This window comes from Malaclemys terrapin, chromosome 11 (assembly GCF_027887155.1).
Source record: "Malaclemys terrapin pileata isolate rMalTer1 chromosome 11, rMalTer1.hap1, whole genome shotgun sequence".
NCBI lineage: Eukaryota > Metazoa > Chordata > Testudines > Emydidae > Malaclemys > Malaclemys terrapin.
The window spans coordinates 77,535,815-77,673,519 of NC_071515.1; the positions used below are offsets into that span (position 1 = coordinate 77,535,815).

Sequence of the window (137,705 nt, forward strand, 5' to 3'; positions counted from 1 at the left end):
CACATGTAAGTGTCAGCTACGTGGAAGGGCAGAGCCTGAAACAGTCTGGGCCTGTTGTCTCATACTGGCTATTCCCCAGAGCTGTCATGCCACTGCTTGTACTGGGCAGGCCAGGGAAAGCCAGCAGCCCCCTGCCTAGAGGAATGCCTTCACTTTTCAGTCCTCTGGGGGCCTTTTCCTGTCACTGGACAAATAAAAGGTGAGTGATTGAAGACTCCCTGGGCAGGGGAAGGGTTGGGGTCCAGCCCGGGAGTAGGATAATGCACCTGTGGGAGCCACTGAAGACCCAGAGGGTGACTTAGTGTAGGGTAAGAAACCTCTCCACAACCTGAGAAGGTGGGGAGTGGGATCACTTCACTGTTAAAGGTTGTACTTCTCTTCCTTGCTAACCCCCAACTGTAAGGAACCAGTTCCCATCTGCACAGCCTCTGTTGCCCATAGTGCTCCAGCATCTCTTGCAGGGGAGACACTTATTTAATGTTCAGGTCTGACAAGGAGGCGTTACCGCCTTCCCCAAAGAGCACGTCCCGCACACAAGCAGCCCCTCTTAGTCCTGACAGCAGCAGAGCCTAATGCCCAGCCGGATCTTCGCTATTTCACTTAACTACTGGCAGGTACCATCTGTGAGCTGCCTCTCCCCCTAGGAGCTTCCAGCTGCTGGCTTCCTTTGTGCCCTTGCCATGTGTGAGCTAAATGGCGCATCCCGCACGGGTGTCCGGACAAACCGGAGGTAACAAGAGCCATTGCAAAGTGCTTGGAAGATCTTTATTCAGCAGTATTCCAATCACAGCAGAGCACAGCCCTCTCTAGAAGACAATGCAACCCACACCCCTGGCTTGTTGAATCAGACTGAAAGGAGCTGCAAGTGCAGCAGTGGTAGATCGAGATTTGCCTCTTTACTGAATTACTTCCTCCGATTGCTGCGCAATCACTTTCCCATCCACAATCTCCTGGGTGGTGACCACCACCTTCTTAATGGTCTGCCTCCGGGAGCCTGAGAGAGAAGGGGAAAGGGGTTATTAGACTGGTACCAGACTCCTGCAGCTCCCTTCTGCTCCGATCTGTGCTGCAGACAGGGACTCATGCCAGGGAAGTGTTGAAGAGGAAGTGCCGGGGGTGACGTAGGACAGCTGGAGTCACCCAACAACTGCAACCTAGAAGCAAGGCGCTTCAGAGGCTGCAGTGAGCACAAGTCTTGGTGCAGAGACGAGGGGATTAGCTCAGTGCTCTGGGTGAAGGGTGCTACTACTGGACGGACAGAGGGCTGGGAGGCCTTTGTGGAAGCATTAGCTGCTAGCTCAACGGGCCAATGCACCAATGTGCTGCTTCTCAGATGACCGAACTGAGCCAGCCTGCTGCTCCATCTCCCACTGCAGAGTCTCCTTTGGGTGCCCTGTCCCCTACCCTGTTTTCTGGAGTGGATGGGCAGTGGTTTTACTCCAAACATGCCAGGCCTGGAACTCTACTTTCGAACAGGACAGAAGACCAAGGCTGAAGGACACTGCCGCATTGGTAGAAAAGGAACAGTAGCAAGATAAGAGGACAATTCTGGCACGTTGAGCGTGATCACACAGGAAGCCTGCAAGCAGATTTGTGCCAGGGCAGACCTGTACAGCGAAGAATGTTGGTCTCCAACTAGCTAGCGCCCCTACGCTAATAGCACCACCTGGGGTCACTTACCCGTGCTGGCTGGATTCAGCAGTTCCTCTCTGCAAACACAAAACATGGCAGCGTTTGTGTGATCCCTGTCCCTGGGGGGAGGTGTGATTTGCTTACAGTAGGCACCTCTCCCTGAACAGCCCTGGGCAACTGTAGTGACCCATGGGATTTGCATGTCTTTTGTTGCTTCCTCTCTTCATAGCAGCTGTTATGAATACAGTCTCTGCCTGGTAACTAAGGCTTGCAAAGGAACAGCATGGATCCATTACATGGGCTAAAAAACCATGCTCCACTCCCTCCTGCTCTGGGCAACGCCTTTCCACCAGGTGCATGAGGTAGAAAAGGAATCCTGGTCCACTGACGGAGCCCCAGTCTCTCAGCCAAGGGCACTGGGCTATCTTTGCCTAGCCAAAAGTGCAGGTAAAGAAGCCCCGTCAGTGCAATGCCGGCTGATCAGAGACCACACCCCAGCCAGTGCTGATTTCACCCTGCATCCGGCAAGGAGACCGATAAAGCACGGCGCGGGAGCTGGCAGGACAAAGCGGTCTGGGATTCGGTCAATTGGCCCTGAACAGGAGGAGGAAGACCCCATATCTGGTGACAGAACGGGAGCAGAGAAACTAGAGTGACTTCCAAGGGTCGGTAGCACCCCACAGCCAGCGGGAGAGAGGGAGAGCACTGGCTGGAGTGTTCATGGCCCCGGGCGGTTACCTGTCTATCACTCCCTCAATCAACTGGCTGTATTGACTGATCTCATTCTCCAACTTGCTCTTCACATCCAGCAGGGCCTCGTAGTCCCGGGCCTGCCGCTCCAGGTCTGCCCGGCAGGCGGCCAGCTCCTCCTGCAGCTTGGCGATGACGTGATTGAGGTGCGCCAGCTGGTCGTTGTAGCGGGCTTCTGTGTTCTCCAACGTGTTCTCCAGGGTTTCCACCTGGATAGGAGCAGGGCCCAGAGCGATTACCTGGCAGCCTGTGTGCAACTTACTGACGGATCTCAATACAATGGCTAGGCCACGGGGAGCCTGCACCAGCCCATGGATGTGGAACTCTACCACAGGGCAATATGGGACGGGACCAAGGCACCCAACACGTCCTAGGACTTGCACGGCCTGACGTACAGCTCCACCTGGGCTCCCACCAGTCTGAGGCAGGTGCCCGGTGTCCTTCAGAAGGTGCCTTTCCCTTCCCTTGCCATTAATGCTCCGATCCGACCTAGGCTCACCCCATAATTTGGGCACTTAGTTTACTGGTCTCTCCACAAGCATGTGGGTAGTCGGTGCTCTCGGGACTGTTGCATCTGAGCAAGGGACGAGACCAGGATCCCAGCAGTTAGGGGGAAGTCTGGCCTGAGAATGAGGCAGCTATTTTTTTTAAATAAAAACCTCTATCCCCACTGGAGCTGGTATGTGGTGGGCTGCTCGTCCTGTGACGGTGTAGCTGGCATTAGGACCGGCTCACTTGGCGCCTACGGGTTACAGCAGGGTCCCCTTTCCAGGCTAAGGCATGGCTCTTGCTAAGGGGTAGTGGGCCTGTAACCAGAGAGACTGACGCAGCCATCAGTTTCAGCCTGGGCCCGCATGGACTCAGGGGAGAAAATAAATATAATAGCTATCTCCAGTAATTTATTTTTATCTCCTAGAACTGGAAGGGACCTTGAAAGGTCATCAAGTCCAGCCCCCTGCCTTCACTAGCAGGACCAAGTACTGATTTTTGCCCCAGATCCCTAAGTGGCCCCCTCAAGGATTGTATCAGAGGGGTAGCTGTGTTAGTCTGAATCTGTAAAAAGCAACAGAGGGTCCTGTGGCACCTTTGAGACTAACAGAAGTACTGGGAGCATAAGCTTTCGTGGGTAAGAACCTCACTTCTTCAGATGCAAGATCCTCAAGGATTGAACTCACAACCCTGGGTTTAGCAGGCCAGTGCTCAAACCACTGAGCTATCCCTCCACTGAGCCTCCTCCTGGGGCATGTAACTCAGTCCCTCCTCCACCTGGCTCACGACACAGCTTTAGGAGAAGGGCAATAAGAGTGAAAACCTCATGTCCTTCCTAAGGAAAGAGGCTCACTGGGAGAGGGAAGAACCCAGCCCCACCCCGGAGTGGGTCTTGGGTGTTTTTTTCCCCCCCATCTCAAACTCCTGCTTCCTCAGACTGCAGGAGGAGACCGTTGCCCTGCCAGGGAAGCAGCACATGCTGCCAGGAACAGAGCTGGGGGAAAGCAGGGTCTCGTCACCATTTTCTGGAGGGTCTGGCGTTCGATCTCCAGGCCCTGAAGCTGCCGCCGCAGCTCACTCAGCTCGCTCTTGGCTTCCTCCAGGGCTTGGGTGTTCACGTTAGCTTCCTGGGACAGCGTGTCGAACTATGGGAAAGGAGAGGGACACCATGGTTATGCCCGAGACCGTCATGGCGCGGGGTCGCAGCCGCTCTCCTCGCTTCTCCCCTCACCTTGGCCTTGTACCAGCTCTCGGCATCGTCCCGGTTCTGCTCGGCCACTTTCTCGTACTGTTTCCGGATCTGGGCGATGCTCTCACTCAGCTCCTGCTTCTTTGGGTTGTCCACCTCCACGGTCACGTCAGAGTTAGCGATCAGTGCCCTGAGGGCCTCCGCTTCCTGCAGAGAGGGCAACGGGGTGTTAGCGGCTCCCAGTCCTGCGCTGGTTGCCCCCAAGCGCCGTCACCCCAGTCAAAGCACGGCCAAGCCAGCCACGTTCCCACACCTCCAGCTGCCCCTGCCCAGCCTTTACCTCCTTGTGGCTCTTGCGCAGGTGAGCGAGTTCCTCCTTGAGCCCCTCCAGCTCCGCCTCCTGCTTCATGCGCAGGAAGTTGGTGTCCTCCATGATCTTGCGCAGCCCCTGGGTGTCCTTCTGCACGCTGTCACACCCGGCCTGCTCTGCCTCCAGCCTGAGAAGAGGAAGGGGAGAGATCAGACCCTGCCAGAGGGCGGAGGGGCGGATTTCAGACACATTGCATTGCAAGCACTGACTGCAGGAAGCTTCCTTGGATCAAGACAAGGACGAGTTAACCCAGCAAGGTGTGAGTAACGCTGGAGCCTGCAGCTTCAGACACGTCCCAATTCCAGGGGGAGGGGCACAACAGAAATGCGGACAGACCCTTTCAAAGCACTGATGTGACCAGTAGTCTGGAAAACACCAGCCGCCTTAGCGACACATCGGGGAGGGAGCTGCCCCCAGGGCAGGAACCTTCGAACTCGGCAAGGCAAGTTGCTTTGTGAAAGTTCTGGGCATGATGGTTAAAGGCAGCAGGCAGTGGATTTGTCCAAGCCAGCCCCAGGACTAGCAGATCTTACAAAGAAAGGCTTCAGCGTTAAACACGTTCAGTCGTGTGGGGGGAAGGCAGCGAGAAGTGTAGGAAAGGGACGGGGGTCTGGTACCCAGAGAGCCTGAAGCTAGTGGAGGCTGGCGTGGGCAACTTCTCCCAGAATCAGCATTCAGGGCAGACGCTGAGCGCCTGTCCTGCACCTCTGTAACAGGACGCCCCACCGGGAAATAGCTCCTCTCTGGCGCACTGACCTGTTGGAAATACCCTCTAATGCCAGAGGGCAACACTAATTCAGGGGCTTGCTTCTGTTTCCTCCCCCCCGTTGAGCTGCTGGTCAAGGGAAACCATGCCCCGAAGTGCCCCGAGCCTCTGTTTGCCGGACACTGGGAATGGGCGACAGGGGATGGATCACTTGCTGATTCCCTGTTCTGGTCATTCCCTCTGGGGCACCTGGCATTGGCCATTGTCAGACAGGACACTGGGCTGGATGGACCATTGGTCTGACCCAGTCTGGCTGTTCTTGCGTGTTTGGGAGACCAGCAAGGGAAACCAGATTCTCTGCCCTGCATTGTAGCGGGAATCCACTCCCACCTTTCTAGACTGACACTGTGCACCTGCCAAGTTGGGCAAGGTGCCCGGGATTCCAGCTTGATGCTAGGAGTGGCGACTGGAAGAAAGAGGGAGGAGTTAGAAGTGGACATGTACTTAGCGTTCAACCACATGGAGTTGCTCCAGGGAAGAAATGTGGGGATCAGAATTAAGAGTCAGATTTCAAGGCCAGAAGGGATCGTTGACTATCTACTCTGACCTCCCACAGGGCAGAGAATTTCACCTAGTAACTTGGGAAGTTGTCCTGTGCATGAGTTTTAATGCTTGGGCAATGCACAGAACCCCAGGGACAGAGTTCAGCTCTGAGAAGTTTGACCGCAGTAGTGGATTGCTACAGGTTCACAGCCGTTGAGTGGGTCTGTCCCCCCAGTCAGGGGGAGCATCCTCTGCTCTACGCACAGCTCAAGCGGCAGTAGCGGGGGGAGTGAGGCGACCTACTTGACCTTGAAGTCATCGGCCGCCAGCCTGGCATTATCGATTTGCAGCAGCAGCTTGGCATTGTCCATGTTGAGATCCTCCACCTGCAAGAGAGGCAAGGGACTTCAGGTGGGGATGCTAAAGCGATACGCATACTTCCCCCCCACACACACACCTCTCCACAGAGAGGTCTTACAACTGAGGAACCCAGCTGCAGAGATGTTAAAGTCCATCACCGCGTGTCTATCCCTTAGAGAGACAGGCCCAAGGTAGGATCTTGGGACCTGACCTGCTGTCCTAGCCTCAGCTCTGCAGATTCCCTCTGGGTCGTGCGTCACTTAAGGCCAGTTTTACCGAGGTGCTGCTGATGTCAGCGAGAGCTGTAGGAGTTCTGTATCTCTCAATTCAAGCCCCTTATCTCTGGGCCTGGCTTTCTGCTCGCCCGGGTATGCAGTGATCAATAGAACATGAAGCTCTTTGAAGGGGAACAGGCCCCTACCATGGATTAAGGCCAGAAGGGATGATTAGATCCAGTGTGATCAATGCTAGGTCTTTATTACTATAAACCTGCCCACTCCCAGACTTCCTCCTTCCGTGCACATGCTGACCCAGATTCCTATAGGGCAGGCACCCGTCCACCCCATATGCAGTGCTGCCCACAGCTGCAGTGTGCACGGATGCTCGTTGAAAATAGCCATTTGAAACCCTGGCCTCCCTCAGGCTGTCCCCGCCCCCCTTCCCGGCAAACCCCGGTCCCCTCCCAGTCACCCTGTCCATCCCCCACATTCCCATCCCTTGCCCTTGTCCTCTTCCAGTTCTTCCCCCCAACAGCAAGTCTGGGGCATCTGGTCAGGGCCGGCTCCAGGGTTTTGGCTGCCCCAAGCAGCCCAAAAAAAAAAAAAAAAAAAAAAGCCGCGCTCTGCGGTGGCAATTCAGCGGGAGGTCCTTTGCTCCGAGCCAGAGTGAGGGACCGTCCGCCGAATAGCTGGACGTGCCGCCCCTCTCCGGAGTGGCCGCCCCAAGCACCTGCTTGACAAGCTGGTGCCTGGAGCCAGCCCTGCACCTGGTCATCCCCCAGATACAGTAACCTGGTGCTCGTATAACCCCTTATTATCTGCTAAGCACCTCCCAGGCCTTGATTTTCACCACTCCTCGAAGGCAGGGCAGGGCTAGTGTCCCCCTTTCAAAGAGGGAGAACGGGGGCACAGAGATTCCCAAGTCCCAGGGAGTGGAGCAGGGAATTGAGCCCAGGTTGGGAAAACCCCAGGCCTGAACCACTGGGCCGTCCTTCCAACTCCTGCCATTGTGGTCTCTAAGTGACATGATATTACAATGTACACACCCACCCCTGCAGGGCCAATCGGGGGGGGATCAGGAGAGCATTTGGTCTGGGCCTCAAATTTAGACACTTGTTAATTTTTTGGCATTTGATAAGTTTCACAATTTGTTTTTATGCACATCCCTATCAGACCAAAACGTGACACTCTCAGCTCAGCGCTGCCAATTTAAGCAAATAAGAGGTGATTTGGTAAAAGACAATTTTTTTTTTGTTAACTGCTGTCGATTGTCATACTAAAGAGTTTAAAATGTTCATAAATAATAAAAATATATTGGTTCTGATAGCACAGGATTAGACCATGTCCTCTTTTATTTTTATTATGGCTGGGGGGCCTCAAGAGCTGGAAGTGGCCCGGGCCCCTCTGGCCCTCAGAGGGCCTGCACCCCTGCAATGCCCTTATCTCAGCCTTGATCCCCTCTTCAGCTTAGCTCCTCCTGAAATAAGTTCAGAGCCGGCAGCTCAAGTGCAGAAGGAACCTGCCAGTGGGTTTCATGTTTCAGAAACTGGCACATTTGCAAAGCAAAACAAGGCGTTTGTTTGCCCCACAGGGCTCTTTGCGCCAGCGGGTTGGGTTACAGCAAAGTCAAGCCAAGGGCAGGTGGCATCTCTTCCCTGGACCCCAGTAGCGTCTAGTCAGATCGCCGAGGCACGTTCCAGGGAGGAGAATTTAACTGGGCTGGAAGATCCAGCTGCTAGCAGCGGCACTTCCGTGGAAGCACCTGAAAACAAGCCGCTTTCTGCTGTCTGGGCTGGGTCCAGAGCTCCTTCGAATCTAGGGAGGCCATTGAGTCATGGACCTACGCTGCTGTTCCCAGAAGAGTCCTCAACTTCCTTCAGCATCACCTGCCTAGCCCCCCCCCCCCCATTCAGACACCTGGCCAGGTTTCCTCTCTTGAGCTGGCATAAGCAGAAGCTGGCCAAGCAAGATACAGCTGCAGCGTTTCACCCAGAAGCAGCTGCATTTCAGGGGTGGGGGAAACGATCCCTGTGTCTTGGGAGCCCCACTGAGAGGGAGGGGCTGTGTCTCCATGGCGCTCATGGCAGGACCAGAGACCCGTTGAGGTAGAAGACAGCACATCCAGTGCAAGATTAGGTCTGTCGGAGGTACCCCCGGCTTCCCTACGGCAATGATTGAGGAGTCTGATGGGAGACAGAACACAGGTCTCTCTCTCCCTTCCAGGCAGTTCTCTGCTGGCCAAGAGACAGACTTGGAGGGCCTCAAACTAAGCAGCTATAGGAGTGGACTGACTTTGGGGGTGCTGCGCACCCACCTCTCACTGAAGGCAGGAGGTGCTCAGGTCCTCTGGACTGAGACTCAGGGCCACCTCTATTCCAGGGGGAGATTTTCAAAGGTGCCCGAGGGACTTTGCCACGCAAGCCACTGGGGCCCACGTGCCTAAGTCTCTCGGGTGCTGTTGCAAATCCTCCCTGGGTGCTTTACTTTGAACACAAGCTTGAACGTTGTGGCCTTTCTGGACCAGTCGTTAGGCATTTAAAGCGAGTCAGCCCTGCCCCCTACAGGTGGAAATGATTAGTCTTTTGCTAATAGTTCACTGGGTTTGGTTTTTTAAAGCCATTTCCGATGGCCCCAGTGCATTCCCTCTAATATTCCCGTCAGAAATAGACTGTTCCTCCTTCCCCTTTATAAATGCAGCAGGAAAGGGGCTGTGAGGAGGGGAAGGTCCCTTGCTTCTCTACTGGCCTGGGGCACAAATATTTAAACAAATAACCCACCCAGCCCAAATTGGATGCTCTTGTTTTCCAGCTAGAAGTCTCAGTGAGGGGTGGACTTTACAGACTGCAATATACAGGGATCCTTCACCTATCACCAAAATGCAGCCACTTCTGGGGTGGCACAGTTTGGGACAGGAAAAGGAGAACATTGTGTGCAATGGAAACTGGGGGAGGAGGGGAGAAGCAGAGCTTAGTGGCCAGCATTGCAACTGGTGCTGGACAGCCAGGCTAACAACCTTAGCCTTGTAAGAAGTGCCATGAGATGCTGAGTGCCAAGACTTCTGAAGGAACTCCTGTGAAATTGCAGAACAAACAGTGGTGTGTAACCTGTCACTTCAATCAGCCTATGGACCAGAGGACAGGCAGATAGCAAATGGGACACCCATTTTTTAAAAAGCCTCCAGAGGCGATCCCGGCAATTTCAGGCTGGTTAGCCTAACTTCAGTACTGTAGTAAAGAACAGAATTATCAGACACAGAGATGAACACGATATGGTGGGGAAAAGTCAACACAGCTTTTGTAGAGGGGAATCCTGCTTCATCAAGCTATTGGGATTCTTTGAGGGAGTCAGCAAACATGAATACGGGTGACCCAGTGCATCTAGTGTACTTGGACTTTCAGAAAGCCTTTGACAAGGTCCCTCAAAGGCTCTTAGGCAATGTAAGCAGACGTGGATAAGAATGAAGGTCCTCTCATGGATCAGTAACTGGTTACAAGATAGGAAACCAAGGCTAGGAATAAATGGTCAGTTTTCAGAATGGAGAGAGGTAAATAGTGGTGCCCCCCAGGGGTCTGTACTGGGCCCAGTCCTATTCAACATATTCATAAATGATCTGGAAAAAAGGGGTAAAACAGTGAGGTGGCAAAGTTTGCAGATGATACCAAATTAATCCAGCTGAAGGTGACCACGCAGAGTTCCAAAGGGCTCTCACAAAACCGGGCAACCAAATGGCAGATGAAATTCAATGTTGATAAATGCAAAGTAATGCACATTGGAAAACATCATCCCAACTATACATATACAATGATGGGATCTAAATTAGTTACCACTCAAGAAAGAGACCTTGGCGCCATTGTAAATAGTTCTCTGAAAACATCTGTTCAGCATGCAGCAGCAATCAAAAAAGTTAAGTGTCATTAGGAAAGGGATAGATCGGAAGATAGAAAGTATCATAGTGCCCCTATATAAATCCATAGTACGCCCACTCCTGTCATGGCACTTGCAGTTTGAGTCGCCCCATCTAAAAAAACGAAATTGGGAAGAGTACGGAAAAGGGCAACAGAAATGATAAGGGGGGAGGAACAGCTTCCGTGTGAGCAGAGATTTAAAAGTCTGGGACTGTTCAGTTTAGGAAAGAGGACACGGGGGAGCTGATAGAGGTCTACAGAACCATGAATGATGTGGAGAAAGTGAATCAAGAAGTGTTATTTACTCCTTCACTTACCACACAAAGCGGGGTCACCCAATGAAATTAATAGGCAGCAGGTTTAAAACAAACAAGGCCAAATGCACAGTGAACCGGTGGAACTCCTTGCCAGGGGATGGTGTGAAGACCAACAGTATAATTGGGTTCAAAAAAGAACTAGAGAAGTTCCTGGAGGACAGGTCCATCAATGGCTGTTAGCCAGGATGGGCAGGGACACAGTCCCATGCTCTGAGTGTCCCTATTTACCTTAACAAAGAGAAGGTTAAGGGATGACTTGGTTACAGTCGATAAATACCTACATGGAGAACCAACATTTAATAATGGGCTCTTGGAGCTAGCAGAGAAAGGAGACGATCCAATGGCTCGAAGCCGAAGCTAGACAAATTCAGGCTGGAAAGAAGGCGTAAATTTGTAACCACGAGGGTAATTAACGATTGGAACAATTTGCCCAAGGCCCTGGTGGGATTCCAGACTGGCCGCTCTTCCAGAAGAGCTGTTCTAGGAATGACCAAGGGGCAGTTCTCTGGCCTGGGCCATGCAGCGGGACCGTAATGGTCCCTTCTGGCCTTTGAATGTATGTCCATATTCAGGGAAGCAAGGGTCACAGTGACCCTGAATTCAGCTTGATCCCCGGGTCTGCTGAAACCCCCAGGGCGTGTCCAGATCCTTCTTCACAGTGTTTGGGCAGATGACGAGATCTGTACAGAGACAGGTAATCCGGATCTAGGCGCCTTTGTTTACTCTCGGAAGGCTAATAATGGAGAGAGAAAAACACACGAACGTTTGGCAGCTTGAGCAGAAGCAACTGTTTAACCAGCAGCCCCAAGAGACTGCCAAAAGCAGGGGGAGGGGGAAGAGAGCCGACTTGAGGCCAGCTAGGCAGTGCTGTGGGGACAGCCGGCCCGGGCAAGCCCAGCTGCACTGAACAGGTATGTTCAGACTCTAGAGGACAAGGGCTTTCGTTTCAGCAGTTCCAGAAGCCCCGCTACTCTCTGCGGGCACTTCATTCTCCTCTCCCCTGCCTGGCTGGTTGAGTTGGAAACAGGAGGGAGTAGCCACCAGGGGATCCGCTGACGACTTGCAAACCTGAAGAGATTCATTGAGCGACAGACAAAGCAGCGGCTGCAGTTCACCGGCGCAAGGGGCTCCTGATAGATCAGTCCCTGAGCTCCCCGTTTTCAAAACAGGGTGGTTTTGGGGGCATCACTTGAGGCCTCAAAAGAGGCCTGGTTTTCAGAAGGTGGGTGCTTCGCGTAGTCTGAAAGCATCAGGTCTCTTCCAGGCATCCATAAACGAAGGACTCTAACGTCACCACTGAAAATTTAAGCCCCCTGACCTTTCACAGCACTGTCGGCAAAGGGCAGCAGGGCCGGAGCGTTAGAGTGGAGAAAGGAAAGAGGATTGAGCTGCACAGAGCTGTATCCTTGCTCAAGGTCCTACGTCTTACTGGAGTATTGCTGGCTGTGGCTAGGCCAGGCCTGCAGCCGCCTTACTAACAGAATAAATTGTGAGCGCGCAGGGGCAGGACCCTCTTGGTTCTGCGCGTGTTTCCCCAGAACTTGGTAGTGGGGAATAAGACGCTTTTGGAATTTGGGGTTCCTGCCCCCCCCATTACATGAGACCTGAAGGGCCAGGTTCCAGCATGCCTCCCTGGTGTTTCTTGCAGATTAGGGCAAACGGAGGTGGCACCAGCAAGGTGGGACTACAGGGCGTGACACTTCCCCAGAAATTGACACCCAGGTCGGATAAGCTCCCTGCACAAACTGGGTGTGTCTGTCTGTCCCCCCACGGACCCAAGAGGGGGCACGATCTGTGAGTCCGTGACACCTTGCCCCCTCAGATCTCTCTTCCCCAGCTCCGGTCTCGCCTTGGCAGGCTAAGGGCCGGCCAGAGGCTCTGGCACCCCGGGGAGGGGGTGAGGCGGCCAGCGCAGACCTGATGGGGGACAAGAAGAAGACGGATGCCCTCTGCCCTGTTTCTACGCTTAAGGAAGGGGTGACTGGGCAGGGGACACAGGGCAGCCCCCTTTCACTGGGGACTGCCAGCAGCAGGGCCCCTGCCCTGTCCAGGGGATGGGGCAGCAGCATCCCCAGGGTCTGGCAGCTCAGGGCCCCCCACCCCCAGCTGGGCCCTACCTGCTTGCGCAGTTCCTCCAGGGGCCGCTCGCAGGCCTCCCAGTCCCGCTGGCCGGCGCCCCCGCGGCGGGCCCGCACCTGGGCGATCTCCTCCTCCAGCGCCCGGTTGGCCGCCTCCAGCCCCCGCACCCGCTGCAGGTAACCGGCCAGGCGCTCGTTCAGCCCCTGCAGCGCCTCCTGCTGGCTGCCGGCCCACAGCGAGTCCAGGTTGGCGCGCAGGCCGGGCAGCAGCGCCTGCAGGCGGGAGCCCGACACCCGCGGCTCCGAGCCGCCCGCGCCCCCGTACATGCTGCCGGCCGAGAAGCCGGGCCACGGGCGGGGCGAGCCGGCCAGGGAGCCGCTGCGGGACCGGGACATGCTGCGGGCTGCCCGCTCCCCGGCCGCCCCTGCCGCTATTTCTACCGGGGCCGCTGCATTATTCAGGAGCCTCATTTGCATGCACAGGTAGAGGCCGGCCAATGGAAGGCGCCGCTGCAGACCACGCCCCCGCACGGGGGTGGGGGCAAATAGTCAGGCGCCCCCAGCCTGGGGGTGGGGCTATGCTAATGAGGGTGGGGGACAGCGATGGGGCTGATGGATGGCCTCAGGTGAGTCCGGTTGGGCGGGGCTAGGCGTATTGCTGGGGGCGGGGTTATGGTCATTGATGACATGGGGCGGGGCTAGGCTAATATGCCCCTATTTTTAGGTGCTGGCGGCTGCGGGGCTCGAACTCCGCCTGTCCCTTGCCCCGCGCGTCTCTCAGCTCCCGGGGCGATGAGCAGCTACCCGCGCTCCAGGCCCATGAGCTTCAGCAGCCGCTCCCAGGGCTCGCAGCCCAGCTGGGGCTCCCTGTACCGGGCCGGCTCGGGCTTCCAGCCGGGGCTCCGCAGCTCCCCCAGCCTGGGCCGCCTCGGCCCCAGCGGCGTGTCCGGCTCCTTCCTGCTCTCCTCGATGCCCAGCCTGGAGATCGACCCCGCGCTGCACCAGATCCGCAGCGATGAGAAGGAGCAGATCAAGGGACTCAACAACCAGTTCGTCTCCTTCATCGACAAGGTGAGCCGGGGCGGGGTGTGAGGGCCCCGCTCCCCCGTGCTCCCACGGGCGCCTCTGGCTCCATTGCTGCCGCAGGATCTGCCCTGCTGGGGCGGAGGGAAAACCAATCCCCGTGGAAATGTATCCTCCTCCCTGCCCTGGGCATCTAACCCGGTGCCCCTCGGTGCCCCTGCCGTGCGCTGTCCCTCTCCCTAGTACCTTTGTGGCGGCATCCTGCAAAGAAGTTGAGCTTTCCCGGCCGATTGCCAGTGAAGCAACCATGACCTGAAAATACGGGGAGGCGGGTGCAGCCAGTCATTTAGGATGTGTCATGTCTACACTGCATTGTAAACTCCGGTTTGAGCCCACTCTGTCCACACACACGGCTTTCAGCAAGCACTCAGGACCTGGGTCCTACGACCGGGGTGGAGCCCAGCCCTGGTCTGCAGCACGAACAGTTAGCACAGGAGTTGAGAGCTGGAGCCAGCAGTTGTAAATCCGGATTTACAGTGCAGTGTGGACGCTAAAGCACGGACTTGGGAACGCTGAGTCCAGGAGCCCAGGTCTCCTAGATCCCTGCTAGCAATGCCGTGTAGACGTAGCGGTAACTTCTGAATTCCAGTCTGTCCAATTGTTCATCTGTTGCTTCCCTGCTGAAGTTTTATGAAGGACAAAAAAGTTATCGTTCAACGCGAAGCACCTGGTGGAGGTGAAATCAGGAGGGGAAAGAGATTCTGGGGTAATTAGACTCATCATAAATCTTTCTCCTTCGTCCCCTAGCCGGAGCGGATTGCCTTCATTTAAACCTGTGTGCGTTTGCTGGATGTGAGCTTGTTCCAGTGTTCTAGGAATTATGGGCACACTCAGACAGCTCCCATTAACTCCAGTGGGCTCTGGGTCAGGTCCTAGAAAAATATCTTTGCAAAATTAACCGTAATGTTCAGTCACTGGAAATCCCAGTGAATTAGGAGCTGGCTGCATTGTTTACCAGCCGTCTGCCACACCTCAAAGCTCCGAGTAACCGGATTGCCTCTCAAACAGCGGGGAAGGGAGCTCTGGTGGGAAACATTTCGAATGTCGTCTGCAGTGGTGTAGCCATGTCAGTCCCTGGATGTTAGAGAGACGAGGCAGGGGAGGTCATATCTTTTATTGGACCAATATCTGTTGGTGAGAGACAAGATTTCAAGCTTCCCCAGACCAGAAGAAGAGCTCCTTGTAGCTTGAAAGCTTGTCTCGTTCACCAACAGAGGTTGGTCCAATGAAAGATCTCACCTCCCCCACCTTCTCTCGAATATTTCTAATGGCAGAATCCCCTTATCTGAGTTGCACCTAAAAATGAAAACCCCTTCCCATGTAGGCCCGGCCCCAGTCTTCTCCTTGGCTTTCAACATGTGCTTTGAGAGACGTGATACCTGGAGCCCTATCACAGCCTCAAACCACAACTGGAAGCTGCCAATTCAGTCGGGTAGTCCACGGATAAACTCCTTCATTCGAGCTCCTGCCTTTGCCAGACGCCCTGTGTGACCTTGGGTGATCAGCTCCGCCTCTCTGTAGAATGCTGTCAAGGCGATTTACCTGCCCCTCGGGGAGGGGGTGACGCAGAGCTCACCACAATACACAGCGACCCTCAGGTGGATGGAGCTAGAGAGGTGCAAATGACAGCCCATCCTGTAGTTGGAACCACACAGACGGCCGTCTGTACCTGTGCACGGCCCTATGGGATTCTGCGTGGGCACAGCTGTCCCCCACACGGGGCCGTCTGCAGGATCACGGCCACCATCGTTATGGTATATGCAAATCAGCAAATGTGATGACAAACTAGCATTCTCTCTAGAATTCCACTTGCTGTCCTGGGGCTCTGTATTCAGGGCTGTGGTAACCTGGGACGTAACTGACTTCTCCAGTCAGCAAAACTGCACATGAATGGGCAGATTCCGAGTTACTGACTCGTGACCTTGACCTTTCCCTAATACAGCTGAGCATCAGCTACACAAACACACACACACACACACACACACGAATCTAACTCACAGGTTGGATGCGCAGCCTCTGAGGTGACGCCCTTGTTTTCCTAATGAAGCTGTTCAAAGATAATCCACCCAGGGGGAAGTTTGTGTTTCTTAATAATAGCATGAACTTTGTCTGGCCACCTGGTGTCTCTGCTGCTCTGATGAATTTGACACTTTTTTCAGTTGCTGCTTCCTGGTGGATGAAGCGCCTGGAAGGGTTTTGAAAAGAATCTGTTCTGGTTTTTCACCTTCGCAATTTGGCTGCTGTCTAAGGTACCATGCTGCACTAGCTCGTGAAATAGCCACACCACAGAAGCAGAGAGTGAACGGCGAGCCACTGGGAGGGGCTTTTTTTAGTCTGACCCTCAGACCATGTGAAAACTCCGGCTTTTCTGTTTGATGCTTATTTCACTCCAGTGGCTAGCAAACATGTTTGAGAAAGAAAATCTTAGTTAAAGAGTGACGACATCCCACAGATCCTCCAGCAAAACCAGGGAAGAGCAGATTTGACCTTCCCGATGGTCCAAAGATCAAAAACAAGCAGGGGGAGAGGGGAATCTTCTCCAAATAAAACAATTTTTTGGTCAATCCAGCATAAAGAAATGCAAGAGGCACCAAGCCTGGGTTTTAAGACCTCCTGTGAGCTCCCGTATGCCTTAGTGTAGCTTAAAAAATAATAAGGATGTTGCCACTGAATGCAAAACAAGTGGTTTTGAGACATTCTCAGCCTTGGGTCTCTGCAACTCCTGTTCCCACACAGCATCAATAATAAAACCCCCACTGATTCTGACAGACCCTGGTTCATGTCAGCCACTCCAAAGGGCTTGATAACAACGACCAAGCTGGCAGAGCACCTGACCTGAGCCGGGCAGGAAAGGGGTGAGCCCATAGGTGCTGGAACTAGGGGGGCTGCTGCACCCCCTGACTTGAAGTGGTGTCCATTCTCTGCAGGGTTGACAGTTTGGCTCAATGGCTCTGAGCACCCCCACGATACAAACTGTTCCAGCGCCCCTGGGGGAACCGTGGCTGGCTGTGACAAAGCCACAAAAGTTCTGTGGAGCAGAAGCTAATGCAGCCACTTGATCCCTTCGTGTGGCAGAGAACAAAAGACTCTTAATTCCTCTTATTCCGCAAGCTACGTACAAATAAGAATTTCCGCACGGAGCAGCACGGCTGTGAGCAAGCCCTGATCATCCGAAACACACCCTGCTGGGGATGGGATGGCCCTGCTGATGGGGTACGGAGTCTAAATCACCCCTCAAATCCAGCCCACGCCTGCAGGTCATTCCCATCTCGCAGCTGGGTGGTGGCCCATATGAAATCCGTTGGTGGGGCTCAGTCCGGGTCTCATCAGACGAATATCCACATCCCAGACACTGTAGTAATGGAGCAGCGTGGCAGGGCCTATCCCGAGAATAAATAGATCTGCAAATCCTGCAGGAGCTGGAAACCCTCCGGGACTGTTTCCTACCAGAGCGCGGGGAAGGTAGAAGGAGCCCCAGCCACGTCCATGCACTTGTTTTTGCCAGTAACTTTATGGTTTCCCTCTCCAAATCCTGCATCTTGGCAGGGGGTTAGACTAGACGACCCTTACGGTCCCTCCTAACCTTCTGGTTCTGTGGCTGGCCCGTTCTGGCCAACATTTGTGCTTGTCTATCCCTCCCACCCTGGCCTCTGTCAGCTGGACTGGCAAGGACCACCTAGCAGCCGTTCCTTTTCTGGACACCTGAAGGCTTCTAGATTTCACACTCCATCATTCCACTGTCAGTGCCAGATCCAGTGGGAGGAGCTGGGGGTGTCTGTGGTGAGGGACAAATCCCCTGGAGCCTACTAACCGGCTCACAGGCCAAATGCCGTCCCAGCTGCGCTGTGCCCGGGAGGGACCCAGATGCTGATTAGGTTCATTCTTGCCTGTGACCTAGAAGATGGATAAACCTTAGGGCTGCAAGGTGGAGATCTCCTGTAGAGTCCTGTATCACTCCCTTCCTTGGGACTAAAAGAACAGGAGGACTTGTGGCACCTTAGAGACTAACAAATTTAATGTAGCCTAAGCTTTCGTGGGCTACAGCCCACTTCTTCGGATGCATGTAGTGGAAAATACAGAAGGAAGATGTGTGTGTGTGTGTGTGTGTGTGTGTATATACACAGGGAACATGAAACAATGGGTGTTACCATACACATTATAAGGAGAGTGATCAGTTAAGGTGAACTGTTGTCAGCAGGAGAGAAAAATAACTGTTTGTAGTGGTAATGAAAATGGCCCATTTCCAGCACTTGACAAGGCGATATAAGGAACTCGGGGCGGGGGAGGGGGGGTGGAGATAAGCATGGGGAAATAGTTTTATTTTGTGTAATGGTCCATCCACTCCCAGTCTTTATTGAAACCTAGTTTAATGGTGTCCAATTTGCAAATTAATTCCAATTCAGCAGTCTCTCATTGGAGTCTGTTTTTGAAGGTTTTGTTGTTGTAATATTGCAACTTTTAGGTCTGTAATCGAATGACCAGGGAGGTTGAAGTGTTCTCTGACTGGTTTTTGAATGTTATGATTCCTGATGTCTGATTTGTGTCCATTTATTCTTTTGCGTCGAGACTGTCCGGTTTGGCCAATGTACATGGCAGAGGGGCATTGCTGGCACATGATGGCATATATCACATTGGTAGATGTGCAAGTGAACGAGCCCCGATACTGTGGCTGATGTGATTAGGTCCTATAATGGTGTCCCCTGAATAGATATGAGGACAGAGTTGGCAATGGGCTTTGTTGCAGGGATAGGTTTCTGGGTTAGTGTTTTTGTTGTGTGTTGTGTGGTTGCTGGTGAGTATTTGCTTCAGGTTGGGGGGCTGTCTGTAAGCAAGGACTGGCCTGTCTTCCAAGATCTGTGAGAGTGAGGGATCATCCTTCAGGATAGGTTGTAGATCCTTGATGTGCTGGAGAGGTTTTAGTTGGGGGCTGAAGGTGACAGCGAGTGGCGTTCTGTTACTTTCTTCGTTGGGCCTGTCCTGGAGTAGGTGACTTCTGGGTACCTTTCTGGCTCTGTCAATCTGTTTCTTCACTTCAGCAGGTGGGTACTGTAGTTTTAAGAATGCTTGATAGAGATCTTGTAGGTGTTAGGGACAGGCACCTGGTTGCTAGAGAGAGTTGCCTTTTTAGGTTGTTCCCTCTTATCCACAGATGGATCACACTTTTTTGTTCTGTATTGGTACAGCACAATGCCCCACGACTGGGCTGCTACATGTTGCAGTAATCCAAATAATAATGACTTCCCTGGCATTCACCCCTCTCACCCGCTGGTAGGATGTATGCCCCGGCTTGCAGCCTTCTTTATGCTCTCTTGGAAAAGGAGACACTGCATCGCCCCCTTGTGGTGGAACTGGGATCTCTGGGGTCCGATCCCTGAGTACCCAAAGGTGGCTGGCTAATCGATAGAGCTGTCAAAAAGTTTTGACTTTTTGATGTTACTTTTTGTTCAGAATCAGAAGGGAAATTCAGAGGGTGAAAAATGTTGCAAACCCCAAAAATGTGGCACAGTTTCAGATCGGCAATGTGGAAACCGAAAACATCGCCGTGTCTTGATCCAAACAACAAGTTTGGAAGCATGGAGAGGGAGCGGGCTCCCTTTGAAACGGCCGTTTGAAATGTGCTTGTTTCGATCCCTTCGCTTGATCTGAAAATAAAAATCTGCAGGAAAAGTTGCTTTTTGATGAAACCGCATTTTCCGATAGGAGAATTTTTTTAGTGGCAAAACTTCAGCCAGCCCTACTAAGTGACAACTGTCCTATGGTTCTAGATGGAACGCCTTTCAACCTGCCAGCTCTGTGCATGTGGCCAGCATGTGGTCATGCCACACAGCTCACTAGTGATGGTTTTCCAAATGTTCTGCCTCAGGAATGAGTTTGTGGCCGTTCTCTGGCCTGGGTTAGACAGGAGGTCAGACCAGATGATCACAATGGTCCCTGCTGGCCTTGGAATCCAGGAGTGGTAGGGGAAACGTGGGCCAAGGGGAAGCACTGTCTCTTGTGAATCTGCCTGGGCAGAGAGGGCAGAACCAACCTGGGCCGGGATTCACACCTCTTGGGTTCCAGGGAGCGTGGGGATTTTATACCTGCTGCTTCGCCCTCTGCAGCCATCTGCTCCTGTGCATCCCCCTGGTGCACTGATCCTCGCTAGACATTTCTGAGGGACCTGCCCTGAGCCCCCAGAGGGGGACGGTCTTACTGCACAGCTGCCTGCCTGGGCGACCCTGACTGGTGGAGCGAAGCGCAGGGCCCAGTACTGCTTGTTCTCGCCTCCAGGTGCGTAACCTCGAGCAGCAGAACAAAGTGCTGGAGACGCAGCTGAAGCTGCTGAAGGACAAGGACCAATACAAGTCCAACCTGGGGCAGATCATGGCGCGCTCCAGCCAGAACCTGAAGCAGCAGATCGAGACGCTGAGCCAGGACAAAGGCAAGCTAGGGACGGAGCTGGACCACATGCAGGCATTACTGGAGGAGCTGAAGGGCAGGTACGTGGGTCCGGCGCAGGTGGCCCCGTATGGCAGCGAAACCGAGTGAGCTCCAGGAGGGAGGAAACCATGAAAGGTGGGGTGGGAACAGAGGAGATGAAAGGCCCCGTCAGTGAGATCCATTGGACCCATCACCCAGGACATGGGTGCTGGACAGGAAACAGCCCTGATCTTGTGGGGCAGGGGTCTTGTCTTCTGTCCTGGCTGGGATCAGCTGCCATCTGCCTCAGAAAGCCCCCAGGTCGTATTTATCCCACATACTCCTCCTGCACAGCACCTGATCTGCCCATGCCCCCCCTCAGAACCCAGGGGGTCTGAGCCTGGAGCTTCCTTCCCAGAGAGGAGCCCAGAAATCAGGGGCCCAGCCCATAGGAGTCGTGCCCCGTGAGCCAGCCCAGTCTGGCATTTATTGACGCTTCTCCCTGAGGCCTGCCCGCTGCAGGGCAAAGACACCCCCCCCAGCCCCAGATAAACTGTGGAGGATCCCAGCAATTTCTCCTCCTAAGTCACCCCCCCCTCGAGAAACTCCACATCTCCACCTCCCCGAGGCTGCTGTGTAGACTGGCTGGGGCTCTCCACGCTGGCCAGGTGGCTGCTGAGCCATCTCCAGTAGGGGGCGCTAGGGAGTTGACTCGGGGCTCCTCTCCCAGTGCCTCACCTGCCCCCCACACCCCGATCTCTGCGCCCCGCAGCCAGGGGACGTGAGACACGCCCAGGATTCGAACCCAGAGCCCGTTCCTTGTTGCTCTCTGGCTTGGAGTCCGAGCATCCGTCCCCATACTCCCGTGGGACGGGGTCCCGGCTCGCTACGCTAAGGCCCCGTGCTTGTTGCTGCACTGCCTGGCTCCCTGCACGTCCCCTCTCTCCCCAGGTACGAGGACGAGATCCATCGGCGGAACCAGCTGGAGAACGAATTTGTCGTGACGAAGAAGGTGAGAAACCTCCACCCTTCCTCACGGGGACATCTCTGCCCAGCTAGTCTCTGCTTTACCCGTACAACCCAGCAGGTCACACCCTGCCCTCTGGGGTCCAGCTCCCCTCCCGGACATGGGCACATGCCAAAGCAGGATCAGATGCGAGGGTGCTGTGTGGCTGGAGGAGACATTCAACTTCCACTGGGAAGAGGCACCAGAGATGGATGGAAGGGATTTGGGCTGAAGACCCACAGGGCATTTGGGAGGGGAAATCAAGGGAGAACCCAGGTGTCCTGGCCATCATCCCCTTGCCCCACAGAGCAGAGTGGCTGCAGTGACTGGCTGCCCAGGACCCACACTGCTGGGGTCTGACCCCAGGGGGCACTGGGGCCTGACAGGAGCTCCTCTGCCCCACACGGCGGTGCCCTGACAGCATCTCTCCTGTACCTGCAGGATCTCGACGAACTGTATCTGCAGAAGGTGGATATCGAATCGAAGCTGGAGAGTATCACGGACGAAATCAACTACCTCAAGCAGCTGTACGACGAGGTGGGCGCCGGCCCATGGGGGGCTCCAGAGCTCTGTTTGCAGGCGGTCCCCCCTGGGGAGCGTTGGGGTGCTGCTGGCTGGGGGAGTCCATGCAAAATGCAGTGAAAGAGGAATCTGGATTCTGCTCTGTCTCAACCCCCCCCCGAATTTCTTCCCTCCCCCAGGAGATCCGGGAGCTGCAGTCCCAGATCCAGAACACGCAGGTGACGGTGGAGATGGATAACAGCCGGGAGCTGGAGATGAAGCAGGTCATAGACGAGGTGAAGGCTCAGTACCAGGCCATGGCAGCCAAGAGTCGGGAGGAGGCCGAACAGTGGTACAAGCACAAGGTGAGCGGCGCTCCTCCCCCGCTGCGCGTGCCCCATGCCTGATCATGCTTCCTCGTTCTCGCACGTTGCTCGCACACCCATCCCCGTGCGGGCCAGCTTTCCCTCTGCACCTGCCTGTTCCCCACGCGTTCGGAGCTCGCCTGCATGTCCCGGAGCTTGCCTCCCACCAGCTGATCCAGCCAGTCCCTCCCCACCCCCCCCCCAGTGAGACTTGCACAAGTCCACATGCATGGTGAGCTTGCTGATGGTGATAGTGAACATGGACCTCGTGAGTGCACAAGCAAACTCTGTGCACGCGCCTCTGGGCTTGCAGACAGGCCTGTGATATTCTCCAGACATGGCTCCCAAAGTGTACATAGACAAATGAGCACCGAGACATCCCTCCCGCCCCCCCAGGGATCAGTGAACTCCCCCCCCCCCCCCCATTCCCTGGGTCAGAGGCAGATTACAATTTTGTGGGGCGCTGGGCCAGATGAATTGGGGGGGGGTCCTCCCCTCCTGTGCTCATGCTGGGGAGTGGGGTTGGGGCATGGGAGTTCCCCCGCTCCCTGCAGGAGCACTGGGAGGGTGGGTAGAGTGGGTCAGGGTGTGGGGGTGCCCATTTTTTCAGGGCCCTCCAATTGGCTGGGGCCCCTGAGCAGGGGCCCCGCTGGCCCAGTGGCTAATCCGCCACTGCCCCGGGTGTGCAAGCCCAGCTGGGCGAGGGAAGCAGCAGCCACATGGAGACAGATGGGACCCAAGTGCTGACTCGTCAGCCAGGACTGGTCCAGCCAGGGCCCCCAGCGAGTTGGTGAAGGCTCGTGTGTCCTCCAGGCAGCAAGAACTCCCAGCAGGGGTTGTGGGTTCACGTCCCCCAACCAGGGGTTGGACTATTCCCGCCATCTCCCTGGTGGAGCAGGACGCTGGCTGGGCCCCGCTCACAAAGACACGGGGATAAACGTCCCAGCCCCACGCGATGGACGAGCTCCCAGGGGAACGGCTGCTGGGAACAGCCCTGTGCTGGCCTGGTGGATGGGATCAAATGGGTCTGTCCCAGCTCTGCCCTCAGGCTCCCTGCCGGCACCTCTCTAGGGCAGGCGAGGGGCTCTGGGACCGAGACGACTGAGGCGAGGCCTTGGCAACCCCTCCCTCTCCCCCTCGCCCCCCAGTTCGATGACATGGCGACCCAGGCCCGGAAGCACAACGACGAGATGAAAAGCATCAAGGATGAGATTGCGGAGCTGAACCGCTACGCCCAGAGGATCAATGCTGACATCGAGGCCCTGAAGAACCAGGTGAGCCCCACCTTGTGCAGCCTGCCTTCCAGACAGGGGGCTTGGTGTGGGACAGGGACATGCTCCCTTCCCAGGGACCCCCTCCTGCAACTCGGCCCGTGCCAGCCGGCTTCTCTGCTGAGGCCAGAGACCGCCCGGGGGGGAGCCATGTTCTCTTCCTCCCCACCCCCCGGGGGGAAAGTCCTGGTAACCCCCTGTCTTGGTTCCCAAGGCTGCTTCTGGGGAGGGCTATGGGACCAGGTGCAAAGGATTCTGGGGGAGCAGTGGCTGGTGCAATCACCCCCTCCCTTCGACGGGCAGGCCAGAACACCCCCCGCCCCCCAGTGACCTTGTTTCTGCCCCCGGCGCTAGCGAGCCAACCTGGAGAGCGCCATCGCGCTGGCGGAGGAGCAGGGCGAGCAGGCCGTGCGCCGCGCCAAGGACACGGTGCAGGAGCTGGAGGATGCGCTGAAGGGGGCCAAGCAGGACATGGCGCGGAAGGTGCGCGAGTACCAGGAGCTGATGAACATCAAGCTGGCCCTGGATATGGAGATCGCCACCTACCGCAAGCTGCTGGAGGGCGAGGAGAACCGGTGAGCGCTCCCCGGGGGCGGGGCGGGGGGACCTGGGCTTGGGTTACCTGGGGAGCTTGGCAAACCCCCGTTTCCTCACAGCCGGGCATGGCTGGCCCAGGGCTGGGATAGCAAGGGGGGCTGCGGGTCAGGATTGAGGGGCACCCGCACAGGTATGGAATCACGGGGTGCATTGGTAGAAGCCACCCAGGACGCTGGCAAACTCCGTTGGAAGAGGCTAGCGGGAGGCTGCCTGGACAGGCTACAGCAAGGGGGGCTCTGTGCCGGGGTGGGGAGGGCGTCTTCATCCTCAGGTTTTGGCTCACTAAGCTCAGGCATCCTAATGGGATGAGCTCCCTGCCATGTGGGACCCTGGGAAAGTCACTGGCCGCCCTGCCCCATCTTCCCCCACCTCGCTAGTCCCATGAGCGCTTCTCACCCCTCTGTGCGGCCAGGGCCCCCTGAGCCAGCAACGGCAGGGCAGGTCTCTGCCAGGTCTCCAGTGGGCAAGAACCCACCCGACCCCTCCTGCCACCCCCGTAACGTGCTCCTCTTGACGGCGCTCCCGTGTCTGATTTCTCTCTCCCAGGATGATCGGCCAAGGCCCGAACTCGCATAGCAGCGCCATGGACAAACGGGGTGAGTCTCTTCCCCTGATGTGTCTGGCCTCGGTGCCTGGGGGCGAGGGCAGCCCAGTCCTGCATGCGCCCCACTGCCTCTGCAGCCCAAGGCAGCATGCCAGGGTTTCCCTACCTGCCGGAGCAGTCAGCCCCACTTCTGGTGTATGGGCCGGGGCTCTCCACCTCCCAGCTGCCTGCCTGTGCCCTACCCACAGAGGAGTGGGGTCCCCGGACAGCACCCCCCTTGCCCGTGTGGGTTAGACCCTGGGCGATGGAATGGTGCCCCAGGGCCCGGACTTGGGGAGCCAGTGACGGTGCCCTAGGGACCGCGGGTGAACTGGGCCAGTGTCTTGTGCAATGGGGGGATGTGGCTGTGACCCCCGGCGGGATCGCAGGGGTCCCAGCTCGGCTGCAGGGCGGGCGTCTCCAAAATGCGACGAGCAGGGCCCTCGGGTCGCTGCAGGTTAGATCCGTGTGGGCAGGGCCTGATGGCTTTGAACAGGCCGGTGCCCAGGTGCCCTGCAGCTGAGAACGGGGGTGGGAAGCACCAGTCGCTATCCCTTGAGTTAGGAGCTGGCGGGCGGGAGGAACTTTTTCATAGGTGCTGAGGTGCTTGATCTCCCTAGCTGGGCCTCAGGAGAGGGCTGTCGCCGAGACCAGCCGCTCGACAGAGCTGATGACACACGAACAGCCCGATCCCGTGAGGCTCCTTCCATGGCCCGGGCTCTGGGTCTGCCCCTGAGCTGGTGTTCCAAGCCCGTCACGCGCACCAGGGTATCTCTGTATGTAAATAGATGTAAATCACAGACCTAATGCAAATTAGCCGCTGTCAGTCCGAGCGAGGGCAGGAACGTGCTCCCCCGTTGATTTGCATGCGTAAATCCTTGCCTCTGATTGGCCAGCCAATCCCAGCTTGCCCACCTCTCATTTGCTTAATCGCTTTGGGTCCCAATCAAGAGCCTCTTCGTAAAACCGAACCCTCTCTGATTTCTCGATTAGATTTCTAAACCCACCCCCAACCCCTTCCTGACTTGCTTACGCAGCTGGACTCCTGCCTTCCCGAGTGGCACTCCCCTCCCCAGGCAGGGCTGCCACACCGTCCGGGGCCGGGCCAGCCTCCTCGCCCAAGAGGCCGATCCTGATCAAGACCGTCGAGACCAAGGATGGGAAGGTCCTCTCGGAGTCCAGCCACTTCTCGGAAAACTAGCCCAGGCACGAGTCGCAGGAGGTGGATTTCAAGCTGCGTAACGTCCTGACTGCGGCCCAGTTCTACCCTGGGTCACTGAGGGTAGAACTGGGCCAGGAGATTGTAAGCTCCACGGGGCAGGGACCTGGTCCCACAATGCCTTTGCAAAGCGTTCTGCACATCCAGGGTGCTAGGGAACCCACAAAGCTGTTGGCGTTTGCTGGCAGGCTCTGGGGGTCTCTGACTAACACCCCAACCTCGTTAGCAGGCAGGGAGCTGGCAAAACAAGGGTTAAATGGGTGCTGGCTTGCTGAACAGCTGGTTCGTTAATTCACTTAATGTAAGGGTGGTGGGAACAGCCAGGGGGTGGCCGGGAAGTGGGACAGGCAGGCCTGCCGAAGGGATTTTAGCAAGACTCTGTCCTAATGAATCCGACTCAGGCAGGGGACTAGCTCTGAGCTACGATTGCAGATCCTAGGACCGGTTGGCTGCTTCCTTTGGAGATTTTATTGTGCGGGGGCCAAGAGGGCAAATTCTGCAACTGTCAGGGCTGGGCAAGCAGCAGCCACTTACTCTGTGATTGAGAAATAACTCTGGTCTAGGCTGGCACCCAGTGGGTCCTCCCCATTCCAGATTGTTAATGCATTGAAACCTGGCTCAAATTGCTTGCAGGGGGCCAGACGCTGCGGGGATGGGTGTGCGAAGAGAAGCTGAGCTGAACAGACTAAGCGAGGTGGCCTAGGAAATAGGATGCACATTGTCCTCAGTCCAGGAGGGCATATGCGAGAGCCGTGGTTCCCTGCGGGGCCGCGAGCAGGTTTCAGAGGGGTTGCCAAGCAGGGCCGGCGTTAGATTTGCAGGGGCCCAGAGGAGACAGCTGAAACCCCACTGCCTGGGGCCCTGAGTCCTGCCACTAAGGGCTGAAGCCGAAGCCTGAGCAACTTAGCTGTATGGGGGGCCCTGTGGTGTGGGGCACAGGGCAGGTGCCCTGCTTGCTAACCCCTACCGCCGGCCCTGGCTTTTATAAGCAGACACCCAGTTGCTGTGGCACAGGGGGGCCGGGGAGTTTTAATAGCACGTTGAGGGGGCTCAGAAAGACAAACGTTGAGACCCCCTGGGCTAGAGTCATCTCTTGGGCTAGAAGGGTGTTTAAGGCGGGAGGCCTCCTGCATGGCTTTTATTGTTAACTTCGTAGACAAATCTCTGCTTCTCTCTGTGTGTCAATTCCCCACGCGTTCCAGGGGGGGGGAGCTCCACCACCCAGGTGGGGGAGGGGAGGTCACATAATCTCCCTGCCCCATGGAGTTTACACTCTTCATCAGGCACCCCTGATACTTTGCCCACTTGAATATGCGCCACGGCTCTCGACCATCTCCCTGCCTGTGTGTACATGTAATTTTGACCCCCGGTGCTCCTGGCGGGCTCAGCTCCCTGGAAAGAAGGGAGCTGGTAAAGAGGCAGTTGTGAGCGGTTGTGTTCTGTAGCGTCTCTCTGTCAATGTCCAGCTGCCCACGGGGGTGTTAGTCAGGATTCCCTGTGCTAGCCAGCCTCTCCTCTTGAGCGCGCCCAAATAAGGGGAGAACGAAACGGCTGAAAAGCGACCAGAATAAAAATGCTCTTTGCCCCGTTTCTGCCTTTAGTCATTGCTCAGGAATGTCTGTACAAAGAGGGCAGCAAGTGGAAATTCCTGGCTTTTCCCTCTTCCTTAGCCATCAGTTCACCTGCTTCCCGTCAGTCCAGTGCACCCCTACTCACCAGCATCCCTGCAAACATCCAGCCGGCAGCTGTGAGTTGTCAGTGTGCACCCGAAACGCAGGATCCTTGCTGGCTTGCGGCATCTTCCTTGAGCAGCAGGCAGTTATGATTGTTGAGACCAGCCACTAGAGGGAGAGAGGAACGAACACACACACACACACACTCTCTCTCTCTCTCTCTCTCAGTGTTAGGTACAAAAGTACCCCGGAAGGATTTGCAACACCTGTGTGGATTGCAGAGGCTGAAGACATGTAGGGACCATGGAGCTGAAGGGTATAAAGGAAACAGTGTGGCCAACTCCTGTGATTTTTAGTGCAAATCTTGTGATTTTGCAGGTTTTCTTAAAGACCCCAAATACTGGAATCATGTTATTACCCTGAGCATCTCAGCTCTCATTTAAAAAAAAAAAAAAAAAATTTATTCCAGTGAAAAGCTTGCCAATGTGGCCCCTGAATTATCTAACACCCAAAGCCAAATAAAAAAATACCTGCAAATGTATTTTTCTTTAAAATCTCACAATTTTCCAGCCTGCCTCGTGATTTTTGAACACGGATTGGCCATACTGAATTGGAGTTGTAGGAAGCCAGATGCTGAGGTAAATCAGTTGCCTGTATGAGAAGATGACAAGAGGATAACTAAAATAACACCAATTTTTAAAAAAGGCTCCAGAGGTGATCCTGGCAATTACAGGCCATTAAACCTAACTTCAGTGCCAGGAAAAATGGTTGAAACTATAGTAAAGAACAGAATGATCACACACAGAAATGAAGAGTCACCATAACTTTTGTAAAGGGAAATCACGCCTCACCCGTCTATTAGAATTCTTTGAGGGGGTCAACAAGCATGTGGACAAGGGTGATCCAATGGATATTGTGTACTGGACTTTCAGAAAGCCTTTGACAAGATCCCTCACCAAAGGCTCCTAAGCAAAGTAAGCTGTCATGGGATAAGAGGGAAGGTCCTCTCATGGTTTCGTAACTGGTTAAAAGATAGGACACAAAGGGTAGGAATAAATGGTCAGTTTTCAGAACGGAGAGAGGTATATAGTGGTGTCCCCCAGGGGGTCTGTACTGGGACCAGTTCTATTCAACATATAAATAAATGATCTGGAAAAAGGGGTAAACAGTGAGGTGGCAAAATTTGCAGATGACACAAAACTACTCAGGATACTTAAGTCCAAAGCAGACGGTGAAGAGTTACAAAAGGATCTCACAAAACTGGGTGATTGGACAGCTACATGGCAGATGAAATTCAATGCTGATAAATGCAACGTCATGCACATTTGAAAATGTAATCCCAACTATACATACAAAATGATGATAATCTACATTACCTGTTACTGCTCAAGAAAGAGCTCTTCGAGTCATGGATCGTTCTTCAGTCATTGAGTGGATAGTTCATCCACTCAATGTGCAGCGGCAGTCAAAAAAGCTAAAAGAATGTTAGGAACCATTAGGAAAGGGATCAATAATGAGACAGAAAATATCATAATGCCACTATAGAAATCCCTGGTACACCTTGAATACTGCGTGCAGTTCTGGTCGCCCCATCTCAAAAACGATAGATTAGAATTGGAAAATGTACAGAGAAGGGCAACAAAAATGATTAAGGGTATGACACAGTTCCCTACGAGGAGAGATTAATAAGACTGGGACTTTTCAGCTTGGAAAAAAGACGACTAAGGGGAGGATATGATAGAGGTCTATAAAATCATGACTGGTGTGGAGAAAGTGAATAAGGAAGTGTTATAGAATCATAGAACTGGAAGGGACCTCGAGAGGTCATCTAATCCAGTCCCCTGCACTCACGGCCGGACTAAGTATTATCTAGACCATCTCTGACAGGTATTTGTCCAACCTGCTCTTAAAAATCCTCAATGATGGAGATTCCACCACCTCCCTAGGCAATTTATTCCAGTCTTTAACAAACTCTGACAGGAAGTTTTTCCTAATGTTCAACCTAAATCACCCTTGATGCAATTTAAGCCCATTGCTTCTTGTCTTGGCCTCAGATGTTAAGAACAATTTTTCTCCCTTCTCCTTGTAACAGCCTTTTATGTACTTGAAAACTGTTATCATGTCCCCTCTCAGTCTTCTCTTTCCAGACTAAACAAACCCAATTTTTTCAATCTTCCCTCATAGGTCATGTTTTCTAGCCCTTTAATCATTTTTGTTGCTCTTCTCTGGACTTTCTCCAATTTGTCCACATCTTTCCTGAAATGTGGCGCCCAGAACCGGACATGATACTCCAGCTGAGGCCTAATCAGCGCGGAGTAGAGAAGAATTACTTCTCATGTCTTGCTTACAACACACCTGCTAATACAGCCCAGAATGATGTTCGCTTTTTTTGCAAGTGTTACACTGTTGACTCATATTTAGCTTGTGATCCACTATGACCCCCAGATCCCTTTCCGCAGTACTCCTTCCTAGACAGTCATTTCCCATTTTGTATGTGTGCAACTGATTGTTCCTTCCTAAATGGAGTGCTTTGCATTTGTCCGTATTGAAGTTCATCCTATTTACTTCAGACCATTTCTCCAGTTTGTCCAGATCATTTTGAATTTTAATCCTGTCCTGCAAAGCACTTGCAACCCCTCCCAGCTTGGTATCATCTGCAAACTTTATACGTGAACTCTCTGTGCCATTATCTAAATCAGTGATGAAGATGTTGAACAGAACTGGACCCAGAACTGATCCCTGCGGGACCCCACTCGTTATATCCTTCCAGCATGACTGTGAACCACTGATAACTACTCTCTGGGAATGATTTTTCAATCAGTTATGCACCCCCTTAGAGTAGCTCCATCTAGGTTGTGTTTCCCTAGTTTGTTTATGAGAAGGTCATGCGAGACAGTATCAAAAGCCTTACTAAAGTCAAGATATACCGCGTCACTTTCCCCCATTCACAAGGCTTGTTACCCTGTCACAGAAAGGTCTCAGGTTGATTTGAAACTATTTGTTCTTGACAAATCCATGCTGACTGTTACTTATCACCTCATTATCTTCTAGATGTTTGCAAATTTATTTCTTAATTATTTGCTCCATTATCTTTCTGGGTACAGAAGTTAAGCTGACTGGTCTGTAATTCCCCGGGTTGTCCTTATTCCCCTTTTTTTAATAGATGGGCACTAGATTTGCCCTTTTCCAGTCCTCTGGAATCTCTCCTGTCTTCCATGACTTCTCAAAGATAATTGCTAATGGCTCAGATATCTCCTCAGTCAGCTCCTTGAGTATTCTAGGATGCATTTCATCAGGCGCTGGTGATTTGAAGACATCTAACTTGTCTAAGTAATTTTTGACTTGTTCTTTCCCTATTTTAGCCTCTGATCCTACCTCATTTTCACTGGCATTCACTGGTTAGACGTCCAGTCGCCACCAACCTTCTTTGGGAAAACCGAAACAAAGAACTCATTAAGCACCTCTGCCATTTCCACATTTTCTGTTATTGTCTTTCCCCCTCCCGCCCCCCAACTGAGTAATGGGCCTACCCTGTCCTTGGTCTTCCTCTTGCTTCTGCTGTATTCGTAGAATGTTTTCTTGTTACTCTTAATGTCCCTAGCTAGTTTGATCTCGTTTTGTGCGTTGTCCTTTCTAATTTTGTCCCTACAGACTTGTGTTATTTGGTTTATAGTCATCCATTGTCATTTGACCCAGTTTCCACTTTTTGTAGGACTCTTTTTTGAGTTTTAGATAATTGAAGATCTCCTGGTTAAGCCAGGGTGGTCTCTTGCCATACATCCTGTCTTTCCTACACTGGGGGATAGTTTGCTCTTGTGCCCTTAATAATGTCTCTTTGAAAAACTGCCAACTGTCTTCAATTGTTTTTCCCCTTAGACTTGCTTCCCATGGGATTTACCTACCAACTCCCTGAGTTTGCTAAAGTCGCCTTCTTGAAATCCGTTGTCTTTATTGTGCTGTTCTCCCTCCTACCGTTCCTTAGAATCATGAACTCGACCATTTCATGATCACTTTCTCCCAAGCTGCCTTCCACTTTCCAATTCTCAACCAGTTCCTCCCTATTTGTCACAATCAAATCTAGAACAGCCTCCCCGCTAGTAGCTTTCTCTGCCTTATTTACTCCTTCACATAACACAAGAACCAGGGGTCACCCAATGAAACGAACAAGCAGCAGGTTTAAAACAAACCAAAGGAAGTTTTTCTTCACACAACATACAGTCAACCTGTGGAACTCATTGCCAGGGGATGTTGTGAAGGCCAAAACTATAACTAGATAAGTTCATGGAGGATAGATCCATCAATGGCTATTAGCCAGGATGGTCAAGGATGCAACTCCATGTTCTGGGTGTCCCTAGTCTCTGACTGCCAGATGTTGGGAGTGGATGATGGGATGGATCACTCAATAATTGCCCGTTCTGTTCATTCCCTCTGAAGCACCTGGCACTGGCCACTGTGGGAAGACAGAATACTAGGCTAGATGGACCATTGATCTGACCCACTATGGCCGTTCTTATGTTCTAAGATGGGGGCTGGGTACCAAATTGGGATAGATCCGGGTGTTGGAGCTTGTTGGGTGTTGGAATAACAGGGAGAGAGGGAAGTTTGAGGTGGGGGCTTGGAAATGGAGTCCTAGGGCCCCTCCCATCTCCTCTGTTGGAAGGACAAAGTTCTGTTCTTCTTCACCCTTCACGCGTGAGGTTCTCCAGTGTCCTTAGCAGGACAACAAGGTCCATTATGGCCCGGGCCCGCCCCCAGCTGCTAGATGCTAGAGCAGGGGCTGCATTCTGGGTGTTCTCGGATTCCCCCCGTGCGTCACGGCTCGGGGGTGGCTGCTCCGCAGGAGGAAATGGCTGCTTTAACCACGCAAAAAGGAAGCCTGAGCCCTGGACAATGAACTGGAAACACTGAATTAAGAATTGAAATATTAAGAGAGACACATGGAGCTGAAGCAAAGGAGCAGTGATGGCGTGGGATAGATGAGCCGGGCCCCTGCGTCTGGGGCCGAGCGGGCGGGGGCAGATCAGGAGGGGGCTGTGGCTGGGCCCTGGACGATGTCAAAGAGACAGGATTTACACGGCTGCAATCAGCCTCGTTTATTATAGGACCAGATTTGTCCACCAGCCCCTGGCTGTCTGATGGCAGCTCCCCAAAGCTTCCGACCCGTCTCCCGGGCGTGCGGTGTGCCAGCGCAGCAGGCGCGTTTCAGAAACGAGATTGACGATTCCTTGCCCTTTAAAGGCAGTTTGGTGCTTGTGGAGGGATAAGGGCGATTCGTCCCCTTTGGGGTGGGAGGGCGGGCGGGACGTCATCAGGGCTAAGGCCAAAACACAGGAAAAGGAGACTGTCCTTCACGCACTGACGGGCCGTAGGAAGCCAAGCCGCAGGCCCCCCGGTCTGGTGCGTATCCTCAGCCATGGTACATGCTGGGAGACCAGGCCAGAAATAGAACCCAGGTGTCCTGACCACGTCCCCTCCCCAATGCCACAAGGAGCGAGGGAATCGAATCCTTCCTAACACCCCCCCCCCAAACATCCTATGTTGGCCAAGAGGCAACTGGTGCTGGAGAGCAACACCCCCCCCCCCACCTCTGAGGGCAGGGCCATAGGGACTCCTGCTGGTCAGAGACTCCACCTCCCCTGCCACCAGCCACCCCAACCCCTGTGCTCAGCCTGTGGGTAACGAGGTGGCAGAGACGAGCGAGCCAGCAGACCCTGGTCTGCAGCAGGCCCCTGCATCTGGGTCTCAGCCCCTAGCCCCTCCCTTCTCTGACCCTTCCCCATCAGTCTCAGTCTCACGACTTGCTCCCAATTATTAGGCTCACTCAACCTGAGCTTGTCCATCTCCTCAGCTCAGGCCTGCAGCAGCCCTGAAAGCAGCGCACACGAGCGACCCCAAACCTGCGTGCACAAAGACACCGCTTTCTCAGCAGCAGGACCAGAACCCACGACCCTGGGGCTTCCGTAGCTCATACCTCTATCTCCAGAGCTGAAAGCATACATCCCCTGGCTGGCCGAAGTAGTACAGCTTTGATACGCCATGGGTCTCCCCACAAGACGGCGATGTCACCGCACGCACACTTAGCCAGGTACTTTACAACCAGAGCGGAGTTACTCCGAAACATACCGTTCTGCGGCCCAGGGCCCACAATGACAGGGGGCCCCAAAACATAGGCATGGGAACTATGGATGCAGGGGGTGCAGCAGCACCCCCACGTTTTATGAGGGGCTCCGCTGCCGCCCCGCGCCCAGGGTCCTGGCTGCTGCCCTGCGTCACTGTGATGTTACTGACATAACCTGACAATATAGAGCATTGTTGCAACCACTGTTAATATTTGCTGCGAAAATATGTCCAAAGGTTGTTGTGTGAGGTGTCTATGACAAGGTTCTGATTTGCTGGTTATGTGTGTATCATTTTATAGGTGAAGTTATGAAAATCGGCTTTGTACTTGTATCTCAATGTGTTTTGATTCTAAGTACCTTCAGTGACGCATTTGGTCAGCTTCTTGAGAAAGGACTATTCTCAGTAAGTGCCCAGTCAAGAAACACTGAACTGACAATGAACTTTGGGAGATGCCAATCCACATCTGAGCTTTCCTGGGAACATTCAAACTAACATGGAAACAACGAAGTGGGACTGTTCTAAATGTTTCCTCTGAATACTGTGTGGGTGCCTCAGTTTCCCCTATGCATTTCTTAAGTCTCTAGGTGGAGGGATAAAGGCCAGTGTGCATAAATCACTGACACTCTGTCTCCCTGGCAACAAATTGCCGGGGCCCTTCCCCCCCTGCAAGGGAATGGCTAAAGGTGAACAAAGAGATCAGGTGACCTCCTGGCCCAGGAAAGAGACAAAGCCCAGAGAAGGAGGGGCTGGAGCGGGTTTCAGTTGGGTGCTCGCTGGGAACGGGGAAGGGAGTGCAGATGGGGGTGTCTGGCGCTCTGAACCCCATAATGGACCCGGCCAAAGGGTCCCGTTCGCCGCTGTATCTACGAGCTCTGTTTTAGACCATGTTCCTGTCATCTAATAAACCTCTGTGTTACTGGCTGGCTGAGAGTCACGTCTGACTGTGAAGTGGGGGGTGCAGGACCCTGTGGCTTCCCCAGGACCCCGCCTGGGTGGACTCGCTGTGGGAAGCGCACGGAGGGGCATATGCTGAATGCGCCAAGGTCAGACCCAGGAAGTGAAGCCATGTGAGCTCCTTGCCCTGAAGACAGTCTGCTCCGAGGGAGAGGAGGCTCCCCAGAGTCCTGACTGGCTTTGTGGGGAGCAGTTCCAGAGCATCGCCCGGGGACTCCGTGACAGCCTGCAAAGAACTGAGTCATGCATGGACATGTGACTTGCCCATGTGACTCCAAACTCCATCTTGCTGCTGTGATCTTTCACAGGGCAGAGAATATAAAAGGCCCTGGAAACCCCTCTAGTTTGTCTTCAATCCTGCTTCTGACCTCTGGAAGGACTTTGCTACAAACTGAAGCTCTGAACAAAGGACTGAATGACCCATCCCAGCTGGGGATGTTCCAGAGACTTGATTTGAACCTGCAGTTTATTCCATCACTGCTACAAGCCTGAACCAAGAACTTTGCCATTACTATATGGAATTGATTCCATTTACCCAGTTCTAGCTCTCATCTACATTTCTTTCTTTTTATGTGTAACCCTTCTGCCCATCTAAGTTGGCAGCAACAAGGGCCGGGTTCTGTATCTAGGGGTTCCGTTTCAATAACGCAATGCAAAACTGTCTCGAGCCCCCACCCAGTGACCTGGGACAATTACATACCACCCCCTGGGTGCCTCTAAGAGGCAATACTTTCCCTCTCGCAAGCACGGAGTCTGAGTGTAGCAGAAAATGTTTAATAACATGATGTAAACGACATCAGCATTAAATTGGAAAAAACACCACAAACAGGATTCCTAACACAAGCCAGGAGCAAAAGACCCACCCCAGCAAATTGGGCTGTGTCCTTTCCCTTTGGTTCTTGAATCCAGCAACCCAAAAATCACTCAGCGTCCCCAAAGTCCAACACCCCCAAAGTCTCTTGGGTCCAGCAACCACCCAAAGTCCAGCAACCCCCAAAGTCTCTGTCCCTGGTCAGTGCAACCCCAGAGTAAAAGGGGGACATGCAGGGTGTTAAGGGGCACCTTACGTGATCCGAGGCCTACCGGCCGTCTCTCCGTGGGGTTCTGCCGCAGCCTTCACCACGAGCCAGTCCACTTCCTGCCGTCCCACGAACTGCTCTGCTCTACAAGCTGCTCCACTCTGCTCACCGACCTGTGAGCTGCTCCAGCCATCCCCACAAACTGCTCCGCCAGCCGCTTAGCAATATAGCTTCAGGCTCCCCCACTAGTTAACACAGCCTCAGTGATCTCAGCTCTTAGTAACTTTAGCTCTCTTGTGATTTCAACTCTTAGTAGGGGAGCCCCACTGCTGGTACACCATTGGCCCAAAGTGAATCCAGCTCAACAGTCTGGAACTAGACTCCTAATACAATCAAAGTTAGCTCTGACATTTAACAATAGACAGAGAAAATAGTGCAATTGATGTTCTAGGCTCTCTAAAAACACCTCTATAATCCAGTACTAACTCCTTTCCCTTTCTAATTCACTGGGTTGTGGAACCCATGTCCCTTGTCTAGCGAGAGCTACTTAGGTGATGGTGAGACCCTCTGTCATAAAACAGTTTCATTGTCCTTGATTCACATAATCAGGGTAACAACACTTTATTCCTCCTGCCCCAATAACAGAGAAACTGGGGATCCCACCCCATCCAAAGTAATCACTTTGAGTTGCTGTTGTTTCATGCCAGGCGACTGGGTGTGCCTATGCAAACAAGATCAGCCCCTGGAGTTCTTTTCCACACTCACCATAATTCACCACCAGATGTCAGGGTAGAGCTGATCCTGACTCTGCTTACATGTGAATAAACCTTTAGGTTTTAGATTCTAAAGGATTGGCAACAGCGTGATTTGTGGGTAAGATCTGATTTGTCTATTGCCCTGGGTCTGGGGCTTGGCCCTTTGGGATAGGGGGGACCTTTTTCTTTTACTCAGGCATAGGTTTTCATAACCATTCGTCCCCATAACAAGTGGCACTGGTGGTGATACTGGGAAGCTGGAGTGTCTGAGGGAATTGCTTGTGTGACTTGTGGTTAGCCAGTGGGGTGAGACCAAAGTCCTCTCTGTCTGGCTGGTTGGGTGCCTTAGAAGTGGAGAAACCCCAGCCTTGGGCTATAACTGCCCTGCTCTGAGCAATTTGTCCTGACTGTCCCACCAAAGGCAACATCATTACAGCCACTTATGTTAGAACATATTGTTAGCACAGAACCGCCCGGCTCCTGGGCAGACAGGGAGGTGGCTGAGCCCGGCCACCAGGGCACCCGAGGTGTCCTCGGCCATGAAGCTCTTGGTGTCTCCTGCCTCCTTCTCCAGCTCCATGACTCCATTCGTGCACTGCCTCCAGGGCGCTTGGGGTCCCGGCTACAACCTGCCGCCCCATGTCTATGGTTGTGGCTGCCACCCCGTGGCCCACACCCAGGTCTGGATCTGCGCCTGGGGTGGATGGGTCTGGCTTTCAGTATCCCCACTATTAAAAATGAAAAATGGGGGGGGGAAGATAAGCGAGACTGTTCTTTTTCTTGGCTGGGTCCCCAGGGGGACCCCCAAAAATGAAGCTGCGCACAGGGCCCCCCCAACTCTAAATCCACCCCTGTTTACAATGCTCACAGTATAGGGACTATGTACACGCAACTTACACACAACGGACACACAAGCCCATGTCTCACATCGGGCAATGGGCTTCAGGCTTCTAACGTGCCACAGCGCCCCCCTCTGGGCTGGGAAAGGAATACCTCCAGAGGGTCCCACAGGGAGATCCTGAGGATGGCTGCATGGCAGTGGAGGGTGGGGGCGCAGGAGACCCTTTGAGGGACAGGCTAAGAAAGGAGCCACCACCATACCCGGAGGAGGATGCAGACTCCAGCGTGGTGAGTTCGAGGCGCCCATCACAGACAGCGAGTGACTCACACCGGCTGAAAAATTAACATCCGTCTCGACTGCTGCGTCCTTTCTCCGCGGGGGCCCTTTGCGGCTGATCTCCCTCAGCCCCCACAACACAGACATTTTCCATGGGAACGCGCCCGGCGAAAGGTCGCTCTCGCCTCGTCTGCTTTGCCTCTGCTGTCAGGATCAGCTGGCAAGAGCAAACGCCCAGTTTTGTCAAAACGTGGGGTGCAGAGGAACGTGTGGGTGTGGAAGCAGCGATGCCAACACTGTGTGTGGATGGGGCCAGGGCTCGGGCCAGCTCCTGTGGGTGCAGTGGGGAGGGGGAGGGCTAGCCCCACGCGAGGTCCCGTTTCTCCTTTGGGAAATATGGTCACCCTAGCCAAAAGGGACACCTGGGGGTCCCCCGCCCCGACAGGCAAGCAAGGCACGTCTCACACCTCTGGCCCATGGCTCGTTGGTGTCTGACCATGCGTGTTTAATGGCGGGAGAGCCAGACTTGCTGAGCTGACCCCCCAGTCCATTGATATAACCCCAGCAGTGGGCTCAGTGCCGGGGAGACCCGGAGCCTGGGCTGGATGAGGCAGCCTGGACACACGCAGCGCTGGAGTGCGAGTGGCGAGCCCAGTCTGGCTGTGCCTGCACTGGGGGGGAGTGGGGCAGAGACGGGCGGCTGGTGTTACAACCGCCGCGTTTTATGGATCGAGTGGGTCAGAGACGGAGCAGGAGGCAGCTGCGAAAAGGCGAATCCCATTCCGGGGTGTGTTAACAGGAGCGTCGCATGTAAGACACGGGAGGTCGTGGTCCCGCTCGGCTCGGCACTGGGGAGGCCGCCGCTGGAAAGGTTACACAAACTGGGTCTTGAGAGCAGAAGCCCAAAGGAGGACCTGATTAGTCTTCAAATAGGGGCTGCTCTAAAGAGGACAGGGAGCTGTTGTTTTCCCTGCCCACTGAAGGCAGGACAAGAAGTAATGGGCTTAATTTGCACCCAGAGTGATTTAGGTGAGAGATTAGGAAAAACGTTCTAACGCTCAGGGCAGCGCAGCTCTGGAATCGGCTTCCCGGGGAGGTTGTGGGATCCCCGACGCTGGAGATTTTTAAGACCAGGCTGGACAAACCCGTCAGGGCTGGACTAGGGTTATTTGGGGTGGGTGGGACTGGACAACCTCTCGAGGTCCCTTCCAGCCCGACATTTCTATGATCTCTACTAACCCTGCTCATCACCTGCCAGGGCTGTGCCGAACCAGCGTCTCTGGAGGAGACAGGGCGGAGGCCTGACCACTGTAGCAAAAGAAAACCCCACTGGGGCTGCTGCTGGGACCCCGCCAGAACCACCCAGCTTTCCCAAAGCTCCAGCAGCAACCCCCTCTGCTCCGCGGGGAGCCTGGCGCTCAGCAGGCATGGGGAGAAAAGGCCGAGGAAACGGTAGCAGCCCCTGGGGGTTTGTGGGAGTTCCTACCGGAATGATGAGGTTTTTCCAGGGGATTATGGGAGTTTGATCTCTACTCCCCCAGTCCCAGCTGCAGGACTGACGCAGCCTGGCTTGCGCGGACGTGCTGCGTGGTGGGAGTTTACGCCAGGGCAGTCACATCCGTTCAGTTAGCAGCGGTCCACTCCCCTCGTACAGACACAGCTCCAGAGAGCACCTGGGGGTCCCCCGCCCCGACAGGCAAGCAAGGCACGTCTCACCCCAGAGAAGACAACTCCGTGTTGTGCAAGCTGCAGGCGCCGATAAACCCAGGAACATTCTGTGTCCCGGGTGCTTATAAAAGCTGAGGGATACGAAGTGCTGGGAACACAGGAGGTCACAGCTGGGACTTGAAGCCAAGTCGGGGAGAGAGCACTTTACCATTAATATTTACACAGCGCGGCCAAAAATACTCAGCATCCAGCAAAAATATTTAAACAGCTCATTTCTGGAGCAAGTCCGGATGGGTGATGGCGGGTCTGTTCTCCCAGCCTGGGACACAAGAGTGGCTTGTGGGTAGACGTCTAGCCCCAGCGCAGGCCAATAGAAACACGGTTTAAACTGCAGCATATTTTAATTGTCCTTTGCTTTGACACACGTGCTGGTGGCATTGCATTAGGGCAGTGCCTGAGATCCCAGCCCCCGGTGCATGGAGCTGCACACACCCACGGCGAGAGACAGGCCCTTTCCCACAGAGCTGAGCATCTCAACAGACAATGTCATAGGCCCGACTGTTCCTTGCACCCCAGTTCAAGGGTGCTCAGCTGGTCCCTGTCATCATTACAGACTCTGCTGTGTGTTGGGGTTAGTAGCCGCTAAGCATTTTGTGATCCAGGCTGTGGGAGACACTATTAAATAGCGTGACAGGCTTTGAATCCGGAGTCACTCCACTGAAGTGGAGTGACTCTGGATTTACACCAGTGGCTGAGAGCAGCATCTGGTCCACATTTCATATAAAATGGTCAGGTTAAACAGGACACAGGTGAGGCTAATCTGCCATGCACACCCTTCCCCCCGCTACACCGAGAGTTAGCCAACCGCACATGGCCGCGTTGAACCAGGCTGAGCGTCCCAGTTCGCTCCAGATGGCTCTTCCCCATGTAAAAGGCTAATCCCTCTCAAGAGCTCAAACGGGGTTTAGAACAGGGAACGTGAACCCAGCCTAGGTTTTAAATGCTTCAGTTTGGCTTTGAATGTGCAACCGGACCGTGCCCATCCGAGCAAGGTCTCTCCCCATGTCGTGCAGGGAATACGCAAGTTGCCCAGTCTTCTCCAGGTGGTGCTGTGCTCTGCCGAAGAGAATAGGCCAAGCGACTAGACGCCACCCACGCGAGTGGCATTACGCCAAGGTGGATTTGGCGGGTCCCTCAGTGCCGCCGAAGACCCGGAGCGAGTGAAGGACCCGCTGCCGAAGTGCCGCCGAAGACCCGGAGCGAGTGAAGGACCCGCCACCGAAGTGCCGCCGAAGACCTGGAGCGAGTGAAGGACCCGCCGCCGAAGTGCGGCCGAAGACTCGGAGCACCGCCCGCTGAGTACAAGCCCCACGTGGTTTTTTACGTGTTTTTTTTTTTTTAGCCATCCCTGCCGGGGCCCCGTCGAAACTGTTCGCGTCGGGCCCCGCACTTCCTAAAGCCAGCCCTGCACATCGGGGTTGCAAAATTGTATCGGGGGCCGGGTAGAGAAGGCTGGACCTCCCAAAACAGCCTGTCCCCCTCACATCCGACTCCCAGCCACGTCCTGCCCCCGACTGCCCCCTTCAGAACCCGCAACCCATCCACTGCCCCCGCTCCTTGTCCCCTGACCACCCCCTCCTGAGGCCTCCCCACCCTAACTGCCCCCCAGGACCCCACCCCCTACCCAACTCACCCCGCTCTCTGTCCCCTGACTGCCCCGACCCCCCCATCCACCACCACCCCGACAGACCCCCAGAACTCCCACGCCTACCCAACCCCCCCCATTCCCCGACCGCCCCCCCAGAACCTCCGCCCCCTCCAACCACTCCCTGCCCCTTATCCAACCCCTCCTCCCGGCCCCAGCCCGGCCCCCTTACCATGCTGCTCAGAGCAGCGTGTATGGATGCCACGCACTCCGCTGGAGCTCGCAGCCCCACCCCCTTACCATGCCGCTCAAAGCGGCAGGAGCTGCAGAGCTGCCCAGGTGCGGTCCAGAGCGCTGGCGCCGGCACCTCGGCATGCTGCGGCTCTGCGAGAGGGGGGAAGGCGGGGGAGGGGCCGGGGGAGCCTCCCCAGCCGGGAGCTCAGGCGGGCCGGACAGGACAGTCCCACGGGCCGGAGATTGCCCACCCCTTTGTTGCCGGCACAGAGTGCCTGAGGACAGCAACAGCGGGGTTCGTTGCCCAGTGTGCTTCGCGCCAATGAACACACCCGGGTGGAGAAGCAAACAAAGTTTATTTGAGATCTCAAAGTGGTGCAAGGAGACAGGCAAGTCTCAGATCAAGCACACCAACAGAAACAGTCTTTCTTCTTTTGGGGCCAAAGCAGTTTTTTTGTTGGTGGACTTTTACATAGACTCAGTTTTCTTGTTTCAATGACTGGCAGGGCTGCTAGGGTCTTTGGGTAGCACTTCTTTTATCTGTGAGAAAAGAAACCGAACACATTTCATTAATGCCTGGCAGTGTTTTGCAGATCTCATAGTTGCTTGGGCACATTCAGGCCCCCCTTTTCTTGGTTGTCAGCCAAGTCTTAGCTGTGAACAATGTCCTTGGATGGGGCCAGCATCTTATCTTTGGACTGAGCTTGCTAGCTATATTTTTTTTCCCCCAGTTAACTCGTTCTGTTCTTCTTCCTTTTCCCCTTTCTTGGCTTCTTTTAACCTACAAAGGAAACTTCCACTCTTCACTCATACACCTTTTCCCAACAATGAACACATACACATTGCCATTATGCACCCTTCCAGTAAAATAACTTTTATACAGAGCTTTGGAGCAACAAAGGACGAGAACACCACAACAAAGGACGAGAACACCCACTTTTGAGGAATCCACTGGGTACAACCTCTGGTGTCCAATACCTTTCCTTTTTAAAACCTTAAATGCCTTGTCGGCTTCTGAGGACCAGTGAAAGGGGTCATGATCTGCTCCCTTAATGCATTTGTACGAGGGTTTAGCCCACAGTCAAACTCTGGGATCCATATTCTGCAGAAGCCTGCCATGCCCAGAAATGCCCTGAGCCGCTTACGATTGCTTGGGATAGGAACTTGGCAGATAGCTTCCGTTCTTTCATTTGAAAGCTGACGTTCCCCCTGCCTTATGTAAAATCCTAAGTACCGTACTTCTGGAAGGGCAATCTGAGCCTTACTCTGTGCTACTCGATATCCTCGGAGTCCAACAAAGTCCAGGAGGCTCACAGTGGCTTTAAGGCAAGGGATTAGACCCACTGCAGCAATTAACAAGTCATCCACATATTGCAGGAGGAGGACCCTGTCCTCATTGTCCCACTCCTCCAAGTCTCTGGCCAGGGCCTGGCCGAAAAGGGTGGGGGAATTTTTAAATCCCTGGGCCAGCACTGTCCAGCAAAGCTGCTTTCTAACCCTCCTTTTGTCCTCCCACTGGCTCCACTCTGGCTGAGGGCTCAATTGCAAGGGTCAATTGCATGGCTGAGGGTTCAATTGCAAGGGTCATTCTCCAGGCATTCTCGGGGGGGAAGGTGAGGGTTATTTCATCTTGGGTGAACTCAGACGGCCTGGCCCAATGGTTGTGTCGGACAGCCGAATGGCGGAGACCGTGTAAAAGCAGTTCTTTGTAGGAGGTGAGACTGGTGAGATGCGTCGGCTCGTTGGGATTCCACCGGGGGTCTTCTATAGGGACTTGGTTTGCAGCAGCAGAGACGTGTGCTGTGTCTGCCTCATGTCTACGCTGTGCCTCCTCCCGTGTCTTAGACACAACCTGATTACGCTCCACCTCAGACAGCAGGGTCCACATAAGGACATTACAGTCATCCCAGTCAGGCTTATGGCTAGCCAGACACTCTTCAAAGACCGAGATAAACTTGCTTGGGTTTATAGAAAATTCCCCTGCTTGTGCCTTAAAGGCTGCTAGGTCCACCGGGTTAAAGGCACATGCGTATAGACCTGCATAGTAGTGGCCAGGCGATCTTGTGATCCTGGGCAGGCCACCACCGTCTCAGTGACTAACAGATAGAACCCTACTGAGGGGCAATCTTTGGAGCCCAAGGCACCCTGTCTTTATATGGTGGGGGTGTTGGAGCCGAAGGGGACACCGACTCTGCCATCACAACTGGGGGAGGATTCTGGGGACTAACAATAGTTACTACCAAACCTGTCGGAGTCAAATTACACCTTTGCAAAAGATCTGATCTATCTCTTAACAACATAAACAACTGTACATACATATGTTCATTCCATTTACCCGTTCGCTGACAAAACAGAAGCAATTGAAGGATCGTATTATAATTAAGTGATCCCTCCGGTGGCCACCTTTCCTGGTCCTCTAGCTGGTACTGAGGCCAGTCTACTGTACAGAACCTTTTCAGTTTACTTTTAATCAACGGATCCAATCCAAACACTTTCCAGTTCACCAGAACGCATTCTAAGTACTGCCCTGCCCGCAGTACTCTGTCCCTACCCCATACTCTAGGGAGACACTGGGCGTCCCCAGGTCAAAACAGGTAAAGTCCCCACTGGACTGTTCCTACCTTATCCAAGGGTCCGGTTCCCCACCGTTGCCCGCAGCTGCTTCTCCACTACTCGAGCGCATTGCACCGTTGTGCCCTCCTGGGTCGACCAAACCACGTCTCCGCTGAGGCCCCTGGTAAAGTCACCGGTGTGCACTGGGCATCGGGCGTCGCCGCAATCTGTCGACCTCCGAGAGGGGTCCGGGCAAGGCTAAATTTCAGCCTCGAGCCCCACGTTGGGCGCCAAGACTGTTGCCAGCACAGAGTGCCCGAGGACAGCAACAGCGGGGTTCGTTGCCCGGTGTGCTTTGCGACAATGAACACACCCGGGTGGAGAAGCAAACAAAGTTTATTTGAGATCTCAAAGTGGTGCAAGGAGACAGGCAAGTCTCAGATCAAGCACACTAACAGAAACAGTTTTTCTTCTTTTATACATTTTTGCAGTCAAGCCTCATCCCCCCCATCCCCCATTACCTCTCCCTCCCCCTCCCCCCCCCATTCCTCTCTCTCTACCCCTCCCGTCCCTGGTAATAGTTACTAAGCAAATAGCAATTACATTTAAGCAGTTAGATTATTTTGGCAGCTATAAGTCCAGCTTGTTAGTAGTTCCTCTAAACCGTTATCTTGTCCTTTTTCCCTTTGAACTGTTATTTTCCCTTCAGCCAGAAACATGCGGGCCTCATTATTACCGCTTGATACCGGTGTGAGCAGGGGGTTGCACACAGATAACTGGTTGCTTACACATTCCAATTGCACCTGGCCTGTGAGGTCGATTAGAGTTTAAACATGGGAGAAGTTTGGTTCTTCTGGGCCTAGTGCAGGAAGGCTTCATTGACACTAGTGGCCTTCCACCCTCCCGAGTTACTTAGGGTGAGGCCTAGTGACGTCAACACCTTTAACAACAGGTTCTAAACCAGCTTCTAAATTTAACAACCGGTTCCAGCTCACCACCGAGTACAGCTCCCTGCCCTTCTGTGGGACACATGCACAAGGAGGCTGAAGGGCAGAGCTAATCAGCTTGCAAGCTCGCTGGGCATTTGCTGCGGAGGTGGGCCCTTCTGGGCATTCATTACGATGCCCCTCACTGCTACACTGGGGAGGTGGCATCATGCTACGGGCACCTGGTGGCTAGGTTTTTTTCCGGTTGCTCCCTGTGGGGGATCATTTCCAGCCAATCTCAAAGGGACGAGTGCATCAGAAAAGCCGGTTAGGGACAATCCCACCTCTTCTCTCCCCAGGCTGGAGCCCCTCATCTGCAAGCGAGAGAGAGATCCATGCACTTAGAGATATGGTGGAAGGCACGTTGCTTGAGTCACTTAAAACCAGACTGGAGAACTCATTTCAGGATCACTCCTGTCCCAGCTCCTGCACAGGGGAGAGCTACGACCTGGTAAGTCATCTCCATCTATGTCTGTGCCTCTCTGGGGAAGACTAGAAATCCTGCGCTTTTAGGAGACGGAAGAGGTTCTTGTCATGAGGTGCATGGTGCCGCCAGCCAGAAACATTAGAAAATCACGAGACAGGCCCAGAAAATCACCGGCTTGTCTTAAAAATCCTGAGATTTGAAGAGCTACACTTTGCGTTGCTTTCTTTGCCTTCTGGCTTTTGAGCCCGTAGCGCACACACTCAGGTTTTTCTCTGCAGCCATGAGAGCTAGACACTTATTTTTTTACAGACAGCTGAGATTCTCCCCTATTCACGTGACTCCAGATGCTGGGGCTTTCAGTAAAACATCCAGCACCGTACGATTCCTGCTAAAATCACCAAAGTTGGAAACGTGACATGTGATTGTCCAAGATTGCACTCTGGGTTTGGGCCTGTGTGACACTGGCTAATTCATTGCGGGAAAAGCGTCTGTTTCACCTGGGTGTTAGTCTGGCTAAGACGGGTATTGGATTTATAACAGTGTGTTTAGACGTTATGAAATGCTTGTGAGCTGCTGCCTACATTAATCTTACTTGTAATAGCTTTATCACGTGCTATAAAGTAACATTTACTTTGCTTTCTTTGCTTTCTAACTGTAAAAAAAGGTTTGCCGTGACTCTGTCAGGAGGAACCATCTCCCGCCCAACAAGAAGGGCTCTCAGAACTCAATGGGCCATTGTGAAACATCACAATACAATGACTGTGTCAATCGCCCCTTCACACCCATGAAGAGGCTACATGGAAAAGGGCTTGTCCCATCAGCTTGAATTCTGGAAGAAGGAACTAAAAATGGGTTTCATCTGTTTGGTCTCTCACTGGACTGGAGCTACGAAAGAGAAGCAGAGATCCCCAGGATCTACTGGGGTTAGCCCTAAAAGGCATTCAGAGCTGACAATTACAACAACTCTGTCACCTTTTAAAACCATGGACTGTAACTCATTTGTGTATCTATGCTTACCTGCTTTAACCTTGGAATTCATTTCTTTTCGTAGTTAATAAATCCTTCGTTAGCTTGCTATAGGATTGGTGACAAGTGCTGTCTTTGGTGTGAGATCTAAGGTGCAAATTGACCTGGGGTAAGTGACTGGTCTCTTGGGACTGGGCGTAACCTGAATATTTTGTGATCTTTGGTGTATAGCAACCAGCTATCACAATCCAGCTTGCCTGGGCGGCGAGATAGAGTGGAGTGCCCAGCGTGGCTGTCTGTGACTCCATGGTGAGATGGGTATAGTGCTTGAGCAGTTCACACTTGTGACTGGGTTGGTGAAATCTAATGCTAGAACATACCACCAGGTTGGGGTCACTGCCCTGCTTCTTGCCGGTCTGTCTAGAAGTTGGCACTCACAGCCGTGAGCTGCTCCAGTTCCCTTCCGCCAGGGCCGGCTCCAGGGTTTTGGCCGCCCCAAGCAGCCAAAAAATACAATAAAGTAAAAAGCCGCGATTGCGATCTGCGGTGGCAATTCAGTGGGAGGTCCTTCGCTCCAAGCGGGATTGAGGGACCGTCCGCCGAATTGCCACCGAATAGCTGGACCTGCCGCCCCTCTCCGGAGCGGCTGCCCCAAGCACCTGCTTGCCAGGCCGGTGCCTGGAGCCGGCCCTGCCTTCCGCCCAGCGGAACACAAGCGCTTGGCCTCGTCAGCAACGCCTTGGGAATGAAAACTAACACAGGTCAACTCGGCTTCCGGATACAGTCTTAGTCTCCAGTTCGTTCTTCTCTTCCCAAAAGCAGTCACAAGTCCCCGGCCTTCCGGGCCCACCCATTCCTCTCTATCCAAACTGAGGTTACCAGTCCCTCCTCCAGATCCGTCTCTCCATTCCCCTGCGCCTTCCCTAGTCTTTTAGTTCTCTCTTTCTCAGGTGCTGTCAAATTACCCGCTCCCTCCCTGGGAGCTACCTTTTCATTACCTCTCCTCTCTCGCAGCCCTTCCCTGGCCCCTCTCCCTCCCTCTCCCTACCTGGGGAGCCCCATCTGGACTGCTCCTGCAGCCTTCTTATAGGGTTCAGATGCTCCACTACCAAATGGCAATAAGCCCCAGCCCACGGTACCCCAGGCTCCCAGGCAGAGTTCATAGGGCCGTCATGGGGCCAGTGAGGGCTTGATTCCTTGTGGAGGGCCACCGGCCCCATGACAGTGATTCTTCAGGGAGATTCCGCTCCCCACCCCAGGAGTTCAGCAGAGGCCAGACTGGATGTCTCCAGGCACTGCCCTCTCCTCCTCACGCCCTTGCTGATTCCCATGCTGCTGAGATTCTCCCAGAGCACCCCCAGCAGGGAAGCAGAAGTGAGGTGCGGCTGCAGATCCTCTTTCTGGTTGCAAGATGAGACTCCAGGGATGGCCTGAGCTTCCCAGGTCAACTCAGGCCATCAGCTCAGGCAATGAAATCAGGGGGCCTCTTTTCACTTCCCCTGTGAATGGGCGCAAGAACCCTGCCCTGCATCTCTCTCTCTGCTGCCTTTCACCGTGAGAGATCTCCAAGCACTTCCCTAGCTAGACACGCAGGGATTGCGTTATCACTGGAATTGGTACCGGGGTAATTACCCACTGGAACAACTCACCTGGAGCTTTCATCTCTGGAATTCATGACTGGATGCTCTAGCCCAAACAGAAGTGACGGGGATGATGAAGGAATCACGGGCCTGGTCATACTAGATTATCGGAAAGGTCCCTTCTGGCCTTCAACCCTATGAATTTTTACCTGGAGCATCTCCCATCCAAGTGCCAGCCACTCGAGATGCCTTAGCTTGGGAGCTCACAGGTAGGGGGCCTCACTGCAGGTATATGACCATGGGCATCCTTCAAACCACATTAACACCTTCACCTGCCCAACACAGTCACCCAGAGAGCAGATCATTTGGGCTACAGCATGGGGACTGGGTCTAAGCCTGAGAGAAGGGGAAGATGTCCTGCCTATATTAACTCTGTGGCAGCCAAATGAGAAGACAAGGTCTCTGCTGCCCCATGCACCCATTGCTGGTGGGCGATAGCTAGGTAGCAACACAAATGCAAAGCAGTTGAGTGGTTGTTTGGCTCCTGGACTTTGGTTCCAAGGTTTGGCTGTGTTCGGATCCTGTTTGATTTGCCCTGGTTCTGTACTGTGGGCTCCTGGCACAAACCAGGCCAGGCCGGAGGGAACAGCCAGTGTCCAGAGGTAACCAAGGGCAAACGGTGAAGGTGTCTGGCCGAATTCTGCTCTCGTTGTCAATGCGGGAGATCCAGTGTAATGCCATTGAAACCGCGGTCCACCTTCCCCATAGTTCCCCCTCCCTGAGCCAGAGATGCCCCGTGACAGTTGCTCCTATTCCTTATAGGTCTGGGACAGTCACCCGGGGGAGGTCTAATGTCTTGCCCATCTCCAGCAACACTGGTTGCTCCCCTCTGGGGGCAGTCTCCTTCACGCCCACACCAGTGCCCTCGCTAGCAGCACATTGTCCCGCCAGCCAGCTGGTACATGCTGGGAAGATGCCTAGTTCTGCCAGACAGTGAGAGACGCTGAGGCTGGTCAGAATCGTAAGGGGATGAAGGAGACCTCTGACCTCATCTGCTACAGCCGCACTCCTGGGCAGTGCTAAGGGCAGGGCGTCGGCCCGGTATCTATTTTGGTTCGGTTCAGGCCCAGGTTCAGTTGCATTCAGGGTGTTTGGGTCCGGCTCTGGTTCAAGCCACCAAAAGACAATAACGGTTCGGTTACCGGCTCAGCTCAAATCTCAATATTAGTGGGCGCAAACTCCAAAAAGAGAGTCGAAACGGAAAACGGAAACTCTTCTGATTGTTTGACCATTCATTTATTTGTTAACTTTCATTTCACAGGAGTTTTCCTAGTGTTTTTTGGGCTGTCGAACAAACAGTCATTTTTTTATGAACACTTTGCGCGAACTCAAGAACCATCTTCTGATACCTGCGCGGGCATATTGGACCCGAGCGGTGAAAAGAGACATTGGAACTTGGGGCCTGGGGCAGTTGGCATGAGGAGCTGCCCCAGGGGGTGGGGATGGGTAGAAGGAGACCTGCTGGAGGAGGAGAAGGATTAATGAACCGTTACCTTTCCCCCTGGGTTTGAAGAGTTATTGCTAAGGGACAATCCCACCTCTTCTCTCCCTGGGCTGGAGTCTCAGAAAGTGGTCGGCTAGCTCTGGGCCTCCCGCTGCCTCCCTCTCCCTCCCTGCTCTTGGGGGCTGGCCTCCTTCTAGTCTCAGCCCATCCACATCGGCCTGGGCCAGGCCTTTCTGGCCACAATCACATGCCTCTTGCCTTGGCTTGGCTACTAACAAATGTACGATCCTAGCAGCTTTTTTAAAAGTGAGCTCAAAAAATGCTGGCCCTTTCTGTTAGCCACCTTTCCGGGGGGTTTGGCAGGCAGGAGAAAATTCTGGGTCTGGTTCAGGTAGAAATACTGGTTCAAACTGGTTCTCCTGCTCTGGTTCGTCTCCCTGCTAACAGAGAAGGAAGTGAAGCCACGAGACCAGCAGCAGAAGTGGCGGGCTGCAGGCGAGCCAGGAAAGGCGCACCCAGGGCTATGCAAACCCCGAGAGGGCGCATGCAAACAGGTGGAGGGACAGACCCAACCGGGCTGGGGCGGGGAGGATGATGGTGTTTGTTATTACGACTTCAAGCCAGAGGGTGCGGCAGCAGCACCCCCAGTCCCGTTGCTGCTGTGAAGGGCCAGCAGGCCCTGCGTGTCTCTCCAATGGCGCCAGCTCCCTATGCAAATCCCGGGGCTCGCCCATTTGCTTAGCAAAGAGGTGGGTGATATGGAAAACAGGACACGGCTCCGAGATGGCATAGATAGGGGAAGGGACAACGCAGGCACCAGGGCCAGGGGTGTGAGATATGAGCCCCAGGACTGACTGGGGGGCCCCAGAGAAGATTCAGGGCACCAGGAGTTGGAAGGAAGCCCTGTGGGGGGAAGGGGACCCCACAATCAGGGCAGCAGGACTCCAGAGGGGAACGGGACGCATCCAAATGGACACCCACATCCAGAGCTAATGGGGGGAGAATAGGGGTGCTGCAGGCTGGCACCTGGACTCAGGTGGGGGGCATGCAGGCAACAGAACCCCCAGGAAATGTATAGACAAAGGAGCGCCCCCTTTCCATCCCTTGCACACACACAGAAGGGGGCAGCCTGCCTCAGACTGTCCTCGCCCTGGCTAGCTTTGGGGGGCTCCTGGGGTTCCCCCTCCCACCACTGCCTCTTGTGCACCGTGCTGGTTTATAATGATGCACTGGGACTCGGCGATCGAACCAGTGGCTGCAGGTCCCCAGAGACCTGACGGGTACAGAGCCGTCGGGGGCCCGTCTCGCTCCGCTCCGGCATCTGGCTCCGGCCTGGCCTGGGTGGTGGGGGCACCCTGGGGCGGCCACAGCTCAGCTGGGAGGGACATCAGCAGAGTGGGGTGGGGGCCCGGAGTAGAATATCTGGGAGGGCTGGGGATCAGGATTGGGGGGTGCTGGTGGAGCCGTTTGGAGAGACCTGGCCCTGGATGTCCTTGCTCTGTTCCCTTCCCTCAACACTAACCTCACTCACAGCCACTGGACATAAAAAACGGGCTGGTCTCTCCGTGGCGTGTCCCAGCCCCCTCAGGGTCCTTCCCCCACCCCCAGCTCCTGGGCAGGGCTGGATCCGGGTCCGGAGAGTGATGGGACACAGCTTGATCCCAACACTGCCATCCCCAGAAATCGCCCACTAAACAAGGAGGGAGCCCAGAAACGGGGCCCTGGAGCCGGCTGGTGGGGCAGGCCCAGCCGGGATGGAAGTTCCCCACGAGGCCTGGAAACAGCGTCATGGAAAAAAATAAACAGTGGCAAAGCAGAAGAGCTGCGCTGTGGGATAAACAGTGGGTGGGAACATGCTGCAGCGGGCGAGGAGGCGGTAACCGGACTATCCACTCCAGGAGAGCCGGGATCCCGGGCTCAGCCGACTCCCTCCCCCGTTCAGCAGGGCTCCCCCCGCTGCCAACCAGTGACGCACAAGCAAGACGAGGAACAGGGCCCAGCAGCAAACGCATTAGCCCGCAGCGGGAGGCATTGGGCTGAGTCCAGGATCTGGGTTGGGGGGGTTAGTGTGCCCAGAACTGACCACTCCAGGTGCAGGGACCCCGCCACACGGGATCCTCCTTCCCTGCTCCATGGCCTGACGCTTGTGCCTCTCAGCGGGAGAGGTGGTCTGAGGTAGACCATGCATGAAGCCAGGCTGAAGGGCACCTAGGCCCGAGACGGCCCTGGGCACCAGCGTACAGGGGGCGAAGGTGCCTGAATCCCATAGGCTCCTCTCCCCACCAAGGAAGGTCTCCAGCCAGTCACTTTCTGTCTCCGCCAACGCTGCTCACTGGGGGCTGCGGTTTTTACCCACATGGAAACGGAGTTTCTGGTTTCCTGCTCTGCGGGCAGACACAGCAGCAGCTCGACTTAGCGGGAACAGGAAGGAAAAGCGGCTGCTAACGGAGCTCTGCCTTGCAGCGATATAAGCCCTGGAAGTTCCTGTCTCTGGCCCCACGGGGGTGCCGGGCCCTAGTCCGATTTGGGACCCAAGCAGCGGTAACCCCACTGTTTAGGGGGTGCTCTCGTCTAATCGCACTTGGAGGCAGGGAGTCTCTTCAAGTTGCACCAGCGAGGGTACTGGGGCCCCAGGAATTCCCAGCCCCATTGGCAGCAAGAATAGAGGGATTCAGACGTCGCCCTGTAGTCTGCACCCACGGGGCGCAGCAACGTCACACATTCACCTCGGGGTTAACCTCAGCAAAAGATCTGAGAATGCTGGCGGCCCTGACCCTGAGAGGTCAGGGCACCCTTTAGACCCTGGCAGGATCGGGTCCCACACCAGCCCAGAAACTCAGGTCTTACCCCCGGGGGACAAATATAATTGATGAGCATCGTCGTGGGATGGAAGCACACCAGATGGAAGCCACCCCAGCCAATCAGGTTGCAGGAGGGTGGATCGTGTAGTGAGGAACCGGCCACTCAGAAGCCGAGATCGTTCACGGAATCGACGGCCTGCTTTGAAAAACGAACGTACCGAAATCTGATTGGACAGAGCACGAGACCCACGCTTGCTCTTTAGACCAACCAAAGTGCAGAAAACAGCAATGACCAGCCCAGCCTCCGTGTGTGGGCGGGGGAGGATGAGGTTACCTACCCGCCTCAGTCATTAAAATATAACGGCCCAGTAAATCACTGGATCCCTCCGGAAGGTCCACGTTGACCCCCCAGCAGCTGCATCTCCAGTGAATCCCAGCCTTGTCTTGTGGCAAGAGGCCACGGTCGCAGGTTTGGCGTCTCCATCGCAGGGGCCAGGACGTCAGCTGGGAGTTGGAGCCAGCCCTTCTGCCGGAGGACAAGGGGCCCTGCTCTGTGACGTCCCATCCTGGTGGCGTCCGGCCTCCCCTCGCTCGCAGCACCGCGCCCTGCAGCCAGCGTAGCCCTTGGCCGCCACGTCCCTCCAGAACTGGGTGTACTGGCGGTTGCTAAGCCCCAGGATGATGGGTACCACGGCGGCGCTGCCACTGCCCACGCAGGTGAGGATGAGGAGGGTGTATTTGTCAATGGAGATGTGGTTCTGGATGGCCAGCACCGAGACATGCAGGCCGGCCACGTAGGGCACCCAGCACACCAGGAAGATCAGGAAGAGGCTGGCGATGCACTTGGCGTGCCTCAGCTCCAGCTGCTGCTCCAGCTCCGAGGGGCCCTGGCCTTGGTGCACGGAGCGCAGCACCTTCTTGATCTCCTGCAGCTGGTGCCTGGCCACCCGCAGCATCTGGGTGGACATGAAGGCCATGGCCAGGATGGAGGGGATGAGGAAGCCGTAGATCTCCAGGTAGAGGTAGGCAGGGGGGAAGATCTGTTTGTAGGAGCAGTTGGAGTTGGGTCCCCACTGGTTCCACCCCAGCACCGGCAGGCAGGCAAAGAGCAAAGGCAGCGCCCAGGTCAGCAGCAGGCAGAGGGGCACCCAGCGGTGCACCCAGAAGTGGTGGTAGTGCAGCGGGTAGCGGATGCACAGGTACTTCTCGTAGTGCACCGCCAGCAGGTTGGCCAGGAAGGCGAGGAAGAAGTAGTTGGGGGTCACGTGAACGAAGAAGCAGCTGTGGTAGCCCCGGCTAATCTCAAACTGCATCCTGGGGATGAAGGGCAGGGCCACCCCGGCCAGGAGATCAGCAAACAGGAGGCTGAGAAAGAACCAGCTGGCGGCCCTGGGCAGCTTCCGGTTGCAGAGGATCCCGAGGATGATGAAGAGGTTGGCCAGGATGATGACGAGCGAGAGTGGGCCTGAGAGCCAGATGATGCACCTCCGGATGCTCTCTGCATCCCCGGAAGCGTTCATCCTTCCGCTCAATGCCGGTGGCAGGTCGGAACGGGGTCAGCCTGTACCGCGTGACAACAGCCGGGCGACGCTGCAGACGGGGGCACGGGGCTCATCCTCCGCTCTCCCCCAGGACAGGCCGGAGCCTCCTGCCGGGAAAGAGACCACATTGCAGCGTTATTCTCTGCCCAGACCGCTGGGACGGTGACGTGCCCTAGAGAGCCTAACCGGCTCATGAATAAGCAACAACATTTCCTGTCTAAGCAACACCAGCCTGCACAGATGGTGTAAGATCTCCGCAGCCTTCCTGTCGTTTGGATCCTCCCCCCACCCCGGGGATGTCTAGAAAGTATTGGTCCTGCCATGCGGGCAGGGGACTGGACTCGATGACCTCTCGAGGTCCCTTCCAGTCCTAGAATCTATGAATCTATGAATCTATGTACAAACAGGAGACCACCACCTCCCTGCCGCCAAGGAACTTACAAAGGTCAGGTCTGATCAGTGTTTGGCCAGGGCCCCCAAGGACAACCCACGACGCTGGGCGGGGGGGAGAGGAGTTGGAGGGGGCTCAGCAGGGGGCATTCGCTCTTCAGAGTCAGTGCTGAGCCCAACATCACAGGACGGGGCTGGGGACGCTGTGCTGGAGGCCGACCCAACAGGGGGCGCTTGCTGGAGGGAGCCATGTGGCCGACCCAATAGGGGGCGCTGTGCTGCAGGGAGCGGCGTGGTCGACCCAATAGGGGGCGCTGTGCTGGAGGGAGCCATGTGGTCGACCCAATAGGGGGCGCTGTGCTGCAGAGAGCGGCGTGGTCGACCCAATAGGGAGCGCTGTGCTGCAGGGAGCGGCGTGGCTGACCCAACAAGGGGTCCTGGCATGGCCGACCCAAAAGGGGGCGCTGTGCTGGAGGGAGCGGCGTGGCTGACCCAATAGGGGGCGCTGTGCTGGAGGGAGCGGCATGGTCGACCCAATGGGGGGCGCTTGCTGGAGCGAGTGGCGTGGCTGACCCAATGGGGGGCGCTTGCTGGAGCGAGCGGCGTGGCTGACCCAATAGGGGGCGCTGTGCTGGAGGGAGCGGCGTGGCTGACCCAATAGGGGGCGCTGTGCTGGAGGGAGCGGCGTGGTCGACCCAATAGGGGGCGCTGTGCTGCAGGGAGCGGCGTGGTCGACCCAATAGGGGGGCGCTTGCTGCAGGGAGCGGCGTGGCTGACCCAATAGGGGGCGCTGTGCTGGAGGGAGCGGCGTGGCTGACCCAATAGGGGGCGCTGTGCTGGAGGGAGCGGCGTGGTCGACCCAATAGGGGGCGCTGTGCTGCAGGGAGCGGCGTGGTCGACCCAATAGGGGGGCGCTTGCTGCAGGGAGCGGCGTGGTCGACCCAATAGGGGGCGCTGTGCTGGAGGGAGCGGCGTGGTCGACCCAATAGGGGGCGCTGTGCTAGAGGGAGCGGCGTGGTCGACCCAATAGGGGGCGCTGTGCTGCAGAGAGCGGCGTGGTCGACCCAATAGGGAGCGCTGTGCTGCAGGGAGCGGCGTGGCTGACCCAACAAGGGGTCCTGGCATGGCCGACCCAAAAGGGGGCGCTGTGCTGGAGGGAGCGGCGTGGCTGACCCAATAGGGGGCGCTGTGCTGGAGGGAGCGGCATGGTCGACCCAATGGGGGGCGCTTGCTGGAGCGAGCGGCGTGGCTGACCCAATAGGGGGCGCTGTGCTGGAGGGAGCGGCGTGGTCGACCCAATAGGGGGCGCTGTGCTGGAGGGAGCGGCGTGGTCGACCCAATAGGGGGCGCTGTGCTGGAGGGAGCGGCGTGGTCGACCCAATAGGGGGTGCTTGCTGGAGGGAGCGGCGTGGCTGACCCAATAGGGGGCGCTGTGCTGGAGGGAGCGGCGTGGCTGACCCAATAGGGGGCGCTGTGCTGGAGGGAGCGGCGTGGCTGACCCAATAGGGGGCGCTGTGCTGGAGGGAGCGGCGTGGCTGACCCAATAGGGGGCGCTGTGCTGGAGGGAGCGGCGTGGTCGACCCAATAGGGGGCGCTGTGCTGCAGGGAGCGGCGTGGTCGACCCAATAGGGGGGCGCTTGCTGCAGGGAGCGGCGTGGTCGACCCAATAGGGGGCGCTGTGCTGGAGGGAGCGGCGTGGTCGACCCAATAGGGGGTGCTTGCTGGAGGGAGCGGCGTGGCTGACCCAATAGGGGGCGCTGTGCTGGAGGGAGCGGCGTGGTCGACCCAATGGGGGGTGCTTGCTGGAGGGAGCGGCGTGGTCGACCCAATAGGGGGCGCTGTGCTGGAGGGAGCGGCGTGGTCGACCCAATAGGGGGTGCTTGCTGGAGGGAGCGGCGTGGTCGACCCAATAGGGGGCGCTGTGCTGGAGGGAGCGGCGTGGTCGACCCAATAGGGGGCGCTGTGCTGCAGGGAGCGCCAACCTTTTTTTAAACTCAAGCATAAAACCAAGTTACTCATATGCCCACTCATGGCTGTGAAAGATCCCATGACACTCTGAGCAAGAGTCTAAGCTACTGCACACGGTGCCCCCTTCAACCAGAAGACAAAGCAGCAAAATGTACAAAAAAGGCCTTTAAAACCCCCAGATTTAAATGAATTGTTGATCTAAAAAGCCACGTACGTGAGAAAATGAATAAGTAGTTGTCCATAGCTATAAATAGCTAGAGATGTAATTCTTGATATTGCTTTGGTTTATTTAAAGAGCAACGTCTACAAAAATCACCTGTCCACAAGCCGGGCAGTTCCGACACAGGAAACAAAACCGAACAGCTCATACTATCATCGCAAGAGATCGGCTCCACTTCACTCACAGCTCCATGACCAGGGGCCAAGAGAGATTGGATTGAATTCCTGCCCATAGTCAGCGACTGGTAAATAAATAAATTGATCATTGTGAACGTCCAACTGTCCAGAACCACAACGTCAAACCGGCACGAGAAAGGCCTCTTTGTTCTAAACCTCCATTTGAATCGTATGTCTCAACCGCAGATCGTTCACTCTGGGCAGTAGCACTGAAAAAACTCGATCGCCACCTAACCAACCAGCCTGGTTAGATTGTGAAAGTCTCTCTGCTGTGTTATGAAAATCAACACGTTAAAAAGTGCTTGAGATTAGGAATCGGGTACTTTACTCAGAGATTGGCTGGCTAATACAGCCACCCGAGCTCCCGTTCTTGTCAACGATCTCCCCTTCTGTATGCGTTGTCTGCTAATGCAAGAGGTGGTGGAACATCTTTAGTAGTGGGGGTGCTGAAAGCCAACCCCCTTCCCCTATCCCCTCCCCACACCCCCGAGGCTGGGAGCAGGGCTGTGTCTCCGGGATGGGAGGACCCAGACAGGGGTAAGGGGGACGAGGCCACAGCTGGGGCTGGGAGTGGAGCCCTGGGAATAGGGCCCTCACCGAGCAGGGAGCCAGGCACAGGGCCCCAGGAGCAGAGGTCGGGGAGTGGAGGTCTAGAAGCAGAGTTGGGGCAGGCGCTAGGCCTCGGGCCCCAGGTGAGGTTGGGGAGTGGAGCACGGGTGGAGGACAGGGAGCAGGGCATAGGCACTGGAAGCACCCCCAGGTTTTATGCGCAGAACCAGCAGCTGGGAAGCGGGGCACGGGGCCACTGCAGCACCCCCGCACCCCTACTTCCCGTACCTATGGCAAGTGCTTTGTTACAATTCAGTCCTCTTCAGACCTATTGCTCCTTGGGCCTCGTAGTAGCTGAACTTCAGGTTGGTCGAAGCGATGAGAAGATTAGTGTGTTGACGTTCCCTGTCGCTGCCCACACTGGGACAGAACGTCTGGGTGGAGGAGGAGACAATCGGTAGGTCACCTTGGACTAGTCTGGCTTGCCATGCCTCAGTTTCCCCATCTGTAATAATCTGGGCAAGAGGCTTTGAGATGCGGGGGTGACAGGTGTTATCTACATGCAACGTAGGGTCATTACAACCACACTGTGCTTGGCCTGTCACCATCTCTGCCTTTCTGTGAGACCCCTTTGCAATCATGCCGGCCAGGCAGAGCCCCCGTGCGGCTCTATGGGGCATCACGCCGACTCAGCTCAGCTTCGAAAGGAACTGTGGAGATGTCACTGTCGCGCCGACTGAAGGGCCCATGGTGGGGCCCTGCGTGCAGCAGGACAGGGGTTAACAGCCCAACAGGATTCTCCACCTCCAGGAACCCAACATTTTCTCTGCAGTGGAAGCCCCTGGAAGTCCAACTGACCCACCTGCCTCTAGTCTCCCAAGGCCAAGGACATTTCACCTGCAGCTCTCAGCATACTCAACAGCCGTCGGCCCGTCAGAAATTTCTCCTGCTCTTGGCTTCGGGCTGGGTGGAAAGGAACTCCCGGCCCATGGGAACTTGGCGAAGCCCAGCTGGGGGGACCGACGGGCACTTATTCCCTTTGGGGGCAGGGGGCCGGGCCCAGCCTCTGAAGCATCCTGTGAGTTTCCGAATGTTTGAAAGCGAATGTAGGGCTGCCGGAAGGGGTGCCCGGTTATCTCCAGAGCAGGGACAGCGCGAGCAATGGCAGGGTGAGCAATGACCCTCCCACACCTAACGCACCCCTAGGCGCAGCTTCTTCAGCGCGCGCCTCCCCGCCTATCGCTGACCTTCGTGTATTCCGTAAAAAATGAAATGAAAAGAACTATAAATGCAACCTCCCCAGGAAAGCACGAGACCCTCCGCTGTGCCCAGCGCTCCCAGCCCAAGCCGGAGTGCAGCCAACGCACCCCCGGGGAGGTGCAAGGAGGGGCCTGTACCCCTCCCCACGGTGAGTGGTCCCCGAGTGTCTTCCGTCCCTCCCGCAGCCCGGTGTGCAGCAGCCGTGCTCTGTCAGTGCAAATGAAGGGGGCACCAGCCACGCCGGCACGGGGTGGGGGCGGCTGAGATTAGGAAGGGGCTGGGATGCTCAGAACATTCAGCACCCCCAGGCGGGCTGATTCGGACGCTCACCCTGCTCCAGCCCCACACGCTGGCCGGCCACCAACCCGCGCCAGGAGCCCGGCCACCCGCTGGGGAGCTGTATTAACTTTGAACCCACTTTTTACTTTTAGGTGCCCCTAGAACACCGGCGCCCCTAGGCACGTGCCTACTGTGCGTCAGTGGAAATCCGGCCCTGTCCTCCCCCAGGAAATCCACCGGCGCGCAGGGACTCCTGGCTGAGACTGCCAGGATGGGAGCCAATCCATGCCCCAGGCAATGCCCCTTCCCGTGCCCGCCCTGCTGGGAAAGGTAGGGGGACCGCCTGGGGACCAGCGCAGTTAAACTGACTGGACGCCCCAGCCGGAGGACAGAGACGCTTCGAGCACCCAGCAACGAGGCCTCCAAGCCCGAGTTCCATTCACAGCCCATTGAGTTAACCCCCCGGCAGCTGGGCACCTGCCACCCGGCTCATTTACGAAGAGCCAGAGACTCATAAAACGCTTTCCGCCGGGGGAAACACGCTTTGCCTTCGGTGCAAGAGCCGCAGGCGGCTGCCGCAGCCGAGACAGGGCAATAACACCCACAGGGATGCGCCTTTAATGGACCCATAAAGAGCCCCGGGGAAGGAGCGGGCTCGGTAGGGAGTCGGCAGATTGCCCACGCCGGGAGCCAATTACATCCTTACAACTAGATAATGACCGGCAGGAGCCTTTCATCCAGCCAGACCCCCCCAGCTCCGAGCAGGACGCAGCGGAACAAGCTGCTCGCCTTTTATTTCATTAAAATGTTGTTTGCTGGTTTGAAGTGGATTCGGCTCAGGGGAAACACGTGGCCAGCAGGGCAATGGCTTCTGCTAACCCCCAGCTCAGCCGGGCTAAGGCATTGAACCAGGACTCATGAGTTCTTGCTTCCCTGCTTGGCTCCGCCACAGATTCCCCAGGGGACCTTGGCCTAGTCACTTGATGGCTCCGTGCCTCAGTTTCCCCACCTGGGAAGCAGAGGGAGTTCTACTCCTCCCTTGAGCTGTCTTGTCCCATTAGAATGTGACAGCACCTAGAACAATGGGGTCCTGTCTCAGTTAGGTCTCTCTGTACTTCAAGGGACAGCGGCAGGGAGCGCATCCCACAAGCCACGGAGTGGGAGGAACGTTCAGCTCCAGTGGCCCACTCCGTCCCCAGCCTCTTGGCTGACCCCCTCCAGGAGCCAGCGGAGAGGGCACTGGATGGGAGAGCTGAGTTTTATTCCAAGTTCTGCCAGTGACCCTGCCCAAATCATCGTGCCTCAGTTTCCCCACCTGCAAAATGGGGTTAATTCCAGTGGCCCACTTTGGTGGAAAGTGCTTTAAAATCAAATGGGTGCTAGATAAGGGCGGAGTGTGAAAAGGCGCTGATGGGTTTTATTACATGGACAAATTGGTCAGTACAAATGGGGCTGAGACCTGTTAACTCGTTTCATATGATCCAGGCAGGAGGGAGTAACCCCGGGGTTCCCATTTAAACCAGCAATGATGACAGGGTCAGAGCGTCTTTCTTCTTGTAGCATGCAACTCCTAACTCAGGGCCTGCTTCCAACCTGTGCTCTCCAGGTGAAATGTTTGCATATCCCCTATGAGCTTGGCCCACAGAAAGCTGAGCGCAGGATTGGGACCTTCCAGGTGGCAGGATCTTGGCTAAGAGGCAGTGACAGGGAAAAGTCTCCTCTCTTCCAAAAAGAAATATTTCTGATGGTGTGGGAGCTGCTTCTTCTAGGGCAGTGGTTTTCAAGCTGTGGTCCAGGGGCCCCTGGAGGGCAGTAGACTACATCTTAGATTTCCAAAGGGGTCTGGGATCTCCAGTTAAAAATTTTAAGGTTGAAAACCAGTGTTCTAGGGCCCCTTTCTACCAATCACCAGAAAATTCTCATAGTCCTTTTTACACCCATGAACCCTCCAACTGGGAACTTGAGGGACAGTAATTTTAGTTGCACAGAGCCTCACGGTGGGAAGTGGAGGTGAGGCCCAGAGTATAATAAAACCCACATTTTATTGTCTCTGAAAACATCCACTCAATGTGCAGCGGCAGTCAAACAAGCGAACAGAATGCTGGGAATAATTAAGAAAGGGACAGATAATAGGACAGAAAATATCATGTTGCCTCTACATAAATCCATGGTACACCCACATCTTGAATACTGCATGCAGATGTGGTCACCCCATCTCAAAAGAGATATATTGGAATTGGAAAAGGTTCAGAAAAAGGCAACAAAAATGATTAGGGGTATGGAATGGCTTCCATATGAGGAGAGATTAATAAGACTGGGACTTCTCAGCTTAGAAAAGAGATGGCTAAGGGGAGATATGATTGAGGTGTATAAAACCTTATCTACTTTCTCCACACCAGTCATGGAAGTGTTGTTTACTACTTCTCATAACACAAGAACTAGGGGTCACCAAATGAAATTAATAGGCAGCAAGTTTAAAACAAATAAAAGGAAGTATTTCTTCCCACAACACACAGTCAACCTGTGGAACTCCTTGCCAGAGGATGTTGTGAAGGCCAAGACCATAACAGGGTTCAAAAAAGAACTAGATAAATTCATGGAGGACAGGTCCATCAATGGCTATTAGCCAGGAGGGGCAGGGATGGTGTCTCTAGCCTCTATTTGCCAGAAGCTGGGAATGAGCGACAGGGGATGGATCACTTGATGATTCCCTGTTCTGTTCATTCTCTCTGGGGCACCTGGCACTGGCCACTGTCAGAAGACAGGATACTGGACTAGATGGACCTTTGGTCTGACCCAGTAGGGCCATTTTTATGTTCTTATATACCATCAGTCATCCAACATCCTTCACAGGCTTTATTGGTATGTCGGTTCCTTCACCTAGCAGCGAAATCTAGGCACCTCTGGGGTGGAACGCAGCAGCTATTTCACAGCACACAGGAACGCTGTGAAGCAGTTCAGGGCAGGAAGTGATAAAGCATTCTGTATCTAAATTCAACAGGAAAAGGGGGAGAGGCAGCAAGTGAATTCCCCCCTGGTGGGAATGTGGCCAGAACAATGGGAGAACTCTTCTGAAAAGTGCCAGCCCAATCTTTAATAAGCACAGCTGCGTAGGAGAGTGGGTTTTTCACCTCACTGTTCAAATCAGCAGCCCTGGGATTAGTTGAAACCATCTTAAACAGGCTGAAATTGATGCTCTCCAGAGGAGTAAAAGTTTTAATGTTGTCGGTTTTAAATCTAGTTCATTCCACTAGAAAGGTCATTAGCTGGGCCCACTCCTGAAGTATCTGAGCCCCTCACACCCTTTCCTGCAGTGGCTCTCAACCTTTCTAGATGACTGTCCCCCTTTCAGGAGGCTGATTTGTCTTGCGTACCCCAAGTTTCACCTCACTTAAGAACCACTTGCTTGCAAGATCAGGCATAAAAATACCGAAGTGTCACGGCACGCTGGTACTGAGAGATGGCTGACTTGCTCATTTTTACCATATAATTATCAAATAAATCAATCGGAATATAAATATTGGACTTGCATGTCAACGTATGGTATAGAGAGCCGTATAAACAAGCGTCTGTAGGAAATTTTCGTTTGTACTGACTTCGCTAGTGCTTTTTATGTTGCCTGTTGTAAAACTAGGCAAATAACTAGACGAGTTGACATACCCCCGGAAGCCCTCCGCGTACCCCCATGGTGCGCATACCCCTGGTTTAGAACCACTGCTTTCATGAACTTACCCTCCCAACACCCATAGGAAACAGAAGGGCCATTTCCCCCATTCTGCGGCTGAGGTGTAGAAACACTAAGAGACTGGCCCAAGACAACCCAGGAAGGCTGTAGCAGAGCAGGAAAGTGACCGAGGGCTTGAGTCCCAGTCTCCCACCCAAGAAATACAAACGAGGATCCTTCTAATGAGAAACCTTCACCACTGAGACTTGAAACTGAAAATGAATTATCTAGTGAGTTACAGAGCGATCTCTTGCTGCGTCTGGGCACAGCGGGGCCCTGATCTCAGATACAAATCATCTCCTCTCGCCATAAACAGCCAACCCCACGTCAATCGCTCCGAAGAAAGACTAGAGCAAGTGCCTTTCCTTAGGGGCTAAAGCTGGTCTATTCCCCCCATATCACTCTAGCTAGAAATAAAACACGCAAACTCACACATGGCAGCGCTCTCTGCAGACTGGCGACCGGATCCCCGGAGTCGCAAGGGGAGTAACTGCTCCTCTGCCAATGTAATCACCTCCTTTGGCATTCGGCAGGTTGTGCCCTTTCCCTCCTGCAGCCCAGGCTCTGGGGAAAGGGCAGCCCGGCTGGCCACCGCATGAGTGCAGAGAAGGCACTGGGGTGTGATGGGAACAGACAGTCTTCAGCCACTCCCCTACTGGGGAAGGGCCAGGGGAACCAATAGGTTTTTCCCATCTTCAGCTGGGCTCGTTCGTCTTCTCCCAGGCTGAGAAGCCTCCCCCCTCCAAATCGCTGGCAGCAGGCCTGGGAGAAAAGGGGGGGGGCAATTCCACTAGTAAATGCACACACAGGGAAGCATTGAGAAGGTCTCTGCTGAGCTCTGGCTTTCCCCAGGACTCTCCTTCCTTGGGGAGTCTGGTGTCTTAACGGGTGAGACCTGCCAGCAGGGCATCCCGCTGGACTGTAAGGTGGATAGAAAGCTGGCTAGATCATCAGGCTCAACAAGTAACAATCAATGGCTCCATGTCTAGTTGGCAGCCGGTATCAAGCGGAGTGCCCCAAGGGTCGGTCCTGAGGACGGTTTTGTTCAATATCTTCATTAATGATCTGGAGGATGGTGTGGACTGCACTCTCAGCAAGTGCGCAGATGACACTAAACTGGGAGGCGTGGTAGATACACTGGAGGGTAGGGATAGGATACAGAGGGACCTAGATAAATTGGAGGATTGGGACAAAAGAAATCTGATGAGGTTCAACAAGGACAAGTGCAGAGTCCTGCACTTAGGACGGAAGAATCCCATGCACTGCTACAGACTAGGGACCGAGTGGCTAGGAAGCAGTTCTGCAGAAAAGGACCTGGATATGAGTCGACAGTGTGCCCTTGTTGCCCAAAAGGCTAACGGCATTTTGGGCTGTGTAAGTAGGGGCATTGCCAGCAGATCGAGGGACGTGATCATTCCCCTCCATTCGGCGCTGGTGAGGCCTCATCTGGAGTATTGTGTCCAGTTTTGGGCCCCATACTACAAGGATGTGGAAAAATTGGAAAGAGTCCAGTGGGGGGGGGCAACAAAAAAATGATTAGGGGGCTGGAACACATGACTTACGAGGAGAGGCTGAGGGAACTGGGATTGTTCAGTCTGCAGAAGAGAAGAGTGAGGGGGGATTTGATAGCTGCTTTCAACTACCTGAAGGGGGGTTCCAAAGAGGATGGATCTAGACTGTTCTCAGTGGTGGCAGATGACAGAACAAGGAGCAATGGTCTCAAGTTGCAGTGGGGAAGGTCTAGGTTGGATATTAGGAAACACTATTTCACTAGGAGGGTGGTGAAGCACTGGAATGGGTTACCTAGGGAAGTGGTGGAATCTCCTTCCTTAGAGGTTTTTAAGGTCAGGCCTGACAAAGCCCTGGCTGGGATGATTTAGTTGGGGTTGGTCCTGCTTTGAGCAGGGGGTTGGACTAGATACCTCCTGAGGTCCCGTCCAGCCCTGATCTTCTCTCATTCTGTGATTCTCTACATTCTGCAGGTGCCCATGGCCAGGCCAGGGCATCCAGAGACTGCACGCTGCCTGCAGCACAGCCGGCCCGGCCCCACCACACCCTTCCTTCCTGCCCGGGCTGGGCTGTTTGCCTCAGTGTGCAACAGAACGTGCACAAGCGCATTACCAGACCCGGGCACCCCCCCCGGCACCACGCCCGCCTCCAGACACCAAAGCCGCGTAACGGAGAGAGGGGACGTTAAAAGGGTGCAGGATAAATTAAGAAAATGCAACAGGCCGGGGGGGGCCCCAAGGAATCATCAGTTTGCATTTCGCTAGCATCTCTCCTCAGGAGATCCCAAAGCGCTTTAGCCAGCAGGTAGTTGAGGCCCACCGCCCTGTGTATTATCCCCCCTTTTATAGAGGGGGAAACTGAGGCACAGGGGGGCATGACTCACCCAGAAGTCACTGGCAGAGCTGGGAACAGACCCCAGGAATCTGAGTGTCCAGGCCTCCCCGCTTGGCAGGCCTCTGAAGGGGAGGAGGCAGCCGCAGGACAGAAGCAAACTGCAAAGAGCCTGGCCAGATCAGAAGCCCAGGGGCTGCAGGCAGCGAGGGGGAACAGAGCCCTCATGAGCGCAAAGCCCTGATGCCAAGACCCTCCCAACTCCCCAGAGCCAGCTTCTTGGGCTGGGTCAGGGCGGCAGGGAGCCTGCTATCCACCCCTCCCCATACAGCCTCCAGGGGAACAGGCACTGTCTGCCCTCTCTGGCTCCTGCATGGAGCAGGCCAGCAGGGATACCAGCGATGCTTGCCTGCCTTCTCGGCCAATGTGTGTGTGCGTGTGGGGGGGGAAATCACCTCCCTTCCAGGGTGGGGAGGAAAAGCCATCACAATGTCTGGGCCACACAGTCCCTTCTCCATCATCTTCACCTCCCCCAGGCTTGGCATTCTCCCCCTCTTCCCAGCAGATCGGCTCCCCTCCGGGCACAACCCCCCAGCCCTTGCTGGCCTGACTCCACAAGGGGTCCTCCCTCCCCCAGTGTTTGGTTTGGTTCCGGAAGTCCCTGCTGCCCCAGAGAGAAGCAATGGCCAAGAGACTCTCCCCCTTCCCCCAAAGCCATGCTGGGTGTGACCCTGACGCTCAGCCAGCCCCACGTCTGCCCCCTTGGCCCTCGCCCTGCCAGCCCTCCTGCCACACAAGAGGAAGGACGGACCAGCGGCCAGGGAGCCTGCCTGGCACTCTGGAGAGCTGGGTTCAATTCCCCACTCTGCCCGGGTGACAGTGGCCATGTAACTGGACTGCGGAGCCTCAGCTCCCCTCTGTACAGTGGAGACAGCCCCAACCTATCTCGAGGGGATAAATACATTAGCAATTGTGCAGTGGTCACGGGGCCCCTGAGATGTACGTTGGACCCAGATACAGCAGGAGGGTTTCAGGGAGCCCCTCGGGGGCTGGCGCTGCTCTCTGGAGACCCACAAAGGTTTCTCTTTGCTACCTTCGAGGCTTTATTCTGATGCTTCCCTGCAACGGGCCTGGGATTCGAACCCTGGGGCTGGGATCATCCAGAGGGGCTGTGACAATGTTGGACTGTTCTTAATAAGAACAGGAGAACTTGTGGCACCTTAGAGACTAACACATTTATTAGAGCATAAGCTTTCATGGACTACAGCCCACTTCTTCGGATGCAGTGGGCTGTAGTCCACGAAAGCTTATGCTCTAATAAATGTGTTAGTCTCTAAGGTGCCACAAGTACTCCTGTTCTTTTTGCGGATACAGACTAACAGGGCTGCTACTCTGAAAACTGTTCTTAATGTTTCTTCTGAATACTGTGTGGGTGCCTCAGTTTCCCCTATGCATTTCTTAAGTCTCTAGGTGGTGGGGAAAGGCCAGGGTGCATAAATCCCGGACACTCTGTCTCCCTGGCAACAAATGGCCAGGGCCCCTTCCCCCCCTGCAAGGAAATAGCTAAAGGTGAACAAAGAGATCAGGTGACCTCCTGGCCTGGGAAAGAGACAAAGCCCAGAGAAGGAGGGGCTGGAGAGGGTTTGAGAGTTGGAGCTACGTGGGGATGGGGAGGGAGGGAGGGGAGACGTGGGTGTCTGGCTCTCTGAACCCTATAATGGACCCGGCCGAGGGGTCCCGTTCGCCGCTGTACCTACAAGCTCTGTTTTAGACCATGTTCCTGTCATCTAATAAACCTCTGTTTTACTGGCTGGCTGAGAGTCACGTCTGACTGCAAAGTGGGGGTGCAGGACCCTCTGGCTTCCCCAGGACCCCGCTGGGGCGGACTCGCTGTGGGAAGTGCACGGAGGGGCATATTCTGAATGCTCCCAGGAGAGACCCAGGAGGTGAAGCCGTGTGAGCTTCTTGCCCTGAAGACAGTCTGCTCCGAAGGAGAGGAGGCTCCCCAGAGTCCTGACTGGCTTTGTGGGGAGCAGTTCCAGAGCATCGCCCGGGGACTCTGGGACAGGGGGCAGAGCCCCAAACGACTGCCTTTCAGCGCGTGGCCGAGATCCCAGGGCTGCAGCCTGCCCAGAGAAGCTGGCTGACAGGCCCAAACCAGGTCCAGCATGGCAGCGGGCAGGAACCAACCGCCACGGCAGGGAGCCAGCGATTGGCACAGACAAGAGGGAGCCCGATGGGGCCCCACAGAGAACTGCTGGGACACAGGGCCTTTGGAGGGGAGAGAAGACAGAGGATTCCCACAGCGAAGACAATTTAGGGGAATCAGTTCCCCATGGGGCACCCCTAGAGCTCCTTACCCCAGCCTCTCATCAGCACTTCCCAGGAGCAGCCACATGCAAGGAAGAGGGGGGCAGATCCGTTTCTCATTTCCCCCCAGCTGCCCCCTCCCTGCAGCCCCACAGGATCCGCCCGTAGCCGCACCCAGCACATTCCTTCCCCCCCCCCCCCCCCGGGGCTAGATCCCAAAGAAGGGTCTGGTGCAACTGGCGGGAGCCGCTCGGATGCCCTGGCTGACGCGGGAGACGATGGAACAGACGGGATCCGGTACGTGAAATAATTTATATAATTAAAACATTTCATAGAAAACCCTGGGATTAGCCCTAAAACTAAACAGGGCGGAGATGGCCAAGCGATAGCTATGAACCACTTTATGCGAAAAGGATCGGGGTCCCCCGTGCAGTACGCGACAGCCTCCCACCCCCCTCGAGTTCCAGCCGTGGATCGCTCCACCTCACTTTGCTGCTGGGTTTATTTCCCCCCCATCCCACAATGCACTGCTCTCAGCTCCCACAACGCTCCGCTCCCCTCCAGGCGCCAATGCTAACGATCTGGGCGCTGCACGCAGAACACTTTGGCTTGGTGATCCCCGGACGTTGTCACCACTATGGACGCGTCCCTGGGAAAGAGACGGGAGATCGGGTTAGAGGGGACCGGGGGAAAAAGGGCAGAGCCCCCCAGCCGCCGCCCACCAGCCTTGGGTCTGGAAAGCGTCAGAGAGACAGGCTATTCCAGTCTAGCCTTTGCTCCCCTCAGCTCTGCCAGTGCCCCTCAGTCCCAACCCACAGCGCACCCCTGCCTCCACCCTCCCAGTTCGGCCCATGCTCCCTTTCCTCCAGATCCGAGCTGCGCAGCTCAACTCTTCCACTTCCCGAACCCCCCCCCCCACCACTCAAGAGCATTTGCTGCCCCTTCCGAAGCCTCAAGCCTAACAAAGCCCCGTTCTTAATGCAACCCCCCCCTCCCCCCCGAGTCTGATCACATCCAGCGCCACCGTTCTCGAGCTGGCTGGGGCAGGACAGCTCACGCTTTCTGAGCGCAAAGCTCGCAGCCTTTACGTACGTAGGAGCCAACTCCCCACCACCACCACACGCCAGCCCTGTGTCCACAGCCAGCCGAACGGGCACACGGAGCGGGGGCTGTGCCCGCTGCAGCGTGAGGGCCGCAGTACCGCAGGCAGAGCCCGCCGCGGCCACTCACTTGTTGACGGCGAAGTCCAGGATTTCGGCCGAATGGCCCCGATATTCGCTGATCATCTTCCCGGAGCGAGCGTCCCACAAGCGCACGGCCCCGTCCAGGCTGCAGGTGTAGACCACGGCCGAGCTGTCCTCCCACAGCAGCTGCACGATCCCTGACTGCGAGCACGGAAATCAGCGAGCGCACCGGCAGGCCGCCCGGGGCCACCTAGCGACCCCAATCCCCCCGGACAAGGGCACGGGGCTGGCTTGCCCAGTCTGGCGGCAGACGTGGGACCTCCACCCCACAAGGGACGCGGCGCCTGGCTAAGGGGCGGGCACGGGCAGCTGTCTTGACGCACTACAGGGACGTTAGGATCACTGGTCAGACCCCACAAACCCTGCTTTTCTGGCTGGGAGCTGGGACCCAATCCAAGGCTAGGCCCAAGCCAAGGGGGCTCAGTGATGGTCCCTGGGCAGAGATGGCAGCAGTGTCTAGGGGTTAGCAACAGCCATGATGGAGTGAGGATTTATATGGGGATCAGCCAAGAGCCATGCTAGGAGCTGCCTGCCCCTGCCCTGGGCCAGGAGGGCAGTCCCAGGCCCGCTGATTGGGAGAAGAGCATGCCCCCCGAGCAGATCTGAGTGATCCCAGAGCTCTCTGGGGCAGCCCGGGGTCTCCAGGGGCCACAGCTCAGCGCCTCACCCCCCAGAGCGCCACCTAGTGCCCGGTCCCTTACCTCGTGCTGACACCTCTGCCTCAGGCTTTGCGTGGAGATGTCGTAAATGGCCAAGGTCCCATCCAGGTAGCCCACGGCTGCCAGCGGCATCCTGCCCCAGGAAGAGAGGGGGAGCGTGAGAGGCGGGGCATGGTGGCCCCCCGACCTCCCAGAGCAGCACCTCTTAGCCAGTGGGAGACAGAAGGAAGTCAAAGGAGGGAGGGAGGGGCTGGTTTACCTGCCAGACCCCCTCTTAGGAGCAAAGGGGGGTGGATTTCGAAGGAACTGGCCCCCCTGCTTTGCTGGCCGAGCAACCTGGGGAGGGAAAGGGGGGGAGCGAGGCTTCTTCGGTCAGTCCCCAGCAAAACAGATAACGTGACTCCTTGGATTTGTTACCAATAGGGATGGCGGGGTGGGGGAGGGGGAATCCAGGTTGGGGGTGGGGAGAACGGCCCCCAGCCTCCCCAGGACGTGAATGCCAAGCAGTACTGGGACCCACACGGACCCCCACCCCACCATGCCAAATCAGCACCTCCCCACCCACCCTCCCTCCCTTTCTTGATGCAGCTGCTGGGATCTCCTCTGCCCACGGCTCTCCCCCAGCGCCCAGGCCCAGCCCCGGAGAATCAGCCTGTCGCCCACCCGGCCTGTACTCACACATTGCAGAAGCCCAGGGACTCGACCGAGTTGGATTCGGCCTCCCCCGCCGGAGGCTTTGAGGCTGCACTTTCCATCTTAAACACACAGACCACCTGGGCAGAGAGGAGACACCCCCCATCAGAGCCAGTCGGGGGGGGGGGCCCTGGGAGCCAATCCAGCGTCCCCTCCCCCCAGCAAAGGATTGGAGGGTTGGGATCCAACATGCCCCTGAAGGACTGGGGGATGGGCAGCTCTGAACCTGGGACCCACTGGATCCACTAGGTCCCTAGGAAAACTAACACCAGTGGGGATCCAACCAGGGACCTCAAAGCAGGAGGCTCTGCTGCCCGAGCTAAGACACCCAGGGCACCTGGAGATGGCTGAGCCTGCTACAGCCTCAGCCAAGCCCGTCACTCTGTGGGCACCACCCCCGCCCCAGAGTGGGGGCCCTGCAAACCCAGCCCAGGCCACCCCCCTTCCCCAGGAACCGCGGAGGGGTCCCCATCAGTACCCAGAGACAAGAGCCCGACTGGGCCAGGAGAGCAAGAGATCCCGCCCGCCGCCTCCAGCCACTGGCAGCTCTGAAGGCCAGGAACCGCGAGGACAGTGCGGTGCCTTGGCCTAGAGCCCTCTCTGCTGGCAGATCCATGCCACTGCAGGTACTACCCGGAGCAGGCGGGCGCAGAGATCAATGGTCCGACGGAGGCTGAGTGAGACCAGGCCGGGGCAGACCAGCCCGCTCTCCCAGAGCTGCGGGGCCGTGAAGTCAGAGTAGGCTGTTAACCCAGCCCTTTCCCCAGCTTCGGCCTTCGAGCAGCAAACCTCCCAGGCCTGCCTGCTCAGGGCCCCACAGGCCGCCACCCAGCCCCAGGGCAGTGCGAGGGCCTCACCTTGCCGGTGGCGGAGTTCACCAGCTTGGCGTGACAATCCACGGACCCGGTCATGACCAGGCTGCCATCTTTATTGCTGGTCACGCACGTCAAAGGGCCCTGATGCCCGTCCTGACCTGAGGAAAGGTCACAGCCAACGGGAGGTCAGACGCGGCCTGGGAGATCTCAGAGCCCAACGCACAGCAGCTGTCCCACCAGTTCACGCCAGCTCCGCTGATGCCCCCCAATCCTGACCAAAGGCCTCCCCGGGCCCCCTCCTGCTGCGAGGAGCTGGGCCCCCTTCTGCCAGCACGCAGGTCTGCCAACGCCCCTCAATCCTGACCAACGGCCTCCCCGGGCCCTGCTGCGAGGACCCGGGCCCCCTCCCACCAGCACGCAGGTTTGCCAACGCCCCTCAGCTGAGGGAGCCAACGCGCCCAGTTCTGCAGAGACCTGCCCTGGACTAGACTCTGGTGCATCGGAACCGCTCTCCCTGTACGGACGGACTGCCCCAGTCTCTGAGGAGACAGCCCCATGCCCCTCTGACGGGCATTACCCGAGTCCAAGAACAGGGGCCGGTGGACCCAGCCATCCCCCACCCCGCCCCGTGTTCCTTTGGTGCAGACCCTTGGAAAACAGAGACGCTTATAGGAACCCAAAGCCACGCCAGCGCTCTGCCCTTCCTAGCTCCCAACGGACAGGGGGAATTAACCCTTCCGTACCTTTAAGAACGTGGAGCGAGCTACCCTGCTTCAGGTCCCAGATCCGCACCGTCCCGTCTTCATAGCCAACCACCACTCTCTTCCCTGGACAGAGAGATGCACAAGAGCCGCTTATGAGACCCTTTCCCCCGTCCCCGCCCCATCCTTCCCACTCCCAGGCTGCCCCCTGCATGCCAAGGGACCCAGGCTCCTTTCCCGGGGGCAAAATCCACGCAGGGCTCGGTGACTCCTGCCCTGACAGCTCCTGCTGGCCGAGACGGATTAGTCGGGGGGGGAGGGGGTGCCCAGAGAGAGTCAGTGGCTGTGACGTAACGACTGGCAGGGCTGCGCCACGGCCCAGTTTCCCTTCCCCGCCCTCTCCTCGCCTCTCACCGTCAGGAAGGACCCTGCCGCAGGTGGCCGGGCAGCTCGGCCCCTGGAAGGTCTTGCACTCGCCGCTGGGAATCTTCCACATCCAGGAGTTCCCATCAGCTGTGCCCGCCAGCAGGACGTGGGCCTGAGGGTGCCACTCCATCCACTGGGGAAAGAGGGAGACAGACGGGGGGGAGCGGGGGCGGGGAGGATGCTGAAGAGCAGAGAACAGTCGGACCTGTGGGAGGCCTGGCTCAGCCACAAGAGGGTCCACCAGTGGGGCCCACAGAAGGGAATCCAGGCTGGACACGGGCTCCCTCTAGAGCTGGCTCCATACCACCTCCCCTGCCGGCGGGCACATGAGCAGGGAGAGGTGTGCAGTCACCCCCAGGGACGCTGCCCCACTATCCAGAGAAGTAAGAGGTTCAAGGCCAAACTTTGGGCAGCACGGCCTAGTGATCAGAGCACAGGACTTCTCTCCAGGCTCTCCCTCTGACTGGGTGACCTTACACCAGTCACTGCCCCTCCATGACTCAGTTTCCCCCTGCTGTACACGCACTTTCAGCTCTTTGGATGAACTACACAATACACCGCGAGTTGCAAGCGCCCAGCTCCCTACCTAAAGGGGCACGATCAAGACAGAAGCAGCATTCGGGATACAAATCGGCCTCACCAGCGTCAGTTACACCAGCTAACTAGAAATGGTTTCAAAATCCAGTTCGCTTCTCCCCACTGAACTGGGCCTGGTCTACACTACAGAATTTGACTGGTAAAATCTGCCTAATTTCAGCACAACTTCACAAGTCCACACAAAGTTTTGAGTCCTGTTGGTAACACCCGGACTTCCCCTCGGTGAAATTAAGAAGAGGAAGAAGAACCATACAATGGAGGACGTGTTCTCTGATCTTTTCATCCAAGGTTCACATACGGGAGGAAAGACCAGGAGCTACATAGAGAAATCCACCCATCATGCCACTCCTGAGACAACCAACAGATGCTACAAAGCTTTCTGCAGCAAAACTCCCCGAGGCTGCCAACCCATCAGCCACTGCACCGCCCAGACTATTCTATGTTCCCAGGGCCTGCCCCATACACCCCCCCCCCTCCAGCCAAGAAGCCACCATAGCATGTTCAGCCTGGGAGATAGGAACTAGACTTATCAGTTTCACTTCCTGGAGAAAGTTCCCAGGCACCAGCCTGTGGGCTCCTGACAATCCAGGCTGAGGTTCTAGGCGGTCTCCTAAAAGAGGAACCCCCCCGCCCCCTCGCTTTTTCCCTAGAGTGGGGTCTGGGCTCCGGATTCCATTAGCAACGCCCCTTTAATTCCCTCTCACCTCCAAGTCACCCACTTCGAATGACCAGATCTCTTCCTTCGTGTCCACCTGCCACACTTTGACCAGTCCACTCATGTCCCCCGTGGCCACAAACTTGGAGTCGTGGCTGAAACCTGCGCAGGTGACGGAGTCCTTGTGACCTGAAGAGACAGCAATGGGGAAGCAGGGGATAGTGATTTAGCCAGCCTTGGTTAGCTGCTGCGGTTAAGGCCGATAACATCAAGCCAAGCACTGAAGATTATCCACAGCAGAAGGTTGGCTCCAGCAGTTGCTGGCCATTAGATTTATCTGTACGGCTCGTCAACCCTAAAGAGCCCAGCTCTCTCTCTTTTCCATCCACCACGATAATGCAGCTCTCTCTGGGGTGGAACACAGCAGCTGTTTAACACCGCACAGTAACACCCCCAAAGGGAGCATGCCACAACCACCAGGAACCGAAGCAGAACCTCCCATATGCCAGAGAACGGTCCAACTCAGCGCACCTCACCTGAGCATTCAAAGAGGCGTTCACCATCACTCAGACGCCATACGAAGGCCTTGTCGTCCTCCCCGCCCGTCACTGCCAGGGTGTTGGTTGTGGGATCGAGGCTCACGCAGAAAACGGAGGCTTCACGGGACAGAATAGCGTCAATAACTATCACCGACCGAACGAACGTGGAATGCCGGCCGACTTCCCAACTCAAGCGCAGACAGGCTCGGTTACAGATCGGGAGCATTTCATGCCCATTAACCCCCAAGATGCAGGACAGGCGCTGGTCGATTGGGGTGTAGATGGTGTTAGACAAACGTGGCTACACCAGCATGGGCCACGGCGCAAGGCAAGGGAGGGGCTGACCTAGCAGGCTAGGAGCAGGGATACCAGGCTAGATGGCGGCTGTCTCAGGTGCTGATTGGTCGCTTTGGCTTTTGGCGAGCGGCGTGGCAGCACTTTGGTCCAGGATTGCCCCGCCCTTCTGCGAGCTCCCACCTGTCAGTCGGTCGGTCCCCAGCCTTGATGGAGAAGCGCCTGCTCCTATGATCAGCCAGCAGCTAGTCCAGGGGTGGGCAAACTTTTTGGCCCGAGGGCCTCATCGGGGTTCCAAACCTGTATGGAGGGCTGGGTAGGGAAGGCTGTGCCTCCCCAAACCCTAACCCTATGCGCCCCGTCCCACTTCCTGCCCCCTGACTGTCCCCCTCAGAACCCCCGACCCATCCAATCCCCCCTACTCCTTGTCCCCTGACTGCCCCCTTGGGACCCCATCCCCTAACAACCCCCGCTGCTCCCTGACTGTCACGACCCCCATCCACACGACAGCCCCCCTGGAACCCCCCCCCCATCCAACCGCCCCCCCCCCCCCCCAAGCCCCTTTCGGAATGTGACCCTGCAAACATGGGCGGGGAACTCCGGAGGAGCTGGGGCAGCCGCGCAGCCGGGGAGAAGCGGCGCTTTGAAGGGGAAACCACCGCTTCTCTCCAGCCGGCTGCGCGGCCGCCCGGTGCCCCTCCTGAGTCCTCCGCCCGCACCGCCCGCCTGCTCCCCTGGGGCTGCAGGTGAGCCTCCCTCCCTGTTCTCCCCTGCCCTCGCAGTGTGGGGGAGGGGGGACAGCAGGGGCGGGGCTGGGGGCTGGCCTCCCCGGACGGGAGCTCAAGGGCTGGGCAGGACGGGCCCGCGGGCCGGATGTTGCCCGCGGGCCATAGTTTGCCACCTCTGAGCTAGTCACCGGGCAACAACTGAAGGCTCGGTCCCTCCAGGGGGAAGTCCCAGGAATATCTTGTCTGAACACATGGGCCAGGGGCCAAGCCAGCTCTTGGAGGGAACTCAGCTGACCAAGGCCTGCCCCATTTTCCCTAAGGGGGTGCAGAGATCACCCCTCAACCTGGTAGGGCCAACCCACCCGGCAAGATCCCCCCCAGCCCATGCATAGCTGGAGCAGCTGAGCTGGGAGAAAGCGTCAGTGAACATCAGGACAGGAGACAATACAGGTGCGTTGGCACTACAGCGACGCCCACCCCCGCGCCCAGCTTACCCGAGTGCTCAGAGAACGTGACCTCGCTGTCATCCTGGGCCTCCATGCCATCCTCCACCCCCTCGTCTTCCTCCTCCGTCTCCCAGGCCTGCTCCTCAACCCCTTCGACAGCCTCCTCGTCAAAATCCACATCGTCCATCTCATTGGCCAGGTCGTCTGCGGGGGCAAAGCCGGGGAACGTAAGCACCGGAGGTGGGGGGGGGGGTCTCATTCTGCCCCCCCTTCCACCCCAGCTCACGCACATTGCTCGCAGAAAGGGCCAGATGAGAAGATTTCCCTGGGAGGCAGAGGCTGGTGTAGGCAGAGTCCGGCTCCACCGGGCAGAGGCCTCCCTCAGTGCACTTCAAGCCAGTTCCCCTGCCTCCCTGCCGGACAGTAGGGTTTTCAGTACCAGGCCGCACCCATTCACTGCGGCCCTCTGAACAGAGCGGACGCCCAGGAGGAGTCAGGGGCCTGGGCCTCGTTGTGAATGCTACTACTGGGGCCGTCTAGGCCCTAGTCACTAGTGACCGGAAGTCCCCCGTTCCCCACAGCAAGCCAGTGGCCTGCATGTCACGAGCTGATCTCAGTCCACTCAATGCAGGACAAACATCCACGCCATAAAACCCAGCATCGTCACAGCTGGGCCCCGGGTTGGCAGCTTCAGCAAAGAGGCCAAGGACAGAACAGGCCACAGAGCCCGATCTCCCCTCTGGGCCCCAGGGAGAGGGCGCCCCATGAGCCATTCTGCAGGGGGTGTCCTGCGGCTGCTCGTCGTGTCGTGCTGCAGTGCAGGCAAGGGACAGAGGGTTCAAGCTGCTCCCGTGGGACCCTCCAGCAGCAGGAGAAGGAGCCGCTCCAGGGATGGACAGGCAGGATCCGCTCGGGCGGCAGAGCTAGGGGAAGGGGCCGCGTTGCAGACGGGCCAGCAGCGGGCCCAAGACTCCCCACTGCTCCCACTCCCAGATTCCCTGATCTGACGTGGGTGGTGGGAAGCTCCTGGCCCCAGAGACTCAGGGGCGAGGGGCACCCACAGCAACCCCCCAACCTGGGACAGGGCCACCCAGGGCCCTCCGCAGAGTTGCCACCCTCCCCAAGTCCCCTAGGACAGGGACCCACCCCTCCCTCCGATCCCCTTCACAGCCACCACCCCCCAGACCCTCAACTCCCCTAGGGCAGGTCCCCCCCGTTCTCCCTGCAGAGCTGTCACCCCCCAGGTCCCCAACTCCCCTAGGGCAGGTCCCCCCCGTTCTCCCTGCAGAGCCGCCACCCCCCAGGTCCCCAACTCCCCTAGGGCAGGGTCCCCCCGTTCTCCCTGCAGAGCCGCCACCCCCCAGGCTCCCAACTCCCCTAGGGCAGCCCCCCCCCAGGCTCCCAACTCCCCTAGGGCAGCCCCCCCCAGGCTCCCAACTCCCCTAGGGCAGGCGGAGCCCGCAGGGAGCGGCCCGGCCCATCCCCCGCTCACCGGGGCCGGGCGGGCCCAGCTCCACCACCTCGATGATCTCCTCGTCCCCGTGGAAGAGCAACGCGCCCGCGGCGCCGCCCTCCCCGCTCCCGGGCTCCATGCCGGGCTGGCTGCGGGCTGCGCTCGGCCTCGGGGCGCCCCGTCCGTCCGCGCCGCCACCAAGCCTGCGACACGGGGGCAGGGGGCGTGCCCGGCTCCGCCAATCACCGAGCGGGCCTGGGGCGCCCGAGCCAATCACCGCTCTCAGCGCTGTCAGCCCCGCCCATGGGCCGGGTGGCGGGACCCCGCCGGGCATTCTGGGAGTTGTAGTACTGGCCCAGGGGGCGGGGGGGGGAGCTGCTGGGACTCCCGGCTCCGCCTCGCCCTGAGCATTCTGGGGGCTGTAGTCCTCGCGCCCCACGGAATTCTGGGGGCTGTAGTCCTCGCGCCCCACGGAATTCTGGGGGCTGTAGTTCCTGTCCTCACCTTCCCCTCCCACCTACGGCACTGCCACTCCCGGCGTGCACCGCGGCTGGGCGCGCTGCCTGCCGGGAGCCGAGCGGTCACCTCTCGAGATGGCGGCGGCGGCGGTCAGCGGGTTGTTCGGTAACTGAGCGCCCGGAGCCCCTCCCCCACATCCCCCCCCGGGGCCAGGGCCCAGCCCAGCCCCTCCCCCACATCCCCCCCGGTGCCGGGGCCCAGCCCCTCCCCCCGCCGCCCCTCCCCCACATCCCCCCCGCCGCCGGGGCCCAGCCCCTCCCCCCGCCGCCCCTCCCCCACATCCCCCCCGCCGCCGGGGCCCAGCCCCTCCCCCCGCCGCCCCTCCCCCACATCTCCCCGGCCCCTTCCCCCGCCCCTCCCCCACATCCCCGCCGGGGCCCAGCCCCTCCCCCCGCCGCCCCTCCCCCACATCTCCCCGGCCCCTTCCCCCGCCCCTCCCCCACATCCCCGCCGGGGCCCAGCCCCTCCCCCACATCCCCCCCCCGGGGCCGGCCCCTCCCCCACATCCCCCCCCACACACCCACCCGGTGCCGGCCCGCCCCAGCCCCCCCACACACACACACGCCGGGGGCCGGCCCCTCCCCCCTGCCCAGCTGAGCCGCTGAGGCCAACAGGGACCCGAGCCCCAGCCCGTTACCCGCCCGCCGGGCTGGCCATGCCCCCGCTGCAGTCACTGCTGGGCCCCCGGGACCCTATTCCGTGTCCCGGGGATGTCACGCGTGCAGATGCGAGACCAGGCGTCCGATCTGACTGCCCCAGGGATCCCCAGCCCGCCCGGGAACCCTGCCTCGCCCCCCCAGCCCGGGTAACCTGGCTTTGTCTTGGGCAGGATCTTTCTCTGCTGCTGTGAGCCGGGCAGTTTGCTTAGCCGGGACCCGCAGACCCATCGTCCGACTCCTCCATGGCAGCGGCCGAGCCCCATTGGAGTTACGAGCCAAGCCAGAACCGGGCCCGCGAGTCCATGAAATCCCCGAGTATATCCCTACCCGCAAAGCCAAGAACCCCATGAAGATGGTTGGTGTGGCCTGGTGAGTTGCTGATCATCCCTGTCCCGCTCTGGGGTCGGGAGTGCATCCAAAGAAGTGGGCTGTAGTCCACGAAAGCTTATGCTCTAATAAATTTGTTAGTCTCTAAGGTGCCACAAGTACTCCTGTTCTTCTTTTTGCGGATACAGACTAACACGGCTGCTACTCTGAAACTTGTCATCAGCATCAGTGTCCCCTGCCTCGAAATAGCCTCAGACCCGTTGTGTTGGGATTGAATTCCTCGTCCAGTGTGCGCTGTCTGCCTGCGCCCCTCTATGGAGGCAGCTTGTTCAGGCCCTGGCGTCCCATGGCAGTGTCTGGTGTCCTCTCTGTTAGCGTGGGTACATCTCAAAGGGATCTGCCCCAGCCCGGTGGTGGCAAGGGGACTCTGAGGCATTGGCAGAGCTGTGTGACAGGAGCCCAGGACTCGAATGACAAGGGGGACTGCGGGTTGGGATTGGGAGAACTGGGAGAAGCCTAAGGCAGTGCAACCCTCTCGCTGTGACTCGCCCCGCCCTGCCTGATGGATGCTGAATGTCCTACAGTTTAACCATAGCTCTGGTTTCCCACAGGGCCATCGGCTTCCCCTCCGGCATCATCCTCTTCCTCCTGACCAAGCGCGAAGTGGACAAGAACCGCCTGAAGCAGCTAAAGGCTCGCCAGAAGATGAAGGCGTCCAACGTGGGGGAGTACGAGCGAGCGCGGTACAGGAGGACCTCGCTGGGACCAGAGGGCGTGGCTGACACCAAGGCCTAGTCTTGGACGCAGAGCCAAGGCACAAGAGGTTTCCTTCCCACTCAGAGCTTGGGGACGTGGAGGCAAATCTGCTTGATGCTGCAGAATGAGAAACACTATCCCAGTGATTGGTCTTAGGTGCCAACAGCCCATCTGTTTGAGAGTCAGTCCCCTGCGGGGTCATGCTGTTTCTGCCCAAATCACTCTACCCTACTCTGATTTCTCACGTTGCCTCTGTACGTTGCACATAGCTGGTGTGGGACAGGAGTGAGATCCTAAATCAACCCTTCCCCTCAGAGAAACCTGCCCCTGTGCAGCTGTAACCCTGAGGGGCACAACAGGAAGGGGATGTTGCACCAAGTGTCCTTAGCCGTCAGCGGCACTGCATGGAGATCTGGCCCTGAGCCTTTCCTCACCGAGTCTGGGGAGGAGCCAGTTACCACTTCTGAAAGGCTGGTGGTGGGAGATGCTTAGAGCTGGCTCAAGCCCCTCAAGTATCCCCGCAGGGGTGTGGGTAAGGCTGCTGCCCCGGGAATCTGGCTTGGATGGGGCAGGGAATTCAGAAGCTGTTTTAAACAGGGTCCAGCTCCATGGTACCTGAATGTTACTGCTGAGGCTGTGTGAAGTGAGACGGTGAGGCTCAGGCCTGGTCCAGTTTGGGAGGTAGCTACGTTCCCTCTCCCCCAATCCTTGTCGACAGCCTCAGCTGAGAGGCTGGGGACTGCATGTGCCACAGGGACTCAGCTCCCATCTCATTTCCAGAGATGGTCTCTGCAGGGTGGGGGTGGGGAATGCTTAGTCTACCTCCAGCATGGGATAGATTCAGGTCCCGGGGTCACACCCACCTCTTTCCCCTGCACCACTGACACTTTCACAAGCGTGAATAAAAATCAAAAGCTGCTGGATGCTTGAAAAAGTACACAGTGTTTCGCTTTATTGAGTGCAACTTGTCTGTGTTCTTTGGTGCCGGGAGCCGACCGCGCTGCTCCCACTGGCTGCAGCATTAGAATATAATACAGCGTACGCTATACAGCCATCCCCTCACGCCCCTGCTGCATGGCTGGGGACCTCTCCGAACCCGGCAGGTGGTTTGTGGAGCGCTCCCAAGCAAGGGGTCTCTAGGTCTGTCCTCAAGGGGGGCGGTTGAGCCAATCCACTAACCTCTGCAGCGCACCCGAAAAGCCCTTTGCATAGCAAAGCTAACCCCGGCTGGCCTACGCCCCCGCCCTCAGCCAGGCCAGAGCTGGGCTCTGCTCACCAGCAGCTCTGCCTCCAAGGCCGGCTTCCAGAACAGGCTGTTCTCCCTTCCTGGATGTGACGAGGGCTGCCCGTGAAAGGGGCGACTCCCTGCCATGTGCTGTGCTGACCTCATCACCCGCCGGGAACATCGGGATTTAAGGCACTGAGTGAACAAGGCTGGCCCAAGCCGCTAGCGTCGTGGAAGGAGCACAAAGGGTTAACGCTGGCTGCACCCCCAGTTCCCCTCCCTACACCCTGCCCTTTAGGCCGTTCGCCTGGGGATTCTGATCCAGCCGCCCAGCTCTGAGCCTGCTCTTCCCATGAGGAGCTGGGAACTGGCTCTGGGTTCAGCTGCCCCCCGCCCTTCACCAGCACTGCCCCGGGGGAGCCAGAGTGCTCCAACGCAGCGTTTCCGCCCCATCCTGCCCCCACGTAAAGCACCTGTTCCAGCCTCTAGAATGGGGGGGGGGGGTGACTTACAATGCTGCCTGCGGCCCCAGTTCTGTTTCCTTCTGCAATAAGCGAATCTCTTACTAGACAGCACGAGCAATATACACAGCACGTTTCTTTGCAAATTCCCCTTGTGCCGTTGGCCTGCCCCCGTCAGTGTTATTTCAAGGTCGTTTGGCTTTCCGGACTAGTCAAATATACAGTCTGGCAGTTCGCTACAAACCCCTTTGCTTACCAAGGATAAAAGACATTGAATTAGAAACAACAAAAATCTGAGCACTAGCGTGGGCCATTTCTCCTCCCCAGCCCGTGGCTAAGTAGATCTTTTTGTTTTTGTTTGTTTTTACCTAACACAAGGCTAGCTTAAGACAGGTAACTGCCCAAAGCATTGGTGTTCGCCCTGAAGCCTGGGCTGATCTGTATTCACGGGGAGGGTGAAAACCCGGCTGGAATTGAAAAGTACTGATAGACGACAAATCCCCCCTCCACTCTAAAATCATCTCAGTGCGTTGACTGCAGCCCCCGCTGCTCCTCCCCACCGGAGGGCGCTCTGCAGGGCGGAGGGAACCTGCACACCTTGGTTCAGAGCGGAGCCAGGACTAAGCCCCCGTCTTTCTGCTCTCCTTGGAGTGGATTCGAATTTGATGCTGTGAAGGAACGTTCCTCCCCATAGGCACGCGGCAAGAGAAGGGGAGGGAGCCTGTCGCCAGGCAGCCGAAATGGAGGGAGCCCATTGGCAAAGAACGGAGTCATGGGCCCAGGGAAACGCGCAGCCAGGCAGGGGCTGCCCCTGGATTCCTCACTTCCCAGGGAGCTATGCCTAGAGGATCTGGGATCGGAAGCAGCGCCATGAACACACCTCTACAAGAGAGGATGCTACAGGGATGTACTCGGTGCATAGACCCATCCCCCGGGGGCAGCGTGCGGAGAGAAGAAAGACAGGAGGCCACATGGGAGCACAGAGGGCAGCGGAGCAATTAACAGGGCAGGCAGAAATCAACTGACACTGGCTTCATTTCTGGGCAAAGCCTTGTTATTCTGCAGGGCAGACGGGCCAGTCTCGCCTGCTACCCCTCTGAGCAGCCATGCTGGGCTCCCCAGGTGAGAAGGGAAACCAGAGACCGTTGGCCGGGGAGAGAGACGCCGGGGCGGGGAGTGGGAAAGGATGAGGGAAAGGAAGGCGGCAAGGTGTTCCCGGAGCACTCCTGGGCCCGGGGCAATTCCAGCCGGGAGCTCCGTGGAGACTCTAGCTGCGGCCCACGATCTGCAGTAGGAAGATGAAGATCTGGACGATGTTCATGTAGATCTCCAGGGCTCCGTAGACGTACTCCTCGGGGCTGATCGCGTTCTTCCTGTTCCCTATCACCAGCTGGGTGTTGTAAGCGAGGAACTGGGGAGACGAGAGACAGGGCGATGGGTCAGCCACGCTGCTCGAGATCGTCAGCCCCATGTGCTGGAGCCAGGAGCTGCCTCCATCCTCCCCCAGGAACATGGGAGGCTCCCAGCCCAGCAGGGACAGAGCGCGAGCCACGTTACTCACCAGGGTAAAGACGATGGCGCCAATGGCCGCGTACAGCATGTGGAGCCACGCAATCTGCAAAAACAGGGGCGGTCAGAGGACAGAGGGCTGCAGCGGCAGCCCCAGGGCACAGACCAGTAATGCCACCCGCCAGCCCAGGGCTGGAGAAAAATTATTTGGATCCCGCAGCATAGGTGTCAGGGATTGCTTTACCCGACTCTGAGATGCAGCCACCTCTGGGGAGGAGCACGACAGCTGTTGGCTAACAGCACAGCTCCACGTAGCACAGCTCACCTCCAACTCACAGGGGAGAGCGCCCCCAACTGCGTCACCCCACCTCACCCAGCTGTAACTTCCCTTAGAGGTCTCCCGTCCACGCAACCAGGCCTGACCCTGCTCAGTCAATGCAGTTTGGCACGTTGCTAGAGATATTCACACCAAGGCGGTATGGCTGCAGGATGGAGTGAAGGGAGATGGTCTGGTTTTACCCACCCCCCAAATACCATAGCTGCCTTTTAAAGTGAACCCTGGGGACCAAATCTCCCAGGCAACTTTCCCTCTATCAACAAAACATGCCCTGACATCCCTGGCCAAGCGTCAGCAGCTGGCTCAGGAACCGAGGTTTGCTTTGGTGCAAGATACTGAAGCAGGGCCAGTTTGGGAGACGAAGTTATGGTAACTCCATTCACCTCCTGCCCACCGTCCCAGGGCAGCTGGATGCATCAGCTGAAGGGATCAGGGAATGAAATCACCCTGCTGCTGACATTCCGATTTGCCATCATTAGGTTTCAGAGTCAACATCTCTGCTGTGTAAATGGGGCAGTTCACCCACCCATGGGGGCTATTGCTTCAGGCTCTGAGCAGACTCCGGTAGGTCACGCTTGCCGTGCTGGCAACTGCAGATACGGATGGGGCCAGCAGAGGGCAGCGCTGGTGTCATGTCCTCGAACGGGCCTCCCCCAGTCACTACTCACATATTTGAAGGAGAGGACGATGGCGGTGATTATTCCCGTCACCATGACGACAATCCCCAGCACACAGAACAGCCCGGTACATGACGTGAAATCCACCTGCCAGCAGGACAGCGACAAGTTAGAAAAGGACTCTTGGAGCATGGTGGGAACGCAGCCACCCCGCAGCACAGGGCTTCCCCCACAGGAGGCGCCAGAGCCCGGGGCCCGTCTACTCCCCACGTCAGCACGGCTCGGCTGCGTCAGGTGGCACGGGACGGATGTTGCGCGGCAGCCTGGGTAGCGAGGGTCAGCAGCACGCAGGGCAACGTGCTGCCCAGCTGGGATGCAGCCAGTGGGAGCCGCGCTGGGAAATGGACACCCCAAAGCGCTGACCCAGCTCTCTCTGGGCTGCCACACGAGATCCAGGTTCGATTCCTGCTCTGTCAGTCCCAGAGCTGGGCACAGGCAGCGTGGACCCCTGAGGGGAAGGGTCTCTCCGCTCCAGCACCCCACTCTGGATGAGGCAGCGTCTGCCTCGTACCCAGTCCCAGCCTATGCCGCGGGGGCTCTCAGGAGGGGAAATCCCCTGACTCCCCCTGTCCCTGTTGCCCCGGACGGGCAGGGAGCCCATCGAGCCTTACCTTGGTCTGGAAGCAGAAGACGGTGACAATTATGGCCACTATAGCAGTGATCACCATGGTGATCAGGACAGCCCGGGTGCTATACATGCTGCACACAAAGGGTTAAGAGGGGGAGGGGGGGGGTTAGTTTAAAAGCCATTCAATGATTTCCCACTTCCCCCTCCGCATGCAAATGGGAGCCAAGAACCGGGGCTCGCTCCCCGGCAGTGCGATCCCGTGGGCTCGGGGGTGGCACTCGGCGGGTGCTCCGACACGGCACCCATGGGCCCTATAGAAAAGCCATCACAGGCAGCCTGCGGTTCTGCGACTCGCCCCAAGGAGGCGCCTGGTTGAGTCCAGGCCCCAGGGCGACTCCGTCAACCTGAGCTAAGCCAGGGGATCCCCTAAGTTAGAACCAGGGTGGGGCTGGTTTTCCTCTCCGTCCGAGCCCACCTCCCTGGCAGGGCTAGCGACCCTGACACGGGGGCATGTGGCCCGGTGGACACGTTCTTCACCGCCTTCCCCACGCGGGCGACAGGCGAACTTGGGGAAGGCGAAGGAGGGAAGGGGCTCAGAGGGGGTTTCCCCAGCCAGTACCTGGCGATGGTTCCAGTCATGAAGGCCATGGCCAGCGTCTGCAGCAAACGAAAGGAAAGGGGGCGATTAGCTGTGGACCCAGCCCCAGTGAGGGATCAAGGCATCGTGTCAGCTTCCCGGGTACGTACGTACGCACGTGTGCACACGCACATCCTATTTCTACCCCCATGCACGTGACCCCAGGCCCAATCCTAACCAGTGTTCAGCCATCAGAGCCTTCCCTCAGTTCCATCCCACTCCTCCCCACAGGCCCCACTCCCCGGCTCACGCCCCCTCCGCCCCGGTACAACCCGGCCCCACAGCCCCACTCCCACCTTTGGGGCACCCCCCGGTACAACCCAGCCCCACTCCCACCTTTGGGGCCCCCGCGGTACAACCCGGCCCCACAGCCCCACTCCCACCTTTGGGCCCCCCCCCCCCCCGGTACAACCTGGCCCCACAGCCCCACTTACAAAGATACTCAGCAGGATGAAGTTCCAGGGGAAGCGTCTCCTGGGGGAAGTCAGGGAACACACAGGTCAGGGGGCAGGTAGTCAGAGCCCGGGGCGCTGCGCCGCAGGCTGGGGGGGAGCCGGGGGGTCGGGGGTGAGCTCAGCGTGATGTCGCCTGGGGCGAGGGCACCACTTTGGCCTGATGAGACTGCAGGGCACAGGGGGGTCCCCGTAAAAACCAACCCCCGGGTCAGGGCAGGCCATGGCCCCAGATGGACAGGAATCGACCCTGGGGGCAGCCTTGTCTCATCGCCCCTTGCGGATGCAGCCAGAGCCCGTTCTGGCCACGGCCCCCCGCCTCAGTCACTCTCCCCCTACCCGCTTCCCAGTGCCCGGGGGACTCTGAGCCAGGGCGGGGCGCGGGAGGGAGGGGCCGCCCTCTCTGATCCCCAGTGAAGGAGACACTCACCTGGGGCCCTGGCAGCATGCCAGCACCAGGTAGGTGACCAGAAACACAGCGCTGGGGAGAGAGAGAGAGAGAGACAGAGGTTGGGACCCTTCCCAGCTCTGCTGCCCACCCGGCCCTGGGCCAGTCGGAGCCTCGTGCCGGCAGCAGAAGGGCCGAAGTTCATTCGTTACATTTCACATCGCGCCTCGGCAGTAGGGAAGCATTACTCCCATTGCACAGAGGGGAAACTGAGGCACCGAGCCAGGAAACAGCTTCCCTGAGGTCAGATGATGTGGTAGAGCCAGTCTGAGCAGACAGCTCCAACAGGCTAATGCTCCAACCATTAGACAATGCTCCCTCTGTAAATCCAAACCTCCGTGCGTTAACTGATACAGTGGCATGACCAGTCATCATTGCACGAAGAGCCAGAGTTCCCACCCGAGACCAGATCTCAGCTGGAACGTGGCTGTCACAGAGTTTTATGCACGTAGTTTCCTTGTTTTTTGCCTTAGAGAAAGCGAGCTGTGATTAACTGCCCCTCTCCCTCCCCATGCCACCCCACACAGCACCCCCTGCCTCTGGAATGGGGCACCAGAAGCCTCGTGGCACTCAGCAGGGAGGCCACTGACAGAGCGGTGGTGACTCTGCCAGGTCTCGCACAGGGGCCCAGCCACAGGGCAGGTGAGCCTGGGATGAGCAGGGAGGGGAGCTGGCCAGGGCCGAGTGATACTTACTAAGAGCAGTAGTACACAGCAACGTTCCGCCGCACAAAGTTGCGAACGGGGGAGCTGCGAAGAGGGAGAAGAGCGTGAGATCGGTTCCTGGCTACACCCGTCACCACATGGCCCCTTCTCTGCTCCCCCGCAGTCTCCACCCCCTGGTGCTCACACCACGGGCCCTAGCGAGCAGGGAAGGCTGGGAAGTGAGACGCTCCCTGCTCGTCATCACCCCCAAGCCATTGCCTGCCCCCCACACAGCGCAGACCAGCTATGGGGGCCCCAGCCTGGGAGCAAGGACCCTGCCCTGCTCTGTGCCCAGCTCCCCAGACAAACCCGCCAGGATCCATCCGGACTCCTGCCAGGGCAGGGTCACTCCCCCACAGCCCGTCCCACAGGGCTGCACCCAGCCCAGCTTTAAACAGCCCTGGGGTGGGACTCTCCATCCCTTGTGAGACGGTGCCCGTCTCCTCCATCCCCCTGGCGAGGCTCTGGCCCCTCCCCTCAGCGGGGGGGATGGGGCATTGGGGGCAGAAGGCTTTGTTCCTCCCGAGAGTCCCTGAGACGTCCCAGCTCCTGGGGCCCCGTGGAGCAGGGACCAGCCCCTGGGACAGCAGCTGCTGGGGGCTGGCGGTGAGGGCAGGGCTCAGGACAAGGTGAGACTCACACGAAGGTGAACACGGCGATGATGCCCACGGTCACCAGCAGCTGGACTGAGATGATGGTGTAGACCTGAAGGAGACAAGCACAGAGGGGTCACCCGTGGGCACCGGCCCTGCTCCCCCGTGGGGCACAGACAGGCACAGAGGGGTCACCCACGGGCACCGGCCCTGCTCCCCCGTGGGGCACAAACCGGCACAGAGGGGTCACCCATGGGCACCGGCCCGGCTCACCCACAGGGCACAGACAGGCACAGAGGGGTCACCCATGGGCACCAGCCCTGCTCCCCCGTGGGGCACAAACCGGCACAGAGGGGTCACCCACGGGCACCAGCCTGGCCCACCCACAGGGCACAGACAGGCACAGAGGGGTCACCCACGGGCACCGGCCCGGCTCACCCACAGGGCACAGACAGGCACAGAGGGGTCACCCACGGGCACCAGCCTGGCTCACCCACAGGGCACAGACAGGCACAGAGGGGTCACCCGTGGGCACTGGCCCGGCCCACCCACAGGGCACAGACAGGCACAGAGCGCTCACCCACGGGCACCGGCCCTGCTCCCTGCACAGACACACCAAGGCGGCCGCGAGGCGTCGCTGTCCCCAGCTGCCCAGCACCCCAGGTGGATGGAGCCGCTGGCTCTCACTCCCGCTCCTGATGGAGTCAGCGCCAGCCCCTGCCATGCCCCCAATGACAGCTGGTCGGGGGGCCAGGGACTGGGTGGGCCGTGGAGATCGAGCCCCTCGTAGTCCCCAGGGTGGGCAGCTCCTACCAAGGCTCCCATCCAACGGGCTCCGGGTGTCCTGTTAGCCCGGCCAGCGTGGTGAGGGGCTCTGTAGCCCAGGCCACTCCAGTCCCAGCCCCTTCCCCAGGCCAGGGCCGTGCCCCCAGCCCCCGCCAGCACTGGGGGCCCTGCAGCCACGGGAGCCTGACACTGCCCCTAGCCGCTGGCCTCGCCTCTCAGACACGCCAGCCACAGGCTCTCGGCCCCGCACTGGTACCCAGGCGCCAGAGTTTAGAGGGGGACACCCCCTCCCCACCCATCCCCCCGGCTCACCCACCCTGCACCCCTGGGGCAGGGCAGCCCGGCTCCCTCCAGAGTTACCTTGCGGATGAAGGTGTGTCGCACTTTCCTGTCGTCCATGGTGCTTGTTCTCAGCCCGTCCTCCTCCCCCGAGCCACCACTGCCGTAGCTGTCCCCTGGGGGGGGGGGGGCAGAAAAGGGGGAGAGTCAGCGCCTGAACGCTGGCACGGTTGGGGGGCATCAGCTCTCCACGTGCCCCTGCTGACCTGGCACGTGTCCGGGGTCTGCCCCGCCCAAGTGTCAGATCCCTTCCTGGCTGCCTCTCCCCTCGAGCTAGAAGGGGGCTGCCCCATGGGACGTCCCAGCCCAACGGCCGCTCGGCCCCAGCTGGGTCTCACTGACAGCATGGCCGAGAGGGCTGAGCCCAGACAGGAGACGCTGGCCCAGTACCCAGTAGGGTGACGCCGGGGGTGCATCTGGCACGAGACGCAGGGAACTAACCGTCCCGCCTCTCTAGCGGCGCCGTCTCCTTTCTCCACCCTTCCCCCCCCCCCGGGGCTTGGCCTGTCAGTCGTGTGTTTCAGGGTGCCCTCCCCTCCCCCATCAGACTCCACCTCCTCTGGGTGGGACCACCAGGCCATGAGTGCCCCGTTGCCCGACGGGACCGACCCTCGGGTGGGGAGGATGGAATGGACCAGCCACGCTCAGCCCAGCTTTGACACGATGGGACTGGAGACTGGAATATTTTACCTCTTACCGGGACATCTCCTCTCTATCAGATCTGGGTGAGTGACGGATCGGAGCCCATCCGTCCCAGGGGGGTCAAGGAAATCCCCCCATCTCCCCACTCATGCCAGGTCCTGCAGAGCCCGAGTCACCGTATCCGTTGCCCTGCCCTTCCAGAGACCCCTTCCCCTCACCCCACCGTCTCCTCTGCCCTGCACTCCTCACTCCTCTGGTCCCACATGGGCACTGCCACCCTGACGGCCCATCTGACCCCGTCCCCTGAGAGCAGAATCCAGCCCTTCGTTACTCTCTCTGCCCCGGTCCCTGGGGCGACCTGCCTCTGTGCAGAACGGGACCAAGAATGACTGGAACCAGGGTGGACCCTTGTCTCTTTCAGCATGTTGACGGCCCAGTGGGTTTGCTCTGATCTCAGAAGCTGTAAGCTGGTCTCTGGGGATGGGGCCAGATGGGCCATCAGTGGGTTTCTGCACCGCACCCCCTGTTGTGAATGCTCAGCTTACCTAGGTTCACCGGGAGTGTTGACATGGGGGGTACCGGGACACCTGGGTGGGGATATCCTCCTGGCTGGGGGTAGCCCCCAGGATACCCTCCGGGCTGTGGGTAGCCCCCAGGATAGGGTGCAGGCTGTGGGTAGCCCCCAGGATAGGGTGCAGGCTGTGGGTAGCCCCCAGGATAGGATCCGGGCTGCGGGTGGCCCCCAGGCTGCGGGGGGTAGAGGGGATTCTTGTCCTCGTAGGGTGGGGGAGCATTGGGGTACGACATGGTGACTCCCAAAGGCTCCAACTGACTCTCTCAAGCACCTGGAGACAAAGGGAGAGAAAAATCTGCCATTGTTGTCTGCACAATTCATGGATCCTTAGCCAAAGGCCACGACGCTTGGGCCACGGCGGTTCTGTGCGCCGGAGTCCGGCTCAGCGCAGACCCACCGGCCACAGCCCTCCTCCCAAGATGTCCAGGGTGATATTTCTGCCTGGGCAATAAAGACTATTATTGACCCTCAAAAGAGACCCAGCGCAAGGCAGATCCTGATAACCAAAGAGTCAATTCAGGGGGTGGGTCTTAAATGCCAACGATCATCTAAGTAATTTTTGCCCCGGGGCCCCAGATAGCGAATCGCTCTCCCCAAGTCCTTCCGGGGTTCAGATCAAGTGATCTCTCCATGCAGCGGTGGGCCAACGATTCTGTAACATCACAGCCAGCGAGCACAGGTTGGGAGAGACAGGGCCATGGAGCCAGCTAACAGGAACCCTGGTACAAATGGCCCCGAATCCCTAACAGTGGCTTCGTGTCACGAGAGGCCAGGAGCCCTTTAAACCCTCCTCACTGCAGCTGGACACAGACAGGAGCCTGACGACAGAGGCGGCATTTTCGATGGGGGCCCCAATCCTGCTGCCATTAAATCCAGGGGAGTCGGGCCAGAGATCAAACAGGAGCCAGACCGGCTATCCCTAAGCTGGAATCCCAGCTGGTACATTTCAGCACCGTGGGACAATGGGGGTGTCACTCTACTGCATTAAAGGGGAGTGTCACCCGCCCAGAGATCACGCTACGGTTCTTCGTATATTTCATCGCACTTTGCTCCAAAGGGGATCACACCACGACAAGAGTCAGGTCAGGCCAGAAAGAGGCGACAGCCCCTGATCAGTCACCGCGTAGCCAAACGGTTGGCCAGTGACAGAGGCCGCAGGCTTTTGGGGAACAGATTCTGGTCACGTTTGATAGGAAGGTTCTACGTATACAGGGCTGATCAATGACCAGTCACTTGTTGGAGACTCCAGCGGGTCAATGGGTCGCTTATCCCCCAGCTGCAGCACCTTCTATTGCAGTGCTTTGAGCATCTGCAGCCGCTGCCACTCACCACGGTAGCATCTGTTCAGTATTCACGAACCCTGTCTAAGGGGAACTGAATGGAAACCAGGACCCAGATTCCAGCCGTGACAGTCCAGGCTTCAGACACCCCCAATCACCCCGTGCACGGACGCTCCAAGGACTGTCGGACAAGCCGGTGTTGGATCGTCCAGGGAGTTTGCAGCGTGATGCCTGGACGCTGGCAGACACGGCCCCGTGTGTGATGCGTGTCGGGGGGTTGGGATCATCCAGCCAGGGTTCTACAATCATTAATTGCCCGACAGGGATCCTTGATCTCACACAAGGGCACCGATCTGTGGGCAGCGCCCCCGCTGACCTCCCAAGTGCAGGGCGTATCCACAGGATGGGGACAGTCGCTCTCCTCATTACTACTGATCCAGCCACTAGCGATCTGGGGGGATGTTACTTCTCCACCGTGCCCTGCAGCCAAGCAGCACCAGCTAGTGGGAGGTGAGAGGGATGAGTCATGGTGCCCACAATGAGCTAGCCTCTCTCCGGAAGCTGGGAGTTCACCGAGTGGAGCAATGCCGTGCAGGGATCCCAGACGCCTTTGAGGCCATGAGTGAAAGGCTAGCCTCCATGTCAATTGCAAAACTCCCCCTGACTTCAATGGAGCCAGGATGCCCCCCTGCATACGTAGCACTATAGAAGTATGTGGCACGGTCCCTGTCCTGGAGAGCTCAGAGTCCAGGACAGGAGACCAAGTGTTTAAAGGGGAAAGAGGCGCATAGTGAATAGGCAGGAACCAGCCGTCCCAAGGGCACAGCATGAGTGAAGGCACAGAGCAGGAGAAAGACGCAAGGAAGCAGAAAGGGAGCCAGGCCTGTGTGTGTAATGCACAAGCTGTGTCGTGAGTGATCATGTGGTGCAATCATGGCAGGGCCTGCAGAAAGGACAATGGATCTACTCCTTATGCCCACTACGGGAGCTCTCCGTTAGCTCAAGTGGCAGAGAGACAGCTTTCCAAGCCAAGGAGCCGGGTTCTAGTCCCAGCTCTGGGTGCGTGAGACTTATCCAGTCACCGGGCCCAGACTGGTTACAAGCAGGAGGCGAGGCAAGGAGGGCACAAGGGGATGAGCGGGAGCAGGAATCTGATGCAGTAAGAGGCTTGTGACGCATGTCCCAGTCTCCCTCTCACACCCGTAACAGGTTAATTATCCCCCTAGTAATGTATGTTCAGTTACACTAAGGGGAAGAGACAGGGCATCAGGGCTGCACTATGCTTCATGGGCAGCTTGTCATTAGAGACGGCTCCTTCCTTTGCATTTGGGGCCATGCAACACAGCCAGAGCCCTCTCCCAGCAGTTGTCACACATGAAAATCATAGAACTGGAAGGGACCCCGCGAGGTCATCTAGTCCAGTTCCCTGCACTCAAGGCAGGACTAAATATTATCTAGACCATTCCTGACAGGTGTTTGTCTAACCTGCTCTTAAAAATCCCCTATGATGGAGATTCCACAACCTCCCTCAGCAATTTATTCCAGTGCTTAACCACCCTGACAGTTAGGAAGTTTTTCCTAATGTCCAACCTAAACTGCCCTTGCTGCAATTTAAGCCCATTGCTTCTTGTCCTGTCCTCAGAGGTTAAGAAGAACAATTTATCTCCCTCCTCCTTGTAACAACCTTTTATGTACTTGAAAACTGTTATGTCCCTGCTCAGTCTTCTCTTCTCCAGACTAAACCAACCCAGTTTTTTCAATCTTCCCTCATAGGTCATCTAGACCTTTCATCATTTTTGTTGCTCTTATCTGGACTTTCTCTAATTTGTCCACGTCTTTCCTGAAATGTGGCACCCAGAACCGGACACGACACTCCAGTTGAGGCCTAATCAGCACGGAGTAGAGCGGAAGAATTACTACTTGTGTCTTGCTTACAACACTCCTGCTAATACAGCCCAGAATGATGTTTGCTTTTTTTGCAACAGCATTACACTGTTGACTCATATTAGCTTGTGATCCACTATGACCCCCAGATCCCTTTCCGCAGTACTCCTTCCTAGACAGTCATTTCCCATTCTGTATGTGTGCAACTGATTGTTCCTTCCTAAGTGGAGTACTTTGCATTTGCCCTTATTGAATTTCATCCTATTAATTCAGACCATTTCTCCAGATCATTTTGAATTTTAATCCTGTCCTCCAAAGCACTTGCAACCCCTCCCAGCTTGGTATCGTCCACAAACATTATAAGTGAATTCTCTGTGCCATTATCTAAATCAGTGATGAAGATATTGAACAGAACCCACTCGTTATGCCCTTCCAGCATGACTGTGAACCACTGATAACTACTCTCTGGGCACCTAAAGACAGACCCCTGCCTCAGCACTGAGAGCAGGTTGCCTGGTGGCCCCAAGGAGTCGGAAGCCAAGGGCCAGATCCAGAGCATCCTTATACCCCTTTTACGCCGGCACAACCCCACCAACTTCGCTGCCCTCGCTCCTGACTCAGCTGGTGCGAGAGGAGACACAGACCCCAGGTCACGGATGAACCTGAGCCAACCTGCAGTTTAATTTTCAGGCCTGTCACAGCAGATAGTAGGGTGGGGGGGGAGGGAGGGGGCACCCAGAGTATTTAACATCTGCAAACATCTTAAGCCTCCACGGGTCCCCTTGAAGTCCCAGAGCTGCACCGGGATGGCTTGCCTTTTCCTATGTCTTACAAATCCTCCTTTCCTCCACTTAATCCCATGTGCATAGAGCCTAGGACACCTGGGTTCTATTCTCAGCTCCCTCACTGGCCGGCTAGGGGACCTTGGGCCAGTCAAGTCCCCGCTCCGTGCCTCAGTTTCCCCATCTGTGCAGTGGGGAGGATCATCCTTTGTAAAGCGCTCTGAGGTCTACCAAGGAAAAGCGCTGTACCACAGCTAGATATCATCGTCACCCTCGCCAGAGGGTCCTTGGCACAAGGGGGAAGGTTCTTTTGGGGGACGGTTTCCCTGTAACACATTCCACATAAGTCTCACCTTTTTAGTTTTAAAGAGGTTAACGACATCCCTCCTGAAGGGCTGAAGGCCTCTCCCATCCCTCACCCCCATCCCATGTCTCAAATGTTCCTATCTGATGAGCTAAAAATTAGAACGCTGGTAGGAAATGGGGTGACGATTTAGTGGTTGAAGGACTAGGACTCCAGCCTGGGCTGGGGGTTTCCTGTGCGGCTCCTGGAGGGAGGTCAGTCTAGTGGTTAGTGCAGGAGACCGGGTGTGAACACCCCCAGATTCAATTCACAGCTCAGCGACAGACTCGCTGCCTGATCTTGCGCAAGTCACTGCCGCTCGCCGTGCCTCAGTTTCCCCATCTAGAGAGCGGGGATAATAAATACCTCCCTGCCATGTGGGTGGGGTTAAGTAACGTTTGAGACCCTCTCCCGACCCTCAGCTGTGTGGCACATGAGGCGAGGAAAATACTATAGACAATTCTGGCCCATCTAAGAACGTCCACTCTGAAATTCCCAGCAGCAGCTGTGTGGCCAGCACTAGGCCATTCCAGGTAGAGAAGCAGAAGTCCCTCCAACAGGAGCACAGGAGAATCCCCCTTTCCACGATCAGTATAGGGTCTATGACCCAGTCTGGCAGTTCTGATTCCAGCCAGCAGAGGGATATGCTGACTGATACCCACCGCGGGGGCGTCGTTAAGCCCATATGAATTATCACAGCAAGTTGGTTCTACCCACATACTTCCGGGAGGAAAGGGCTGCTCGGATTAGCTGCCTTTGACACAGAGGTAAGGGGAAGTCGGCTGCCCCAGCAGGGTGTGAGCAAACGACCACATCAAATCACCACCGGTCAGAGCCAAAGCCTTCCGCTCCTAAGGCAAGGCTGGGGTGAAGCTGCAGGTTAGAACAAAGTGGGGCGGGAGGCTGATCCTACAGGACAGGAAGGCAACAATCCTTCTCAGGGAGATTCTGCCAGATGTCTTGGCTTTGCAGGGGCTGATTTTGGGGTCCCTGAAAGGGGCACACGCAGCAGCTAGAGAAACCCACAAACCGCTAGGCCAAGCTTTCCAGCACTAGGGCTGGTGGGTTGTAGGACTGCTTGAAAGCTGCTGGGGTGATGATGAAGGGATCAGAAGCTCATTCCAAGGGGCACAAGCACCCTCCTTAGCTGGCTTGACAAAGCCCTGGCTGGGATGATTTAGTTGGGATTGGTCCTGCTTTGAGCAGGGGGCTGGACTAGATACCTCCTGAGGTCCCTTCCAACCCTGATATTCTATGTATCAGCTGAGGCGCCCCACTGGGGACCAAGCCCCATTAGTCACTAACCCCACCCTGTGCCTAGGGAGCAAAGAGGGTAGAATTCCCTGCGGAGCCCCAGCTCACCTCATCTGACTTGCCCCAAGCAAACTCACCCTCCTGGATCTAGTAGAAGCAAACGCAGGATATCCCCTTCTGGGGAGCTGCAAGCGTCCCAATTATAACAGGGCAGGCCCCACCCAGCAGCTACCGCGCCGCTCCCTGAGAACACGAGGTTCAGCCTGTGGGTCTCTCATTAGCCAGCCCATGATTTCGTCATATAGAGAAGTACCCACAACCCACAGAGGAAACCCCTGGGGATTCAATAGGTGCCCAGATATCGCAGCGATTGGGCCATACAAGTACGTAGCTAGATCCTACGCGGGAAGCTCTTCGGACCTATTCTAGGCACTTGCGTTGCTTGTTTGAGCTTTTGCTCAGGTGCTGGTCCTGCAAACACTGACATGGGCACTTATTTCATGCTGCTGGAGTCAATGGCACAGCAGATCAGCAGAGACAGGAGAGTTTGCAGGGTTTGGACAGTGAAAATGGTCTAGTCAGTTTCACTTTTCTTTCCAGTCAATTTCACTGGGCCAGCGGGGTCCCCAGCCAAACCCTGTGGGGGTTGGGCGGCAAACTGGGCAGGGCAGAGCAGAACTCTTTCCTCAGATGAGCTGGGTGGGAATTGAAACACACTCTGGAAAGGCAGCAGCGGGTCTGGGCTTTTAGAAACCTGAATGCAGGGCCCAGAGGTAAAGCGTGTCTCTTTCAGGTTGAATCAGGCCTGTCCTCTAGGAGAGGGTGTATGTGTGTGTGTGTGTGGAGGGGGGGTGCTATGTACACCCGTCCTCTGTATTGTTTTGTTAATTTTATGACTGTGCAGCCAAAAATAAACTGCCCAGCTGGTGACCTGGAAAGCCTGGAGTCTCGAGTCCCCGGAGGTCAGGGATGACCTACCACCGGTTGCCACCCTCATGCCTAGGACAAAATAATTGCACTGATGGTGCCGTCAGCACGTGGTGCCATGTCTCTACAGCACGGCATTGGGATAACCAGGGGGGGCTCTGAACCCAGGATGCAGGACAGACCCAGGAACGTGGAGCCGGCTCGGGTGAGTCGCGGGGGAAAGGAAACGAATAGCATCCCAGCAGACAAAGGAGAGGACAGGTGGGCAGCTCAGGGCCTGACCCCTTCCTGGCTTTGCTCTGCAGGACAGAAGGAAGGCGTATCGGTCACAGGGCAGGATCTGGAACTGCTCTTTGTCCCAGGTCACCGGGGAGCGTGACGGAGCCTGAGCACAGGTGAGGGGGTCGGGTGACAACCCAGCATGGGCAGCTCGGGCCAATCCCTCAGGAATTAAAACACAACAGGAACTGCCAGGGCCCAGATCCTCTCATGGCTTTGTTGCGTACGTCTCAACTTCCCCCTGCGCCTGGCCAGATGGCCGGCAAGTTCCTTGCGACAGTCCCCACCGCTTGCCTTTTGTCTCCCCTCTGTTCGGTTGGGCAAAAGGGGAATTTCACTCTGTCACCAGAGGCCTCCCACCATGAAGCCAGAGCCAGGAGGTGTGGCTTGGCTGAGCTGTGACAGAGGGCAGATGTGATCGCAGTGTGTCAGGGGCTGAGGGACAAAGGGACTAGGGCGAGCCGAAGGAAATCCGGATGGAAAATCAGGCTTGGGAAGAGCCAGATCCCACGGAAAGGGCTGGGAGCCCCGTGGCCTGGGACTTTTACAACGAGTGTAAACAAAACCCTAGGAAATGTACAGTCAGGGACAATCCTGTGCTGGGTGGGACCCCGGAGCAGAGGCAGGAACAGACCCCAGATCTGGGGTTTAGCCACTAAGCGGGGCTGCTTCCTCCCTAATGACTTAACAGGCCTGTTTTGTTCTTTATCTTCTTTGATACCAAGCGAGACCCAGGTGAAAAGGGCAAGAAACCCAGCTGGGGAACAACTCGAGAGCTGAAAGGGAAAGCAGAAGATGCACAGGCTTTGCCGGGCCCCACTGCATGGGGGGCTGTTGATCAGATAGTGAGAAACATCCCCAGTTCCCTGGGGGACGGGAGGGCTGGGTTCACACACCATGCTGTGGCCTGGGCGACCTGGCAGTGGGGAGTGAAAATAACAGAGCTGCTGGCCCACAGGCTGGTGACCTGGGTTTGCCTCTGTCCCCCGCAAACGCAACCCCCCGTCTTCCCAACCTCAGAAACCGCGTCATGAACCGGGGGCTCTCTGGGCTGGGATCGCACAGGGACGGAGGTGTCTAAGTCTGAGTTTACGCCCCAGGTTTAGGCTCGGCTGCCATCCACAAAACTCCTGTCGAAAGTCACAGGGTGCCTAAGGTTTTAGGTAAAAGTTCCCCAGGCACTTGAGTTTCGGCCTCCAGGCATGTGCCCTGCTGCCTCCCTCTAGGCGTCCGGCCTACGCCCCGGAGCAAGCCACAGGCCGGAGGAAGGGAGGTGTTTGCCCTCCTCTCCTGCATGCTGGCCCAAGGGGGTGCTTGGCCCCATGTGTTCCCGATGACGCTCCCTGCTCTGGGGCTGGGAGCCGGAGAATAACCTAGGCAGGGCCCGACGCTGTGGCTGGGAGGAGCCGCGTCCCTTGTTACCAAACTGGTGCGTAACGAAACCAGCCTGACTGGTCTCAGGGATGCCCTCTCCCCACCACGTCTCGTGTCTGTGGCGCAATGGCCTGGCCCTCCCGGGGAAACCCAGGCCCCGTCCCGGCTCTCCGGGCTCCACGGTTGGACAACTCCCGCCACACCTCCCTCCCGGCTTCCCGGCAACTGGCCGGCCCAGGCGCAGGTGTGGTCCCCTCTCTAGCCCGGCCAGTTCTATTCCTGGCTCTTCTTTGCTGGCGGAGGCTTCCAGGAATGTAGCTCCCCATGGGCCTCCTGGTCCCTCCCCGCCCCCTCTCCCGGCTCATGCTCCACCACACGCACTCACAGCATGGCCAGATGCCCTGTGCAGCTGCTCCCCGCCCATCACGCCCGGCCAGCGCCGTTCCCAGGGGAGCCCCTGGTGAGTGAGCAGCCGCCGATAGAGAGGAGAGGGCTGCAGGGTAAAGGGGTCGGCATTCAGTGGGGCGGCTGGCAGAGACCGATTCCCCCTGCCCCCTCTTCCAGCTCAGTCTTTGATTGTCTCCCCAGGCTTTCCCCCATGTCTGGCCGTCCCCGGCCAAGCCTCAGTGCAGGTTCCCTCCACCTAGGCCCCTGCCCCAGCAGCTCATCCCCCTCCTGCACCCGCCTGTGGACCGTCTTAGCCACCACGGCCGCCTGGCCTTTATCGGTTTGCTCCTTACCCCCTCAGGCTACCCGCACTCTCCCCTGCCTGCCCCCTGAGCCCCCCAGACTTCCTCTGGTCCCCAGCTCTCTCTCTGCCCCTTCTCATCCGCTGGGCACCTCTGCCACCTCCGTCTCCACATGGCCTGGCAGACTTCGCTCTTCTCCCCGGGGGCTCTGGTTTCCCCAGCCTGCTCCTGCCTTTCTCCCTCCACTGCTCCCCCTGCTCCCCAGACACCTTCAAGCTGCCCTGTTCCTTCCTGACAAGGGAGGGCCCCATCCCCACCAGCTGCTTGGGACCTCCTCCATCACCCTGTGACCAATACCGGGGCAGCGCGTGGAAGAGATTGTTCCCCCAGCCCCCCATCATGCCAGTCTAGTGGAATGTGTTTTCTCCTACGCCAGCTCCATGAGCGTCCAGAGTAACTAGCCCGGCCCCGTGCCTACCCTCCAGCTGGGGCCTCCCTCTAATCCTGTCTAGGAACCTCCTACGCCTGGTGGCATAGCTCGCCCGCCTGGGACAGGAGCTGGGGGATTTGATCTCACAACCTGCTGGCCCGGAGGAGGCTGTACCGGGGCAGCGACAGCCAGCAAGACAGGCCCTGAGCGCTCAGACGACACCAGCCCGGTGGCTCGTCGGGGGAGGATGTGGATTCAGTACCCGAGCTCTCGGTCTCTGGGCGTGGTGGGGACAGGAGCCGGGATGAAGCCCTCCAGGCTGGGTAGGGCAGCGGGGGCTGCGTGAGGGCTGATCCGCAGCCCCGTGCTCTGGCTTCTCTGCTGGGTCTGCCGCGTATCCTGCAACCCAGCCTGGGGCAACCAGCTCTGCCCAATGCAGCAGGCGAAGAGGTTGTCTGCTGTCGGGCCTCCACCGGTATCCCCGAGTCGAGTCCAGCAATACAGCAGGGGCGTTCCGGCTGCATCCCACTAGAACCCAGCTCGCTCCTGCCCCGTCCCATCCCCCTCCCTCCAGCAACGGCCCTGGCGGTCCCCAGGCGATCGGATACCGTTCCCCAGCACACTAGCCCCCCCCCGCCAGCCTCAGCCACCAGGATGCCTTCCCCTCCTGCCCTCCTCCGACTGGGCTTTCCTCACCGCGCTGCCAGGCACCGATCACAACCAGCCTCTTCTGCTCTTTACACAGCCCAAAACCCCGGGAGCCACCCAGGCACGGCTGCACCCGACAAGCACCTCTGCACAAACCCACCGGAGCCAGCTGCAGCTTCCGTGCCCCAGAGCACGACGAGCGCCGCTAGCGGGCTCACCAGCCATTTAAAGGGGCGCTGCCCTCCGCGCCACGCAACCCTGTCACAGCCCTCTGTGCCGCCCAGCTTGTCCCGCCCGCTGCTCCTGTTCCACACACGAGATTCCCCTCCTCGGCGCGCCCTCTAGCTCTGACGCAAGCGGGGTGACTCAGCAGCAAGGAGCCGCATGGTGCCACCATCACTGGGCAGTGCTGATAGCACAAGGCAGGAGACAAGGAACCGGAGACCAAACCTCGGGGCCTGAGACCAAACCTCGGGGCCACCTTCCCCCAAGCAGCGGCCGAGTGTGGGGAGTTAACCCCCAGCCCACCAAGGCGCAGGCAGATCTCCACTCCCTGTCCTAGCTGGGTCTGTGAGCGCCAGCCTGGGTGCCCGCCCCAGTTACTTTCCCAGGCCATGTTGCTGGGTTTCTTGGTAGCTGATTTGCACACACTGTCATGCAGTGGGCCATCAGGAAGATGCCAGCACCCTCTGGGTTAATAGTTACATCCCACCCCATGGCAACCTGGAGTAACAAATCAAGAGGGCTCCCATCTCACACTGAGGCCTTCAGCCTGCTGGGAAACGCCCCTGCACTCAGCAGCTGGGACAGTGCAAGGGCCAGGCCTGGGAGCCGCTGGGCAGGATCAGTTCTGTCTACGGAGGGACAGTGCTTGGGTCACAGCTCTAGGCTTCGTCTTCACGCTGCCTCTTAGCCGGCAGCTCCTGCCCCCGGCTGCACTTGGCCTCTACGCTGATCCCCCACTTGCTGGGTCTGATCCGTCCGGTGAAGGGCCGATCCCCGGACAAGCCACCCTACTGCTTCCCCACCTCAGCCCCACCTTCTCCCCCGTGGGTACTGGGCACCCAGTCCGCTGAGAGCAGGGGGCATCAGGTACCAAGATGCCTTCCAGGCTCTGGTTTTGCAGGTGAGCTCGGGCAGAGCTGGGTGCCCCTGCAGGACAGGAGTTTGGTGGGTCTCAGCCAAGTTCTCAGCAGACGGGTGTCCCCACCACAAAGCCCCCTGGCCCAGTCGGCCCCTGCCTGCTGCCACAGGCCAAGGGGTGAATGGGTCACGGAGACAGAGCTAGTGTCCAAAAGGGGGCGGGGGGAGGAGAGGGTCATTCCATTTATCCCAACTGCTGCTGAGACAGACAGAGGCTAAATTCACCCCTGCTGCCTGGCCAGCTCTGGGAAGAGGTGGCTGGTGGGCGGGAATGCGGGGGGGGGGGGGGGGGGTCATATCCTGGACATTTTCCCTTGGTTGTGAACACAAAGGCGCACCCTGGGATGTCCCCTCAGATCCTATTTCACATCCCCTCCGGCCAGCTGCCCTGTAGATCAGGCTGGGTGCTCCAGGCCCAGCACCCAGCCTCCCCAACGCCCCCCTGCACAATCTGTCAGTGGCACCCGCCAGGAAGAACAGATCCATTCAAATAGAATCATAGACTTTAAGGTCAGAAGGGACCATTATGATCCTCTAGTCCGATCTCCTGCACAACGCAGGCCACCGAATCTCCCCCACCCACTCCTGTATCAACCCCCTGACCTATGTCTGAGCTACTGAAGTCCTCAAATCGTGGTTTAAAGACTTCAAGGTGCAGAGAATCCTCCGGCAAGTGACCCGTGCCCCACGCTGCAGAGGAAGGCGAAAAACCCCCAAGGCCTCTGCCAATCTGCCCTGGAGGAAAATTCCTTCCCGACCCCAAATATGGCGATCAGCTAAACCCTGAGCATGTGGGCAAGACTCACCAGCCAGCACCCAGGAAAGAATTCTCTGTAGTAACTCAGATCCCATCTAACATCCCATCACAGCCATTGGGCATATTTACCACTAATAGTCAAAGATCAATGAATTGCCAAAATGCCCTGGGCCTCCATCTAACCAGCCACCATCTCCTCCTGGGGGACTGCAGGGATGCGATGCTGCTGGTTGCCTCCTGGATTGCCACGAGTACCCCAACATCCAACCCTGGCACGACCCAAGCAGCCCTGTGAGCCTCCCCTTCGTCCCACTTGGGGGTGTGTGTGTGTGACACAGAGTAACCCTCTTCCTCCCATCGTGCCCATCCCCGTAGCCTCAAAGCACTTGCCAGGAGAGGGAAGGCCTGGCAGCGAGGAAAGCTGCAGAGAACAGGGGGAAGGGCCCTTCCGAACAGCTGGCAGGGCGACCCAGGGCTGCAGCGTCCATCTCCGCTAGGTGTTGGGGTCCGTCCCCCCCCCCCCCGAGCCCGATCCAGGGCCCCCCACTCTCACTGGAGTGCACGGATTCCCCCACCACCTGGCTGGCTCCGATTGCTGCCCAGATGCCGACGGTCCCAGAAAGCAGAACCCCCCACCCCCTTCGCCCCCCAGGGAACCAGCCCCATCACCGCTCTGTCAGGCGCGTGAAGCAACAGCCTGCAATTCCGGCAGAACAGGCCCGGGGACGGGTCATGGCCCCGCTCGGCCACACGCAGCCAGTACAGGGATCCCGAGAGAACTCAAGGCAGTCCCCAGACCCAGCCCTGCCTTGGGCGGCCCCCCACGCCTCTGCCCTTTGCTGCCCAGGATGGCCCACGCTGCAGTCACAGAGGGTTTATCCAGTGGCCTGTCCGGTTTGGCTATTGACAGGGGCTGTGATGTGTGGGGCAGCTTGGCCAGGTCTCCAGTGTAGACGCCCCGGCTTTGATCACCCTGTAGTATCCTTGTGGCCTGGAGAGACTCAGCGGGGGGCAGGGGCAGGAGGGACCCCGGTGTTCAGGAGCTGTGGGGGAGGGTCTCAGAGACAGGGCTAGTTTAGGGGAAAGGAGGAGTCTGTGTGTGAGGTTATCCCAGCGTCCCACCCCGGGGCTCACACGAGGGATGTAGCTGCCGGCTAGCGGCTCTCCCGGGCTCTGATCCAAACCCCGCTGCAGCCCAGAGTCTGCCCGCAACGGGCATTCGGCCCGGCCACTGACCAGCGCGCGGGACGAGAGCAGGGCTCCAGGGCCTGGAAGGAAACGGGGAGCGGGTCAACAGACCAGCGACGCGCCCTGCAGAGGAGGGGGCCTGGCGGCTGATGGCAAAGGGGTCCATAACCTCGGGGCGCCTTGGGCCCCCCCACTCCGCTAGACATCCAAAGAGCCATGGGGAGGTAATGGGCCTACTTCCGCTTGCTGCTCTTGCTGTCTGGGGGCAGGCAGGGAGGGGAGGGCAGAGATCAAAAACTGGGGGGGGGAGGGGAGGGGAACAAGCAGCATGCCCCAGGGAGGAAGGACGCCCGCATTCCCCCTGGGCGGGCAGCCCGCCAGCCAGGAGGAGCAGGTGGGCACAGGTGGCAGGAGAAGCCACAAAAGGCCCCGGCTGGGGGCAGCACACACAGCGCTGCTGCAGCGGTGCCACGGGCCGCGCTCCCTGCTGTACGTTAATTCGCTGTGTGGGCGGGCAGCCAGCGCATCGACAGCCTGGGGATCCTCCTGCCTGGGCGAATGGGGAACTAAAGCCAACCACAACAGCCCCCCCGGGCAGCTCCCAAGCACAAAGCCAACCAACCCCTGCTACAACCTCCATCTCCGAGAGTCACCGGCACATTCACGCCCCCTGTGCCAGGCCTTCCCTGCCCCCTGCCCGCCTTCTCTCTGCACGTTAACCCTCCCACATGCTTCCAACACAAGATCCCCTTCGACGAGCCCCCTGTGCGCCTCGGTTTCCCTGTCACAGCAGGGGGACAATGATCCTGCTCCCGCTTGAAGGACGTTTAATTAATTAGAGGGGCCTCGTCAGGTTAACTACGGAGGGGCTTGACTCTGGCAGCAGCGGCTTCACCGCTGATTCAAACCAGAGTCAAGAAATCAGAGTAGAAACACGCGAAGGTCCCAACCTCTGTCCCCGAGAACGCCGCCAGCAACACGTGACGAATGGGCCCGATCCTCAGCCGGCATCAACGAGCGCAGCGCCACACGGGCACCATCCCACCGGGACGTCCGCCACAGAGCGATGCCGATTCCCCCCAGCTGGGCATCTGCTCCCCTCTCATCCGCCCGTCTCTTCTCCAGGGCGGCAGCGCGGCTCACTCCCCGCATCTCCCACCGCTTGAGTGCGCCAGCCCGCTCCTGGCGCCCGGCAGTACGGGGCCCGATCCGGCTCTGCCCCATTATTCACCCCCTGTGCAAAGCCGTGTCAAGCAGCGCCCTGCCCCTCTGGACTTTGCACTAGGGTTAACAGCCACCCGAGTTGCCAGGTAGCAGCAGGAGATTGTCGCTGGGGTATGCGTCAATCCAAGCGCTTCACTGGTTCAACGGGGGAAACGTGCCTGCTAACACTGGGACGAGATCAGCTGGGCTATGGCCTAAAGTTAGCGCCTGATCCTGAAAATCCTTGTGCTTGGGAGTAACTTGGGAAGAGCCAGACTGGCTCAGAGCTGAGGTCCCTCTCGCCTGGCTCAGGGACGGGGCCCAGATGCGGCACAGAAAGGTGCAAGAACCGCGCAGCAGCAGATCCCCTCACCTTAGCCCCGTCCTGATCTCTAACAGTTGGCGGTCGGCTCAAGCCCTGAAGCAGGAGGTTTAAGATCCCGCCACAATCTACGTTGGCATTAGTTATTAGAAGTGTCCACATCAAGGGCCAATCCCTTTTTAAAGCTTGCGAAGCATTTGGCCTCAACAGCTTCATGCGGCGGAGAGTTCCACCGGTGAATTCCACGCCGCGTTAAAACAGTTGCCTTTTATCGGTTTTCAATTCCATCGCCTGTCCCTGGTTCTTGTGTTAGGAGACAGGGAGAACAGGCAGCTGGGGGAGCTTCTTTCTCGGTCACTATCGGATGGGGGTTCTCCTTTCTAAGGCAACAGTCCCAGGCTTTTCAATCGCTCTTCACACCCACGTTTTTTCAGGCCTGGCTCATCCGCCTCGCCCTCCCGTGAGCCCCTCATTCTTCAACAGCCAGGGCAGCACACACGACCCAGGCGAGACCACACCCTCGATTTATTTGGCATTAGAATATTCTCCATACGAGTCACCAGGCCAGCCCCTGTGCAGCCCAGCAACATCACTCAACAAGCCCTCCCATGGAGTTCAAATGAATAACAATAACTATTAATAATCTACGCTCTCCATTGTTGTCTGCAGCAGGGCTGGAGCCATGTCGGTCCCAGGACCTTAGAGAGAAGACAATAAATATCGCCCCACCCACCTCGTCTCTCTAATAAACTCTCTGACAGCGTCCGTTTAACAGCTGGGCAGTGCTTTAAATCCTGCCATGGCACTATAGAGAAGTGAGTTCGTATTGTTGTTGTTATTATTAATTTAAGAACATACAAATGGCCAGACTGGGACAGAGCAATGGTCCATCTAGTCCAGCGTCCTGTCTCTAACTGCAGCTGGCGCCAGGTGCTTCAGAGGGAATGAACAGAACAGGGCAATTAGCGAGTGACCCATCCCCTGTCGTCCAGTCTCAGTGTCCGGCAGTCAGAGGTTTAGGGACACCCAGAGCAGGGGGTTGCATCTCTGATCATCTTCTCTCATAGCCATTGATGGACCTGTCCTCCAGGAACTTAGCTCATTCTTTTTCGAACCCAGTTATAGTTCTGGCCTTCACAACATCCCCGGGCAAGGAGTTCCACAGGTTGACAGTGAGTGTGTAAAATACTTCCTTATGTTTGTTTTAAAGCTGCTGCCCATTAATTTCATCGGGTGACTCCTGGTTCTTGTGTTACATGAAGAGGTGAAGAACTCTTCCCCATTCACTTTCACCACACCAGTCACGATTTGATAGACCTCTGTCATATCCCCCCTTAGTCACCTCTTTTCCAAGCTGAACAGTCCCAATCCTTTTAATCTCTCCTCCTAAAGAAGCTGTCACGGGTGCTGGCCCTTTAAGTGGAGAAGCCCCCTCCTAACCTCCCAGCTGAGACTGATCAGCTGGGGATCAGGTGAGCATAAAAGCCAGCCAGGGGCCGGCAGCCCCAGCTGAGATCAGGACCCCCTAGGAGCTGTGCACACCCAATGCGTATGTCTACACAGGAGCTGGGGGTGTGATTTCCAGCTCAGACAGACGTACCCGGGCTAGATCTGATGGAGCTAGAGCACTAAAAGCAACCGTGTAGCCATGGCAGGACGGGCTGTCTTCGGATGACCAGACAGCAAGTGTGAAAAATCAGGACGGGGGTAATAGGAGCCTATATAAGAAAGACCCAAAAATCAGGACAGTCCCTATAAAATCGGGACATCTGGTCACCCTAGGCTGCCTGCCCCAATACACGCCGAGGGTTTCAGATTGGATCCTACTCCGCACAGCTAGCGTGTCCTGCTAGCCGCAGCGACGCTTCTATCTCTAGCGGACGAGCTCCATCGGAGCTAGCGTGGGCATGTCTCCTGGAGCTGGTAATTACCCTGCCCTTATAACAGACAAGGCTGGCTGGGGGGGGGATACAAAAGCAGTATGAACCCTGTGCGGCAAATGTCACGTCAGTTACACAGCGCTTTCCTGCTGATGTTTAAAATTAACCCCCATTAGTAGCCATGTTAATTACTGCCGATTATTATTGACTCTCAGGTTTTACAGAGCAGAAGCCTCCCTGGATTGAGGGGTGAGTTGGAAGTTTACAGAAATCCCATCGCTGGGCCCCTGGATCCACTCACCCCAGGGCGGCTACACACCCAGGCTAGAAAAATAAAAACAGGGAAGGAGTGAGTCATGTCTTAGGTGGGTCTGTTCCAGCCACGCCGGGGGCCTGCTGGAGTGCCTAATACTGCAACGAGCAGCGTGTGATCAAGGCGCAACCCAGCTAACCTCCACATGAGCTGACCCCCCTCTCACTCACAGTGGAGTGACTCCAGAGTGACTCCATTGCACTCAGTGTGTTTACACTGGCGTAAGGGACAGGAGAAACAGACCCACGAAGTAGGAGCAGCTGAAGCTAGGAGCCTATGGTCAACTCCTAATGCTTGGGTCTGGCTCTAGGGACAAGAGGTGCCCTGGGAATGCCTTGGATGAGAGGAGAGTTCACCAGGGGCATGGGAAACAGGCAGGAGGTGAGAGACTGGGAAGGGAGCATGACATGGGGGGGTTGGCCTGACCCCTTCCCCATGCAGCTGATATGGACTCGGCACCTGCGAGCAGGGAAACCTCGGTCATGGGGAAAGGAGCAGCAGCTTCCTCCAGACCAGATGTGCCCCACCCTTCTCCCAGGCCTTATTCCTCCACACCCGCTGTGATAAGCACCCCTCAGGGGTGTAGGCTAAGTAATTCTCATACAGCTGGGGGGGGCAGGAGAGCCCGGCATTGGCTGCCAGGAGGCTGCGGATCGGGAGTGAGGGGCACCAGCAGAGCTGTGGGGGGCAGGGCTGGGCTAGCAGGGGGCTGCGGGGCGGGAGTGAGGGGCACCAGCAGATCTGTGGGGGGCAGGGCTGGGCTAGCAGGGGGCTGCGGGGCGGGAGTGAGGGGCACCAGCAGATCTGTGGGGGGCAGGGCTGGGCTAGCAGGGGGCTGCGGGGCGGGAGCGAGGGGCACCAGAAGGGCTGTATGTGGGGAGCTTGCCCAGCCCTTCCCTGCTCTCTGCCAAGCTGTTACTTCTCCCGAGCCCTCCGTCCTCCCCGCAGCACAAACCGACCCCAGTCCCCTGTGCCCCCGGCCGCCTGAGCCCGACCCCACCCGGCCCCTGCGTCCCACCCCCGGGCTAGGCAGGGTCTGACCCAGGCCCTGGGAACCGCTGCCGAGCGCCTCCCCTGCGGGGCCCTTCCCCCGCCCGAGCCATCCACACCCAGCCGCGGCCCCGGACTCCCCGGTCCCCCGCGCCGGGTTCCGGGCAAGGGGCCCCCGGACTCCCCGGTCCCCCGCGCCAGGGAGCCGATCCCGAGGCCCGTGCGCCGGGGATCCCGCCCCGCGCTTGGCGAGCCGGGCCCGGGGAGCCGAGCGCACGACGCGGCGCCAGGAGGATCCGGGCTCTGGGCTCCCCGCTGCGCCCTGCCTCGGCCGGGCTCCTGCCTCGGGATCAGCCCCCGGCTCCTCGCCAGGGGCCGGGGAAGTTTCCAGTCCTTGGGGCACAGGGGGACGCGCCAGCTCCTTACCTGGGCTCTGGGCCTCCCCGGCTGGTCTCGCTCCTCCGGCCTCCCAGCAGCGAGTGCGTTTGTCGGTTGGGTTCCTCCCTGGGCGCTCAGCCGCTCCGGGTGCAACCCGAAAAGGGAGGGTCCCGGCCGGCAGCTCCTCCCCCAGCTGGCCGGGGAACCCGCTGCTCGCCGGAGGGGGCGAAGGGCGGGCGCAGCACAGCCAGGAGGCGGCCAGCTGGTACTGCACCTGCGTCCTTCGCCCCAGGGCCCAGGCGGCAAAACAGCGCAGCTGGGGGGCCCCGAGGCGGGGTCAGGGACCGAGGCAGGGCTCCGGAGAAGACCCTCGCAGAAGGTTTCCTTGGGAGGTGGCGCTGTCTGGTGAATAGCGGACTGAGCCCCCGCTGCATGAGCCCCACACTTCCCCAGCCCCCCGCAATCCAACCCGCCTTTGCCCCTGGAGAGGGTAGTGCCCTGGATCGCCCTGGGCTGGTCACACACCAGGATGGGGTTCAGGTCCTTGTCCCATAACAGGGGGTGACGGGCAGAGCCGGGCGTGGGGGGGCTCCAATGCAGTCCGGGTCTGCAGCTCGAGAGGGGGCCGGCTGGGGCGGGGGGAAGATGCTCTTCACGATGCCGTTCCCCACCCCCACCTGCACCCTCATGAGGATTCCTGGCCTTAGCTCCTGCAGCCTCTGTTACTGTAACCCACCTGCACTTTGCCCCCAGGACTGGGCCACATGCAGCAGCTGATGAGCCAGTGGAGGTGGGTCGCTGCGCTCCAGCAGCTGGGCTCATGCCATGCCATCCAGGGGTGGCAGGTTTGATCCCTGCTGCTGAGAACTCCCCGGGGGGAATGGCATTGGGTTAGCAGGGCTCGTTCCCACTCCATGGTAGGGCCCCACCTGTGCCCCATGGTGACAGGGAGGCCAGTGGCCCTCAAGATCAATGTGTTTGGGGGGGTTCCTCCATGACAGGGGAAACCCTACTTCCTCCTGTCACGGAGTATTGGGGGACTCAGGGCCCTGCACCCCCGGCTTCCTGCGATTCACCATGACTCTCAGCCAGCCAGTAAAGCAGAAGATTTATTTGGATGACAGGAATACAGTCCAAGACAGGTCTTGCAGGCACAGACAACAGGGCCCCCCTCAGTTAGGTCCAGCTTGGGGTCCCAGGGCATGCCAGCCCACCCCCCTTGGGGGGTCAGAGCCATCTCTGCCTCCCAGCCATCTCTCCAGCCTCCTTCCAGCACTCTGCTTTCAGCGACCCCTCCCACAGCCTTTGTTCAGTTTCCCGGGCCCCGGAGTCACCTGACCTCCAACCCCCTCCTGGGTTCTCATGTTACAAGCTCAGGTATGTTCCCTCGGGCCGACTCCCCTCCCCCGATGCAGACCATCCTAGTCACACTCGCCTGTCAGCATTCCCACACCCCAGCAAGAACAGTCCCAGTTCGTCACACCTCCCCCTTGTTCCTTGGGAACAATCAGTGACACTCTGCCAGGGGACCCTGATGGGGATTTGAAACCCTATGTGGGTTTCTCCACCCAAAGGATCTGGCCCTTCCTTGCTGCCCAGACAGAGGCCTGCTCTAACACTGAGGGTGGTGGTGATTTGTTTTTTCCTCCTGCTGTGCCCCCCAGCTCAGGGCAGAGTGTGCAGGGGCAGAGGATGGATCTGTTGATGTTGCTCGGGTGTCTGGAGCACGGGGCATAAGAAGTCAAAGAATCACTTTGGGCTCCCTTCCTCTAGGGGCCCGGGCTGGCCTAGAAACAAGGTGAGACTCAGGGGACCCGCTGACCTGAAGTTTTGGAGGAGGCAATTTCTCTGGGGTTTGTGCAGCAGCATTTACTGCAGGGACAGATTTACAGCCCGATCTGACTGGAGATGCCTTGCCCCTCTTTTAGGCAGGGTTGGCTGAAGAGTGCCAGCAAAGTTACGCCGGCTGCGTGCGTGCGTGTGTGTGTGTGTGTGTGTGTGTGTGTGTGAGAAAGAAAAGTTCGCCCTCTAGTGGTTCGGCTCATAGGGTAAAAGACCTACTGCTGCTATCGGGTAGGAGATTCTCTTCCAATCAATTGTCAGATGCCAGTGGTTTTCATAGATTCCAAGGTCAGAAGGGACCATCAGATCATCTGGTCTGACTCCTGTTTATCACAGGCTGTTACATTTCACCCCGTTACCCCTGTGCAGAGCCCAGTAACTCATGTTTGGCTAAAGCATCTTCCAGAAAGGCAGCCCGGCTGGCTTTCGAGACATCGAGAGAATCCACCACTTCCCTGGGAAGTTTGTTCCAGGGGTTAACCAACCCCATTGTAACAATTTGTGCCATGTTTTTCATGGGAATTTGTTTGTCTGGTTTCAGCTTCCACCCGTTGGTTCTTGTCCTGCCTTTCTCTGCTAGGTTAAAGAGCGCGTTAGTACCTGGGATGTCTCCCTGCGAGAAAAAGGACACAATGCCTACCCCTAAAATACAATGTACAAGCGAGGCAATCAACCTGTTTCTTAAACTAGTTTTAAACACACACAGACGCAACGTTTAAAAGCAAGATTTCACAAACTTACCTTCCACCACGTGATAAAGACATGCTGGTACCTGTTTCTTCTCTTTTCCTGCCGCTATTATTGCAATCTTGGGCTAAATGAGTAAGCCACATTTTAGTGAGCAATTCCTTAACTGCTTCCTTGACTATGTTTACACAGATACAAATACGGACTGTTTAAAGACAGGGTTTTTCAAACCAGTATTAAACCCAGGTAGAGTTAAAATGGAAATTTACTTTGCCTTGGTGAATTACATCTTGAAGTTGCTGTTTTGGAATCCCTTAACTGTGCATTTCCCAGTTTCAGAAGTTTGTTTTATTGAACTTGGTGTCCTGGAAAGGCAGGACATACCACTGGGCAACCTGACGTCTGTGCTAACAAAGTTTTTTGTGAGTGAATTTCCTACCCTTTTGAACAGAAAGAGAAACGTTGCGGTAGGAGTTAGTGGTCATTTAGGCAGTTATAATGATCATGTGTCTTGCCATATCATGTCATGACAAAAAGAATCGGCGTAGCCGCTACTGTATTTGGAAAACTGCAAGATCTGGAAGGCTAAAGATAGGTAGATAACAGTGGAAATCAGCCTCCATGAGACAACAGTCAGGCCGCTACTGCTGTATGGGTTGGAGTGTTGGCGTAGCAGCTGGGGCGAGAAATGACCCTGTTGCAGAAGATTCAAGAAAGACACCTGCGGTGGTTTGGACATGTGCTCAGGATAGACCCAGAAAGGACACCTTACCTGGCGATCCATACCAGAGTGCAAGGAACTGGAGGAAGGCCAAGGATGCGTTGGATAGACAGGGTGGAGAATGACACAGGACAAAAAGGTTTAAAGCTGAATGAGGCCATGAAGCTGGTACAAGACAGGAAGCGATGAAAAGACCTCAGTCCGCCCCATCGTAGCTGCTGGGAACCGAAGATGACTTATCACGTGGGAGTGCAGTTCAGGTGCCCCGATGGGCAGGCGGTGATAATACCGAGCTCTGCAGAGCTCAAGGAAGGAAACGTGATTATCCCCCTTGTACAGATGGGGAACCTTTTGGAACAGAGATGACATCACTTGGCCAAGGAATCCAGAGGCAACAGCAGTGGATAGAGAGGAGAAGGGAGTTGTGGACCAAGGCCTGGAGCCAGGGGTGGGGAGCACATGCCCTTCTGCTACAGAAGAGCCATCAGCACCCGGGCGCTCTGGTCCGGAGATGAAGCCCATCCTCCGTGTAACCCTCGACCCTGCTGGTGTCTTCTCTGACGTGCCTATTTGTGTGATTCACAGATGGGTGCCCGGAGCAGGCTGCCCGGTACCGGTTAGCCTCATGTTGTCCTCCGGTTTGAGCAGGGCACTGTACGTGTGTGTGTTCATTCCGTTTCTTCTTAGATTGCCTGTCTTACAGCAACGGTGTTTGTAATCAGTTAGCAGAAGCATGGGCTCTAGGGTGACCAGATGTCCCGATTTTATAGGGACAGTCCCAATTTTGGGGTCTTTTTCTTATATAAGCTCCTATTACCCCCCACCCCCTGTCCTGATTTTTCACATTTGCTGTCTGGTCACCTTAATGGGCTCCGAGGCATAGCTTGGTTGTATTCTGCAGCACGTTGGGTTCACCCTGAAGTGCGTGATGGGGATACCGCGTTTCCTAGCCAGGAGCAGGGTGCAACCCCCCGCTAGGGTGACCAGATGTCCCGATTTTATAGGGACAGTCCCGATATTTGGGGCTTTTTTTTTATATGAGCCTGGTCACTCTAGCTGTGGCAACCCAACCGCAGCGGTGGTGGCCACAGGCTCTGTGCCCTGCCCCCATCCCACGGTGCTCGCCAGGTCAGGACTGAGGGGGCACAAACTCGCAACCGCCGCTGGGGGCTAACAGGGCCGCTGCAGCGCAGTTTGATCCGGACGAGCAGCGCCCCGGGCCAATGACAAACCGGAGCAGCAAATCCACGGCCAGGGGGCGGGGACCACCTGAAAACGAAAGTGATTCGGTTTAGGAGTCCGGGGAGCGAGGGAGCGTGCGCAGCGCCCGGGGCTCCCTGCTGCGGGAAGGGAGATTGCCAAGTGCTGCGCGGGTCAGGCAGCGAGCAGAATCCGGAGTGAGACCGGAGCAACCTCGACTCCGAGCCCGCCGGGAGCCCCGGCGCGTTCCACACCGGGGAGCCAGCCCGCCCCCTTGGAGTCAGGCCCCTGCCGCGCCCGGGGGAGAACAAGTAAGAGACTTTACACAGCGGGGGGGAGGGGAGGGTAATGATTAACCCTTTCCTTCCCAGGTCCCCGCATGCTGCTCCCAATCAAGTTCCCCCTCCCCGCCCCCTTCTTTCTCTACTAGTGTCCCGTCCCTTTTGCTTTGATGTCTCTGATTGTCCCCTCTGTGCTGGGCCGTGCGCTGCTATATGGCCTGGTCGGAGTATGATGGATTTCTCTAGGGATTGCCCCCTGGCGCCCCCCTCCCACCCCCCATGCACTGACCCAGCGAGCCCTCGTCAGGAAAGGCAGATGGGCACCAAAAAATAAATAAATAGCCCAGGGCACCTCCTATGCAAGGATGGAGGCCACTTCCGGTAGCGATGAGGCAAGCCCAGGTAGAGGTTTCGCCCTGTCTTGGGGATCCTGCTGCCCGCAGGGGAGAGTCAGGCTGCACTAGATGCCCCGCGAGTCATGCCAGGCTTTGCCCTCAAGTTCTCACCACAGGCCCTGTCCTGTGCCACATCCTGCCCTTGGGCTGCCCGAGTAACGGCTGCAGGATCAGTGCGCTTGTGTCTTTGGGGAAACAGATCCGAGATCCCCGCTCGGCATTTCACACCTGCAGAGCCCCGGCTGGATGATCCCAACCCCCCGACACGCATCGCACACGGGGCCGTGTCTGCCAGCGTCCAGGCATCACGCTGCAAACTCCCTGGACGATCCAACACTGGCTTGTCCGACAGTCCTTGGAGCGTCCGTGCACGGGGTGATTGGGGGTGTCTGAAGCCTGGACTGTCACGGCTGGAATCTGGGTCCTGGTTTCCATTCAGTTCCCCTTAGACAGGGTTCGTGAATACTGAACAGATGCTACCGTGGTGAGTGGCAGCGGCTGCAGATGCTCAAAGCACTGCAATAGAAGGTGCTGCAGCTGGGGGATAAGCGACCCATTGACCCGCTGGAGTCTCCAACAAGTGACTGGTCATTGATCAGCCCTGTATACGTAGAACCTTCCTATCAAACGTGACCAGAATCTGTTCCCCAAAAGCCTGCGGCCTCTGTCACTGGCCAACCGTTTGGCTACGCGGTGACTGATCAGGGGCTGTCGCCTCTTTCTGGCCTGACTTGACTCTTGTCATGGTGTGATCCCCTTTGGAGCAAAGTGCGATGAAATATACGAAGAACCGTAGCGTGATCTCTGGGCGGGTGAAACTCCCCTTTAATGCAGTAGAGTGACACCCCCATTGTCCCACCCTGAAATGTACCAGCTGGGATTCCAGCTAAGGGCATAGCCGGTCCGGCTCCTGTTTGATCTCTGGCCCGACTCCCCTGGATTTAATGGCTGCAGGATTGGGGCCCCCGTCGAAAATGCCGCCTCTGTCGTCAGTCTCCTGTCTGTGTCCGGCTGCAGTGAGGAGGGTTTAAAGGGCTCCTGGCCTCTCGTGACACGAAGCCAGTGGAAGGGATTCGGGGCCATTTGTACCAGGGTTCCTGTTAGCTGGCTCCATGGCCCTGTCTCTCCCAACCTGTGCTCGCTGGCTGTGATGTTACAGAGTTGCTGCCCCGGTGCTGCATGCAGAGATCACTTGATCTGAACCCCGGAAGGACTTGGGGAGAGCGATTCACTATCTGGGGCCCTGGGGCAAAGATGAATTAGCTGATCGTTGGCATTTAAGATGCACGCATTGAATTGACTCTTTGGTTACCAAGATCTGCCTTGTGGTGGGTCTCTCTTATTGACCAGGCAGAAATATTGCCCTGGGCATCTTGGAAGGAGGGTTCCCATTGGGGGATCTGCTCTGAGCTGGACTCCAGGTGTCGGATCCAGGCAGTGAGCAGAGACCATAACTGGGGGTTTTTCTCTCCCGCCTCCAGGTGCAGAAAAAGACAGCCTGAACCTTACGGCAGCACCATGTCATACCCGTGCGATCCCCCTCCCTACAGTGACAAGAACCACCTCATCCCGGTGCAGCCTGAGGACTACTCACAGCTGGGACCCTCCGCTGTGGGGTACCTGCAGCCTCGGGGGTACCCACAGCCGGGGGGTGATCCTGGGGCCTCTGTGCAGCCTGCAGCCTGCGCTGGGGGCTACCTGGTGCCTGGAGGATATGCACCCTCAGTGGGCTATCCCCAGCCAATGGGCTCAGAGCACCCCAGGCCAGTGCTTCCCATGCACTCAGGTAAGTTGAACATTCACAATAGGATGCATCTTACTGGGACGCTACACAGAAACCACAAAGCTTAGAGGGCCACGGAGACCCTCTTACAGCTTCTGAGATCAGAGCAAACCCACTGGGCCGTCAACGTGCTGAAGAGACATGGGTCCACCCTGGTTCCAGTCGTTCTTAGTCCCGTTCTGCACAGAGGCAGGTCGCCCCAGGGACCGGATCAAAGAGAGTAACGACGGGCTGGATTCTGCTCTCAGGGGACGGGGCCAGACGGGCCGTCGGGGTGGCAGTGCCCATGTGGGACCAGAGGAGTGAGGAGTGCAGGGCAGAGGAGACGGTGGGGTGAGGGGAAGGGGTCTCTGGAAGGGCAGGGCAATGGATATGGTGACTCGGGCTCTGCAGGACCTGGCATGAGTGGGAAGAGATTTCCTTGACCCCCTGGGAAGGATGGGCTCCAACGTGTCACTCCCCTCAGAGCTGATAGAGAGGAGACGTCCTGGTAAAAGGCAAAATATTCCAGTCTCCAGTCCCGTCGCGTCAAAACTTACTCCTGGGGGAATTCTGAGCCAAAAAATTAAAAATTCTGTGCACAGTATTTTAAAATTCTGTATATTTTATTTGTCAAAATAACACAGTACAATCATGCCAATTTCAATTATTTTGGTAATTTATTTCAAAATACCTGTCAAGAAGTATGTGTAACAATACAGACGACAAAAAAGATTCAAGAAATGTTTTTTGACATAGATTCCTTCCTAGGCTTATTAATACAGAATTCTGAGTAATAATTCATTTAAACTATAATATGGAACCATATTTCCTGCCCCCCTCAGAAGCAGTGCAAAGGCTTGGGGGAGTCAGGGGTAATGGAGGGGCTGAGGGAGAGGGAAGGAGCCTGGGAGTGAACTTGGAGAGTTGTTGGGTGTGGGAGGAAGAAGTATAGGCAGGGTTTTTTTGTGGGGCAGGGGGATTGTTAGGGAGTTGGGGAACCTCCCCCGTGCAGACCCTGCCTGACCCCTAACCTCTCCCATTCAGTCAGGTGCATCTTCCCCATCCCCATGTGTCCCTGCACCCCCCACCTCTGTCCCCATGTGTTCCTGCTCCCCGGCTTCCATTCAGCCCCTGCCCGAGTCTGTCCCCCTCGACTAGCCTTTCTGAACTCCAGTCTGTGTGATCCCCAGCAGCCCTGTGTGCCCTGCTCTGTCTGTGTCCCACCCACATCCTGTGCCTATTCACTTGGCCCTACGGGCAGGGCGCTGTAAGGAACGCAGCCTCGCCTCCCTATCGGCTGTTGACCGCTACAGCCGGTGAGCCCGCTGCCCTCTGTTCTGCTGCCACAGCAGCCCCTAGTGGGCGAAAGGCATAACTGCAGCACCTCTCTGGCAGAATGTATTTTCTGGGGAGGAAAAAAAAAATCTGTCGGGGACATGAATGCTGCGCATGAGCAGTGGCGCAGAATTCCTCCAGGAGTAAAAGCTGGGCTGAGCTTGTCACAAGCCAGGCCCGACAGCCAGCTGCAGTGGGATCAGATCACCTCGACCCGTGGATTTGGGAGCTGGCAAGACTGTGGGTCAGCCTCTGAAACTGCAGGGTTTGGGAGAGGGAATTGGGGAAACACCCCCAAGCTGCTGGGGGATAATCCAGGGGACAATGGCCGCTGTGCAGAGAACAATCTGTTCTGTTCCCCTCTCCCACCCGAGGGTCCCCGCTGTGCCCTGTTGTGATGGGGCAGCCACAGCCTGACCCCTTCCTTGGCAGCACAGAAATGGTCCCACCCAGAAGGAGTTGGGGTCTGATGGGGGAGGGGAGGACACCCTGAAACACTCGACTGACAGGCCAAGCCCAGAGGGGACAGGGAAAGGAGACGGTGTCGCTAGACAGGGGGGACGGTTACTTCCCTGTGCCTTGTGCCAGATGCACCCCTGGCCTCACCCTGATGGGTACCAGGCTGGTGTCTCCTGTCTGGGCCCGGCCCTCTCGGCCATGCTGTCAGTGAGACCCAGCTGGTGCCGAGGGGCCGTTGGGCTGGGACGTCCCATGGGGCAGCCCGCTTGTGGGGAGAGGCGGTCGGGGAGGGACCTGACGCTCGGGCGGGGCAGCCCCCGGACATGTGCCAAGGCAGCAGGGACCCAGGAGAGCCGATGCCCCCCAGCTGTGCCAGCGTTCAGGGCTCCCCTTCTGTTCTTCCAGGGGACACCGCTCTCCCCACCGGGAACAGCTACATCGTCACCAGCTTCGGGGACGACGTCGTCAGGACTATTGACTGGGACGACAAGCGAGTGCGACACGCCTTCATCCGCAAGGTAACTCTGGAGGGAGCCGGGCTGCCCTGCCCCAGGGGTGCAGGGTGGGTGAGCCGGGGGGATGGGTGGGGAGGGGGTGTCCCCCTCTAAACTCTGGCGCCTGGGTACCAGTGCGGGGCCGAGAGCCTGTGGCTGGCGTGTCTGAGAGGCGAGGCCAGCGGCTAGGGGCAGTGTCAGACTCCCGTGGCTGCCGGGCCCCCAGTGCTGGCGGGGGCTGGGGGCAAGGCCCTGGCCTGGGGAGGGGGCTGGGACTGGAGTGGCCTGGGCTACAGAGCCCCTCACCACGCTGGCCGGGCTAACAGGACACCCGGAGCCCGTTGGATGGGAGCCTTGGTAGGAGCTGCCCACCCTGGGGACTATGAGGGGCTCGATCTCCACGGCCCACCCAGTCCCTGGCCCCCCGACCAGCTGCCATTGGGGACATGACAGGGGCTGGCGCTGACTCCATCAGGAGCGGGAGTGAGAGCCAGCGGCTCCATCCACCTGGGGTGCTGGGCAGCTGGGGACAGCGACGCCTCGGGGCCGCCTTGGTGTGACTGTGCAGGGAGCCGGGCTGGTGCCCCTGGGTGACCGCTCTGTGCCTGTCTGTGCCCTGTGGGTGGCCGGGCCAGTGCCCACGGGTGACCCCTCTGTGCCTGTCTGTGCAGGGAGCCGGGCTGGTGCCCACGGGTGACACCTCTGTGCCGGTTTGTGCCCCGCGGGGGAGCAGGGCCGGTGCCCACAGGTGACCCCTCTGTGCTTGTCTCCTTCAGGTCTACACCATCATCTCAGTCCAGCTGCTGGTGACCGTGGGCATCATCGCCGTGTTCACCTTCGTGTGAGTCTCACCTTGTCCTGAGCCCTGCCCTCACCGCCAGCCCCCAGCAGCTGCTGTCCCAGGGGCTGGTCCCTGCTCCACGGGGCCCCAGGAGCTGGGACGTCCCAGGGACTCTCGGGAGGAACGAAGCCGTCTGCCCCCAATGCCCCATCCCCCCCACTGAGGGGAGGGGCCAGAACCTCACCAGGGGATGGAGGAGACGGGCACTGTCTCACAAGGGACGGGGACCCCCGCCCCAGGGCTGTTTAAAGCTGGACTGGGGGCAGCCCTGTGGGACGGGCTGTGGGGGGTGACCCTGCCCTGCCCTGGCAGGAGTCGGGATGGATCCTGGTGGGTCTGTCTGGGGAGCCGGGCACAGAGTGGGGCAGGGTCCTTGCTCCCAGGCTGGGGCCCTCACAGCTGGTCTGTGCTGTGTGGGGGGCAGGCAGCGGCTTGGGGGTGATGACGAGCCGGGAGCGTCTCACTTCCCAGCCTTCCCTTAGGTCAGTCTGCTGCTCGCTAGGGCCCACGCTGTGAACATCCTGGGTGGAGATTGCGGGGAGCAGAGAAGGGGCCACGTGGTGACGGGTGTAGCCAGGAACCGATCTCACGCTCTTTTCCCTCTTCGCAGCTCCCCCGTCCGCATCTTTGTGCAGGGGAACGTTGCTGTTTACTACTCCTCTTAGTAAGTATCACTCTGCCCGTGGGCGGAGCTGCCAGTGCCAGCTCCCCTCCTTGCTCATCCCGGACCCACCTGCCCTGTGGCTCGGCCCCTGTGCTGCTGTGTGAGACCTGGCAGAGTCACCGCCGCTCGGTCAGTGGGCTCCCTGCTGAGTGCCACAAGGCACTGGTGCCCCATGCCAGAGACAGAGGGTGCTGTGTTGGCGCTCCTTTCAGCCCCTGGTGGCATGGGGGGGGAGAAGGGTAGTTAATCGCTTTCTCTACGGAAAAAAAACAGGAAATCAAATGCAAAAAACTCTGCTAATGCAGTGTTACTGCTGAGAACGTCACTGTATCAAGGAAGGTTATGCAATTGCAGGTCCACTAGCAAGGAGTTTTAATTAATATGTCAAATTGGGGGTGTCCCATATGACTGGAGAATAAGAGAGGGAAAAAGTGATTCAGACAACCATGGACCCATGAGTCTGAGCCCAATTGTGGACAAGGCTTGAGAACAAATTTTGAAGGAAAGACTTATCAGAGATAAATGTGATAAAGTGCAGTGGGCTCACCACAGACAGATCGTGCCAGACAAACCTGGCCTCTTTCTTAACTGATTCTCTAGACGGAAATGTGGCAGATCTGTCTATCTGGATTTCAGTGAAGCATTCGATACAGGACCATGTGGGAAATCATCAGTGAAGATGACACTCTGAGGACTCGTACAGGAATTGGAAGGCAGCTAAGGAACTGGCTACAGAGCAGCTGATAATGGGTTATGCTGAAAGGCCGGAGGGAGGTGACTAGTGGTATTCCTCAGTGATCGGTCTCGGAATCAGTCTAACTTAATATTTCCATTGGCGGCTTTGGCAGAAAAAGTAGGAGCGTGCTAATGAAATTTGCTGGTGATATATGTTGGGAGGCATCATCAGTACAGAGGAGGATCGGAATATCATCCAGGAAGAATTGGCTGGCCATCAGATTGGAGACATAGAAATGGGTCAGGCGTTTAGAGAATAATAAGAATTTCTGCTATAAACTGGGGGCTCATCAGTTGGGAACAGCGGAGGAGGAGGAAGACCTGGGGTATTCATTGACTGTGGAATGACTGTGGGCTACCGATGGGACGCAGCCATGACAACAGGCAAGTGTGATCCCAGGATGTATCAGGCGAGGCGTTTCCAGGGGAGAGAGAAGTATTAACGTTCTGATGGAAGGCACTGTTAAAGGCTCATCTGGATACTGCGTACTGCTGTGGACGCCCATGTTCAGGAAGATGAATTCAAACTGGAGCAGGTGCAGAGAAGAGCTGCTAGGATGATCAGGGGAATGGAGGGTCTGGGATGAGTGTTGAAGAGCTTGGCTCGTTTAGCCCAGCAAACGAGGGCGGAGAGGGGAGCTGATTGCTGTCTATAAATTCATTGTGGGGGGGAAGGCATCAGGGCGGGGAAGATTTGACAGGGCTGCCTGCGAGAGCAGACACGGGACTGAATGGCCCCGGAGGTCCCTTCTAGGCGTCTGATCTTGGGTTAAGACATGCAGAGGGAGCGAGATCTAGTGGCTGAAGCATGAGGCTGCGGGTGAGGAGTTGTCTGCTAATACCAGCTCTGCCACTGACCCACCGTGTGAGCTCAGCTGCTGCTCTGTGCCTCAGTTTCCCCTCTGTGCCAGGGGGATAACGCGTCCCTACTCCCGAGGCACGATGGGAAACATGAGGAATGTTGTTTGGGTGCTTTGAGATCCCCAGGTGGAGGCAAAAGCAACACACGGCACAAGGCCAGCAGGGCAGAGCTAGTGGCTGGAGACACCGGGAATTGGACTCTGGCTCTGTGGGTGTGAAACCTCGGCCCTTCTGCTGCCGGCACAAGGCTCCGACCGGCCCCGGCTCTGGGTGGGCAGCAGAGCTGGGAAGGGTCCCAACCTCTCTCTCTCTCTCTCTCTCTCTCTCTCTCTCCCCAGTGGTGTGTTTCTGGTCACCTACCTGTTGCTGGCCTGCTGCCAGGGCCCCAGGTGAGTGTCTCCTTCACTGGGGATCAGAGAGGGCGGCCCCTCCCTCCAAGCCCACGCCCTGGCTCAGAATCCCCCGGGCACTGGGAAGCGGGTCAGGGGGGAGTGACTGAGGCCAGGGGCCGTGGCCAGAACGGGCTCTGGCTGCATCCCCAAGGGGCGATGAGACAAGGCTGCCCCCAGGGTCGATTCCTGTCCATCTGGGGCCATGGCCTACCCTGACCCGGGGGTTGGTTTTCATGGGGACCCCCCTGTGCCCTGCAGTCTCATCAGGCCAAAGTGGTGCCCTCGCCCCGGTCGACATCACGCTGAGCTCACCCCAGAAACCCCGACCCCCCCCGGCTCCCCCCAGCCTGCGGCGCAGCGCCCCGGGCTCTGACTACCTGCCCCCTGACCTGTGTGTTCCCTGACTTCCCCCAGGAGACACTTCCCGTGTAACGTCATCCTGCTGAGTATCTTTGTAAGTGGGGCTGTGGGGCCGGGTTGTACCGGGGGGGCGCCCCAAAGGTGGGAGTGGGGCCTATGGGGAGGAGTGGGATGGAACTGAGGGAAGGCTTTGATGGCTGAACACTGGTTAGGATTGGGGCTGGGGTCACATGGGGGGGTAGAAATGGGGGAGGGGTATGTGTGTTTCATGGCCCGCCCCCTACCTCAGGGTCACACCTGTATCTAAAACACACCCCTCAGACTATGTGAATCCCCACATCTCGGGACCCGCGAAGCCGACACAAAGCTTTGATCCCTCGCTGGGGCTGGCTCCACAGTTAATCGCCCCCTTTCCTTTCATTTGCTGCAGACGCTGGCCATGGCCTTCATGGCGGGAACCATCGCCAGGTACTGGCTGGGGAAACCCCCTCTGAGCCCCTTCCCTCCTTCGCCTTCCCCGAGCTCGCCTGTCGCCCGCGGGGGGGAGGTGTGAAGCACACGCCCAGCAGGCTCCTAACATCACTGTGAATAGCGACAACCCCCCGCTTAAAAATGAACAGAAAAGTTTTTGGTGGTAAATCAGTCTCAGAAAGGCCCTTGGATTCCAATCCCAGAACGGCCCCATCTGCAGACTTGAAATTGATCACAAAGATCTAGATCAAATCAGGTTTTTCCTCTGTTACCTGCCAAGACCCCAGCTCAGTGTCTCCCCTCACAAACCCCTGACTTGCCTCACTACCGGGTGACCTGGGTAAAAGGCTGGAAGCTGGGGGGTGGCTATTGGAAGTTGCAAGAGGCCATTGGAGGAGCAAGAGGGAAAACAGTGGGATAATCTGCCCCACATCTCAGCTGTCTGTACACTAATGCAAAGGGTATGGCAAATCAAGAGGCAGACCTGAAAGTCCGGGCACACAAACAGAATCATGACTGAATTGGCATCCCAGAGTCTTGGTGGGATAAATCCAACGGTGGGAATATTGGCAGAGGGGGTCTCTTGTTCAGGAAGGCCAGCAGGGAAAAAAGGGAGGAGGTGCTGCGTTGTATATTAAGAATGTATACAGTAGTTCTGAGGTCCAGAAAGAGGAGGTGAGAGGCATTCCCCTTGAAAGTCTCTGGGGGAAGATGCCAGGGGAAAAAACAAGGGTGACGTCAGAGGAGGGGTCTACTGCAGGCCCCCAAATCAGAAGTAGGAGGTGGATGATACATTTTCACAACAGACATATGCCAAGCCCAGGCTGTGGTGATAAGAGGGGACTTTACCTATCCAGACATCTGTTGGAACAACAATACGGCAGGACGTTGACTGTCCAGCCGGTTCTTAGAATAGGCTGGGAGCAACTTTTTCTTGCAGATGGTGGAGGAGATCGCTGGGGGCGGCTATTTATTTTTGATGTGGGCCTCCCTAACAGGGAGGAATAGATTGAGAATCGGAAGGCGGGAGGCAAACTGAGGCCTGGTCTACACTGGGGAGGGGTGGGGGGATAGCGTACCTGAAGTCGATGTATCTTAGTTCGACTCACCTTGCGTCCTCACGGCATGGGATCAACGGCCGCTGCTCCCCCGTCGACTTCGCTTCCGCCTCTCGCCGAACTGGAGTACAGGAGTCGACGGGAGAGCGATCGGGAATTGATTTATCGCATCTACACTACACGTAATAAATTGATCCCCGATAGATAGATCGCTACCCGCCGATCCGGCGGGTAGTGTGGACATAGCCTAAGGGAAGGGAGGAGCCAGAGAAGCAGAATAAGGACAATGGACTTCAAAAAAGCAGCCGTCAGCAGACTCGGAGAACTGGTAGGTGGCGTCCCATAGGAAGGAAATTTAAGGGAAAAGGGAGTTGGGGGGAGGGGCAGTTTCTAAAACAGCAAACTCTCCCACTGCGAAGGAAAGGTAGGAAGATGTGTAAAAGACCAGTCTGGCTCCATCAGGAGCCCTTTAGTGACCTGAAAATCAAAAAGGAATCACACCAGAAGTAGAAACAAAGCCAAATTGCCAAGGAGACGTACAAAAAAACAGCACAGGGAGGTAGGGACAAAAATCAGAAAGGCTGCGGCACAAAATGAGTTACACCTAGGAAGAGGAAAACGAAGGAACGTGTAGGTCCATTACTTAGCGGGGAAGGAGAGCTCTGAACAGATGACCCAGAGAAGGCTGAGGGATTTAATGTCTTTTTGCTTCAGTCTTCACTAAAACAATTAACTGTGAACAGATGCTTAGTACAATTAATATTAACAACATGGCAGCAGGATAGAGAAGGAACGGTCAAAATAATACTTGGTGTGCTGAGTTGGCAGGGCCTGATGACTTTCGCCCTAGAGTACTGAAGGAGCGAGCTGAAGCAGTCTCTGAACCATTGTTAATGACTATATTCGAGAACTCCGGGAAGATGGGTGAGGTCCCAGAGGACCGGAGGAAGGCAAACATTGTGCCCATCTTCACAAAGGGGAAGGAGGAGGACCCAGGGAGTTATCAACTAGTCAGACTAATAATTTGTTTCAGTTTCTTTTGAGGTATTGAATAATCAGTCTGTGAGCACCTAGAGGTTAATAGGGTAATAAGGAGCATGGATTAGTCAAGAACAAATCATTACAGAACAAACCTAATTTCGTTCTTTGACAGGGTAACTAGGTTAGTGGATGGGGGAAGCAGCAGATGCGCAATATGTCTGGACTCTAGTAAAACTGTTGATGCTGTCCCAGGTACAGTCTCATAAGCAGACAAGGGAAATCTGGTCTAGGTGAAATTACTATAAGGTGGGTTCACAATTGATTGAAAGACTGTCCTCAAAGAGCAGTGTAAGAACAGTCGGACAATGGAACAGACGCCTAGGGAGGGTTTTCACTGGAGGTTTTCAAAAGGAGGGTGGAGCCATCTGTCTTGGGATGAGTTAGAAACAACAAATCCTGCATTTTTGCAGGAGGTTAGACTAGAACATGACCCTTGCTTCTCTTCTAACATTATGATTCTATAATCAATGGTTTACTGTCAAACTCGGAGGACATATTGTGTGGGATTCTGCTGTGGGCTGTCCTGGGTCCAATGCTAGTTAATATTTTCATTCACACCTTGGATGATGGAGTGGAGAGAGCTTATAAAATTTGCAGGTGGCACCAACCTGAGAGGGGTTGCAAGGACTTTGGAGGACAGGATTAGAATTCAAGATGATCTTGAAAAATTGGTCTGAACTCAATCGGAGAAATTGCAGTGAAGACAAGCGTAAAGCTCTGTCATTTAGAAAGGAAAAATCAAATGTGTAAATACAAACGGGAATAACGGGCTAGACGGTCGTGCAGCTGAAAAGGATCTGGGGGTTCTGGTGGACCATAAATTCAAAGAGTCATTATGACGTGGAAAAGGCAAAACTCGTTCTGGGTGTATTAACGGGAGTGTCGTATGTAAGACACGGGAGGTCATTGGCCCGCTCTGCTCGGCACTTGGTAGGCCTCAGCTGGAGTACTGCCTCCAGTTCTGGGCACCACACTTTAAGAAAGGTGTGAACAAACAGGAGACAGTCCAGAGGAGAGCAACAAAATAAGAGGTTTAGAAAACCTGACCTCTGAGGAGAAGTTGAAGGAATTGGGCCTGTTCAGTCTGGAGAAGAGAAGGCTGCGGCAGGGCATAATAAGTCTTCACCTATGTTAAGGGCTGTTCTAAAGAGAACAGTGATCAATTCTTCACCTCCACTGAGAGTAGGACAAGAAGGAATCTACTTAATCTGCAGCAAGGGAGATTTAGGTGAGATATTAGGAAAAGCTTTCCAACTTGAATCATAGATTCATAGACTATCAGGGTTGGAAGGGACCTCAGGAGGTCATCTAGTCCAACCCCCTGCTCAAAACAGGACCAATCCCCAACTAAATCATCCCAGCCAGGGCTTTGTCAAGCCTGTCCTTAAAAACCTCTAAGGAAGGCTAGTTAAGCCCTGGGAGAGGTGGCCTAAGGAGGGGTGAGATCCCTGTCATTGGAGGTTTTCGGAACAGGTCGGACAAACACCTGTCAGGGATGGTCTGGGTTTACTTGGTCCTGCCTCAGCCCAGGGATGGACTAGATGACCTCTCAAGGTCCCTTCCAGGCTGATGTTTCTCAGACTAATGGAAGCAGCCGTGCTTCCTGTCTTCCCCACCACTAAATGTCCCCCGTCCTGTAGTAGCTACATCGCTGACTCTCGGCAGCAGATCCTCTCGCACAGGGCTTGGCAGATTACGGGGAAAGATTTTGTGTGAAGCGATCGATTATGTCTTTGCACATAGAGCCATGTTTGGATTTGGAATCGTTTTAAAGGAGGGGTAGGGGAAAGCTTTTTAATTCCCCTTTGACAATCAGCAACTCGCTCTGGTCAATTCAGATCTTGGGTCCCTAGAATAGCAGGAGGGTCTGTCCCCGTAGCGGGGCATGGCCGGGCTGAGCCATCACCACCAATCTGCTTGGCCGTGTCATTGCCAACACCTAGGGCTGCTGAAACTGGGGCAAACGGAACATGTCTCCTGGGCCTCTCCCCCTTCTGCTGACTCTATCTGGTAATTAGAGAGACATGGTGGGTGTATTTGGCAATGTCTTTTTCAGCGTAGACAGGGAGAATAGAGACATCCGGTGTCGGTTGCAGGCCCTGCCGTGTCGGGGTCGCTAGCCCTGCCAGGGAAGTGGGCTCGGACGGAGAGGAAAACCAGCCCCACCCTGGTTCTAACTTAGGTGATCCCCTGGCTTAGCTCAGGTTGACGGAGTCGCCCTGGAGCCTGGACTCCCCCAGGCACCTCCTGGGGACGAGTCGCAGAACCGCAGGCTGCCTGTGATGGCTTTTCTATAGGGCCCATGGGTGCCGTGTCGGAACGCCCGCCGAGTGCCACCCCCGAGCCCACGGGATCGCACTGCCGGGGAGAGAGCCCCGGTTCTTAGCTCCCATTTGCATGTGGAGGGTGAAGCGGGAAATAATTGAATGGCTTTTAAACCTACCCCCCACCCCTTTAACCCTCTGTGTGCAGCATGTATGACACCACGGCTGTCCTGATCGCCATGGTGATCACTGCCAAAGTGGCCATAATTGTCACCATCTTCTGCTTCCAGACCAAGGTAAGGTTCGATGGGCTCCCTGCCCATCCGGGGCAGCAGGGATGGGGGGAGTCAGGGGATTTCCCCTCCTGAGAGCCCCCGCGACATAGGCTGGGACAGGGTACGAGGCAGATGCTGCGTCATCCTGAGTGGGGTGCTGGAGCAGAGAGACCCTTCCCCTCAGGGGTCCCCGCTGCCTGTGCCCAGCTCTGGGACTGACAGAGCAGGAATCGAACCTGGATCTCGTGTGGCATCCCAGAGAGAGCTGGGTCAGTGACCCTCCGGGCCCAGCGCTTTGGGGTGTCCCCTCCGGCCGGGTGGCCATTCCCAGCGCGGCTCCCACTGGCTGCATCCCAGCTGGGTAGTGCATTGCCCTGCGTGCTGCTGATCCTCGCTACCCAGGCTGCCGGGCAACATCCCTCCCGTGCCACCCACCCTCGGAGAGAAGCCGATGCAGCCGAGCCGCGCTGACATGGGGAGCAGATGGCGCCTCCTGCAGGAAAAGCCCAGTGCAGGGAAGATAAAAAATTTATGGTGGGGTTTTTTTTAATTAAAAAAAACCACCATTTTTAAAATTTTAATTTAAATACAGGTTTGGGTTTTTTTAATATAAACCTGTATTTAAAATTAAATTTTAAATTGGCAATTTAAGACCTAAACTTATTCTAATCTATTAAAACCATTTAAATTAAATGCAAAAAAGTAATATTAAGCAGCCCGTTTCCTGCCAAGTTTTAAAGAACGTCACACCACTGAGCTGGTGGAAGTCACTGGCTAAGCACCTGGGGCTAGAGTTTGTTGAAGGGCTAACCCAGCTTTTGACAGCAGTAGCCTCCTCTGCAGGTGTAGACAGATCATTTTCTCCATTTCAGTTTATTCAACTAGTTCGGTTCATTCAAAGTTAAGAAACCAATTGGGGTCAGTGAAAAAGCAGGAAAGTTCATTTTCCTCTTCTAATCTCTGAATAAAAACCAGGTACGAGAGGATGAGATCTACTAGTTCTAAAATCTTGAAGGACACCGTGACTAGAAACAATCAGTTCAGTTCACTAACTACAGACAGTACTTCCTTTGTTTAATAAATCAGTTAGTTTTGAATGCAAAACATGTTTTGATCAACTTTTTTTTTTTTTTATGTATCCAGCACTTTTAAGGTAGTTTTATTTAATGACCAAAAATTCGCTGTTTTTCTATATTGTTTGAATTTCCATCCAAACAGAGCTTGACGCAAATCACAATTTAATCCTCATCTGGTAAAAGTTAAGCTACCTAACTGCTTAAATAGATGTGTATGGATCTAGTGTCCCCTCCGGTTAGCAAAGAGAAGCACCAAATTTAGTGTAAAGGTTCTATTGAGTTGCAAGTCTACCTGTTTTAATGGTTGCCAACCAATGAGCAATTGTCTTTAGGACAGTAACGACAACGTACAAATGCGAATCACAATTACAATCGATGATTTAAATCAAGGTTTCCCACTTGCTGATATAAATCATGGTTAAAATCGGTGATGGACATGGCTTTGATTTAAGTCAGTCCATCCTGGTGCAGTGGGATGGCTGTGTTCCACTGTTCTCTGTGGGTATCACAGTAACTTATCTCCCTCCCGTCGGCAGGTGGATTTCACATCGTGTACCGGGCTGTTCTGTGTGCTGGGGATCGTTGTCCTTCTGACATCAATAGTCACTGCCATCGTCCTCTACTACAAATATGTGAGTAGTGGCTGCTCCTTGTAACATGGGGACCTGGAGAGACCTATTCAGGGACAGACTAGGACATGATACCAATGCTGCCTTCTGCAGGCCCCATCCATATCTGCAGAACTTAAGCACAATGTTTCCAGCATGGCATATGTAACCTGCCTGAGTATGCAGAGAGCCTGAAGCAATAGCCCTGACAGACGGGTGACCTGTCTCATTTATACAGGGGAGATGTTAATTCTGGAACCTAATGATGGCAAATCGGAATGTCGTCAGCAGGGAGATTTCATCCCTGATCACATCAGGTTCTGGGCAGGGGGTGAATGAAGTTATCAAAACTTTGCCTCTCAAGTGGATCCCACTTCAGCATCTTACAGGAAAGCAAATCTCTGTCCCTGAGCCAACTGCACTCAACAACAGCTCGTGCTCAGCCAGGGATTTCGGCGGGTGTTTTGTTGACAGTGGAAGTATTGCCTGGGAGACTCGGTCCACCTTAAAAGGCAGCAGTGGTGCAGACATGGTATTTGGGAAGGGTGGGTGGCTAAAATCAGATCCTGCAGCTATACCTCCTTGAGCTCAAACAAGTGAGACGTGCCTAGCAACTTGCCATCTTTCATGTGCTGAGTAGGATTACGCCTGGTTGATGCTTGGATGGGAGACTTCTCAGAAACCCCCGGCTGTATCTGATGGAACTGTGGGTGACTCAGTAGAGGGTGCTCTCCCCTCTGCGTTGGTGTTGACCCTACAGCCCCCGAGTTGTGCAAGGGGGCGCTGTGTTGATGGAGTTGCTCTTTCAGACGATATGCAAACCCAAGAGTCCTGACATCCTGTAGTCTCTAAAAAAAAAAAAAAAAATCCCCTGGTATGTTTTGCAATAGGTAGGACGTTAGCCAACAGCTGTCATGCTCCTCCCCAGAGGTGGCTGCATTTTGGGGGCGGGCAAAGGAATCTCTGGGGAATATGCTCTGGGTTCTGGATAGTTTTTCTCCAGCCCCGTACTGGTGGGTCGCCTTGCTCGTCTGCACCCTGCAGCCGCCTCTGGGCTCCGAACACCTGCTCGGAGCAACGTGATTCAGTCCTCCCCTCTTTCTGCAGATTCAGTTGGTCCACATGGTGTTTGCGGCCGTGGTTGCGATCGCCTTCACCCTGGTGAGTAACGTCGCTCGCCCTGTCCCGACTGAGCTGGGAGCCTCCTACGTGGGCTGCTGCGTCGGACCCATTCCTGGGGCGGGTGGGGGCAGGGGAGAGGCAGCTCCTGGCTCAGGCACATGGGCTGAGGATCATTAGCGGCGTGGCTGACCCATCGCCCTGTCTCTGGTCTCCCCAGTTCCTAGCCTACGACACCCAGCTGCTGGTAGGGAACAAGCAGTACGCCCTCAGCCCCGAGGAGTACGTCTTCGGCGCCCTGGAGATCTACGTGGACATCGTCTACATCTTCTTGTTCCTGCTGCGGTTCCTGGGCTGGAAATAGAGCCTCCAGCCGGGCTCCTGGCTGGCATGGCCCGGGGCCGAGGAGCGCTCTGGAAACACCTTGCTTCCTTCCTGCTTCTGTTCCTTTCTCCCTCCTTGCCCCAGTGTGCGTCTCCCGGCCGATGCCCTCTTGTTTCCCTCCTTCCCCGGAGACCCCAGCGTGGGATTCCCGCAGTCTGCACCTAGAGGGGTCGCGGGCGAGACTGTGCCCTGGAGAAGCCCAATAACGAGGCTTTGCCAAGCGATGAAGCCAGCGCTGGCAGATTTCTGCCTGCCCCGTTAACGGCTCCGCTGCCCTCTGGGTTTGCACGCGGCCTCCGTCTTTCTTCGCTCCCCGCTGGGCCCCCAGGGATGTGTCAATGCACCGAGTTCATCCCCGTAGCAGCCCTCGGTACTCGGTGCCGGGCGAGGCACCTGCCCCCAGACCCACAAACACGGCCCCTCTGCCAGCACTAGCTGCTAAGACAAGGGGGCACCTCGTATTCCCCAGAAATAGCTGAGAGCGGGCATTTCTGGACATCGCGCTTCACATGTTGAGCAGTGAGACAGATCCTCCACCCTAAGGAGAAGTGAATTCACTTCTCTTGTGGTAGAGAGCAGGCAGGTGGAGGCTTCCGTCTCTCACCTTAACGTAAGCCTGACCTATCCCGCCCCGGGCCTGGCGAGCAGCGTTACTCTGAAATAACTTGCTGGATGGTTCGAGTTACCTGGAGCTGCCTGAGGTCAAGCTTGAGACCTGTCAGCCCCAGCTGCTGTTCGGACCCAGATGAGATGCCCCAGGGGAGGGGAAAGGTAGGCAGAGGGGCAGCGTCTTCATCAAATCTAAACCCACTCAAAGGAGAGTAGAAAGACGGGCTCGGGCCTTGCTCTGATCCAGACCCCAGTGTGCAAGTTCCTTCTGGCCTGCAGAGCGTCCTCCAGTGGGGAGGAGCAGGGGGGGCTGCGATTATTGCATGGATCTGATTTTTAAAGGGCGGGAGGGGAAATTTTTTATACGTGGCCTAGACATCACTGTTTGCCCAGCACAGTTTTTACCCTGTGTCTGAGAGTGGGTTTTTTACAGTACAAAACAAAACTCTTCCAGGTTAACAATACTGCTTCGGTCTCTCGTTTGTTACGTGCCTTAAACTAGCTTATGTTAAATGTTTTTTTTAATCTTCTTAGCTACAGCCTGTGGCGTGTACACAAGAGAGACCCAGGCTGGCTCTTGACAGGTTTCTGTCCTTTCTAATTCAATGTATTTTATCCTTGGTTAAGCAAAGGGCTTTTTACTGCATTGCTTTGTTGTGTATTTGACCAGTCCGGAAAGCCAAAGGGCCTTGAAATAACATTGACGGGGGGGAGCGAACAGCACACGGGGAATTGCAAAGAAACGTGATGTGTACAGTAACTCCTCATTTAAAGTCATCCCGGTTAACGTTGTTTCGTTGTTACATTGCCGATCAATTAGGGAACGTGCTCGTTTAAAGTTGTGTAACGCCTGCTTTGTCCAGTGCTTGCAGGAAGAGCAGCCCATTGGAGCTGGCTGGTGGGGGCTTGGAACCAGGGTGGGCCAGCAGCCCCCTATCAGCTCCCCGCTCCCCTAAGTTCCCTGTGCAGCAGTTCAGCTGTGTCCCACCCCCCCCACTGCCATGTGCTGCTCCTGCCCTCTGCCTTGGAGCTGCCCCCCAAGACTCCTGCTTGCTGTGCCGGGGCGGGGAGGGGAGGAAGAGGGGGGCTAATGTCAGGGTGTCCCCCTCCCCCCGCTCCTGCACCCCGCTTACCCCATCTTCCATAGAGCAGGGCTCAGGACTGAGGGTGCTTGCAGCTGCTGCTGTCTCAGCAAGCTGATCTAATTAACAAGGCCATGTACTTAAGGGAAATGCGCATGTCTCCCTCCATTTAAATAAAAAAAAATGAAATGGAGATATCCCATCTCCTCAAACTGGAAGGGACCCTGAAAGGTCATTGAGTCCAGCCCCCTGCCTTCACTAGCAGGACCAAGTACTGATTTGGCCCCAGATCCCTAAGTGGCCCCCTCAAGGACTGAACTCACAACCCGGGGTTTAGCAGGCTAACACTCAAACCACTGAGTTTTCCCACCCCCCATTCCTGCTGCCTTGCAGAGTGAGAGAGTTAACCCTTGAGGCTCAGCCAATTGCTAGTTCATCATTTAGCAGTAAGAGAAATATCCCACCCTCTGACTCCTCCACGTCAACCAAGCTTCACAATCGTCATCACAGTGTACCAGTATTAACGTGTTTGTTTAAAACTTATGGTGTGTGTGTGTGTGTGTGTGTGTGTGTGTGTGTGTGTGTGTGTGTGTGTGTGGATGGATAGATAGATAGATAGATAATGTCTTTTGTCTAGTGAAAAAACATTTCCCTGGAACCTAACCCCCTCATTTACATGAATTCTCATGGGGAAATTGGATTCGCTTCACACCGTTTCGCTTACAGTCGCATTTTTCAGGAACAGAACGACAGCGTTAAGTGAGGAGTTACTGTATATTGCTCGTGCTGTCTAGTAAGAGATTCGCTTATTGCAGAAGGAAACAGAACTGGGGCCGCAGGCAGCATTGTAAGTCACCCCCCCCCCATTCTAGAGGCTGGAACAGGTGCTTTACGTGGGGGCAGGATGGGGCGGAAACGCTGCGTTGGAGCACTCTGGCTCCCCCGGGGCAGTGCTGGTGAAGGGGGGGGGGGGCAGCAGCTGAACCCAGAGCCAGTTCCCAGCTCCTCATGGGAAGAGCAGGCTCAGAGCTGGGCGGCTGGATCAGAATCCCCAGGCGAACGGCCTAAAGGGCAGGGTGTAGGGAGGGGAACTGGGGGTGCAGCCAGCGTTAACCCTTTGTGCTCCTTCCACGACGCTAGCGGCTTGGGCCAGCCTTGTTCACTCAGTGCCTTAAATCCCGATGTTCCCGGCGGGTGATGAGGTCAGCACAGCACATGGCAGGGAGTCGCCCCTTTCACGGGCAGCCCTCGTCACATCCAGGAAGGGAGAACAGCCTGTTCTGGAAGCCGGCCTCGGAGGCAGAGCTGCTGGTGAGCAGAGCCCAGCTCTGGCCTGGCTGAGGGCGGGGGCGTAGGCCAGCCGGGGTTAGCTTTGCTATGCAAAGGGCTGTCGGGTGCGCTGCAGAGGTTAGTGGATTGGCTCAACCGCCCCCCTTGAGGACAGACCTAGAGACCCCTTGCTTGGGAGCGCTCCGCAAACCACCTGCCGGGTTCGGAGAGGTCCCCAGCCATGCAGCAGGGGCGTGAGGGGATGGCTGTATAGCGTACGCTGTATTATATTCTAATGCTGCAGCCAGTGGGAGCAGCGCGGTCGGCTCCCGGCACCAAAGAACAAGTTGCACTCAATAAAGCGAAACTTAAATTTTTCAGGCATCCAGGGTCTTTTGATTCTTATTCATTGATGACAGTGACTGTGGTGCAGGGGAAAGAGGTGGGTATGACCCTCTGGGACCTGAATCCTCCTGGCACAACCAGAGACGATAGGGGCAGTGTAAGCAAAACCCTCTCTGCCTCCCCCTCCCCAAAACATCCCTGCCCTTCTGACAACAAGGATGCCCAGCTGCAGTGATGTGGATTTGGGGTAGGATGTAGACAGCTGCCAACTAGCAAAAGGACTAAAACCCGCACTCTCATGCAGCCACTGTAATAACATTCGGGCACTGTAGATCTGGGCTTTATTTTAACCCAGATCACCAACCCGCTGTGCTATCCGAGCCGGATTCCCAGTGCTGGAGCCTCACCCACATAACCCAGCATCCCCTGCAGGGCTACGCTGGGCACTCTGACTATCTCCCACCACACGACTTTCAGGGATGCTAACCGGATCCGTCGTCCTCCCAGACTCAGTGAGGAAGTGCTCTGGGCCAGATCTCCATACAGCCATGTTGATTGGTCAAGGGGAGAGGCGGAGCTACCGTGCGAAACCCAACAATGGCACATGCATGAAGGGTTGGACTAAGGGGGTGTCACCCAGTCGTGATTGGTCCCGGAGTGGTGCTAAGTGGGGTGCGGGTGGTTTGATGCCGTAATCTACTTAATTTAGGTTTGTCCAAAGCATTTCTTCCAGAGAGGCATCTCGTTCTGAGCTGAAGACTCCAAGAGATGGGGAATCCACCACTTGCCGTCTTTCTAATCTGAATTTGTCTGGCTTTAACATCAAACCACTGTTCTTGTTCCGCCTTTTCTCTGCTAGATTGAAGAGCCCTTTAGTAACCAGTATTTTCTCCCCATGAAGATACTGATCCACCACAATTAGGCTTGGCAGAATTCAATTTTTAGTTTTTTTTTAGTTTGGCATCATACCAATATTTATTTGTAGACTTGTTTTTTTAGATTTTTATCAGTTTAAATGTTGAAAGCTGCAGGAAACTGGGGGCATCAGACAACTATTTAATGATGGCAAATGTTGAAATTCAAAAAGTTAAAGCTCTATAAACCATTCAAACACAGATTGTCAACGTCACCTGTCAAACTATACAAAGTAAATATCCTTAAATCATCAAAGCGTACCTGTTTCTACTAGTCACTTACTAGGCCAGTGGTTCTCAAACAGGGGTACACGTACCCCTTTGGGTACACAGAGGTCTTCCAGGCAATACATTAACTCTTGTACATATTTGTCTAGTTTTAGAACAGGCTCCATAAAAAACACTAGTGAAGTCCATACAAAAGAAACTGTCATACGATGACTTGTTTATACTGCTCTAGGTACCATACACTGAAATGTAAGTACAATATCTATATTCCAATCGATTTATTTTATAATTGTGTGGTAAAAATGAGAAAGTCAGCCATTGTTCAGTGATAAAAGTGTCACCGCACACTGTATTTTTATGTCTGATTTTGTAAGCAGGTCATTTTTAAGTGAGGTGAAACTTGGGGTACACAAGACAAATCAGAGTCCTGAAAGGGGGACAGTATCTGGAAAGGCTGAGAGTCACTGCACTAGTCCATTTGTAACAAGCCTAATTCAAAAGACCCAAGTAGCGTTTTTCTTACTTTGCCTATCTGTTAATTTTGATTATTGTGTCAGTTTGTGTGTCTGGTGAAACTGACGTTTATCAAGGTATAACGATAAAAGTATAATCCTCCCCCGCCTACCTGTAATCAAATCACCCTTCGGTCATCTTCGTGTTAAATGAAACCCATTCAGCTCTGGAAGCTTAATTAGAAGGCATTTTTTCCAACCATTGAACCATTTGGGGGGGCTCTTTTCTACCCTTTACACGGTGCTGCTCTGAGAGGCTCTCAAGCCCCCTGCAGCACACACACCGTTAGGGACACACCCAGCTGCAGCTACACACACACGCTGAGATCAGCTCCTCATGGAAAGGCTCAGCTAAGAACTGCCCAGTTACTCAAGTGCACCCCCCCCCTTTGAAGGGTGTAAACCCCAAATTATACCAGCTTGTGCTGCACAGGGAACTGTACACCGTAAGCTCATGAAATGCGCCCCTCCCTCAAAGTGGAGAGGAATATACACAGCTTTCTACCCCCAGGTATGACTCTTGCCCACACTGGTTTTAGAGAAAACAAAGATAAATGTATTAACTACAAAAGATAGATGTTAAGTGACTATAAGGGACAGCAAACAGACCAAAGCAGGTTACCTAGCAAATAAAACAAAACCACAATCTAAGCTTAATATACTAAAGAAATTGGATACGAATAGCAAATTCTCACCCTAATTGTTGGTTTAGGCAGTTTGCAGAGGTTCTTGAGGGCAAGCTCCACTTGCTTGCAGCTTAAAACCCCAGCTATTCCTTTCATAGGCTAGAAACCCCTCTAGCCTGGGCTTAGCCCTTCCCCTGCACCCCATTCAGTTCCTGTTTCTCAGGCGTTTCCAGGAGTCTCCTTTGGGCGGGGAGTCAGTGAAGAACCACGATGATGACACTTCCCTGCCTTAAATAGCTTTTGCATATGGCGGGAATCCTTTGTCTCCAACTTTAGTTCCCACGCCTTTCAGTGGAAAAACATGGGTATTCTATGCTGCCTCTGTAGGGCCGTAGCAGCCATGAGACAGAGGCTGTTTGTAATGTCCCCAGGAAGGCTCCCCAGTGGGAGATTAGCATCTTCTAAAACCGATTGTTCTCCCTAATGGCCCTTCCCAGCCAGCCATCTAGACTGATTGCATCCTGCCTAGCGGGCATTCCCCGGGTGTGAACACATTTGTAATAGATGCATAGACAATGTTCCTAACTTCAGATACCAAAATGATACATCCATACAAATAGGATAATCATATTCAGTAAATCATTACCTTTTCAATGATATCTCACATGCCTTATCTTGCACAAAATACATCATAGTTGTGTCATAATCATAATAATATTACTGTGAAGAACATGGGGTGTAATGCCACAGTGGGCACCAGAACTGTACACAATATTCCAGTATCTGTCTCGCCAGCATTGCATGTAGATCCTCTACAATCACCTCTCTGATCCTATTCACGACTCCCCTCTTTGTACAACCACGGATCACATTAGCTCTTTATGCCACAGCGTTGCACCAGAGTTTATGTTCAGCTGACTGGCCACCACTACCCAGGAGTCCTTTTTGGAGTCCCCCCGCTCTAGCCTGTATTCCTTGTTCCTAGGTGTATAACTATGCCTTTGTCTGTACTAAAACTCATGGTGTTTGCCAAGTGATCCAGATGGCTCTGTAGGACTGCCCTGGCCTCATCTTTACTTATCAGTCTTTTGTTATCTGCAGATTTTATATTTACTTCCAGATCATTGATGGAAATTATGAGCCCTTCAGAACCCCTCGAGAAACACCCCCATGCAGGGATGATCCCCTCCCCCGTTGACAACTACTTTTTGAAATCTGTCACTCAACCTGTTCTTAATCCATTTAACATACTCTCTTGATATTGTATGGTGCTAATTTTTTAATCAGAATGTCCCGTGGTATTAAGTCAAATGCCATGCAAAAGTCTACGTTTATTGGATCGATCTATACATTACATATTATATCTTCATCAACCAAATTTATAACCTCATCAAAAATGAAATCAGGTTTGTGTGACAAGACCTATTTTCTCTATAACCATCTTTGGCTGCCATTAATTATATTATTTCTTTATTGACTCCCTCTGATGGGGCATCCGCCCCACACTGGCCTGTGAGGGGTTAATAGAGCCCTAGGGAGGCTGCACAAAAAGCAGCCAATAGGAGGGGGGGCTGCGAGGAGCAGCCAATCAGAGCCTGGTAGGCCCATATAAGAAGAGATGCAGGGGAGAGGAGCAAAGGCAGTAGCTTCCTGGAGCTTAAGGAGGGAGGACTGCCTGCCTGCCTTGCAGGTAGAGGGGAGCTAGCACCCTGGACAGAGCAGTGCTGGGCAGGAATAGGGGAGTGAGAGGGAGCTCTTGGCTGGCTGCTAGGATGGACATACTGAGGCTCTGAGGTAAGGGCTAAGAAGGTGCTGGGGCAGCAAGGAAGTGGTCCAGGGAAATGTACTGAGAGGTTGAAGGGGATGCGGCACATGGCTGCCATCTACAGGGTCCCTGGGCCAAGACCCAGAGTAGTGGGTTGGCCCAGATCCTCGCCCTTCCCCTGCACTTGCCACTGAGGAAGTGGTTGAACAGTTGGACTGCAGTACTGGCCCCTGGAAGAGGAGAGCACAGACTGTGGCATGAACAGAGAACTGTCCTGAAGTGGATGCTGCAGTCCTAGGAGTGATAGGGGTCCCAGAGCAGAAGTGGTGGCAGGCAAGAAACCACCAGGCGTGGGCATGCTGACCTATAGAGCTGATCCCCAAGATGACCAGCAGGAGGCGCTAGAGTAGTGAGTGGGAGCCCTGTCACACTCCCATATCAGCTTTTCCATTATTTTGCCCAGGATTGATATCAGGTTAATGAGCCTATAATTACTTGGGTCATCCTGCTTGCCCTTTTTTAATAGTGGCACTACATTAGCACTCATTCTAGTCCTCTGGAATGTCCCTGCTATTCCAAGATTTATTAAAAATTAACATCAATGGGCCAGAGTTCTCCTCGGCCAGCTCTTTTAGGACTCTTGGGTCAAGTTACCTGGACCTGCTCGTTTAAAAATGCTTATCCCTAGTAGAGGCTGTCTAACATCCTCTTTAATTACAAAAGGACTGTAAAATACTTTACCCTCCTCCTGATACGAGCACATTGTCCTGCTTCTTTCCAAATACAGAGAAAACATAGTTATTGTACACTTCTGCCTTTTCTGCATCATTAGTAATGGTTTTACCATCTCCATCGAGTAATGGACCTGTGCCATTGTTAGGATGTCTTTTGTTCAGACTTTTAAAAAACTCCCTTTGATTGTCCTTAGCCCTGCCCACCATGCATTTTTCCTTGATGTTTTGAGCTTCCCATAGGCATTTTCTCCTGGTCAACGCAACTGCAGAAACTCAGCCTGAGAACCCAGGTAGCCTAGGAAGACCCATGTGTCTATACTCTGAACAGAGGTGACATCCTGCAACGGGGGTTGGAGAAGGAGAGTCGCCCAGTAGAAATGACAAAGGAAATGTCCCAGGCTGGCTGGCCCTGGGAGGCAAGCGGGGTTCATCCTTACCCGTGACTTGACTTAGCTGTCCCTCAGCCTCACTGATAAGCTGGCAACATAAGCCTTACCGATAAACTGCGCTAATTAGTGATCCCAGCTGGATGTAATGGAGCTTAATTAGAAAGACCACCCCCAGCTGTGGTGGGGAAGCAGGGAGAGCGTTATGTAAGCTGAGCTGGGGCCTCAGGAGGGGAGGGAAGACTCTGGAGAGGAAAACAAGGGGAGTTGTCCTGCGGGATGAGCCCGACTGGGCCTGCAGGGAGCTAGAGGATTCCCTGCTGGAGTTCCTGGCAAAGGGAAGGTCGGGGAATCCTGCTGGGGAAGAAGCAAGAGAAGAGACGCTCTGCAGGGGATAGGAGATGGGCCAAGAAGCAAAGGACTTCAGAGCAGCCCAGGAGGGGCTGGAAGCCCGGCTTGTGTGGTATGTGGACTCCCAGCACTCTGAGAAGGATGAGGAAAGCAGAGAAGCCCAGGAGGGGTGAAGGACCTTTTGTATCTCTCAACTTGGACTTTGCTACCCTGGAAGTGGGGGGTGAACTGTTACGTGACTCGGCCAGAGGGCCAAACCACAGAAAACTCAGAGCAAGGGTCAGGAGAAGACACCGGCTGGGACTGGTCATCGAGGCCGAGGAAGGGGGCCAACAGGGGATGGGGGGGGGGTCGTAATGAGAAGCGAAATCCTCTGCAATGCCTTGTCCCGGCATGAGGGGCACCCTAGAGGTGAGGGGTCCATGAATGGATTGTTCCTAATCCTATGTTATATGGACACTGCTAGTCTGTTTGGGTCCCAAAATGGACATGTCTGTCTGTCCCAGGCCCATCACCGTGGTATCCGAACCCTCTACATCCCTGGGAAAACAGCACAGAAACGTCAGCATTTCACAGACCCGATCCGTTCCAACCCACCGCGTAAAGTGCGGCTTTATTTCTCTCTACCCCACGTGGAGTCGCCTAAACATTCCCGTCCCTGGGACATCATCATTTCCATAGTAACGAATGGGGAACGGCCGAGAGAGACTGCTTTTAAACAAAAGCATCAAAATGGATCAAAACCTGCGAGGGCCGAATCGAAACGGGGTCACCGCCTGTGCTAAAGGTGCTGCTGCCACACAACTGGGGAGATTGTGGGCTCATCCCTCAAGGCCATAAATCTCCCCAGCTCCCTAGGCTGTGGCCTGGTCTCTGCGCCGCACAAGGACCATGTCCCCGGGTGAGCGGGTTGGCCCTCAGCCTCACTGCCCCAGCTGGAGACCAGGGCCAGGTGATGGGGGAGCATGTGACTAAGAACTAGGCCTGCTGGAGGATCTAAGGGCCACCTGGGGTCACCGGGAAGATGTGTGGATGAAGAACAGGCAGGAAAGGGCAGAGAACAGGCCCAAGCCAGGGTCATAGGAGAGGCCCCGAGAAGATGAGAAGGCGATTTTTCATTCTGAGGCACAATCCCATTGTTTAGAGTCCCGGGCCTGGGGACATGTGGAGGGCAGATGCTGGTTCTCCCTTTGGTACAGCAACCCCTGTCAATGCGAGGAAGAAAGGACGGGAAGTTGAGCCCCAGAGAAGGGCTACAGACCTGCCGAGGAAGGGTGAGCCCAGCAGGAGTCTGGGATAGAAGAATGGGATTACGTTCCTGTTTGGACACGAACTCCAGTGGACTTGGGGAGAGGGGCTAAATCACCTTATGCCCAAATAAACTGGTTAGTCTTTAAGGTGCCACCGGACTCCTCGTTGTTTTTGTAAATCACCTTAGCTTCTGGAGCCCAGTTATTTTGCCTGGAAGTTATTCAATTAAGGAATCTCTCTGTGTACGGCTGTAGGAAGACCTGTTACTTCTGGAATTCATCTTCCCATGGGAACTCTGGGTTTTATACAAACACAGATTGTCCGTGAGAGAGCCGAGCCTACTGTGTTTCTATCGCTTGGGCTTGTGTCTTAGTTTGTGTCTAGAACAAATGGCTAGTTCCCAATAACTCCAGAGCGCTTTGCTGCTCTTACTTCTTT

At 56.4% G+C, this 137,705-nt stretch overlaps 6 protein-coding genes across 15 annotated transcripts; 2 read left to right on the top strand and 4 right to left on the bottom strand.

Annotated features, from left to right (window-relative positions):
- Positions 1-743: 743 nt before the first annotated feature.
- Positions 744-12,980, bottom strand: LOC128845368 (keratin, type I cytoskeletal 18-like). Its single transcript, XM_054043976.1, has 7 exons — positions 12,597-12,980; positions 5,983-6,065; positions 4,401-4,557; positions 4,103-4,267; positions 3,891-4,016; positions 2,371-2,591; positions 744-994 (listed from the first exon to the last, which is right to left on the bottom strand). Exons 1-7 carry the CDS (start codon positions 12,951-12,953, stop codon positions 973-975), a joined length of 1,131 nt encoding a protein of 376 aa, XP_053899951.1. The 5' UTR covers positions 12,954-12,980; the 3' UTR covers positions 744-972.
- Positions 12,981-13,292: 312 nt separating this feature from the next.
- On the top strand, positions 13,293-28,106 carry LOC128845367 (keratin, type II cytoskeletal 8-like). 9 transcript variants are annotated; one of them, XM_054043971.1, is made up of 10 exons: positions 13,293-13,628; positions 19,911-20,119; positions 20,991-21,051; positions 21,487-21,582; positions 21,747-21,911; positions 23,060-23,185; positions 23,537-23,757; positions 24,326-24,375; positions 24,983-25,138; positions 27,483-27,569. In XM_054043971.1, the coding sequence occupies exons 1-9, from the start codon at positions 13,350-13,352 to the stop codon at positions 25,096-25,098; spliced, it is 1,323 nt and encodes a 440-aa protein (XP_053899946.1). In that variant the 5' UTR covers positions 13,293-13,349; the 3' UTR covers positions 25,099-25,138; positions 27,483-27,569. The 9 variants fall into 9 exon arrangements, with proteins under 9 accessions (XP_053899946.1, XP_053899948.1, XP_053899944.1 ...); XM_054043973.1 differs by having other exon boundaries at positions 24,983-25,130; positions 27,483-27,568; XM_054043969.1 differs by lacking the exon at positions 27,483-27,569 and adding an exon at positions 25,356-25,493.
- Positions 28,107-28,650: 544 nt separating this feature from the next.
- Positions 28,651-62,279, bottom strand: GPBAR1 (G protein-coupled bile acid receptor 1). 2 transcript variants are annotated; one of them, XR_008446617.1, is made up of 2 exons: positions 62,123-62,279; positions 28,651-28,728 (listed from the first exon to the last, which is right to left on the bottom strand). XR_008446617.1 is itself a non-coding variant. In XM_054043324.1 (2 exons), exon 2 carries the CDS (start codon positions 53,101-53,103, stop codon positions 52,084-52,086), a length of 1,020 nt encoding a protein of 339 aa, XP_053899299.1. In that variant the 5' UTR covers positions 53,104-53,231; positions 62,123-62,279; the 3' UTR covers positions 48,588-52,083. The 2 variants fall into 2 exon arrangements, 1 of the variants encoding a protein (XP_053899299.1); XM_054043324.1 differs by lacking the exon at positions 28,651-28,728 and adding an exon at positions 48,588-53,231.
- Positions 62,280-66,633: 4,354 nt separating this feature from the next.
- AAMP (angio associated migratory cell protein) lies at positions 66,634-75,800 on the bottom strand. The gene is made up of 11 exons (XM_054044555.1): positions 75,630-75,800; positions 74,186-74,341; positions 72,667-72,786; positions 72,180-72,319; positions 70,867-71,011; positions 70,495-70,578; positions 69,794-69,909; positions 68,922-69,016; positions 68,286-68,376; positions 67,571-67,725; positions 66,634-66,989 (listed from the first exon to the last, which is right to left on the bottom strand). The coding sequence occupies exons 1-11, from the start codon at positions 75,727-75,729 to the stop codon at positions 66,914-66,916; spliced, it is 1,278 nt and encodes a 425-aa protein (XP_053900530.1). The 5' UTR covers positions 75,730-75,800; the 3' UTR covers positions 66,634-66,913.
- A 2,974-nt stretch (positions 75,801-78,774) lies between these two features.
- TMBIM1 (transmembrane BAX inhibitor motif containing 1) lies at positions 78,775-106,019 on the bottom strand. The gene is made up of 12 exons (XM_054043329.1): positions 105,916-106,019; positions 87,775-88,074; positions 86,609-86,703; positions 85,510-85,574; positions 84,861-84,914; positions 84,148-84,198; positions 83,700-83,739; positions 83,248-83,285; positions 82,672-82,759; positions 82,052-82,147; positions 81,099-81,152; positions 78,775-80,948 (listed from the first exon to the last, which is right to left on the bottom strand). Exons 2-12 carry the CDS (start codon positions 88,034-88,036, stop codon positions 80,805-80,807), a joined length of 987 nt encoding a protein of 328 aa, XP_053899304.1. The 5' UTR covers positions 88,037-88,074; positions 105,916-106,019; the 3' UTR covers positions 78,775-80,804.
- Positions 106,020-110,398: 4,379 nt separating this feature from the next.
- Positions 110,399-128,596, top strand: LOC128845327 (protein lifeguard 3-like). Its single transcript, XM_054043875.1, has 12 exons — positions 110,399-110,628; positions 112,475-112,779; positions 114,958-115,070; positions 115,823-115,887; positions 116,498-116,551; positions 118,486-118,536; positions 118,954-118,993; positions 119,330-119,367; positions 123,942-124,029; positions 125,621-125,716; positions 126,800-126,853; positions 127,032-128,596. Exons 2-12 carry the CDS (start codon positions 112,512-112,514, stop codon positions 127,173-127,175), a joined length of 1,011 nt encoding a protein of 336 aa, XP_053899850.1. The 5' UTR covers positions 110,399-110,628; positions 112,475-112,511; the 3' UTR covers positions 127,176-128,596.
- Positions 128,597-137,705: the final 9,109 nt, after the last annotated feature.

Coding starts and splice junctions, on each gene's coding strand:
- LOC128845368 (XM_054043976.1), bottom strand. CDS start 12,953: ATGTCCCGGTCCCGCAGCGGCTCCCTGGCCGGCTCGCCCCGCCCGTGG. Junction 6,066..12,596: donor TGGAGGAACTGCGCAAGCAG/GTAGGGCCCAGC, acceptor CCTCTCTTGCAG/GTGGAGGATCTCAACATGGA. Junction 4,268..4,400: donor TGCGCAAGAGCCACAAGGAG/GTAAAGGCTGGG, acceptor CCCTCTCTGCAG/GAAGCGGAGGCCCTCAGGGC.
- LOC128845367 (XM_054043967.1), top strand. CDS start 13,350: ATGAGCAGCTACCCGCGCTCCAGGCCCATGAGCTTCAGCAGCCGCTCC. Junction 23,186..23,536: donor TCGAGGCCCTGAAGAACCAG/GTGAGCCCCACC, acceptor CCCCGGCGCTAG/CGAGCCAACCTGGAGAGCGC. Junction 23,758..24,325: donor CTGGAGGGCGAGGAGAACCG/GTGAGCGCTCCC, acceptor TCTCTCTCCCAG/GATGATCGGCCAAGGCCCGA.
- GPBAR1 (XM_054043324.1), bottom strand. CDS start 53,103: ATGAACGCTTCCGGGGATGCAGAGAGCATCCGGAGGTGCATCATCTGG.
- AAMP (XM_054044555.1), bottom strand. CDS start 75,729: ATGGAGCCCGGGAGCGGGGAGGGCGGCGCCGCGGGCGCGTTGCTCTTC. Junction 68,377..68,921: donor TCCCTGGGCTTCTGCAATGT/GTGAGTACAGGC, acceptor TTCCTGGGGCAG/GATGCCGCTGGCAGCCGTGG. Junction 67,726..68,285: donor GGCAGAGGTGTCAGCACGAG/GTAAGGGACCGG, acceptor CCGTGCTCGCAG/TCAGGGATCGTGCAGCTGCT.
- TMBIM1 (XM_054043329.1), bottom strand. CDS start 88,036: ATGTCGTACCCCAATGCTCCCCCACCCTACGAGGACAAGAATCCCCTC. Junction 83,740..84,147: donor GCATGCTGCCAGGGCCCCAG/GTGAGTGTCTCC, acceptor GACTTCCCCCAG/GAGACGCTTCCCCTGGAACT. Junction 82,760..83,247: donor ATGACTGGAACCATCGCCAG/GTACTGGCTGGG, acceptor CTTTGTGTGCAG/CATGTATAGCACCCGGGCTG.
- LOC128845327 (XM_054043875.1), top strand. CDS start 112,512: ATGTCATACCCGTGCGATCCCCCTCCCTACAGTGACAAGAACCACCTC. Junction 112,780..114,957: donor AGTGCTTCCCATGCACTCAG/GTAAGTTGAACA, acceptor CTGTTCTTCCAG/GGGACACCGCTCTCCCCACC. Junction 125,717..126,799: donor TCGTCCTCTACTACAAATAT/GTGAGTAGTGGC, acceptor CTCTTTCTGCAG/ATTCAGTTGGTCCACATGGT.